Genomic DNA, 144,179 nt, shown 5'->3' with positions numbered 1-144,179 from the left:
GCTCCAGAGACTTTATTAGCTGTATAAAGAATTATAGAGATATTAGTCTAAGTTGGATGAAGCCCAGAGCAGCTGTACCGCTCTTTAAGTGCAGGAAAATTTCTCAGAGATATATTGTGCTAAGAGAAGAGTATCCTGGGATTTAACCATAAATTATGTGAATAATGAACATAAGTATTCCTAAATTTTACAAAATAGCTGTATTCCTGAAAGTTGTTGTGTTAAATCAAATGTTTCATATCCAATCCTACTTCCCCATTTAATACCTTAAAATTTCAGAATTGTTTTATCTCCATTGATGATTGAATGTCAATGTCATACTGTTATCTTTCAGTCCCTCTATTCTCCAAGTTTCTCTGACAAGTATTTGAACATAAAAAATGTAAATATACTATGATAGCTATGTAGTTAGAGGAGAGTTTGTTAAATATTTTGGCAAAGTGAATATTCACTCAGTATTTTGGTTTTTATATAATGACCGGAGTTAAGTCTTGGCTTCATCCAAAATGTACAAATGGGGGAGGGGTAACTTGCCAAAACAAAGCTTGCCATTTTTATTTGTTTAGTTTACAAACTTTGATGGTTCCAAAATGTCAATTTTCTAATCTGTCAGTAACAAAGTTCCCACATGTCTACCATAAAAGGAGGAAAATAAGGGGAATAAATATTTTAGAAGGCTAAATGCATTCAATTTAAAAGATTATGCTTCAAATTCCTGAGATTATGACCTTCTTTCTTTATTGAGGCTTAAATGCCCTCTTAGGTCTGAAATTGTGGTGGTTTGTATAGGTGGTTTTTCAAAGATATCTGAAATTGTGGTGGTTTGTATAGGTGGTTTTTCAAAGATGTCCTTATATGACAAATATTAAAAGTAGGCACTGTACATATAACAGTCTCCCAATTTGGGGGGGAAACTATCTGGTCAGTGAAATTCCAAAGTGTGCAATCCACTGGCTTGCTTAACTTTCTGAAATGTATTTTCCTGTAATTAATATGTACGGTCATGAGCTGGTGATAACGCTTTGGCCGGCATACTTTATCAAATGAGATAAATATGCTCTTCCTTTTAAAATCCTATATGAATCATATTTTACTGTTGAAATGGTACAGTCTATATATTTTCCATGAATCATTAAATATCATCCCTCTCATCTTCCTCTAACTCTCGATTTATTCCAATGCTTGATTAGCCGATATCAGTACTTTTCAAAATAAATTTTGTACAGCACTAGTTTCTTGTATCATAGTTTTTCATGCTATATAACGGATTACCAGAATCCTAGCAGCTTTAAACAACAAACATTTAGATCTCTACTTCTGGAATGATATCTTGAAGAGCTCTGCAGTCTCCAGCAAAACAAGCATAACTAGTGAAAATTATTCTTAAAATCCAATATTTAAGGCCTCGGGAAGTTGTCCTTAGGATATAACAAATAAAGAAATATTTATTCAAGAAAATCCAGTAAAACTTGGTAAGAACAGTGAGAGTCTGTAGCATTTGAACAATTTCAAATGTACCATTTGACCCAGCAGTTCTACTCATGCATATATTCCCAAGAGAAATAAAAACGTATGTTCACACACAAAAACTTGTGCATGAATGTTCATAGCAGCATTATTTATTTATTTATTTATTTTAAAGATTTTATTTATTTATTTGACAGAGATAGAGACAGCCAGCGAGAGAGGGAACACAAGCAGGGGGAGTGGGAGAGTAAGAAGCAGGCTCATAGCAGAGGAGCCCGATGTGGGACTCGATCCTGGTACGCTGGGATCACGCCCTGAGCCGAAGGCAGACGCTTAACTGCTGTGCCACCCAGGCGCCCCAAATAGCAGCATTATTTATAGCAGCCAAAAGGTAGAAACACCCAAACATCCATCAACCGATGAATGGATAACCAAATGCAGTAAATCTATACAGTGGAATATTATTCAGCAATTTTAAAAAGTTAGGTACTCATCCATGTCATAACATGAATAAACCTTGAAAATATTATGCTAAGTAAAAAGCCAGTCATGAGAGACCACATATTATATTGTTCCATTGATGTGAGACATCTAGAATGGGCAAATTTGTAGAGACAGAAAGTAGATTAGTGGTTGCCTAGGGCTGGGGGAATGGGAGAACGATGACTGACTCCTAAAGATGTGAAGTTTCTTATGGGGACAGTCAACATACTATAAAATTCATTGCAGTGATGGTTTCACAATGCTTGAATAAAAACTATTGAATTAAACACTCTAAGTAGGTGAATTGTAGGATATGTGGCTTGGTATAGCAATAAAGTTGTTACCAAAAAACCTATAAAACCTTACACATTATCTCATATTTTCTGTGGATCGGGAGCCTGGGCAGGTCTTAACTGGATACGCTGTTTAGGATCTCACAAAGCTGCAGTGAAGGTGTTGGGCAGGGCTGGGATCTTATCGGAGGTTGGGATCCTCATCCTGATTGTTGGCAGCACTGAGTTCCTTGTAACCGTAGGACTGAAGTCCTCAGGTTTTACAGACTACCTGCCATTTACTGCACATGGCCCCCTCTGTAACATAACAGTTTGCTTCTTCGAGGCCATTCATTAGTTTTTGTGATTTTGAACAATCGATCTAGCCTATATATCCCACATTCTTCATTTGAAGATGGTAATAATAATAATAATAATGATAATAATATCTGCTCATTGGGGTTGTTGTAAAGATCAAATAAGGTAGTACATGTGCGTCTGGTTCTTTCATATCCAGTCAATAAATCTTAGCTAATACTATTAATAATAGCGTATTATATATTACACTATTAATAGGATATTAATAGATGTTGTATAAAGAGTTCTATCTAAAAAAAGTTTGAAGAGTCCAACTTCTAGAATGATGTATTAAAGATCTATAAAAACCTACTCCTCCATAAAGCAATGAGAACACTGAAAAATTGCCAAAATCAACTTTTTTATAACTCTGGATGTTAAAGATTTGCAACAGTCTGAAGAGCTTAAAAAAAAAAAAAAAAGACGGCTGAATCTCAGTAAAAAGAGTGAACTGTGTAGCACTTTAACTTGCCTTATCCCATTCCCTTCTCCTCAGCTCCATGGCAGCCCTGAAAACCAACAACCTCACAATGATGGTATCCATGAATCAGCAGGCTAGCAACCACTGAAGGGGAAAATGGGTTTGGGCTCCCCTTAAAGCCCCATTCCCAGAGCATTGCACTATTTGACCTGACTGGAAGTTCCCTGGAAACACCGGATTGCAGGGCTTGTCTTTATTTAATCTGACTCAGAGTTTGCTCAGTGTGAACAGCCTTTTCCCTAGGGCATTTGCTGAAAACAATTAGTGGCAATTGCTTCACATCACAGTTGGCTTTGGCATCACTAACAGCTGGGGCAAACAAATAGCTGACCAAAAATTGTGAAAAGAAAAGCTGGGAAATGAAATTTTCACAGGGGCTCTGAAAAGCTCTGACACATTCCTGGGGATCTAGAAAGCCACATACATACATGTGCAGGGCTGTGAACATGCTCAGAAAAATCCTGTGAAGGCTGTAATCTCTCACCTCTGCTTGACCTTGAGGCTCCATGCAAACAGGGAGTGAAGGCAGAGGCAGTGTTGCAAGCTGCTTGCTAGAGCACTGAAGGCATTTCCCAGATGCCACTCAGAGCCTCTGGGCAGATTGGAAGACTTGTTGGTTCAAGGTATTTAAGGAAATCCCAATCCAATCATTAGCTGACCGCTAAGGTAACCTACTAGAGACTTCAATGGCTACACACCAACTGCAGACTTTACAGGATTCATTTAGGAAAGTCACTAAACAAACAGTAACAGTAACAACAAACAACAACAAAAAAACACTCTGGAATGGAAGGAGGGGGATCATGTGAGAGAATTAAAATTTAAAATAAAACTAAAGAATATAAAATGGAGAATTTCACTCATGTGCCCTCAGAAAGACAAAAGTTAAGGATTAAGATATTGATTCCTGTAAATGCCTGATTTACAGAAAACTGATAGTGTTGGAATTTTCTTGAATGGTGAGAGGGTGATCAGAGGTTGTCTTATATCAGGGTCTCTGGGTGGTTTTGTCGGTTAAGCATCTGCCTTTGGCTCAGGTCATGATCTCAGGGTTCTGGGAGGGAGCACGTGTCAGTTTCCCTCCTCAGCAAGGAGTCTGCTTCTCCCTCTCCCTCTACCCCCTCCCACCTGCTCATGCCCATTGTCCCTCTCCCTTTCTTTCTCTCTCATAAATAAATAAAATCTTAAGAAAAATAAGAAGTTGTCTTATATCAACCTTGGGAAGTTTTTCCAGAGGCATGAATGGGGGATGACCCAGGTCAGATTGATCTCACACAGTGGGCTGAATTGAGTTTTGTGTATTTGACTGGACTGATTCTGGCTATTTGGGAAATTTTCAAGGCTGGTCTCCATTTGTTTTTGATTTTTAACTGACTCTAAGTGAACTGTTCCTTTACATTCCCTGCCTTAGCAGACTCACCAATAGCTTGCTACAGTTCACCTGTTCTGAATTGCAATTCCTCTGCAATTCCCATATAAACGCATCTCTTTGAGTTTGCCTCAGTTTACCTCCTTATTTAGGTCAGCACCAATTTCCAGAGTTGACATAGTATATTACTTATATGTTCAATTTTCAACAACAACAACAAAAACTGGGAGGAATGCAAAGAAACAGGAAAGTGTAGTCTGTACACAGGGAAAAAAATAGCAGTCAATAGTAACCCTGAGGAATACCAGATGTTGGAATTACTGGACAAGGAGTTTAAATCAACTAGTATAAATATTTTTAAAGAACTACAGACAACTGTTTAAAGAACTAAAGGAGAATATGAGAAAAATGCTCAACAAATAGTGAACATTAATAAAGAGAAAATATAAAAAGGAATGAAAACAGGAAGAGAGCAAATGTGTTCTCTAAGAAGTACTAAAAGAAGTCAGTCTTTCAGACTGAAATGAAAAGACACTAGACAGTAACTTGAATAAAGAGCATTGGTAAAGACAACCGCATTGGTAAATCTAATGCAGCTTTTGTTCACAAGTCTCTTTCTTCTATCTGATTTAAAAAGCAATTGCATAGAGGCACCTGGGTGGCTCAGTCTTTAAGCATCTGCCTTTGGCTCAGGGTGTGATCCCAGGGTCCTGGGATTGAGCCCCGCATCCATGTCATCGGGCTCTGTGCTCAACGGGGGGTCTTCTTGAGGATTCTCTCTCCCTCTGCCCCTCTCCCTGCTTGCACTCTCTCTCTCAAGTAAATAAATACATCTTTATAAAAAACCGTAAGGAAGAGAAAATGTATTTATAGCACTGTACTGTATTTATAGGAAAAAATCCATGTATAAGTGGGCCTGCATAGTTCAAACCCATGTTGTTGAAGGGTCAACTATAATTACAAATCTGTACTATGAGCACACAATTATATAAAGATGTAATTTGTATGATGACAATAACAATACTAAGGAAAGTGGAGGAAATGGAGCTGTATAGGAACAGTTTTTGTATAATATTGAAATGAAGTTGGTATTAATTTGAACTACATAGTTATAAATTAAGACATTGTGTATCATTTTCAGGGCAACCACTAAGAAAGTAACTTTTAAGCAATAGTACAAATTTTTAAAAAGGGAATTAATATAGTATACTAGAAAATACTCAACAAAAAGGCAGTAATAGAGGAATAGAGAAACAAAAGACATAAGATGTGGAAAGGAAATACAGCAAAATGACAGACATAAGTCCTGTCTTATTAGTAACTACATGACATGTAAAAGGATTAAACAGTCCAACCAAAGGCAGAGACTGGCAAAACAGACTTTTTTTTTTTTAAGTTTGGGGAATAATGGCAAAATAAAATTAAACAGATTTCTTCACTTTTCAGAACCTTGAATAAGCTTCAGGGTATGCTGGTCTCCATCATTCTAATGAGTAACAAATCCTATCTTGAAGTCAAATCTCTTGCACTTCTGGTCAATTTTGTGTCAGAAGTTGTTTGTACACAGCATTGCAGATTTTGTTGTCCAAATCTCCTTGGTTTCTCTAACACAGTGATTGGGTTTCTGACTTTCTCCCTTGAGTCTCCCACATTTTGGCCACTAGAAAAAGATTTCCTTGAGTGGAACACATTATCTCTCTCTTTTTAAAGATTTGTTTATGTATTTGTCAGAGAGAGGGAGAGAGCACTCGTGCAAGCAGGGGAGTGGCAGGCAGAGCAGGCAGGGGGAGAGCAGGCTCCCTACCGAGCAGGGAGCCCGATGTGGGGCTGGATCCCAGAGCCCTGGGATCATGACTTGAGCCGAAGGCAGATGCTTAACCGACTGAGCCCCCTGGGCACCCCACATTCTCTCTTTTAGTTCTCCTAGGTTCTTTCCAGTGGCGTAAATAGGAAGGCAAGGAGTCATTTAACAGTAATACTCCTGATGATGAGAATAACCTGGGGATAATTCTTAACTTTTCATGTCTCTGTTATAAAAAGAGATTTTCACTGTCAGCTATCAAGGTGTGACTCGTACATGCAAACGTTTCTCTCCAGCTCACTGAGACAAGGTATTAGACGAGAAGCCACAACTCTTTTATTCTAATTTTGTTATTTACCAGCTGTCTCCGTTCATTCGGGCTGCTGTAACAAAATACCATGGGCTGGGAACTTTATAAATAACAAAAATGTATTTCTCACCGTTCTGGAGGCCGGATGTCCAAGATAAGAGTGCCAGCCCTCTTCAGGGGTGCAGACTTCTCATTGCGTCCTCACATAAAGGAAGAGGCTGGGGCACTCGGAGGGGTCTCTTTTATAAGAATACTAATCCCACTTGTGAGGTCTCCACCCTCTAGTCACTTCCCAAAGGCCCTACCTTTTAACACCATCACACTGGGCATTATCATTTCAACATGTGAATTTGGGCAGGGGAGTGGAGCACAAAAATTCAGACCATAACACTAACCACGTGACTTTAAGCAATTTACCTAAGCTTGCCGTGCCTCAGTTTCTTTACATAACGGAGATCATCACGGCCTTAAGAACCTCACAGGACAGTTATGAAAGCAAAATCAAATAATACACAAAGCTGCCTTAAATTAGGTTATACTATGCAAATATAAGGGTTTATTTTTATTGATGATGATAACCATGATGATTAATCACTGATTGGCTACAAATGATTGTTTAGCTTAAGAAAGCATGGTTATTCAAGTGACTTACCCTTTTTTGTTTTTTTAAGATTTTATTTATTTATTTAAGAGAGAGAGGGAGCACAAGGGGGGGGGTTAGGGAGGGATAGAGGGAGAGGGAGGGCAGACTACACCCCTCCCCCACCCCACCCCGAGCAGGGAGCCCGACACAGAGCTCCATCCTAGGACCCTGAGATCATGATACAAGCCGAAGGCAGACGCTTAACCAACTGAGCCACCCAGGGGCCCCAAGTGAGTAATCCTTGATTAAACAGTTTTTTTTTTTTTAAGATTTTATTTATTTATTTGACAGAGAGAGAGACAGCCAGCGAGAGAGGGAACACAAGCAGGGGGAGTGGGAGAGGAAGAAGCAGGCTCCCAGCAGAGGAGCCTGATGTGGGGCTCGATCCCAGAACGCTGGGATCACGCCCTGAGCCAAAGGCAGACGCTTAATGACTGAGCCACCCAGGCGCCCCTTGATTACATAGTTTTAAACCCGGTTCTTGGGGTTACTCATTACCACTGCCATAGAATCATCAGTTATATACTAGGATGGTGGTTCTCAAGCTTCCGTGTGTTTTGGAATCACCTGGAGAACTTGTTGAAACACAGAGGTCAAGACCCCTTCTCCACAGTTTCTGATTCAGAAAGTCTAAACTGTGTTTGAAAGTCTGCATTTCCAATAAGTTCCCAGGAGATACTGATTTTGTTGGTCCAGAGACCGCAATTTGAGAACCATCTTGCGGGATAGGAAATTTTCATTCTTGTTACAAATTGTTACAAGTGCCCTGAAGTAGAATGATAATATGAAAGCATTAAAAAAAGAAACTGGGGCACCTCAGTCAGTTGGGCATCTGACTCTTGATCTTGGCTCAGGTCTTGATCTCAAGGTCTTGGGTTCAAGCCCCATGTTAAAAAATAAATAAAAAGCTGTCCTCGTTTGGAGGGATCCCAGAAGCCTTTGAGAAGGAAAGGGCATTTGAGTTGAAATTAGACATATGGGTGGTAGTTTATCAATGTAGAGGGGTGGGGAGTGGGAGAACTGCTAGCCCCAAGGAAGAGTGTGTCAAAGACTCTGAGGCCTGATAGAGCTTGATGCTGCTGGTGAAGGGAAAGGCCAGCACGCCTGAGTGCAGGGGAGAGGGGAGAGGAGGCGCCAGCTGAAGCTGGGGAGACAGGCACAGGCCAGACCAAGCAGATTCTGAATTTCATCCTAAGAGCAAAGGGAATTCGTTGAAAGATTTTTCTCAAGGGAATGAACAGACCAAGTTTGTATTTTTTAAAGTTCTCTCTGCTCACTGCATGGGCAAATGGTTGCAGGCAGGCAAGGGTAGAAATGCTGTGACCAGCTGGGAAGGTCCTGAAGTTGCCCAAGGGAGCTGGTGGCATGGGCTGAGGCGGTGTAAGTGCAGTGGGGGGAGGCTGTGGCCGGGGTGGGGGGTGGGGTGATGCACTGGATGCAGTGACAGGAGAGAGGGCTGTCAGCATGCCAGCTGGACGATGGTTCTAGTTCACTGCGCTGGGGAGTCCTGGGTGGCAGGGGGCCATTGTGTGATGGTGGTCACAAACAGTTGTGGATACTGGATTCAGTTCTGGGCATATTATATCATAATTTTTAAAAATTGACATACGGTGACGTTCAGGGATTTTTTTTGGGGGGGGAGAATATACGTTTGTTTGTATTTGGGCAAATGCATACGTTCACATAACCACCACTACTATCGGGTTACATACTAATTTCAGCTCCAAAACTTCCTGCTTGCTGTTCTTTGTAGTCAAATCTTTTTCACTCCTAAAACCTGGCAACCCCTGATATAGTCTTGGGTCTTATAATTTTACCTTTTCAAGAATGTCAGATGACTGGAATCATATAGTATACAATCTTTTAGGTCTGGCTTCTTTCAGTTAGCGTAATGCATTTGAGATCCATCCGTGGTGTCATGTATCAATATTTCATTAAAAAAAATCCTTCTTTTTTTACGTAGGCTCTACGCTCAGCATGGAGTCCAGTGCAGGCTTGAACTCACGGCCCTGAGATTAAGATCTGAGCTGAGATCAAGAAGTGGATGTTCAACTGACTGAGCCACCCAGGTGCCCCTAAAAAAATTCATAAGTCGTATTGCACTGTATGGGTTACCACAGTCTGTTTAGCCACTCACCCATCAAAGGACATTTGGGTTTCCAGTGCGGGGCATTTATGAATAATGCTGCAAGAACGATTCGTGTACAGTTTTTTATGTGAATATAGGTTTTCATTTCTCTAGAGTAAATGCCCAGCGTTGGGGTTGCTGGCTAGTATAAGGGTGTGTTTAACTATAAAAAGCTGCTAAGCTATTTTCTAAAATGGTTGTGCCATTCTGCATCCCCACTAGTGAAGTATGAGAGTTCTAGTTACACCACATCTCCGTCACTACTCGGTATTGTCATTTTTTGTCTTTTTAAAAATGTGCTCATTCTAATGGGTGTTTAGTGCGGTGCCTTTCATGGCATTGAATGTGTTTTCATGCGTTTATTTACTGTGTCTATCTTCTTTGCTGAAGTGTCTGTTCGGATCTTTAGCCTGATTTTTAATCAGGTTGTTTGTTTTCTTATTGGTGAGTTGGCCATTCCGATGGGCCAACTTTGTGATAGGTGGCTGATGATGCCGCCCATTGGATAGATAAGCTTGGGGTTCAGAGGAGATGTCTGGTCTGAAGATATTCATTTTGGAGTCAGTGGCATATAGTTGCTTGAAAGTCCAACGAGTGCTGATAGAACTCAGTCTTGGGGAAGTCCAGCTCTCAGTGGCCAGGGGAAAAAGTGAGCCTGCAAAGGAGACTGAAGACAAGCAGCCGTAGATGCTGAGGGAAACCTGGAGAGTGTGGTGTGAAGGCAGCCAGGTGAGCGTGTTACAAAAAGAAGAGCGAACAACAGAGCTGAGTGCTGGCGAGTGACCATGCAATAACAGACACTACAGAAGGCCCATTTGGCTTACCAGCTCTGCTCACAACCCTTCTGACATCAAGTGTGTGGGTTTTCCATACCATGCATTTCTTGAATTCTCTGTAGACACCAACGGGTTGTCCTGCAATTTAATTCAATTCTGCTAACTACCTGGAGTTAACAGACCCCTCAGGTGAGGGGCTCAGTCCCACACGACTGCCTCACAAGACGCTAATTGCAAGTCTGGGACTCCCCTATTCTGACCAACTGGCTACAAATCAGGGGTTCCTGTGACTCTCTCCTTTGGACTGATAATTTTCTACGATGGCTCACAGACCTCGAGGAAATAACTTACAATTATCAGTTTATTCTAACGCATAGAACTCAGGAGCAGCCAAATGGAGGAAATGCATGGAGCAGGGTAGAGTGTAGGGGCATGGAGTTTCCACGGCCTCTCTGGGCATGCCACCCTCCCAGCAGCTCCAACCTGGAAGCTCTCCCAATCCCATTGTTTAGAATTTTTATGCGAGTTCCAATATTAGGCATGATTGATTACATCACTGGCCATTAGTGATTGACTCAGTCCCCACCTCCTCTGCCACTCCCCAGACATTAGAGTAGGGCTGGAAGTTCCAACCTTCACATCAAATGGTTGGTTTCTCTGGTAACCAGCCCTTATTTTCGGACTCACCTCACTAGCACAGGTGCGGTTGAATGGGACTCAGGAGCACCAAAACACTCGTCCTGTCCTCCTCATCACGCAGGACATTACAAGCTTTTGGGAGCTCTGTCCCAGGAACCAGAGACCAATACCAAGTTTGCATATTTCACAATATCATACCAACTCAGAAGTCACTGGGAAGCTTCGGACTATTTCCGTGTCCCTAAGGGGATAAATGTCAGATTGGAGCATGATGAGAAAGGGAGTGCGAAGTGAGGAAAATGGAGTCGGTGGGTCATTTCTTTAAATAACTTTTTTTAAAATTTGAGTACAGTTGACCCACCATGTTACATTAGTTTCCTGTGTACAACATAGTGCTTCAACTTTTTTTTTTTAAAGATTTTATTTATTTTTGTGACAGAGAGACAGCCAGCGAGAGAGGGAACACAAGCAGGGGGAGTGGGAGAGGAAGAAGCAGGCTCCCAGCAGAGGAGCCCGATGTGGGACTCGATCCCGGAATGCCGGGATCACGCCCTGAGCCGAAGGCAGACGCTTAACAACTGCGCTACCCAGGTGCCCCAGTGCTTCAACTTCTTTATACATTGTGCCGTGCTCAGCACAAGGGTAGCTCCCATCTGTCACCATACATCACTCTTAAAATACCATTGAAGCAGGTCAGCTTTTGAGATTTGGTTTTGAAGAGGATCAAGGAAACTGTGTTCTTATGCTTTGCCAGAATTTTAGAATTTCTAAATTAAGACTTGACTTTCGATTCACTTACTCAGCATTTCTGAGGTCCTGCTATGTTGCAGGCACAGTGCCGCTGATGCAGGCAGGCTGGGTCCGAGGATCCAGAGGCGGTCCCACAGGACCAGTCGAGAGGGTCTTTGGCTATGCGCAGGATAGAAATCAAACACGAGCCAGCACGAAGTGAGAGCAAGGTTTACTGAAGATAGACAGCAGATACATAGAGAGCATCTGGGAGACGCAAAAAGGAGGAGTGAGTCTCATTTTTGTTTGGGCTCCGGGGTTTTTATGGATGACTGTGCTGCAATGCACGAGTCCTCTCAGTCATCCAGGAGTCAGAACAAGGTCAAGTGCTCAAGAGTCTAGCCCCCTCTGTCACTTATGCTCTGGAGCCCGGGATCTTGGGTCAAGGTGGAAAATGTACATGATGACCTCGCCCGGTCACTCCTTAGATGGTATCTATTATGCTGGAGGACTCCTAAGAGATCACTAACTCCTTGACCTCTACAAGGAAGACCTGCATTTATCCGTACCATAAGCCACATGAGGGGCAGGGTGCAGGTCCTAGCAAGAACGGAAGCAAGAAAAGGAGCAAAAGAGCAGTTTTTTGCTCAACATCATTAGCCATCAGGGAAATACAAATCAAACCCACATTAAGATACCACCTTACACCAGTGAGAATGGCAAACATTAACAAAACAGGAAACAATAAATGTTGGAGAGCATGTGGAGAAAGGGGAACCCTCTTACGTTGTTGGTGGGAATGCAAGCTCATACAGCCACTCTGGAAAACAGTATGGAGGTTCCTAAAGGTGTTAAAAATAAAGCTACCCTATGACCCAGTAATTGCACTACTAGGTATTTACCCCAAAGACATAGATGTAGTGAAAAGAAGGGGTACATGTGCCCCAATGTTCATAGCAGCATTGTCCACGATAGCCAAACTGTGGAAGAAGCTGAGATGCCCTCCAACAGAAGACTGGATAAAGAAGATGTGGTTTATCTATACAACGGAGTATTAGCCCCACTTGCATCGACATAGATGGAACTGGAGGAGATAATGCTAAGTGAAATAAGTCAAGCAGAGAAAGACAATTATATGGTTGCGCTCATATGTGAAATATAAGGAATAGTGCGGAGTACCATAGGGGATGGGAGGGAAAACTGAAGGGAGGGACATCAGAGAGGGAGACGAACCATGAGAGACTATGGACTCGGGGAACAAAACTGAGGGTTTCAGAGAGGAGGGGGATGGGGGGAGGGGGTAACAGGGTGATGGGTATTAAGGAGGGCACGTGTTGTGATGAGCACTGGGTGTTAAACGCAACTAAATGGATCATTGAACACTATATCAAAAACTAATGATGTACTATACAGTGGCAAACTGAACATAATAAAAACGATTTTTTTTTAAAGAGCAGTTTTTTTTTCAGGGGGTCCCTCCCGCTTCCCTGTCTCACTATTTGCCAAGGAAACAGCTAAATATGATTAAGGTCCCAGGTGACGTGCAACTAGCTGTATAGACGGTGTCCGGACAGAACAGACAGTTCTGTGCACAGCATTAAGGTGTAAGAGCGCTCTTCCTAGCAATGTTTTTCTTGTGTAGAAATCGTGAATTGTCTCTTGCAGGTTTTGAGGTCATAAAATATTGGAGCTGGAAGGGAATGGAGAGATCATCTAATATAACCCCTTCACCTCGCAAATGTAGACATTTGAGTCTCAGAGAGGCTAAAGGGCTTGCCCAAAGACACACGTCTAATAAGTGGCAGATTCAGGNNAAGAGCCCTTATCTGCTGCTTCCCAGATCAGGAAATTTTCCACGACCCCTGCAAGACCATACACACAAGTGTCAATTTCTGCATTTCTGAATTCATATAGCTTAACCATTACTTTAAATGATAATGTTAATGAATTCCATGAGTCGGTACTTATTTTCCATATTCTGCCAATTAATTGTGGTCTGGGGGTAATCCATTCCAAGGCCCTGGATTTTAAAGTGCAGTGTCAGCTGCTTTTTCAAGGTAATTCATTCCAAAACTTGGACCAATTACACCTCATACAGTTGAGAGTTCGCTGAATGTGTTTCTAAATGTCCTCGAATTAAAAATCAATAGTCCTGTTTATTTCCCCAATAGCAAGGCGACAGGGAGCAATTTGCAGCACAGGCTGCGCCCACAAAACCCGGAGAAGAGAATACTCTGGCCGATGTTAAGGGTCAGGCTTGAGGCGGTCCCCCTGCTGGTGGATGATGTGGGGAGTGACTATTCGGGGAGTTGGCCTTTCTTCATTGTTGCAGTCGGAGATGACAGCAGGAAGAACCTATGGTGATTTCTGACCTCGACTCCCCTTCAGCAATCTGGACTGGGCTCTTACCATCTGGGAAGTATCAATTTCCTTTGGAACCAGGAACATCTTCTACCTCGTCTAGAACTGGTTACTCCTCCAGCCAGCAGCATGTCAAAGAGAAATGGGGAAAAAGCATCCATTGTACAAAACAGCCATTTTCATGTCTAAGTAGCGTGGCCTTGGGCAAGTGATACTGTCATTAAATAGCAGAGCTGGAAAGCCTTTCTCAGCTCCCATAATTTGCTAGTACAGACAAGAAGGCCAGGTTTAGACAACTGAAACATTTTACATTATGCTCATTTGTGGTGTGCCTGCCTTCTCTGCTGTCAGCTTCCGCACCTGTAAAATAAGGAGGTTGAACAAGATGACCTCTAACATCCTGTCCTCTGACATTCAATGCTCTGAAAGTCCTTCAGAGCCTTGCTACTTGACATGGGGTTGTGGCCGATCAGCGTTGCGGCGTTGCCGGGGAGACAGACCTGCAGAATCTTGGGTCCCACCCCAGACCTACTGTGCGAGCAGCCAGGTTTGAACAAAACACCTGGGGGATTCACGTACACATGACGGTGGACTTAAAAATCTAGTGGATTTTGACCCTAGACATTTGGTTCTTTCCCTAAGGCTTTCAGTTCCCATTCTCTTGTTAGCCTGAAGATGTCACCAGAGAGCCAACAGTGGTCTGACGGAGAGGAGGGAAATACAGACCGCGTTTCTCTCCCCTTCTCTCCCCGTTTACTTGCTATCTACTCTATATCTACTCTATCCTCCAGCCCATCAGATTCCCTTAAGCTCTTTGGCCTGTTACCCAGTGAGCTACAGAAAAATGGGCTACCAAGGGTATTCTGAAGCTGTCCACACTACAAATTCCTCAGTGTCTGCTTTTCCAGAACAGAACTAGACCCTAGGGGCCCTCTTGTCTTGAGTAGAGTCCCGCAGAGTGATTAAAAAACCCTCAAAATCCTGTATTTGCTTAATAATTCTGGTAAATATGTGATTGATATCACCACGCTAACAATGCAATACAAGGAAATATGGTTTGTTTTGGTCCCGGAATTTATTTATTTAATAAGGCATTTGTATCGTATTGCATTATCCATCAATTCCCTGTAACTTAAATCAGAATGACCACCCTTCCAGTAAACCAAAGGCCAAAGTCTTCCAAGTTATTATATAAATGTCACTATTTGCACAGCCCTTTAGATTCTGTAGAAGACTTGCAATTTAACCTGTCTTGCTTGATCCTCGTAACATAAGGTGTGTAAGAACGTCCTGGCGCATAGCTGCCGACCCTGGGGCTGGGGGTTCACTCAGTAAGTTGAGGAACTAAGACTTGGACCCAGGTCTTCTAACTCCATATTCCATAATCTTCCGATTTACCAAATGGCCTCCCTAATTACAATCAAATTCCTGCCCCACGAATGATGTCAAACTGTAGTTATTCACCATTGACATGTTTTATTTGGGAATTTTAACATTTCTGCCTACTGATATTTTTTTCCCAGCAACGCAATTCACCAGTAACAACAGATTAGATAATGGAATTTCTAGAGAAGATCCCATTATGTCTGTGGTTGGGAAGCTGCTACTGGGCAGCATGGACTTTAGAAATAATAATATTCTAAAATACTGTGGGATGGGAGTGTTTCCCCGGAAAGTAAAGCCCACACCGGCTTCTCCCCCTAAACATCCGTCTACCCAGCCCCCAACATACAAGTTCTCTTTCTTCTCTCTCTAGTGCAGAAAGATTTGTCCTCCTCCCTCTCCACCTTCCTTTCTTTCTCAGGTAGTGAGCATCCAGTATTTGTCAGGCCCTCTAGCAGGTGCTAATGACACAGTGGAGAACTAGTTCCTGCCCTTGGAATTAGACACAGTGCGAATGGGAGCAGTGATATGGAAGGGAAAGAGCAGGGAAGCAGAGTAACTGATTATAAAGGGGGCATACTCTAGGGTGAGGATCAGGGAAGTCTCCCCCAAAGTAGTACATAGGCTGAGACCTGAAGGACAGTACTAGTGAGGGGTAGGAGTGGGGCAGTGGGAGGAAGAACTCTCTCTGCAGAGGCAATGGCATTGGGCCTGTCAGATAGACAGAGTGGAGGGGGGCAGGAGAGTGGGCAGCGGGCCACGATGCAACTAGAGAGATGGCCTGGGGCCACTAGGCCGAGGCTTCATGGGCCCCAACACAGTACTCTGTGCTCCAGAGTGATTGGCGATGGGTCCATCTGTTTAAACATTTCATGGAAGCAATCAGCCACTGTTCATATGTTTTGAGGAACTTAAAAATTAATGCTGGATTCTAATTTTTCATTTTTTTAAAACCTCAGAATTAGGAGTATACCTGAAAGTGAGCAGACATCAGAATGAAGGACTGCGCGTTTACCTCTCTTTTTGTCTCCACTTAACTCCCATATTAATTCTAATAAATTGTCCATAGTCTGGGTTTTCTGTGTATAAGATCGTATCATCTGCAAATACCTAGCTTTGTTTCTTTCTTTTCAGTCCTCACACCTTTTATTTCTTTTTCTTTTCTTACTGTGCCGGCCAAGATGTCTGTCGCGTTGCTGAAAGTTCGCAGAGATAGCTGATATTTTTACCTTGTGTTTGATGTTTAAAAGGAAAGGTAGCGATATTTACATTTAAGTATGCATGTTACAGACCTCTGATGAATACTTTTAGGAGAAGGTCCTATCTGTCCTTGTTTGCAGAGAATTCTTTTTATTAACAAATATTGAATTTTCTATCATCTACTGAGATAACCATGTTTTCTCCTTTAATCTGTTGATATGATGATTACATTAATAGATTTTCTAAGGTTGAACGAAGTTTGCATTCCTAGGATAAATCCAACTTGCATGACGTAGAATGCTTTTTACATTCCGCTGGATTCCATCTGCTAATGTGCTGTTAAGGGTATCTGCATCTATGTTGATGGGTGAGATTGGCCTATAATTGTTCCTTTTTCATATATTTTTGTCTTGTTTTTGTCATGAAGGTTGTCCAGGTTTCATCCAGTGAGTTGAGGGAGTGTTCTCTCTTTTTCCATTTCTCTGGAAGTACTTGTGTAAGACTTGCAAGCTCTGTTCTTTGAATGTTTGTCCGAGCTCACCTATTAAACCATGTGCAGATTCTATTTCTTTAGAGATCATTGCACGATTCAAGTTCTTGATGCCTTTTTGGCATTGAAAATTTGTCTTTAATTTCCCTTCGCTTTTCACCTAAATTTCATCCAAGTTTTCCAAAAGCCCTAACACAAAGGCAGAGGAGTCTGTACCACGTGACCGTGGTCTCTCGTTGGCTCCTCTAGCTTGGCTACGGCTGCTTAGACCAAGTAGTGAGTGGCTCGCATGCAACTCTTTAGATGAGCCAGTTAGAGTGGGTCTCTTTTTTGCAATCATTTGAGATCTGGCTGGAACAGACTGTCTTTTATAACTTATGTCTCCGGAACCCGGTAGAGTGCCTGTCTTAAGGGAAAGCTTCAATAAGCATCTGGAAGTGTTATTTCCAGCTATGGTACAAATTAAGAAACTTGAAAGCAGGCCATCATTCAGTTTCTTAATATAAATTAGGCTCTTAATATAAATTAGGCACAACATAGGCTGTTTGGGGGAAGGAAGGAGAAGAAAAGAAGGGTAAGGGTCAATTAACTAGGTGGAAGAGATCTAGGGAGCCCTTGTTGTATACTTTGAGTAGATACCTATGTGGCCTTGAATGTACTTGTTCGGAAGACTGCTCATTTACTAACGGGCCTGCCTCGCCTATGGAGCTCAGAAGGGCTTCTAATGCAGGGTGGGGTTTTCAGCACCTCCATTCCCTAATTCCTCCCTACTTTCCCTTCTGGCAGGGAGGGGATCATTTCACATCGTACCAGCATTATGCTCTGAGAGGCAGTCAAGATAAACGACAGAGATTTGTTGGTATTCGAACTCCCTGCAAACATAAGTAGTGAGCATGGCCATCCAAGAGAGTCTCGGTCCATGCAGCACCAATTGGATGAAGTGAAGACAGGCTTTGCAGCAATACTTGGATTCGGGGTGTATTCATGATAGGTTCTGAGTTAGAGTGGGATGGACATACCATAGGTTGATAGACATACTATTCACTAGTGAAAAAGGAGATTTCGAAAAGAAGCAAGGAAGTCCAGCTAAGAGAGTCTTTATAAAAATAAGGTCAGGAGGCCATACGGGAAGAAGAATTTATGCACATCCTCATAGGAAGAGCTATGAACTTCTAGAACTTTTGAGCCAGCCACAAGCCCTCAGCCTGGACTTGACTTCCTCCTTACCCTGGCAATCAGATCATCCCCATTCTTTACTCAGAAAGGGATCAGTTCACTTTCACAAGCTTCAGTCCCTCATTTGCATATTAGCCCAGCCAACCGCACTTCAATCCCTGTTTTATGTAGCAGACCTGAGCGAGAAGTACTCTTGTAACCTTTTGCCTTTATTACTCTGCCTCTCTCTGGCTTCCTCAGAAACAGTTTAGGTTTCTACCTGACTCTGTGTCTCCTGAAATACAATTCTGATTGCCTAAATAAACGCCGTTTGCATACATTTTCGGAGAGTTCTTTTTTAATCTATATTTCAAAGCACTGAGGAACAGGGGCACCTGGGTGGCTCAGTCAGTTAAGTGTGTGCCTTCGGCTCAGGTCAAGATCCCAGGGTCCTGGGACCTTCTTCTCCCTCTGCCTGCTGCTCCCCCTGCTTGTGCGATCTCTCTCTCTCTGACAAATAAATAAATAAAACCTTAAAAAAAAAAAAAGCACCAAAGGACAGACTAGGTTCCCCCCTTCTAACGTGGTAACATGAATGTCAGTAAGAGAATGAATCTAATTTTCTTACCCTAAGGAATTCCTGTCTCCTTTCTTTGTAAGCATCAGCAGTGTGTCTGAGACACCCATGAGGCACAAGACGGTTGGTCTATAAACTTCTTATCTTTCATTTCACTTTATGGAGAGCTGGAAGCATCCAAGAGTAAGCATCGTTTCCTAAATCTCTGAAGTCCAACATCTTGTCTCCAGGCCTGTGGCCCTGGCCTTAGTCTAGACAGGAGCTTAAACCCCAACTCTACCCCTTAAGAGCTGTATGACACTAGGCAAGTTACTTAACTCCTCTGGACTGCAGTTTTTACATCCGTAAAATGGGAATAATAATCGTTTACTCGTCATGGGGTAGCCGTGAGGATTAAAGAAGTCAATGTAAGTGAAACATGTGGCACTCTGTCTGGCACTCTTAGGGATCCAATAATATAATCTCCTTTCCTTCCTCGATGTTTTCTGTTTCTTTTCTTTCCCCCTCACATCGCACATTCTTGTTATTCCGTAGAGTCAAGTACCAACTGCTAAAGAAGAGCTGGGAATGACATGTTTGTGCAAGGATCACCGTCCCTAACACCAGCCAGAAGAAAGGTCCATACTCACTCCATCGCAATTTCCCCCACTCCTTGGGCTTGCACTCATTAAGACCACATTGGCATTATCTTGTCTTTCCCACTAGACTGAGAGCTTTCTGGAGGCAAAGAAGGCCGCTTTCTTCATTATTAAGACCGGCTTTCCTGTGTTCTAGAACTGCACCCTATGTCTTCAGTTTGAATTAACTCATCTCCCTGCCTTTGTCAAGGGTGGCTATCTTCAAAGGAGGGAGTCCCTGGCAATGATTTTTTTAAGCTTCGATTGCTGTTATCAATCGGGGTCCCGCCAGAAGGCAAAGCCACACCAGTTATTTGAGAGAACATTCAACATAAAGAGCTGTTAACTAGAAAACTGAAAATGCAAAAGGGGAATTCTATGAGACCACGGTGGTAGCAATTGTAGGAAGCAAGCACCATCCCTGTAGCTGGGAGAACCAGGGGAACTAAGGGGGAGCCTCAGAGAAAGGTCCTGGGGAGCTGCAGCACAGAGTCCTAGGCGGGATGCCGGTGGCCGGTGCCGGTGTCTCTGGGAAGGGGGCATGATGAGACTGCTTCTACAAGGGTTGGGGAAACTGCAGTCTGGATCCAGCTGAAGCTACAGGAAGGCACCTCAGATGCTACGAGAGGATGTCCTGCTGGGGTGATGCTTACAGAAACCTCAAGCAAGCAAGAAAAGCTCACAGAGGGAACAGCTTTCTCCCTGGAGCAGCAGAGAGGAGCAGACAACATCAAGCCCTTCTCTGTCCTCCGCCTCGCAGCCTCCCTCTGGTGCTGCCCACGTGAAGAGTGCAACGGGGAGCCCACGGAGCAGAAGGACAGTCTGCAGAGTATCGCAGAGTATCACAAAGCTGAGCATCAGGACGGATTTGCAGCTGAGAGACGATGAACTAGATCACACACGTTCAGAGCGGCCATCGCAAAGTACCAAGGGCTTTGGATGCCAAGCTGGTCTTAGCCCAGGACCACGGGTTCAGGGCTTTGGACTCCAAAAGAAGCGAGGAATGACGATGGAATCTGCGCAGAAGGTTAGAGTTTGAACTGCCATTACGCCACACAGACAGAAGTAGGTACTTCCCTGGACAGTTCATCCAATTGTTACGGTCACCATTTTAGTAAAATGAGCAGATATTGTATGTAACTGTCGTAATGAAGCCTACTGGTTTGACGTTTACTGGAATGAGTAGAAAGTTAATGGTGCTGGATTTTATCCTGCCAGTGTCGTTCCAACGAAAGCGCATACGAATGCATCTGAAGGGAGACGACTCTAAACCAAGGCACGTGCCTGAGGAGGCTGGTCAGCTAAGTATGCGGAACCACCACCAAGTGACGGGCTCCAACATCCTGTTTCTTACACGAGGACTCTTGCCATCAGAAGATACTGCTGCCTGGAATTGTAGAGAAGAAGTTGATTACAGGAGAGCGACCCCCCCTATTTGTAATAAGAGCCCTGATTCTAATTGCTTTTCCCTGGGTTTGTTTGTATCACAGAACCTGAAGTTTCTGATTCCCAACTTGAAACTCTAATTCTTCATAAAAAGCTCGGAAAAGTTGGTTTTGTCATTTCTTTTTTTTTAATAATAATTTTTTAATTATGTTATGTTAGTCACCGTACAGTGCATCCTTAGTTTCCGTGATTCATTATTTGGTTTCGTCATTTCTAACAAACCCAACTCCTGTCCTGATTCTCCTACTGTAAGTCACCTTTATCCCACACCACTTTTTTTAAAAAGATTTTATTTATTTGAGAGAAAGAGAGAGAGAGCATGAGCAGGGGGAGGGGAAGAGGGAGAAGCAGACTCCCCGCAGAACAGGGAGCCCGATGTGGGACTCGATCCCAGGACCTTAAGATGACGACCTGAGTCAAAGGCAGACGCTTAACTGAATAAGCCACCCGGGTACCCTTCCCCCCACCGTTTAACCTCATGTTCTAGTCTGACCCCACTCCCTTCTGACACGCCCTCGCTCTGTAAATGGGGAGACATCCCACCTGCCCTTTGCCTTCTATTGCTCAGTAATAAGCTACTGTGAAGGATCTCAAAAGACTGTCCTTTAAGAAAGATTTCTCAACTTTCTGGTTTCCTATGCTCATGTGTAGCTCTGTCTCAGAAACACGGGGAAGAAATAAGATATTTGTCTGACTGGAGCTGGATAGCTCAGGAAATCTGTTCCGCATAAATAGTAAATGGCTCTTAATCTTGATTCGGGAAATGTTACCCCATTTGCTATGTTTAGCATGTGCTGTGGTGGGACCTGCCTGACATTCTTCTTTGCGTAAAGTTATACAGCTACGAATGTCAAACAACTTCCTCTTCAGTCTGATTTGTGATACAAGAATAAATAAATATGTCAAATGATTTTAAAGAGGGAGGATATGATACTCAAAAATGATTTGGGTTGAAATCCTTTGCTTACAAGGGAAGATTTTAGGAATCATTTCAGAGAGACTAAAGGTGCTGAGTAGAATGGGAAGAGAAAGAGAGACACTCAAAGTATTTTGGACCAACAGAGGGACTCCTTTATGATGTAGCAGAAGAGAGCCTAGGGGCTCCATAACTTCACTCTTGACCGACTCCTTCGAATGCTCTGAAAAGCTGAGATCTTCCACAATCGGCCAGGAAGGGGGAGTCTCCAGCCTCTTGAGAGAGTCCGTTGGGGGTCAGAGGGAGAATGTGATTGTTCTGTGCTGGTTGGTCTTTGTTAAAGGGCTTGCTGTGGGTTCCCTCTATAGGCGATGTGTGTGGATCCTTTCAGCGTAGGTAACCCAATACGGACTCTTTACTTCAGTAAGCAGGTTAACAGGACTCAAGGGCTGGAATACTGTGTATTCGTAACTGCTCTAGGATCTCCATTTCCCCCTTCTTCAGATTAACCTCTTCGAATTCTAGTACCATGCCTGCTTGTGTCACATAGGGTGCTGTGTTTAAGATTTCTTGGATTCAAGTCCGAACTTTTCCAAGGGGTGATGCTCCCAGGACCTCAGTCTCCCCTCCACCCCCAGAGAATTGGGATGATTAGAACAGAACCAGGGCTTATAAAACTTCAGGGAGTTCATTCTTGTAAAGCCCTGAGAGTCTGTCGCATGGTAAATGCTCCAGGGAGGTTAGCTGTGGTTTCTCTCATATGATTTCTGCTTATCTGCTATGATTTTGAACGCATGGCCATGTCTACTTACCGTTAAATCGTCCCCATTTCCTACTGATGGATGTTTGTATAAGCAGCTCCACCTGTGCTACTGTTCTCTCACTAGCAAGGAAGATGATTTTTTAAACAATTGAGCTATTTGTGTTTGCGTAAATAGCTTGGCAAGCAACCGCCGTCCCTTTCACCTGTAGACTTCTTATTGCGGGACATTATTATTCTTGTGTGGTTAACGTCAGGCCGGAAGCCTGTAAAAAGGATTAAAGCTAGAATGCTAGTAAGCTCCATGAGGGTAGGAACCAAATGGGTCTGGTCCACCGCTGTTACCTCCTGCACCTAGGACAGGGCCTTGCCCATGGGAGACAGTCAGGAAATACCTATTCAATGAACATGCATGCGAAGGAAGACCTTTGTCACGACTGTTCTCCTGTGGGCAGAGCGTGAGTTTCCTCAGAGAGGAAGGGGATTCTCTGTGCCTGTTAAAACTGATCTGAAGCCATCAGTTATGGGAGGGAGAGGTCTTTCCCCCAGACCTAGAACAAGTTCCCCGTGACTGGAGGCCTCGTAGGCATCAGAGCCAGCACACCCTTCTGCTCATCGAGCAGAACACAAGACGGGGTTTGTGGACATAGGTGGGGCTGAGAGGGAAGTGGGCCATGCCAGGAGCCAGGCACTGTTTCCCAGCTCTCTGGGACTACAACTCAAGTAGTTATTGAAGGGTCCAAGACTTCTGTTTTAGAGACTTGTCTGTTTTAAGGCTATTGGCTATTTTTCTGGAATCATTGCTTTGTTGCTCCTCCTCACTTAACTGGGCCAGTACTAGGAAGAGCCCTCATGGAGGAGGGCTGTGGTCCCTCTATTTCTGCCCCGTCTAATGTCTCTAAGGCACCACTATTGTCCTCATCTCAAATGCTGGTGAGAAACCAACCTCTGGGGCTTACGTGTGCTGTAGTTAAGCCAGCCACTCTAGTGGACTCGATATGTGGAAAGGAGCCCAACCTTTCTCCACCATAAGCATCCCTTAGTTTCTCCAGTTGCATTGTTTTAGGACAGTCATGCTCACATGTCTATAAAATGTCAAATGTGTGAATCATTTGTCTTTTTCTTGGAATGGTTCTCCCTTCAACCCTCCATAGAATACCCCTCTCCCTTCCCTCCTTTACTTCTCCTTCCCTCCACTTTCCACTCCTTTTTGGAGCGGAGATGGGGTTTTGACTGCAGCTTTGTTATTTCTCCCTCTCCACCAGCTCACCCCGCTCCCTGAATTAGAACAGGCTAAAGAGCTTTCAAGAAGGACTTTCAGTCCCCTAGGTAATTCTCCCACTCAGCCTGGAAGGAACTCAAATGATTCTCAGCTCTGCCTGAGCTCTGATAATGGCACTTTCCTCAGAGGTTGTTTTAGCTTGCCTCATGGACTTCATGCAGATTGTTATTCAGCTGACAACTCAAGGGAACCTCTATGAACCTTTCTGGAACTTTCTCTGTATTGTTCTCTACTCGTGAACACTGCGCCCTGCAAATTCCAACCACCTTGGCCTCCCCTATCTCCAGTCTTTGTTTCTTCACCTTAGTGAGATTCCTGGATTCAGGGCTCCCCTCAGCTGTGCCACAGTCAGACAGAGAGCCTAAGCCAGGGTGGGCTCACCTCACTAGTTGCCTTATCTCAAGGATCACAGTCTTGTGTTACATGTTGTCCAATGTTTGCAATTATATGTCTCAAGCACTTTGGCCAATGTTGCGGTTATGACAGAGGGAAGATCATTATAGTAAGTACCCTTTCATTCCCAAGTAAGAACTCTGGGGGCGCCTGGGTGGCTCAGTCGGTTAAGCATCTGCCTTCAGCTTGGGTCATGGTCCCAGCGCCCTGGGATTGAGCCCTGCATCAGGCTCCCTGGTGAGCCTGATTCTCCCTTACCCTCTGCTGCTCCACCCCCCGCCCCGGTCAAATAAATAAATAAAGTCTTAAAAAAGCAAACAAACAGACAAACAAAAAACCAGAAAACCAAGTAAGAACTCTGGAGATGTGAGGAAATAGATAGGTGTTCTTTCCTTGATTGAATAAAAATGCACATCTCCTATAAACTGGGCCTTGACTCTTCTGTTGCCTGGGACCCTTACCTTAGTTTACCTACTAAGACTTGAGATGTCATGTTCCACCGTGTTCTTGGTCTAGACTGTGTTTATTGTCTTCCAGAAGTATGAAGACAACTCTCTCTCCCTCTTAAGAGAGTGATAGAGAGTGAGCGGGGGAAAGGGGAAAGAGGAAGAGAGAGATTCCTGAGCTGGCTCCACACCCAGAGCAGAGCCTGACATGAGGCTAGATCTCACAACCCTGAAATCATGACCTGAGCTGAAACCAAGAGTCAGACGCTTAACTGACTAAGCCACCCAGGCGCCCCTGAAGGCAGCTTCTCATAGCTGCCCATTCTACAAATCCTCAGTAAGAAATAACCTGACCATCCGGTTTTTACCAGTCCTTCCCATGCTCGCCAGAATTTCAGGAGAAAGAATGTGACACAAAACTTGTTAGTGACATGTTCTTAGCTTTATTGAAATTCTTTCTTACAAAAGGTCTGATGTATTTTAGGCCAGGCCTAATGTCTTTTAGTCCCTGAAATCCAGGTCCATGGTTATTTCCATGTCCTCTTAAGTAAATATGTAAACTAGTAGACTTTTTGATTAAGGATCAAACACTTATCATTGTGATTTTTATTTGATGTAAGACAAGACTTGCATTTCCCCAAATGGAAAGACCAAGTAAGAAAGTTATGTGGGTCTTCATCGATGGGATAACTGGTTTCTTTGCCAGAACTGACTTGGATTTTATTTTGTTCAATGTGACATCTTTCCACCTTCCGTATTTTCTTTTTTTAATGCAAACTTTGCAATGCTCTGAGCTATGAGTAAAGAGTGCCATGTTTATATATGCATACATATATTGATTCTGGAAAAAGATGCATGAGTACATGCGTGTTATGTAAACATAGCAATTGACCAGGAGAGCCTCTGATCATTAGGACATTAATGGATAACAAGCATATTGTAAGCCAAAAACCACCAATAGCATATATTGGTTTAGTTGTCAGCCAGGAACTTTGCTGGTCCTACACCTGGAGGGTCCCAGGTGTCACTTTCCCCAGCCAAGCTGATGCTCACCCCATGTGACAGGTGTTTGTGTATCCAAGGCCTGACCTCAGTCTATGACTCCCCAAGGGAGGTGAGTCTGTGCTCGCTTACTCCCGTGTAGCTTCCCTACTCCTAGAACATGTCTATGGCCTGGTTTGACCTCCTCCTCCTGTCAAAAGCAGAATATGATCTCCCTGTCCCTGGGAGAGGGGTGAAGATTGAGGACTGGCAGAGCCCCAGGGCTCCCTCTTCTGCCAGAGGTTCTAGGGAATCCTCATTTCCCTACGGGACCCATCAGGACACGTGTTCTGATCACAGGAGCACACCCAAAGAGTCCTGGAAGGTTCAATATCATTACCTCCAAACAGCTCCGAGACACAAGTAACCCTGACTGCCAGATGAGCGAGTGTTGGTCTCAGGTTAACCCAGACAGCCCCCATGTCACCCTCCAAATCAGCTTTCCTATGTGGGTGGTTGGCCTGGAAGCCAGTCCGTGTCTGATCTTATCCTCTGTAGGTTAGGAGTATGGAACCCCGTAGTCCCACATGCCTTGCACCCGAGCTCCCTGCTCAAGCCCAGGAAAGACACGCTAAGATTCAGGTAGAAACAATGGTTACAGTCATTCTCAATCTTCCGGCTTACTGGCCAGGTGAATGGGTCTGCTGAGTGCTACCTGGAGGTAAGCTCTTACCCCGGCTAACAAGCCTTGTAGGAATGCTGCAAAGGGGATAAATGAGTTTAGCATCCAAGATGCTAAGTAGTACACACGGTAGTCACTCGATGGATGTCAGTTTCACTCCCCTTCTCCAAAGCCAGGCTGTCTCCTGCAGGGGCTGCGCATTTCCCGCTCACTCCTACAGCGGGCCGGCCTCTATGTCACTTCCCCAAACTAACGGTGTGCAGAGGCAGAGTAAAGAGGGAAGAACGAATCATTTGGTATTGTCTCTTGGTGGGAAGGAAGACGTCAAAACTCTTGGCCTAACTAAGGGAATTCTCTGAAGGGTAAATGACCTGTTGATCCCATCTCCACCTGCAGCATTTCTCTCCAGCAGACTCTCAGCACTTAACCGACGCACCAAAGGTGAGCGTGGCTATTGAGTCCTGACGCGTGGTGCTTGGAAGGCTGGGCAAAATGACGATCCAGTGCACCAGGGCTTCACCTGCAGGGACCCTAGTAGAAGGGAGAGACAGGCAGTAGATCCCAGAATTGCACTTTGGAGTTGATGTCCAACAGGAGAATGACGACAGGCCACCATGGTCCTGGGACAGGGATATGGGGGCTGGGGGGGTGCTGGGCTGGGCAGGGCAGAGGCGAGGTCCTGCGCGATGCTCCCACCGCAGGAACGCAGGAAGGAGGCTCGGCAGCAGGGCCTGGACTGTGGACCATGCCCACTTTCAGTATCTGTTGCAGGTTACCCCAGCATCCTCAGCGTGCCCGCAGTTTGTCACCCCCCATTTGGAGAAGCTGCAGCGGAAGATGGACTCTTCGGTGCCCTTGCAGGCGACATCGTCCATCCAAATCCTCCCTGTGCCTGTGGGGACAAGTCAACACGGTTTCTTAGCAGACGTGCAGGAGAGCAGGACAGAAGACAAACAGAGCACTGCTGTGTCTGTTCTTGGCCAGGCTGTCCTGGGCTCTGCTGGCCCCTCACCCCACCAAGACCAAACACACAGTTGCTTGAGGCCAGGACAACAATGACTGTGGTGATGGCAGTATTTATTGGTACTTCCTACGTGTCAGACGTCTCACGCGTATGACCTTCCTCCACCCTCACCATGGCGCTGTGAGATAGACATTAATACACCCATTTTATAGATGGAGGCCTGAGGCTCAGGATGCAGTCAGTGCAAGGCTGCTCGGCTCGTAAGTGGCAGAGTCTGAACTCAAGATCAGGTTGGTGTGGGCCTACACTTAATAGGCGACACCTCATGGCTTTTGAGATATAATCTCTTGCAGTCTTTGTTGATGAGACCTCAAGCACGGCCTAATCCGAAGGACAATGTCGGACAGACCCTGGATGGGACAGATGCAGTGCCCCATAACCGAGTAGGTCAGTGCCAACATTACCTCTAATCTTTTGAAATTTAAAGCAGATGGTTCCATCCTACAAGCCCAAAATAGTGGTGCTAGAAGGGCAGGGGACCCCCGAATTTAACATGATAGATAGATAGATAGATAGATAGATAGATAGATAAATAAATATATTTAATAATAGGCAGGAGCATCCCTAATCATAAGTAATTAGGTTAGTTCCCAAAGTCTAAGGTCCCTAAGACAATCTACTAGAGTTTTCCCCAGACCTTAAAGGGACAAACCTGCTGGTCTGATAGCACACTTTGGTTGGCTTTCCCAGGAATGTCCCGGAGCCTTGGCAGGCACAAACTTCGCATTGAAGTTCTTCAATGAATGTCAGAGCAATAGGGCAGCTAGCTGGGTGTGGCTCCAGGAGGGAATAGAGAGGGCTTGTCTGGGGTCAGAGGGGTCAGTGGAGGGAGGAGTGGGCTGCACCACAAGTCACCCGGAGCCCCACTGGTCAACTGGCAGGACCATCGCACTCATGGTTCTGGTGTGTTCTCTGTGCTGATGGCCATGCCAGGCCCCAGATGATGGGAGCCCATTTGGGAGCCCTCTGGAAACCTGAGTGAGCTTCAGGACACCCACAAAAGCGGTGGCTTAGAGCCTTGTTACTCCAAGTATGGTCCTGAACCGGCAGCACCAGCATCACCCAGAGCTTATTAGAAATGCAGACCTTCGGGTCTCACCTAGGACTACTGAACCAGAGTCTACCTTTTAACTGAGAGGTTATGCACTGAAGTTTGACAAGCACCGATGAAGCAGAGGAAGTAGGGATTTACAACAAGTAGGACAGGTCTTGATTCCACTCCCAGCCCCACTGGGGGACCAGTTCAGTTTTAAAACAATGTGAGGATGTGAGAATTTCGGTGCTAAAACCAGGCACCTTCTGGATAAGCCAGGAGTGTTGGTCACTCCAGGACCCTAGCTTGTTAGGTCTATGAGCTGGCCTCAAAGAGCATGAGGTTAAAGGTCATGAACTAGCTGTGTCACCCTGGCGAGTCAGATGAGGCAATAAATTGTTCCTGATTTTTAAGGGGCTTTGAAATCTACCAAAACCCTATAGAAAATCTACCAAAACCCAATCCTCAGGGATTGGCACCACACCCTGACCCTAGCCCTGTCTCCTGTCCCATCTCTCAGTGTCCAGACAACTTCTCCTTTCAGAGGAATTGTCGGGACAACTATAAAAACCTTCAAACCACCACTCGCTCTTGACCTGCCTGGGAGAATTCTCTTTACGCAGAATGCCCACGAAACATCGAAACCATTTTGCTGCCCACAAAGTCTACTGCATGAGCTGTGTGGTTGAGACATATTTTCGTTTTGCAGGGATTTTCAGCGTCTGTTGCCACAGCATGGCCGAACGGTGAATGTGGGGACAGAGCCGGGAGGAGGAGAGGCCTCCTTCCGCTGGCTTGGCCTTTGCTTCTTCACGAGAGTCTCTGCCCTGGCCCGGATACCCTGTGCGTCTTACACAATAAGCCCTTTGAGGCCGAGCAATAATTCGCAGATTAAATGTCTCCTGGAAAACACATCAGTTTACAAATTACCCAGGAAAAGCCTGCAGGCCCAAGAGCTCTGTGGGATTAGTCACACCCAAAACAAGTTAAGACGCCAGTAAATGGAACTGACAAACACAGAACAGGCCCAAGGTAACCAGCTCGAATACGTATAGAAGCTCGCCAGCCTCCAAAGGCTAGTGCGTGCTTTTGCCAGGGAGTTCGGGCTATTGTTCAGTCTTGGAAGAGCTAATAAGTAAGAATAGGGTCATTTAATCAGCAGTGCCAGATAGCTGCGGTCCTACAGCATCGTGGGGCATCGCTGAGCAGCCGGTCAACCCATGAACCAGCCCAGCTGCTCGCCACATCAGAGAGCCTAGAACTCCCACTCTATGCACCAATCATCACTTTAGCTTTCAAACTGACATCTGAGGACTCAACGTGGGGCCCCAAGACCAGGAGCGTCAGCATGACCTGGGAGCTTGTTAGAAATCCAGAGGCCTGCATCCGCCCGGACTTGAATCAGAATGTGCATTTTAAGAAGATCTCCGTGATTCATACGCACATTCAAGTCTGAGGAGCCCTTCTCTAGATCAGGTCTGTACTTGCACAAAGCTATCCCGGCCAGCTCCCTAACAAAGCCCTGGGACAACTAAGCAGGGTAGGTATTCCGCTTCCCGCTGTTCGGATCAGAAAAAGGAAGCAATAGGGTGACGCTTTATCTTGTGGTGGCAAAACTGGGACCAGAGGCCAGGTCTTCTGACACTCAGACAGTAGGGGCTGCTTGAAGGTGATATTGTTGGGAATGAGTAAGTGGAGATTTTATCTTCCTCATTCATTCATTTGTTCATTCATTCATTCAACATATATTTGAGGGCCTATTCCATGCTCAGCGCTATTCTGGGTGTTTGGACTACATCAACGGACCAAAAAAAATGATGAAACGACAACAAGAATCTCTGCCTCACGGAGCTAACGTTTGAGCTTCTCCATGTTTATTTGGAGTAATATTAATAGAATAAGTTACACTGAATCCTCCAGGCTCCCCTCAGAGCCTCACGCAGAGGTAACCAGGACAGTTTATCAAATATATATTTGAGAGATGGGAAAACTTGGAAAGATTAAGTGACTTGTCCCATAACGACTAAGGGACAAGAGACCATGACCCAGGCCTCGGACGTGTAGGCAGTCCAGGACTGGTGCCTTCCGGGGACGCAGTGCACAGCATGAACACCAGGCCAGGGGTGGCAAACTGTGTGCCAATTGGGCCCACTGTCTGCTTTCGTAAATAAAATTTTATTGGAACGCAGCCCCACTGGTTGATTATGTTTTGTCTATGGTTGCTTTCGTGCTACAAGAGCAGGGTTGAGTAGTGAGATTAACCTTTGGCCCACAAAGCCTAAAATATATACTGCCTGGCCCTTTCATGTTTGCTGACTCGTGCACAATGCCACCTTCCAGTATTTGGAGTTTATCTTAGAGGTTATAATAATATGATTAGAAGTGAACACTCCTAGTTCCATCCCTCGTACTCTCACCTACAAATCTGTCTGCATTTGTACCCATCCTCACCTTCTTCTGTCTGTCTGTCTCCCAGAGAGATCTTCCCTGCGGATCCAAGGCTACCTCCCAGCTGGGCTACATTTGGCTCCCTCCCCTCTTCCTAGACTTCCTTCCACCCATCACCCACCATCTGCTCCATCTGCGTTTCCTCCCTCTCCAACAGCTCTTGGACCCATTTAAAATTGAAAAACACCTTTAAGTCTCTCCCATTTGGCGCTTTCCTTGCTTTTTTCCCAGAGAAACAGATACTTTGATGATTGAGCGCTGTCCAGGGAAACTTTTATGGTGCCAGACCCCTAAGAGAACTGCCAGGGATTGGAAGTTTCTTGTATTCTACCGGGGGAGGACTCAGGTTAGGTGGGTACAGAAGTTCCTTCCTTCTTTCCTCCTTCCCTTGTCCCCTCCATCCCCCCTTCCTCCCTCCCTCCCTTCCCTCTCACATTTAGTTGGTACCTATGAAGTCCCAGGCACAGTCCTGGGTTTTGGAGCTGTGAAGGTAAAGCCCTCGAGATATTCACACACACATCAGAGCTCAGGAGCGCGTGAGACGTGCCATGATAGAGATACCACACCAGGGGAGCTTGGAATGGGGTGGGGATGGAAGCTGCCAGCAAAGCCCCCTCAGGAGCTGATAATTGAGCTGACTTTAAAAGCTGAATAGGAATTAGCTAGTTGAAGAAAGAGGAAGACCATTCCAGACCGAACTTAAGAAGACATGGAAACGAAAAACAGCCATGGGAGCTCAGAGAACCCAAGGGTCCGCTGGTGGCTGAAGGGTGAGAGGGAGGTGGGAGGAAGAGTGGGAGGGGTCTCGTCTCAGAAAGAACTCTGGCAGCCACAAGGAGGAAGGGGATGGGAGCCAGGCTGGAGGTGGAGGTGAGGAAGTGGCTCATGGAGGGTCATGGCCACCACCGCACCCGCACCCACGTTGACTGGCAGCCGACCTCCACCCAACGTGCAATGGAGGAGTGAACACACCAGGGCCGGCCCCAAGTTTACTGCTTGGCACATGTGATCTCATTTAGCGAATGCCATCATCCTTCAAACGTGGAAGGACTCAAGCTAGGGGAGGTGATAAAATCTACTCCGGGCCACCAGCTAGAAGTGGCAGATTGAAGACTCTAACTCGGGTTGGACCCACAGCCTGAGCTCCTAACCACTGCTCTACTCTGCTCGCGCTCCTAAGGCAAGAGCAGTGAGAACAAAGAGGAAGGGACAGAATCAAGGGACACCAGAGAGTAGACACTGGTAAAATCTGTGGGACCCGGGGACAGGCCAGATGAAGAGAGGGGGAGGGGGAGAGGGCGGGGTGCGGGACAGGCTGGCAGTCCCCGGCCAGTGGGGTGGGAAGCACATCCAGAGGGCACAGAGAGAAGCCAAGCCATGGAGGGAGGGACCGGGGCGTGGGAGACTGAGGCTGGGGATGGGCCGACCGGGATTAGGAGTCGGGTCCTAGTGGGGAAGGGGGCTGTGGTCAGACGGGTGTCCCGATCTGAGGCACAACCCTACTGCTGCCCGGGGAGGCGGCATCCCCTCCCCTCTGCCCCCATAGCCACCACCTTCCCATGCTGTTTAGAATCGGTAAATACGCCTGCCTTTCCCACTACGCTGAACCTGTTGAGGCTGGAGACGAGGGTTCCTGGACTCTGTGTCCCAGCACTGAGCCTAGTGCCCACCGACGGGCAGTGCCTAGATGCTGCTGAGGAAGCAGGCAGTGCAGCCCGGCTTAGGAGCAAGGGCTCAGAGAAGGCTCGGCTGGGTCAGCCCCTTCTCTTACCCCTGTGAGCCCGTTCGTAACGCCTGGCTGGCCTACCTGTCGAGGTCTCCCATATCACATAAGATGCTAGACCGCAATGGAAAATGACAGTGCCGATGTGGTATGTACGGGGAAGGGAGGCGGGTTTTGCACTGATGGTTTAAAGTGATGATTTCAGGGGCATCTGGGTGGCTGAGTCGGTTGAGCGGCTGACTTGGTTTCGGCACAGGTCATGATCTCAGGGTCCTGAGATCCAGCCCTGCATCGGACTCCTCGGTCAGCGGGAAGTCTGCTTGAGATTCTCTCTCTCTCACTCTCTCCCTCTGCCCCTCCCCCCTCAAATAAATAAATCTTTAAAAAAATAAAGTGGCGATTTCAGAGCTTCCCCACATGTCACATGTTACAAAAATCAAGGGGGAGTAAAAGAGGCCACGGAGTCTCAGTTTGAGACGAACTCTGCCCATGGCATTCAAGCAACTTGTTTTGGCTTCTCTAAGTTTCTGATTATTTTTTCCCCACAAGGTTTTACTTCCCCTCACTAGGAGTCCTCCCTGAAGCCAAGGATGGAAGAGCAAGGGCTGTTCCTCCAGTCCCTGCTTCTCCTGTGAACAGAAACGGCGTTTTCCTTGAAGAGAGCAGGCTCAAATCCGGCCCAACGCTTGGAGCCGGAGCAAAGCGCTCTGCCCCGGTGGGCTGCCCTCCCGGGAGCTGGACTCTCCGAACTCCCCACGCGGCCGGCCTTCGGTGGAGAGGCCAGGACGGGCGGGGTCGGGCAGCTGCTCTCTGCCGGCTGTCACAACAGATTTCCTCCGGAGTCACTTTCCGCCACTGGGATCGTCATCGCTGCTCAGATGGCTGGAACAAAGTACCATTGACTGGAGGCTTCTAAACAACAGGCACTTCTCGCTCTCAGCTCCCGAGGCTGGGAGTCTGAGATCAGGGTGCCCACAAGGCGGGGTTCTGAGGACAGCTCTCTTTTGGGTTGGAGACCACCTACTTCTCTGGGTATCCTCAGGGAAAGTGGAAGAGGGAACTCTTTGGGGTCCCTTTTGTAAGAGCACGAGTCCCATCATGTCATGACCTGATCGCCTCCCAAAGACACCACCTCATCCTGTCACGCTGGGGTTAGGATTTCAATATATGAATTCGGGGGCGACACAAGCACTCCGTCTGTACAGTGCCTGAGGTCTAAGGGCCGAGATTCTGAATCAGCTGGTGGGATGAGGTGAAGAGTGACTGAGCAGTGGAGGGTGCCACGGGCATGTGACCTGCCTCTGTTTCTCTCTCTGGAGAGGCTGTGTCAGCCCCTCCTCTCACGCCACACCGTGAGTCTTTCAGCCACGCAGCACGGTGGGTCAGGCAGCCACGGTGTCAGGCGGACCGTGAACATGCCTGGCTCCCCTCCATGACACAAGGAGCCCCCACAGCCGGGCCAGCTGCTCCCCTGCAGGTCACAAGGGGGACCTGGCAGCTGGGTGTGAGTGGATCGGTCCAAACCCCTCCCCACACCTGTCAGAACTTGGGTCCTCATGACAGGTGTGCAGGAACATTCCAGATCCCAGGGGCTCAAGCGGGAAGACACATCACAGAGTCTGCAAGCCCTTTTAAGTTACAGACAGAGGCGCCAAGACCCACAGTGAAGCAGCCACAAGATCACACGGCCGGGTCAGCCCGCCCTCCTGCGGGTGTGGGGGGCCTGTGTTGGTGCAAGTGGACTGTTGTTTCAGTTGTGAGTCAACACAGGTTTCTTCAAGGTCTGATGGAGGGAAAAGCGTGTGTGAACGTGAATTTTGTATTTGAGTGTGAAAGTGTATGTGGGGCCACGGATGTGTAGCCCATGTCGGTAGGTGTGTAATGAGTGACCCCATTTTGTGTGTCGCTTGGGCGGTGGTCACAGCAAGCATGCCACGGGATAGCGAGTGCTCTGTGCTGAATTGTGCTCCCTCAAAGTACTGCGCTGAAGTCCTAAGCCCTGGCACCCCGGAATGTCACTGTTTGGAGGTGATTAAGGTAAAGCGAGGCCATGGGGAGGGAGCCCTAATCCAAGATGACTGTGTCCTTAGAAGAAGAGGAGACACAGAGACACACAGAGGGAACACAAGGAGAAGACGGCCACGTACAAGCTGAGGACAGAGGCCTCGGGAGAAAACCAAAGCCGCTGACACCTTGGTTGTGGACCCTCCAGCTTTTAGAACTGTGAGAAAACAAATTTCTGTTGCTTCAGCCCCACAGGTCTGTGTTATTTGTTACAGCGGCCGAGCGGACTGATGCAAAGAGCCAGCCTGAGGGACAGACACCGCTGTGGATGGGGACTGGAGCCGGGGCAGAGCTAGCCTCCTCGAAGCAGGAAAGGGATGCGTGGTTCACATCAGCCATCTGCCCAGAGGAGGCCTGCACCCCTCCCTCACACTGTCTCGTACCATCCGCAGGAAGGGAGGTGGGCTGGAGCATGCTGGAAGGAAAGCAACCAAAATGGTGAAGGCTGTTGAAATCCTGTCACATGAAGATGAGATGGAGTTCCTGGAAATATCCACCTGAAGAAGAAAAGCCTCAGAGAGGGTCAGGGACAGCTTGCAGAATGGATGAGAGCCTGGCCTCCTAAGCCACCTGCTAGCGTCCGAACCCAGGCTCTGCCATTTGCTAGCTGTGTCACCTTGGGCAAGTTATTCAACCTCTCTGTGCCTCTGTTTCCTCATTTGGAAAATGGGGATGATAGCTGTATGTACTTCCTAGCATTGTAAGGGTTAAATGAGTGCATATCTGTAACGTGTTTAGAACCGAGCCCGCACACAATGGGCGCTATGTAAGTGTCCAGCCCTCGCTGTGCTCCATCAGGAAAATGTAAGAGCGTTAAGTGGGAGTGGGTTTGTGCCTGAGACGCAGGGCTGAGAATGAGAGCCCACAGGGGAATCCGACAGGACTCAAGAAACAAAAGGAAGTCAATTCCAGGAACGGAAGAATGTTCTAATAACCAGAGCTGCGTGAGGACATGCCAGCCTGTCTGGGGGACAGTGAGCCTCCCACTGCAGGAAGTACAGGGGGCAGAGGCCAGGTGACCCTGGCGGGACTGCTGTGAGGGGGCCTCGTGCTCTGGGGAGGAGACCTGACGAGGATTCCTGGGCGCTCGCCCGGGTCCCTTTCCCCCAGGGGGCTTACCTTGCCCAAATCGAGCTGTCCGGTACACCTCCTCCACACCGCGGAAGCCCAGCATGCGGCACACCACGTCGCCATCCTTCTTGTCCCAGCCGTCGTCGCACACGGTGCCCCAGCGCCGCTCGTGGTACACCTCCACGCGTCCCTCGTGCGGCCCGGAGCCGTTCACCAGCCTGACCATCACGGCCTCCACGCTCCCTGCTGGCAGCAGCCCACAGTCACTGCTGTGCGCCGGGCTCGCCGCGGCCGCCCGGGGACCTGCCCTGACCTTCCTCTGCCCCCCACCGCACCCCCGCACGGGGCAGAAGGGGCCCGGACCATGAACAGCAGAAACCCTGGGGTCTCACCCCTGCCCTTGAGCAGCCTGGTCTCTCTACCTTGTCTTTTTGTTTTCTTTTAATAGACTTTATTCTGGGGGGGGGGGCGCCTAAGTGGCTCAGTCGGTTAACCCCCAACTCTTGGTTTCGGCTCAGGTTGTGATCTCAGGGTGGTGAGATCGAGCCCCGTGTGGGGCTCTGTGATCAGCGCAGAGTCTGCTCGAGATTCTCCCCCTCTCCCTGGCCCTCCCCTTCTGCCCTCTCCCTGCTTTGGCTGGCATGCTACCTCTCTCTCAAATAAATAAATAAATAAATAAATAAATAAATAAATAAATAACATCTTTAAAAAAAGATAGACTTCATTTTTCAGAGCCAGTTCAAGTTCACAGAAAAATTTCCTATAGCCCCTTTGAGCCTGCACAACACAGCCTCCCGCACTGTTAACAGCCCGCCGCAGAGTGTTGTATTGTTATCAGGGGTGAACCTACACTGACACGTCATCACCACCCAGAGTCCACCGTCTACCTTAGGGCTCCTTCTTGGCGTACATTCCACGGGTTTGGACAAACGTCTACTGACACGTATCCATCATTACAGTACCCTACACAGTAGTTTAACTGCCTAAAAATCCTCCGTTTTCCTCCTAGTCCTCCCTCCCACTTCCCAGCTCCTGGGGACCTCTGGTCTTCTTACTGTCTCCATAGTTTTGCCTTTTCCAGAATGCCATGCCGTTGGAATCATACTGTATGTAACCTTTCCAGATGGGCTTCTTTTACCCAGTAATATGCATTTAAGTTTCCTCCATGTCTTTTTGTGGCCTGATAGCTCATTTCTTTAGAGCACTGAAGAATATTCCATTGTCCAGGTATGCCCCACTTTATTCACTTCCTACAGGACACGTGCCTCCAAGTCTTGGCAATTACGGATAAAGTGCTATAAACCCTCCTGCGCAGGGTTTTGTGTGGACATCAGTTTTTAACTCATTTGGGTAAATCCCAAAGGAGTGTGATTGCCTGATTTCTCTCCACCTTTTGGGACCTGGTGACCAGCAGTCATACCTGCCAGGGAGGCGGGGGGAGGGGCAACGCAGAAAACCAAGCAAGGATCTGACTCTCCCAGCAGGTGGCCTTGCTGAGCAGCTCGATAGGTGGGGGAGGTGCCTCGGGAGTGTCTCAGCCCTGAGTTTAGAGTTCCTGCCGACTTTCCCACGGGGCTGTGAGCAGGAAAGTGTGAAGCCAGACAGACCTGGGTGTGAATTCTCTCTGCCACTCACTGTCTGTGAGTAGTTCATCAAATCTAAGATGCTACTTTTTGTAAGGCACATCGCTATCTTATGTGCTGCTAAGAAGGAAAAAGTTCTGCCAGTGACAGTGGCAAATTACGTCAATCGCAAGATGCTTCCAGACTTCAGAGATGTGAAATTGTGTGTCACAGAATCAGGGAGATGCGGCAATCCATGAAGAGCTTAGAACAGTACCTGGTACATAGAAGGCTCTTCTTTCTACCTGAATGAACTTAAGAGAGACTCACAGCCTCTCTAAGGGTATGTCCCCAACTGTGACATGGGGACAACACGTGGGGCTATTATGCAGACTACACGAAATCATGTGGGGAACCTGGGTGGTTCAGTCAGTTGAGCGTCTGACTTGATTTTGGCTCGGGTCATGATCTCAGGGTCGTGGATTGAGCCCCACATAGGGTGCTCAGCACGAAGTTTGCTTGTCCCTCTCCCTCAGCTCCTCCTCCCGCTCATGCTCTCTCTTATTTTTTTTTATTTTATTTAAATTCAATGAATTAACATATAGTGTATTATTAGTTGCAGAGGTAGAGGTCAGTGATTCATCAGTTTTGTATAACACCCAGTGCTCATTACATCACGTGCCCTCCTTAATGCCCATCACCCAGTTACCCCATCCCCCATCCACCTCCCCTCTCTCTCTCTCTTAAAATAAATACATACAATCTTTTTAAAAAATGAAATCATGTGTATAAGGCTCCGAGCATGGTGCCTGGCACACTGTGGACCCTCAGCAAATCCAGGGCTGCTCCTCCTTCTCTCACGGCTGAAACTCTATCACATTCATCTCTAAGCTCCATTTAGCACAGAGCCTGGCTCTAAGAAATGAACAGTAAATGTGCTGCACAGCTGAATGAATGAAGATTCATTCCCTTGCAGTACAAAGCATTGCGTTATTTCTCCAAGGGGATATTTTGGGGACTCAAAGAACACGGGAGCAGCTGAAACAAGCCTTAAGATCATCTCAAAGCCAGGGCCCGGCTGGGAAGTCACAGTGTGGGGCCATACACGCTGTTAGTGTCAGAGGGGGAGTGAGAGCTTGGGTCCCCTCATGTGTGTTCTAAGGTCCTCTCACCATCCAGGGGTTGGGTAACAATCTTTGTCCCTTGGGGACCAGAACTTCCTCACTTGACAAGATATTGGAGTGGTCGTTGGGGCTTAATCTGGTCACACCTCAAAATCATTAGGCATGCCTGTGAAATGCCGATTCCTGGGCCTACTCGGACCTACTGGATCAGAGTCTTGGTGGCTCGAATCAGGGATCTGTATTTTTTACAAGCGTCCCACACGATGTCAAAGTAATACATAAATGTCAACAGGCATTTGGGAGTGACGGGAGTAGATGCTCTCCAAGGTTTTTGCCAGCTCCAGTGTTCAGTGAGTCCAAGGCCAGGGAAGAGGTGGAAGAAGTCAAAGGTGTCTCTTTTTTGTTTTTCTTTTTGCAGCCAGAAACCACCTGGGACATGTAGGGTGGTGGTGAAATCACTGTACTGTGACATGGTGACACGTGAGTGACATGATGCAGAAAAGACCTTTATGTGAACTGCCAGAGAAAACAAACAAATCTGATCAAGTTCTGTGCCCAGTAAGTACTGTACTCTTGGACAACTTTTTTCTTCATTTTTTGGCCAAGTGGGCTGGGGCATCCCCCTTACAATGACTGTGACCTTCACAGGCCCCTGGAAGAGATGGCAGGATTGATAAACCCCACATCTGTACCACATGAGAAAGGAGAGGAGTTAGAATTGGCCACACGTCTGTGATGTGCTGCTTGGGCTGGGGAAACCCCAGAATATTCTGTACTGGGGAACCAAAGAAGTCACCAGAAAACCACACCATTCCCGAAGCGCTAAAAGATCACAGATGGATGACTCTGAAAGGCTTCTTGAAATGTTAAACGGCATTTTTCACACATCCTTCATTCCTGACCGTTCTCTTCATATGGATTTGCTGAAAACACAAGCTCATACCAGGCTGTCTGGCTGGGGATGAGCAAGAGAACACAGGAATCCTGGAGAAGGAAAACACGGAGAGAAGCTGGAAGGCAGAGACTGGGTCTGAGACAGAGAAACTCCTCAGGGAGTGGAAATGACAAGCTAACCTGGAGCCAGCAGCAGCAAATGAGGCCTGGCCCCTGGCTGGGGGCTTGCCCTGGGTGGGTTGGCCGAAGCTGAGATGTCAGCCCTGATTTCTCACAGACCTGCCTTGCCTCTGTCAGCAGCCTGTCATGGTGGCAGTGGGCCCCACCAGGCCAGCCTCCAACAGAAGCCTCAGTGTGGGGTCGTAAGTAGAGAGAGAGGTGACAGGAGAATGTTGTGGGTCCCAGAGCAGGCCAGGCAGAGTTCAGGGTGTCAGGTCAAAACAATAGGAAGAGGCTGGCTGTGACCCAGGAAGCCAAGGCTGACGTTCAGAGATTCCCCCATATCCTCCCTGCTCGGGCCAGCCTGAACTCACTTCATTCATGTCTTTGTTTAGCAAAATAAGTGACTAGCCATCTGTTAAAGGCCTGGTCCTGTTCTAGGAGCTATGGATACGTCCATGAACAAAGTCTCTGCCCTCAGGGACAGGTATTTTAGTGGAGAGACTAGCAGTAAAGCTAGGAAACAAAAATTTAACTATGGCCAGGTAGTGATGAGTGCATAGACAGGAACAGAAGCACAGAAAGGGAAGAGAGACTGAGAGGAGGTGCCATCTTAGATGAGGAGACAAGCAAGGAAATGGAGAGTGAGGGGAAATGCCATCTTAGATGAGGAGATAAAGTGAATGAAGAGTGAGGGAAGGTGCCATCCTGAGCAGGGACACAAGGAAGGGAATGGAGAGTGAGGAGATGTGCCTTCTTGGAGAGAGAGACAGGGAAGGGAATGAAGAATGAAGGAAGATGCTATCTGAGAGAGAAAGAGAGACAAGGAAGGGAACAGAGAGTGAGGGAAGGTGCCGTCTTGGAGAGAGACAAGGAAGGGAATAGAGAGTGAATGGAGGCACCATCTTGGATGGGAGGGAAGGAGGAAGACCTCAAGCAGAAACCTGAATGAGCCAGAGGAGTACTCCAGAGATGGACTCCCCCATCTCAAAAAAACCCCTCTTTGTATTCCGGCCTAAGGTTTTCTTGTCCTTTAAATCGCAGCTTACATGTCCCATCCCCCCAAAAGCCTCCCCATATCCCCCACACCTGGCCAGGGCCTCTTCTTTGGACGTATGTATCACTTCATCTAGTAATAGCCTATCTGTCTTCTCTGGACGCCATGAGCATTCCAGGGACAGATCCACGGCCTGACACAGTGCCTGTACCTCGAGATGCCCAAGCTGTGCAAAACGAAGGCGTGCACGAATGGAGGAACTCGGATAACACAGACCTGGGTGGACGGTCCTGCCTCTCGGACATAGCTCCTGAGAGCCTCCAGCTTTGGTATGAGCCTGGAGAATCAGCCATCGGGCATCCCACGGTTCCAACACCCCCTTTATGACATCAGAGCCTCTTCTACTCACTCATTCACTGATGGCTTCTTTTGATGGAATGGTCCTGGGTTCTGGAGCCCAGGGCGAGGCTCTTGGTACAATGACCATACATTCCAAATGAGAAAATAGGGATGTGGTCTGTCATATGATATGGTGGGTCCTGCAAGAAATCTGGAAAATGTCATCTAGATGCTGAAATATTGGAATTCCCAGGAGGCTTCAATGTATATGGAAGTGGGAAAAGAATATTTGGAAACAGGACAACTTCTAAAAATTGGACACATATGGTAACCACAATTACGAGACTCACAGCATCAGTTTCATCTGGTTTATGTCCCATGATGCCCATAAACCCAGCAAAGCTGTGGCCCCCAGGACTACCCCGCTCCCAGACTCTAGGTTGGCTCACTGAGCAGAGGAACCTGTTCCTTGTAACTTGTTCTCAGATCCTCCAGATTTAGGATTTCTCCTCAGGATGGAGGCTGAACACGGTCACCTGCTCATGGGGTGCTGCGTGCCCCAGGAGAATTTAAATGACCTCCCCTGGACTCATCCAAACGACATGGCACATTCTGTCTTAGTTCTATCTTACAGACCCTGCCACTCAGGCTGGCTTTTGTATCCTTTGCTCTCCCTGTAATAAAAGCTCAACTCTGTGGATAATTCCCTTGGGAAAACCATAGGCTGAGATTTGATCTGATTATGATGCAAAGGGGCGCACAGTATCTCCAGCCTTCGGAGGAGCGGCGGGGGAGACCATGGGCAGGCATTGCCACAGGCCTGAGCAGGACGCCACCTCCCGCATCGCATTTGGGGAATCGCCAAATGACTGCAACAGTGCCCCCCTCTCTGGCCTGGGAAGGATGTCATGACTCGGTAAGAGTTTGGGGTTTCTGTGGGCAGAGGGTTTAAACTGTGCTTTTTCCCAGCAGCTTCGGCCCCAGGGCAAAGCTTTCCCACCAAGCAACCAGCCACCGCTCTGAAACGCTCTCACCCCACAGATGGTGTCAGCACCGCCAGATGCGGTGCCTGAGGGGGGTTTTCAGCCTCGTTTGTGACCCTCCCTCCACCCCTTCCAGAACACTTCTTGTAAGTCCAGGGAGCGTCTTCCTCAGACACCCGCCCAGAGTGGTTCCCGAGGAGCGCGTGGGTCACTTGAGGTCAAGGAGATAGCTCTCTGCACATGACAGGAAAGGAGAATGGCAGGCAGAGATTTGGGACTGCACAAAACTCAGGCATGCTAGACCAACAGAAGGAGGGCTGGCCTGCTGGGAGGGCAAAGGGCAAGAGTGCTCATGGTGACCTCAGGGTTTTGTAACGGCATGTGACTGCCCTTAATAACTGCTTTTGCATTGTCTGACAGGCCCCTTGACCGATCTTTTTCTTTCTTTCTTTCTTTCTTTCTTTCTTTCTTTCTTTCTTTCTTTCTTCTTTCTTTCTTCTTTCTTTCTTTCTTTCTTTCTTTCTTTCTTTCTTTCTTTCTTTCTTTCTTTCTTCCTTCCTTCCTTCCTTCCTTCCTTCCTTCCTTCCTTTCTTTCTTTCTTTCTTTCTTTCTTTCTTTCTTAAGATTTTCTATTATTTATTTGAGAGAGAGAGTGAGCATGAGCAGGGGGAGGGCCAGAGGGCGAGGGAGAAGCAGACTTCCCACTGAGCAGAGAGCCTGATATGAGCCTCAATCCCAGGACCCAGGGATCAAGGCCTGAGCCGAAGGGTGACGCTTAGCCAACTGAGCCACCCGGGCGTGATTCCCCCCACCCCTCGCCCACCCTACCGCCACCCTTTACCTCTTTCTTTGCATCCCACCTCCATGGGCCCTGGAAAATCCTTCCAGAGCAAAATGAAAATCAGCAACCCTGCTAAAAACCCTGCCCCCCCCCCCCACCAATCCCCATGTGGATATCCGATTTTGATTCATAAAGGGAACCCTCTAAGTCAAGAGAATATCAAACTCATTCTCTTGTTCTGGGGTCTCTACCTGCAGCCTGGAATCCACTGGACAGGTGCCCATGGCTTGCAAGTAGAGAGGGCAGTACTGACCACAAGGCTGGCCCCCACCCAGCTCTTTGCAAAAGGAGCCCTCTCTGGAAGATTCGAGGTTAAGGGAAATACCAAGGAACTGTTCCTCATCAAAAACATGGAGGAAAACCTGGAGAGTTTTCTGACTTGACAGCTTGGCCCAATCCCTGGCCCAGTCAATCTTGAGCAGAGCTTCTCCTAGTACTCTCCCATAGCAGTGACATCCAGATGTTTACAGGATCAGGCCTCTGTGTCTTTTGGCCCTGCTGCCCAGATTTGGGATCAGAGGGGCTCTTCTTTTATACAGAGAAGCAGACAGAGAAGAGTCCTTTCAAAAAAGGCTCACATTGGAAGTGGCGACTTCCTTGTCTGGCTGGGTAACCCTAGGGGAGGAAGTGGATGAACGGGAACCCAGGGCAGAAGACCGGCCCTCTCCAGCTGGGTAGCCTCCCCGCCCTCTCCCAGATCGAAAGGATCAAGCGTTTCACCACCAAATTTTCCATCAGTGGTTCTAATCTCTGCTTGGAGCTTTCTGCCTAGCCACAGCGCCAGACCACAGAACCCACGTCCTCAATCCCTGACCTGCTCTACAGACCCTGCCCATTACCCAGGCCACTGCTGGGACCGACCACCAGACCCTCATTCACCCTCTTGCGGGAGGACCCCAGACCCACTCCAGTCCTGGCCTGGCCCCTCCGTAAAGAGGGTGGGGCTGAGGCACAGATGGGGTCCGAGCGTGGAGAAGAACAAGGCATGGTGTCCGGAGTAGGAACTTTTACATTTTCTGGGGTTTTCTCTAGTAACGACTTCCTCAAGCTTAGCAGGGGCTACAGACATCACCATTACTTACTGCATAGAGCTACTTTTAGTCACATAGTCTTTAGGCTTTTCTAATCATCACAAATGGTGGAGAAGCCTAGAATTTGCCAGCTGCCAGGGACGTGGAGATCACATAGTGCCAACTGTTCATGTGATACTTGAGGATACAGAGGCTCGGAGAGGTGATAGATAAATCTTGTCCACGGTCATCCCACAGTTAGGAGTAAGTAGAAGAGCTGGGACCTGACCTTGAGATTTAACCCTTGAGCCAATTCTCCATCTATACCTTTCTTTCGTCATTTTGCATAAGATCCCTCATTCTTTATGAGCTCTCTGGGCAGGGCCCACTGGTTCTGCTTCACGACTCTGATGCAAGATGCCTTTTGATGGAGTAGTCACATTAAAAATAATTACTTTCACCTTTGAACTTCTACCCTCAATTCATAGAAACAGCTTGGCTTCTCCTAAGTCTTTATGGGAGGACCGAGAATGCAGTGATGCCTTGTGAAGCATGGCTGTTGCTGAGTTTGTATTTGAAAATGAACGCGTCTCTGTTTCCGGGCAGGGGAAAGATAAACCAGCCTTAGCTTTTGAGAACAGTGCTACTATGTACTGAAGTCCAGGGTGATTCTACCGTCTGTGCACAGATTTGGGGTGCTGAAGATGCATTCTCTTTATTACTTCTTTATACATATCTTGATCAATGTATGTATTTCTCTTTTTAATTATTCATTTACTTATCCAACCAGATGCACTTCTGGAATCCTACCACATTCCAGAATTGTACTAGGGGCTAAGGATGAATAAGTGTCATCTTTGCCCTCAAAGCTGTCTAATGAACTGACGGCCTACAATGGATAAGAACACAGAACGTCAGAGCTGGCAGAGGCCTCCCCCAGGTCCAAACTCTCATCTAGAGATGAGAGAACTGAAGTTCCAAGAGAGGAAGGAACCAGCAGTCACTGGAACACCAGCTCCCTTTCTTTCTAGACCACCGCTCCTTCCAATGCAGGCCACCTTCAGTACCTCCTAAGCCACAACACAGAGTTAAGCTGGTCTGAGGTTAAACCAGTAGAAGCCAAGATGGCGGCAGGCGGGTGCTCCCCAGACCGGGGCACTGTTTGAGAGAGCTCAAGCAAAGCTCTCGATCTCTGAGAGTTATAGAAACATATCCCATGTTCCCCTGGGCAGAGAAATGGTGTTTGTTTGTTCATGATCTCTCAATACTTAATATTGTGCCTGGTTGGCTGAAGATGCTGATTCAATGTTGGATGGGATGGAGGGCAGATGGGTGGATGGATGCATGTCTCTGTTAGTGAGTATGATTGGAATCCCCAGCTGAATGCCTCATGTTTCCTGTATCTCTCGGGATCTTTCCTGTATCTCTGGTTCCAGTCTTAACCTTCAGTGCCTGACTGTTCAGAATGGGCACTGTGCCCATCCACTGATCCCACCAGCTCAGGCAGGAATGGTGCTGTCTCAGGATGGAGGCCATGCACTCTCTGTGCACACAGTGACTGGGGGCCCTGACTCTCGGTTGCATCTACTTGGGCTGTCTTTCTGTAGTTCATTCCAGACTCCCCATTGCTGCTTGATCTCTAAACAAGTATCGACCCAGTCCTGGTGACAAAAAGGTTTATAACCGTGCTTCTCCTCGGGACACAAAAATGCTATGAAGCAATTCCAGGCCATCCCCGCCAAGCACCACAAGAAGAGATCCAAGGCAGGTGGTGTGGCCTGGTGAGGAGTAGGAGGGGCCTAGTGGGAGCTGGTCAAGACATAGTGCCAGTGTTCTTAAGTCTTCTTTACTTGTCATACTCACTTCCCAGAGTTGTTGAGGGGATCAGTGACAAAGATTCTCTGCTTGATCAAACCCTAGCCAGGCTCCAGAGCCCTCTCAATGAGGCCTCAACTTTGACCCATAAAGTCTTGAACAAAACATAACATAATTTCTAACTGTTCAAGGCCATATGCCTAGAATGACCCTCGCCTCCCTTAACATACCTGTCTGAGAAAACTCAAGGCTGCCAAAGGAATTTACTGTTTGCTCCAGCCAACACCTGAAGATAGGGCCCTGTCTCCCAGCCTCTGTGGGAGGGAAGGAGCCTAACTTGGGTAAGAACCAGTTAGCAAACCCAGATGGGTTTCCTAGGGACCAACCCCCTCCTGCTTTTTATCATTTTTCACTTTCCTGACTCTACTGAATCCCCACTCACTCCCCTCCCTCTTCCCTCATTCTCCCTTTAAAACAGCCAGGCACCTCTGTGCAAATGGAAGTTGAATTCGGTTCACACTGGCCTCTTTTCCCTATTGCAAGAGTATGTTACTAATTTAAGATCTAGCATCCAGCTTTGTTTATCTCTGACATCAGATGTCATAAGACCAGCATTAGACAAGGTCAAGGTGTACGCCATGCTCCCAGCCTGTGAGCCCTTCCTTACACATGGGTAATGCCATGAATGATTGGTTTGGCTCGAGACCTCAAACCACGATGATGGTGATTAGCAGGATCACCCAGATTCCCTTAGGAATGTGAGTTGGGGGCAATATGGAGATAACTGAGCAGAAGCTTCCTCAAAAAGAGGCAGGGACAGTGAAATTAACAAGGCATGTTGGAGAGGAGACACTAGACTGAAGCCACGAACCCCAACTGCTATGGCCCCCAGAACTGCCTTGGATTCTGGATGACATTCGCATTCCAGGCTCAGTGAGGCCCATTTGTATTATGACTCCTGATCTTCCAAAGTCTTCCCCGGTGTCCTTACGATAAGCCCCCATTACTCGAAGTGACCCAATGAGCCTCTGGTCCTTGCTACCAAAAATGCCCAAAGAGAGTACCTGGGAAGGCCAACCATCAGTCTAAGGGCTGGCTAGCTACTTGCTTCTTGGGTGCTGGGTGGATTTGGGAATTAGGATGGAGGAAAACACAGTGGTGATAATCCCTGTGGGGAGGCGATGGCAGAAAGTAGAAAGAGCCTGGTTCTAGACTCAGGAATAGGGTTCAAATTCTGGCTCCACTATTGGCCAGATTCAACCTCTCCACACCTACTTTCTTCTTAAAATGGGTATAATGGTGGTGGTTGGGAGCATTAGCACATGTCAAGGACTTGGTACATCAGGGGCACCCATCGCTGTGAGCTCCCCCCACCCTGGCTTTCTCCAGCATTTCGTCCAGCAAACTGTGGGTCAACTCTGAGAGGTCTCCATGGGTTGCTGAGGATGGCTGGTAGACAGTGATCAAATCCTTGAAAGCTTCTTTGCAAAGTAATCCTGCTGTGTGCGGAGGGGGGCGGGGGGGCTCACCCCTCCAATTGGATTAATCTCCTGACTTCCTCTGCTCTCCCTGGAGCACAGTTCCTGGCTTCTTAATATATTAAGGGAGAGGGACAGGGGCGTCAGCAGCAGGCTGCCTCCTGCTGTCAGCAACTTTCTGCTCACTCATGCGAGCTGAATATGACCCTCCAAGCAAAGCAGCTCCAGAATGGTCCAGGAATGTAGCGCTCTGGCTGAGGCCTCTCTGGGGCTGCTACCACAGACCTTACAAATCTAATATGTGGGGTTTCTCTTCTTGAAACAAATGTTTCTTTGCTCTCTTTGCCTTGTAAAAATATGCGTATGAAAAGCAAGGTCCCATACAAAGAAGGCTGGGTCTAGACCAGATTCCCCTGGCCCTGAACCCCTGAACCCCAGAACTGGAAGGAGGCCTGGATGTCAGTCTTGAACCCCCCATCCCACTTTAAACACAGGAATCCTCTCCACTCTGTACCATCCCTGACAGCTGCTCGTCCTGCCTCCTGTGGGAACCCATTCCAGGAGTTCACAGCCAGCATCTGGTTTCATTTACAGGGTGCTGGCATCTCTGGACGGCTCCAGGGGTTCTCATCCAATTATTCCCTACCTTGTTTTTACTCTATAGGCTTCAGGTTTCACAGTTACTGGGAAGCAAGAGCCAGAATATCTTCCTCTTTCTCCATCATCTCGTGGGAGCACAAACAAGGGAGGGGCTTCATCCCTGGGTCCCTCAGCGGGTCTGAGGGGACAGCTTCATGGCCAGTGGCTACCACCTCATAACCGGTTTCCAGGGCTGGATTAGCCTTAGAACTGTCTACTGCCCGTGGACCTTGTCCACCTCTGGCTCAGAACTGCCCCAAACCCAACTACAGCCAAGCCATGCTCTGGACACCATCCAGGAGATCTCAAGTCAAGGACGGGCGCTGAAGGGAACTAATGTATACTCAGTTCCTCTGCCACACCAGACGCGTGCGAAGTGATTCATACATGCATTCTCTCATGATTCTTCACGACAGATCCATGAGTGTAGTTATTATAGATCTCACTTAACGGAGAAGAAAATGGGCCCAGAGAAGTCAAGCAATTTGCCCAGGGTCACACAGCTGCTACCAGGTAGAGCCAGGGAGAAGAGCAAAGGTCTTTCACTTTCAAACCACAGAGCCGACTATCAGACTGAATACTTGAGACAAATATTTAATAATGGCTCCCTTCATACAAAAAGTGTCTTTCACCTACTGCCCAACAGCCCTGCAGCGTCTGCAGGAATTTGTGTCTTTAAAAGTAAGGGAAGGAGCCTTGGTGTTAAGATGGTTCTCGGGCCTGGGCTGCAGCTAGGAATCTCGGGGCGGGGGGGTGCTTTAAAATCTAGCCCTGCAGGGGGCACAGCTTTGAACAGTTCAAGGGTGATGTCAATGCACCTTGGGGTGGAGAAGGTCTCCATGAAGGGACCGATCGGGGATCAAGCCCCGGGCAACACAACTTACCAGGTGTTGGACCTTGTAAGATATGTAGGGATCACCTCCTCTGGGAGGGTTTCCTGATCTGTCGTCCCAACAAGCACTCCCCACATATGAGAAATATTATACCATCATTCCCTCTTTCAGGTCTGTGTGTACTCATCAGGGTAAGCTCCGTGAAAGCGAAAGCCATTCGGCACCCTTGTGGTCCCCATCTGTGGGAAATGTGGTCGGTCCTCACTTGCCGGCAGTCTGGCGCATTGCAGTGCTTAACCCATTGTACCGAGTGAGTGAGTGATCGGACGTATGAATGGGATTCACAGCCTTCTGCTGGGGCTCTAGGAACAGAACGGATCCCTCAATATACCAGACCCGGCTTGGCTGTTAAACAGAAGGGCCCCCGAGCCCAGGGCACTTTGCTTCTAAGACTAGGAGAGGAGGGAAACCCAGCCTAAGCCCGAAACATCACAGCTCCCCTCGATTTGTTTATCCTGCCTTCCAGGCCAAAGCAAAACAAGTTAAAAGAAAGGAGGTTGTGTAGAATAGAAATAAACACATGGGGCTGGGAAAATAGGCTCTGATTTTCTGCAGCTGCAGAGTAGAGCCCGGGGGATAATTTGGACCATCTGCCCATTAAGGAAGTTGAACTTTTCATTCTCTTGTGAAGAAAGAACTCCCCGTGGCCCCCGCTGGCCCGCAGCACAGGGGCTCTGCACCCCACCTCCCCGAAGTGGGGGACGCTGGGCTCCAGCCTTCTCTAGACATGACACTTCTCTCTTCCCTGACATCTGTGGGAAATGTGGTCCGTATGGGAGGGACAGAAGCCATCCCACAAGCAAACTAAGGAATTTCTGGTCAGGCTCTGCTGGAGGGCATCGTTTTTAAAATGTGGTCTGGCCTGTGGGTGCGTTTTATAAAATGCTACTTCCCAATGGTAATCTGCTCTTAACTTAATATGGTGCTTTGTGCCTCCTTCAAAGCACTTTTGTTCCTGTGGTTTCCTTTTGATCTTTGTAGCCCTCCTCTTGAATGGGTGGTACTTATTATACCCATTTTACAGGTGGGGAAGCTGAGAGCAGAGAAGGAAGGGTTACATGATAAATTGGCCATACTAGGGTCCATCTCCAGCCCCAGGGGCCACTGTCCTGTGTCTCTGATCGGGGCTCACATGGGGTGATTGGTCCTTTGCTGGGTAGAAAGAGCAGCACAAATACCTCCCAAGTTAGGACTGAACTTAGCACGCTGGGTTGTTGTTGTTGTTGTTGTTGTTTTTTACTGTTTTCAACGTTGGTCCCCCCAACTCTGTTGCCTATTCTTTTGGAAACTGGGATTTAGTCTTATCTGATTTTGTTTCTCTAATGCCTTAGTCGTGGTTTCCCTGCTCCTTGTAGAGGCTCGATATGATGTGTCTGATCACATTATAAATGCTTTCCCTGCCCAGCCCTGAACCAGGAGCCCATCCCATTGCAGTGGGAAGATATTGCTCATGTCCAGAGCTCGATTTGTGGGAATTTACTGGGCAGCCCAGTGGAGAGGGGTAGTCCTTTGCCTTGCTTTGCTCTTGGGCTTCTCAAAGGCCAGTGAGGGGTCAGTGAGTGGCAACAGGCCTTTAGGAGGAGAAAGAAATGCAGTTGAGAAAGGAGACAGCCACCGAACTCTCATTTAACACGCCTGCAGCTGTAAGAGGCTCTGAAGTTTATATGGCAACGCTCTAAAGTCTTTGTGGACCTGCCGCCTTTACCTCCTAGTCCCCTGTCCAGGATGGGTGGCCTTTGTTAAGAGGGTACTTTCACCTTCTGCCCTCACCCACACTGTCCTCACCCTGCCCTGTCTCCTCTCTCAGTTCCATTCTCCTTCAAGTTCAGGGTCTGAGAGTCCTTGGCTGGGAAGCATCGTATTATAACTTCTTGAAGGCAGGACCCGCCTCTAACACCAAGTACACCACTTTCTAGATCTATGACCTTGGGTGATTGATTTCACCTCTCAGCAGAGTTTCCCCATCTGTTAAGTGGGATAATGACACACGCCTCAGAGAGGTATTTGGAAATATGGGTGAGCTCCATGACCGGGGTGGTCGGTTCTCAAGAAATAGTGTTGAACTCAACCTAAGCCCCAAGGATCGCGCTGGGGGGTTGGGGGACCGAGGCACTGCGGCAAGGGACTGGCCCAGTATTTGACTCAGTGAGGAAACCAGCCATGAACCCCCCACCACAGCATCTACAAGACCTCCCAGGATGTCCACAGGCTTGGCCTCCTGCTTTCATCTTCTCTTTCTCCCATTAGAGCTCTACAACAGCGCCCTTTGTGAGACAGGCAGAAGTCCAGCACTCGGGGGAGTCGGTCCCTCTCCATAACTGGTTCCAACTGGTTCCAAGGACACCCCCAACGGTGTTTGCCATTGTCTAAGGGCAGGACGGAAAGGGAGCCATGCATTGAATGCAGTCCTAGCCAAAGCTGATCCAGGTCGTCACAGAGGCCCCGCGGGGCCTCCCGGGTTCAATCTGCAGTGCCTCCAGCATGTTTTACCCCCAACACCAGAGGAGGGAGCGCAGAGTGGTGGGGAGTAAGAACAACGCCTAAGTTGGAGCTGCTCTCTCAATAAACAGTTTAACCACGCCTGGTTTTAATGTACGTCTCAACTGAAAACTTTCTTCATACGAAACCCACATCAAAGACCAGAACTTCAATTCTTCGGTGGTTCCAAGGTGTTGTTTTCATAGGAAATTCCCTGTTCACCTTCAGCATGAGTTGTTATCACTAAAAGAGTTTTCTTCAGGGGCGCCTGGGTGGCTCAGTTGGTGAAGCGTCTGCCTTTGGCTCAGGTCGTGATCCCAGGATCCCAGGATCCGGCTCCCTGCTTCTCCCTCTCCCTCTGCCCTCCCCCATGCTCTCTCTCTCTCTCTCTCAAATAAATAAAATCTTAAAAAAAAAAAAAAAAGAATTTTCTTCAGGGCAAATCCCAGAAGCCACCATGTGTTTGCCAGGGAACTGGGAATGCCATCGTTGTGGGGGTCGCTTCTAGACTCCTCTTGGAAGGGTGAGGACAGCAGTGTCAGCTAAATGTGGGCAATGAGAGAAACAAAGGCTCAGCATGTGACCCACTCCCTGGCTCACTCACCGTGAGAAGAGTAGGTGCCCAGGGACCACACCGGTTACCTCTGCTCACAGTGTGAAAGAGCCCCGCACACAGATGGTCAAAAGAAGCAAACCTTCCCAAGTTTCACTTACATACCTCACCCCAAATTCTTTTTTTTTTTTTTTTAAGATTTTATTTATTTATTCGACAGAGATAGAGACAGCCAGCGAGAGAGGGAACACAAGCAGGGGGAGTGGGAGAGGAAGAAGCAGGCTCATAGCGGAGGAGCCTGATGTGGGGCTCGATCCCAGAATGCCGGGATCACGCCCTGAGCCGAAGGCAGACGCTCAACCACTGTGCCACCCAGGCACCCCTCACCCCAAATTCTTAACACTCGCTCCAAACATGGGCTTGCTTCTGTTCCAGCTCGCCCTTGGCATGGGCCCTCAGTTGGCTCCCGCTTTCACTTAGCACACATGCAGAATCGGGGTACAGTTGACCCTTGAATCGTGTGGGTTCACTTATACGCAGATTTTTTCCCCTAAATACAGTACCATTCCATGTATATATATGTTTATTCTCTTCCTTATGATTTTCCTAATAACATTTCCTTTTCTCTAACTTACTTTGTTGTAAGAATAGAGCATATAGGGGTCCTGCTAATGACCTCTTAGCACCCCCCTGCCTCTGGGAGAGCACCCATCCCCCATGGGGGCTCTGTTCCTCCTCACCTAAGCAGGTTTTCCTCACCAGGCCCACACAGCAGCCCTTACTCTCTTCCCTTTTAGAAGATACCAGCAGCTCCCACACCTGGCACTCTCAGGCAGCTGCCCCACCCCCACCACACCCCCCACTCTACCACCTGGCTTCTTAAAGCAGCCAGGTCTTTGGTTTTTTTCCAGGCCCTCTTGAATCTATTTTAAGCCACCACACCAAGGGCAGCACAGATTAATCAGAGCTGAACTGCTTTCTGCACATAGCGATTTAAAGCTCTCCTGGAAAGGGGTCACTAGGAAGCTTTCAGGGAAAGTCAGTAGATTTGTTTTTGGAAGGCTTAAGATAAACTCTTGGCAAACCAGAATGTCTGGTGGGCCAGATCCCATCCTCTGCACAGAACAGGAGGTAAAAATAAGAGGAAATTGCAGCAGGGGAGGCTGAGGGCCTGGCCTCCGTGCCGCCTTGCCAGCAGGGTCAGAGGGGACGTGGGTCTCAGGCTCGCTACTCCACAGCCCGTGCTGCTTCTCTAGAGCTCACATCTCCTCTTCTTCTCAGGAGGACTTTCTAGAAGGGGGGCAGCTCAGCCAAGAGAAGAAGCAGGAGCAGCCGAGAAACGTGGACTTGGAATGTGGACCCTTCTAGGGGGAGGGAGAGTCTGCCTACCATGTGCCTGGCCTTGGTCTCAGAGCTGGGGCTCACCAGGGATGGCTGAGGCTCCGTTTTCATGAGCTTGGCTGCTCACCCCTTGCTTCCGGCTCCAGCCTGCTTCTCCCCCTGGTCAATCACCTCCTGTCGCGGCTGTGTCACTCCCTGCTGACAGCCCATCCTGGCTTCCCAGTGCCCAGAGGTCAACCCTAGATTCCTGGCCATTCACCCCCCCTCCCCCCCGCCGTCTACCTCGCTGGCTGTATTGTTTTTGTTTCTTACATCCCCAAACCTCATCATGCCAAACTATTTGGGTTTATTGTTCTCTTTACCTGGGACACCTCTGCCTTCCACACCCACCTGTCGGACATCATTTTGTCAAAGACATCTCGTCAAGTGACTCCCACCGGGGCAGGCAAAATTCGCCCCTGTACACACATCTACGATAGCCCACGCCACACTCCAGTGTGATCCTGTGTCTATGTGTCTTTCTCACCTGCTAGACAGTGAGCTCCCCAAGATGAGGCCTGACTCATCTTTGGTTCCCCAGCCATCAGCCAGTACCTCAACACCAGCGTGCCAAAGAAGAGAATAAAGCAACGCTCTCCTCCCTAAACGTTTTCCTTCCTGCCACATTTCTGTCTTTGCTTGATGACAGAAGTGAGGGAGGCCAATCTGTCTCGCCTCTCCCCTTCCACGGCCAGCTCCATGCCAGCCCCGGCTTCTGACCCATGGGCTCTTGGCCTTTGCTGTCTCTGCTGTTTCTATCCATTCCCGCGTGCCTAGTCTATCCACGTCCTGGCTGCTCATTTCTGGCTCTCCGGCACCTCCCACTCTCCTCCAGCCCGGACTGGAAGCAGCGTTTGCCACGGGACAACTTTTCAAGGGAACTCTGTGTCCCTGTGTATTTTCTGTCACTAGACATAAACTCAGGGGAAGAGACACTTGAACACTTGACCATCTCCGCACACCCTTTAGGGATCTCATCTGTCTGTCCGCACTGTGTGAGGATAAAGAGAAGGAACCAAGGATTGGACGAACTGAACAAGTGTGTGAGTGAACACGGCCAGCTGTGTGCGGGTGCTGCTGTGGGCATTACCTCGGTCAAGCCCATGGGCTTGGGTGACCCAGTCCCAGAGAACGGGGGAGGCAGGCCAGGGCACGGCTCCGCTGGTAGGTGCAGAACAGTGGCCAAGTCGTCCAAGGCCAGAGAGAATAAAAGATAGTCCCAGGATGTAGCGAAGGAGGGAGAGTGGGCTCAAGGCCAGACAGGCCTGACTTGGAGCCTTGACCCTGCCCCTTATGTACTCTGATGACCGGGGGCACCTTTCTTCTCCTCCACCATTAGCTTCCCCCTCTCTCGAAGGGGACATAGCCATACCTCTCGAATGGTCCTGTGAGAATTTAGTAAAATAATGTGCACAGAAACTTGACTCCTTACAGCACCAGCTACGCGGTTGCTAGTAGTAGTATGTGAGTGGTTAATTTTTCTTAGAAGTATGGTTTCCTTTTACAGCGTGTTGTTGCTGGGGTATTAAGGTTGTATAAGGAATTATATATACACAGTTACGTTAATAAAGGAATATATTTGCATATAAAAAGTCCAGTAGCTCTGTCTCTCCAGGCCTACAAGAATGCTAATTTCTGGCACCAAACGGATTCCCCGGGGCGCCCCGGTGCAGCTAACTGTAAGTGCAGGGATGGAGAAAGGGAATTCATGCACTCCGAAGGACTCTTTGCATTCCTTCCTCTAACACAGAGATAGAAACATTTCAGCAGCGATGGGGAAAACACCCTCTAGAAATCACCCCCCTGATAATTTCTTTTGAGCTTACACTACACGACAGGGTGCCCACTGCTCTTCCCCCCTACAAACTTACTTCCCTAACTATTGAAAACACACACAAGGTGTTAAACGTTTTTCAAGTTTTCTGAGATGCCACTGAAAACCCTCAACAAGCACTGACTTAGAATTTACCCCTGGGTCATTCTGCATATTTTTTTCCATGTGAAACCAAATTGAGGAAAAGGTTTTAAACAATCTGAACTTATACCCTGCTTTAAATTCATGCTGTGGGACTTAAACAAAACCGGATCCTTTACCCGCCCCTGAGCTGCAAAAATACTATTTATTTTTCCTGCAAATGGACCATATATGAGAGTAAAACAAATGTCTTTCTGTCTTGAGATATGTACATGTAACTTTTTTTTCCTGGCCTAACTCCCAAAAGCCAAACATCTAACAGAAAGACTGATATCACCCTTTCCTAAAAAGAAAAGAAAAGAAAACTTTATCTCTTGTTAAGCAGAAATCAGGAGATCTGGATTCTAGACTCGGTTTGAACCATGACCTGGCCGTGGGACGTGGGGATTTTCTCCAGCTCTCTGTTCTTGGTCCCTGTTCAATGAACTGGGGGTGAGAGGGTGGGGGGCTCAGGAATGGGAGAGGAGTTGGCCTGAAACCCCATTTGGCTCTAGAATCGTATGACTCCAGATCAAAGCATGGGTAAACAATTGCAAGATCCTATTCTGAAAAATATTTTAATATTGACTCAAAACACAGGTCCCAAGAAATTCTCTGTAACGCCCTCTTTCAAAGGAAAGCCCCCAGCTGCTAATTCTGACCTGAGGGGTGTGTAACGTGGGTCCCTCATCAATTCCTTTATGTAGTAATATCCCCACCTGCTGGAACTTCAGGTTTTTGCTGCTAAAGGTGGGGGGTGTTTGGTAAATGTTCCCCAAGCTGAGGAAGGTTCTTTTCCACAGTGTTGCTTTGTGGAGGAGGGCAGAGCTCTGGTGCTGAGTCCTTTCTCCCACCCGTTAGATCTTATGGTGGGACTGCCCTGTGCTCTGGGAATGACAGAACCTCCCAGAAGCGGTCACTCTATGCTCATCAGAATTTCCACACTTTTCTGAAAGATGATCCTTGGCTTCCTCCTCAGAGTCTGGGTCCCAGGGATCCAGTCAACGCCTCTTGGACTGGAGCTCCTTAAAAACTGAACCCGGAGTCTGACCATAGCTTGAGTTTGGTGTGGTCAGAGGCAGGCCAGGGGGTGGAGGCCGTGGGAAAGAAGCCCCCTGCATGGGGCCACACCGAATTGCTTCAATGGTTTCCTTAAATCCGTATCTCCAGGTGAGGGACTCACTAGGGGTTTTAAGGAGCCCAGGCTGACTCTTCAAGATGGGGGGCTCAAGATCTCATTCCAGAGTTAGAGAAGCCAGAGTCCTGGGTTTTCTGTTCTGCCTCTGCTCCTGCCTTGGGAGAGTCCGCCTTCCACTGAAAGCCTCTGAAAACAGGAGATAGATGGATGGCCCACCAGTCATGTCCTACGATTCCTTTGTGTCTCCCGTGTTTCTCTGCACGCCTAGTAAAGCCTCCCATCTGTGGAGCTGTCTCTCTTGAGCCAGCGTACTTTCCAGGTCCATCACCCGTGAAGTTATTCTTTGGGTCCCGTCAGGAGACTGCAATGAAAAGCTCAGAGCTTTGTGTCAAGGCCACCGTCTGAGCTCTGGGCTCCTGGGAGGGTGTAGCCTCTTCAGGGCAGGAAAGAACGCTGTCATTCCCTGGGGAGGGGCTGTCCCGAGCTGACATCAGCCTCTTGCGGTGCGGTCCGGAGACTCCAGGACCAAGTAGATGCGATGCGTTTCTCCCAAGCTCCCCACCCACGCCTGTGGGAACCCCACACCACTGTGGCTCAGCCCCCCATACTGTGCCCTCAACCTCGCAGCCCAGTCCCACTGCAGAGCCCAGCCCGCCGGGCCCACAGAAGCAAGGGAAACAGTAATGAAAGTGTCCTTTTTTGGATTAATGGTGACTGGCAACCCCCACCTCTTCCCAGGCTAGCAGAGACCTCCTCTCTCCTCTCAAGTTGGCTGAGCAATAGTTGCCAAAGAGTTCTTGACAAGAACCCCCTGGTATGTGGGCAGCATTTCCAATCTCCCTCTCAAAGGTCATCTTTCCACAGTTCCTCCCTTCCTGCCACCCCGTCAGGAATTTTTTATTTCACAGAGCTAAATGCCACAGTCCTCCTCAGCTACGTTGGCAGCCTTCCATCAGAAAGCAGTCAACACGCAGAGCCGAAGGCAGCACCCCAAAAACAAAGTACAGTGCCCAGTCCATTAGATAAGTGTGACTCAGATCTGTCACAGATGTCCTAGATCATAGCCAGACTCCCTTCTTCGGTCTTCGAAACTCTCCTTTTGGCTCCTAGCAAAGTCCACCAGGTCTCCTCAGCTAGCCAGGACACTCCCGGTTAAACCCTCGGCTGCCCTAGAAAGGGACTAAGGACAATGCTAGAAAGACTGCACCACATACGTTGTTTTGTGGATTCGAGTGTCTAAGGCGAAGTGGACGTAGCGAGTCCAGGGTAAGCACAGGCATATCTCGTCCTCAGGTACGGCCACCACTTTAGAGTGACAAAGTGCCGTCACATACATTTTTCCTGTTTGATCTTTTTTTTTTTTTTGAAGATTTTATTTATTTATTTGGGGGAGAGAGAGCACGAGCAGGGGCGGGGGAGGGGCAGAGGGAGAGGAAGAAGCAGACTCCCTGCTGAGCAGGGAGCATGACCTCAATCTCAGATCAGGACCTGAGCCAAAGGCAGACACTGCATTGACTGAGCCACCCAGGCACCCCTCCTGTTTGATCCTGAATCCTACCCTGGGAAAGAGAAGTCCAGAGGAGGCAGGAGACAAGTTCAAGTTTCAGGAGACCTTGGAAAAGGGTGCTACTTAGGAGAGAGGTCTCCTTCTTGGTCCTGCATGATTGGGATGGAAGTATCATTTTACTACTAGAACCAAAGATCAGCCTTAGGGAAACCCTTGGTCTGGGTCCAATGTGTGAATGTGCAGTGGTGTTGGTCCCTGAATGTCAGCAGCAGAACATGGGTGCAGGTGCTCTTTCCCCAGGCCCAGTCTTCCTCGAGAGCCAGGACTGGAGCAGATGCCCTAGAAGGGGAAAATCTGCTCATGGCTTCACATGGAACGGCAGCAGTTCAGAGCCCAGCAAACACTGTACACTAGTATTTTGTTGAAACTTGGCTAGGAGACTCACTCTTCTCTGACAACGTCTCTAAGCTTCTACATGTAGCCCTTGGGGGATAGGGGGTAGAAACCCTAGAAAAGAGAATCATAACTAGATAGGCTGGCTTCCCTTGTCAACATGTTAGGGAGGACCCTTGTTGGTAAGGCTGCCATTTCTAGACTTGGTGCTCTGCCCAAAAATGAGATCCCCAGCATTACTGCTCAGTTCATGGCAAAGGAGGAAAACAAAACGGATTCTGCTCTGTCTCTGCACCTTTGCACATGTCAGCATATCTGAACTAATGTATCACACAGAATAACAATATTCGACACTTACTGAGTCCTAACCACAGTCCAGGAACTGTGATAAGCACTTTATGTGAATTAACTCATTTAATTCTCACAATGACCCTGTGAGGTAAGGATTCCTCCCATCCCCATTCTACAGATGAGAAAATTGAGGCACAGAGATTATTTAGCTAGCTCGTGAGGCAGCCAGGAGGGAGCACAGGCAGTCTGCCTCCAGATCATTCCATACAACCACTGGGCTTATACCACATCTGGGAGGGCCGATTGTGCCCCTGGAGTCTAGCTCTCTCTTGCTGAGCCAGCAGAGCCTTGGAACAGGAAGGGAGTTCCTCTGACACGGGAAACCTGGCCCATGGCTCCAGACTCTGGCCCCCCAAACATGTGGGGCTGCTCGGATGCCAGCTGCCACAGATTCCAGTGACCCCGGTAGATTGTCCTTACCGGCATCCCCCGCTCTGTCCCCTTTGTCTCCTTTCTCTCCTTTTGGGCCTCGGTCACCTGGCACAGAGAGGAAAACTGGCATTAGAAGCGGAAACAAATCCTGACCATGAATAAAATATTACCTGCAGGAGATGTATCAACCCAACACCCAAGAAACTCTCAGCAGGAGCCCCCAGCACTGGAGGGCCTGGCAGGGCAGGAAAGATAAGAGCTTGAGTCAATTATGCTGCATGTTTTGGTCACCCCAGGAAGGAGGTCAGGAGGTCCAGCTGAGAAGTTTCGTTCCCTCCTAATTAAAGTGTAGAAGAGCAGGGTCTGCCAGCACAGACTAGAGTACGTGGTATTCAACAGGAAGAAGACGGGGCAAAGATATTCCTAGTAAGTAGTCAAGGTTTTAGAAGTGCACGGCCAAGTTTGCTCTAATAAGCACATGAGGAAAAGATGGGGGAGGGGCTTTGGTTACTTAGGGAGGACAAAGGTTATATGTCAGGCAGATTTACTTGCGGGGGTGGGGGGGGGCTTTGAGGGAGACTATGAAACATGAAGGAGAGCTTTCGGGGAAATTGTAGAATTTCCTTCTCAGGATACGGTGGAAAGAACAGAGCTCTTTTTCCAGCCAGCATCTCGCGCTTCAAAGAAGTAGAATGTCCTGACACCACTCAAGGAGGCACTAAAAGGACCAGGGGATTCTATTCCAAGTACTTCCGGAAAGATATCTGCAAGTCAAAGCCTATGGCATTTTCTGATGCAAAGAGCAAGCCAGCAAGTTCCAGGGAAGGATGCTTAATGTGATCCAAGTTTTGAAAAAAAAAAAAAAAAACACAAAAAAAACCCAAGGCAATCATATACGTAAATATGAATATGCTTAGAAAAAGATCTGGCAGGATGTGCCCCAAAGTGTTTACAGTAGTTCCTCTAAAGAGTAATAGCATAAGGGACTAAAGGGGAGGGGAATCTCTTTTTAGTTTATACCTTACGTACTTCTGTATTGTCAAATTTTTTCAACAAGCATGTGCTGCTTTTGTAGTCTGTTTTAAAATCATTTTTAAAAAAATGATAAAAGGGAGGAAAACCTCAGCCTGTTTAATCACTAGAAAGTAGCCTGAAAGTTCCCAGCAACCTAAGACGCAGAGACCATCCTAGACACGGGATGGGAATGATTAATAGTACTTTGTCTTTGTTTTCATTTTCACAAGTGAGGAGGTTAACACTGGGGAACCAGCACCAGATTTCCTCATCTTGCCTGCAGTTATGGTAGAAGTCTGCACGCTCTTGAAGGGAATGCAGAAAGCCAGGGACTGACTAATAACGTGGATGTCCCTAACGATGAACAAGGTGACTGCTAGCAGAAAGAAAACCAATGTAGGAGGAACACTAACGGCAACGTAAATCTGAGAACCGAGTTAAAGTTTCAAATACTGGGGGAGTCAAAAGTATGGGATGGACTGTGGGGAATCTGTGGGTCTAGGAAGGAGGTGGCTGTCCTGGGTCCGCAGCCCCTGTTTCTCCCTGCCAGGCTATTCCACCAGCTTGGCTTCCTCCGGCTACACCACTGAGCCACAACTCCCAGGGACGCTGCCTTGACTTTCTGCAGCCCTGGAGAGTTGACAAAAGGTTTTCACACATCCATGACCCGTGTAATCCTCATGACAGCCCTGCGAAGTGCAGTATCATGTGGATTTCTGGGTTTTGGACAAAGGAACTAAGGTTTAACAAGGCTAAGTGACTTGCCCAAGGTCACTGAGCTAGCTGGTCAGTGGCAGAGCCTAGAGGCAAACCCCGCGCATCGACTCCAGTGCCCGCGCTGGTGCCCAGGGGTGGGCGGCGACCGGCGCTACATGGGTGCTCGGAGATTCATTATTACCTTTGAACCCGCGTATGCCCATGGGTCCTGTGGCTCCCATCTTCCCATCATCGCCCTTGGGGCCTGGCAGTCCTGGGGTGCCTCTCTCCCCCGGCAGACCTGGGAAGACAGAGGACAAGTTGTGGAGCGGCAGACTCCGAACTGGAAGGGCCCCTGCGGGTCATCGTCTGGCCCAGCAGTCCGCCTCAACCAGGCGTCCCCCTGCAGCTTTTCCTTCCCGATTCCTTCCGGTTAACTTAAAGATGCTGCAAAGCTGTGTCCTAAAGGTCAGCACAAGCCTTCCCCACTGGCACCTGTTATCCCATTAGGCTGGACCCCTCCCCGCCCCCTGAAAGGTCCAGTCCTACTGTGAGTGATGGTGGTGCCCTCTCCATTAGGGAGATGTCCCTTTACCTCTAGCTATGCTGGGGATTTAAATTCAGCACTCATTATTTTTTTTAAAGATTTTTTTCACTTATTTGACTTAGAGAATGAGAGCACAGGCAGGGGGAGCAGCAGAGGGAGAAGGAGAAGCAGGCTCTCTGCTGAGCAGGGAGCCTGATGTGGGGCTTGACCTCAGGACCCTGGGATCATGACCCAAGCCAAAGGCAGATGCTTAACCAACTGAGCCACCCAGGTGCCCCCATTTTTTTTTCTTTTGAGTACTTTCTGTGTCAGACACTGTTCTGGAGTCTTCTCATTAAGTATCTCATTTTATCCTCACAATAAACTGAGGTATTATTTCACCTATGTTACAAAGGAAGAATCTGAGGCCCAGAGAGGTTAAGTAACCTGCCCACGGTCACACAACAGAGAGGGTGTTGGGGGCGGGATCTGAGCCCTGGCCTTCCCGGACGGAAAGCCTGTGGTCAGTCAGCTTCATCTCAAGCTGGATGAAAAGAGCTTACTGGTATTTAGGGTAGGAGGAAGATGAGACAGCCCCCCATCCTCTTTAAGAAAAAAGCCACGAAGATGGCTTCCAAGCTGTACGTCCGGGGAGGTATAGCAAAGGGAATGGTGGGCTGAGGAGGCGGGAGAAGGTCAGCAAGGCCAGTAAATGGGATGGATGACTTGCTGGCAGATCAGGCCCCAGGGCTCCTGGCCACAAGGCCCCGTGGCCACGGCCGGCATCTCACCATGGAGAGCCAGAGTCAACAAATGCTTTCACCCAGTGAGAGCCCTGTGCCCCCAGAGGCCTGACCTAAGCCCACAGTTATCTCTGTAAAGCAGAGAACTCTTAATTAACTGATTACTTGTTCTTTCCTGCTTTGAATGTGAGTTTGTGAGTTGGCTTTCTCTGCTCTTTTTCCGTGACTTGGAAAAACCTGTCTTCCAGTAATTATTTCTCCAGAGCTAACGTCAAATGTCTGGAAGAGGCTGCGTGGCCCTAGAGGATGGTGGGACCTCAGATAAGGGCTGATTGGTTTCTTTCTTTCTTTTTTTTTTCTTCCTATTGTAAGGTACCAGTTTGGAGTCCAACAGCCTTGTTGCTGCAGAATTCTAAATCTAGTACGAGCTATGCCCAGAGCACCCCGTCGTATAATCTAATAAGGGAGAAAAAGAGCTTTCACAGCCCTGTGAGTGTCTAGGCATCCTTGGTTCTGAATTTGGGGAGTTCGCCCGGAGGGGAGCCAGGCGTGGAGGCCAGGCCATGGGCTCTCCTTCTACTAGCTTCTGCCCCCTCTCCTGTTCACAACCTCCTCGAGATTTAGGAAGGGGATGGTTTAGAGATATAATTCCTGACATAAACAGACATCTTCCCCAAATAAACTTCCCCTTTTCTTACATCGTTTAGAAGGTTTTGCACTCTTCTAGAAAAATGCTGCTCACAGCAGAGGCTCAGAAGTGAATAGACTGCAATGCCAAGTTTGATAAAGTCACAGAACGGGAACTTCTGAGACAATGAGTCAAAAAAGAACACCCTCTTTCCGGAAGGCCAGAAGTTACCCTCCCCAGCAGCCCCTGGCTCTTCTGAGCTGTCACTAGCGTATTCATTGATCTGGGCAGAATCAGCAAGGAGGACAGAGCATCAGGTGTCTGGTGACCCGGGAAACACTGAAGAGGAAAAACAGACCTGTGGGACACCCTCCATTCCTTCTGAAGGCCTTGTCATGTGAACCCTGACTGCTGGGGTGAGAAGTGGCTTCAGGGAGCTGGGAGCCTCTCACAGACCCTTTTCCTTCAGATCCTGGTACTTTCTGGGAAGAAGTATTTGCTCCATCCTATTGTTATGCCTACAACCTATCAGTCTCTTGACAGAACGGGGCATTTGAAGATAGGCTGACTGGGCACTCTCCCAGGGAGCCCCATCACCAGTATCAATAAGCAAATACAGGGTGAGCGGTGGATTAGGGGCACCCCCCCTTCTTGGTATGCCCAGCTTCCTCCTGGGGCTTCCCAGTTACCTCGAAGTCCAGGTAATCCAGGGATCCCAGGTTCTCCTTCCTTTCCTTCATCTCCCGGATCACCTTTGGGGCCCGGTGGTCCTGAAAGGGTTACAAATGGTACCAAAGTTAGAAGGTAGCTTTCTGGAACATGACACCTGTAGAGAAAAGAAAAACTCCCTCTTAAAGAGAGGAAGGGTCAGCATTATGCTTTGGGAGCACACAGGGCTGCACCTAGCCCAGTCTTGTATGTGTGGAGGGGCAATCAGGGAAAGCTTCCTGGAGGAAGTGATACCTAAAGTGAAATCTTAAGGAGTAACAGAAGGCAGCTAAGCCAAGGGAGGACTGAATATATCTGACCCACCCCCCCACCCCCCCAACAAATGCACATGCCATGGCCCTAATTCTCAATGTGATGGTATTTGGAGGTGGCCTTTGGAAGTGATCAGGTTTAGATGAAGTCATGGGGATAGAGCCCCCAATAAGAGACACCAGACAGTACTCTTGCTCCTTCCTTCCCTCCCTTGTCGTGCTTGGGGTGGTCTTTCTCCGTCACCCTCTCCCTCTCCCTGTGCCATGTGAGGACACAGCAAGGAAGTAGCCACCTCTAAGCCAGGAAGAGGGCTCTCCTCAGAACCCGACCATGCTGGCACCTGATCTCAGACTGCCAGCCTCCAGAAGTGAGGCATAAAGTTCTGCTGTTTAAGCTGCCCCGGGGCCATGGTATTTTGTTACAGCAGCCTGGACTGATTGAGACAGAATGAAAGGGAGAGCGCTGGGCAGAGGGAACAATCCCTGCAAGAACTTAAAGAAAGAGATATGTGAGCCCCAGTGGGATTAGAAGCTGGGGCACATAATAGGACGAGAAGGGGAGCAAGTGGGAGTCTTGGAGGCCTGGCCCAAGTATTGGACTTGACCCTGAGGCACCCGAAGCGGCAGCAGGGCCTGAGGGAAACAAGAGTGTAATTAGATCTGCACACGAGGAAGACGGCTCAGGCTGCCATGTTGGAAAATGGCTCAGGATGGGAGGGAGCGCAGAGGCAGGGAGGCTGTGGGTGGGAGGCGGTGCAATCCTGAATTAGGAAATGGTGGTCGGAGGGACGTTAGTGGCTGTGTGGAGGCAGAACAGACAGACTGGCTAAACGTAGGTGAAGGTGGGGAGAAGACCAGGATCATGTTCAGATTTCTGGCTTGAGCACCTGAGGGAAAGATGGGCTGTCTAACTGCTCCTGAGTGGGGCTTTCTTCCACGGCCAGGCTCCACTGTGGCAGGGATTCCAGTCTCTGTGACTGGATTCAGTCCCACAGCGAGGCTGGGTATCGAAGCCGCTTGTCTGAGGCCATACAACCAGGTAGAGAGAAAAGGAGCGCAGCTTCCAACTCTGGTCTGTCTGGCCCCATCCCTGCTGCCTCACTTGTCACACGAGATGGCTCCCCGTTCCCAAAATGCAGTTAGACCTTTCTGCCCTCCAGCCTGCTGCCCACCGGGTCAATCTCTTATGCTTTCCTGTCCCCACCCCCACCCCAGTTGGCTCATGGCTGCCCTCCTGGCCAGAGCTTCTCTGAGCCAACGCTCCTGCTAAGGATGGGCATGGCCCATCAGAAGGGACATACATGGTGCCATCTGACACTTATCTCGCACTGCCTTGTCCTCGACTCATAGCTGTACGTGTTCTCTCTTTCCTAACAAAATCGCCAGCTCTGTCCTTGACATCCCTGCCCCAGCTGTGAAGATCCAGACTCCAAGCTCCCCACTCCTGCTGCCTTGTGACAGAAAAGGAAGACCAAGGAAAATGCCAAAACCATATTGTAGTGAATTGAAGAGCGTCCCTTCAAAATTCATGACCACTTGATATCTCAGAATGTGACCCTATTTGGAAATAGGGTCATTTGCAGATGTAATTTGTTAAGAGGGGGTGATCCTAGAGTGCGGTGGGTCCTAACCCAATGGTCGGGGTTCTTAGAAGAAGATAAAGCACAGACAGACACACAGGGAGAAGGCTATGCGACAAGGGAGGCTGAGTGTCTACAAGCCAAGGAATGCCAAGGATTGTCAGCAACCATCAGAAGTTAGGAAGAGGCCAAGAAGAACTGTGTCCTAGAGCTTACAGAGGGAACATGACCCGGTGGACACCTCGACTTCAGACTTCCAGCCTCCAGCATGGTGAGAGAATCAGTTTCTGTTGTTCTAAGCCACCCAGTTTGTGGTCCTTTGTTATGGCAGCCCTAGGAAACCAAAACATGTACGCTCACAGCATTGCAGCAATGGATTGCACAATAAATATTTGATGAATGAATGAGATCAGAGGCTGTTAATACATACAAAACAACCAGCCAAGATCGAGATGTACTGATACATTCCAAAAGTTGGCACCGTCCTCAGACCCTAACCCAAGTTGACAGCTGTTTAATGATTCAATGGCACATACACAGGGAGAAGGCAATCAACAACTTAAAAATGCACGCGTGACACACAAATCATTTAAAGGGGACCGGGTTCTGTGGCCATCTTCCTCTCCTCTGTGAAGAAAAGCAAAGTGCGCCTGGCTGTAGTGATCCCAGTTTTCAGACGACAGCATTAAGACACAGAACCAGCTGAGAACACACCTCAGCTTCCACAGCAAAGGAAAGGCGTGGTGCAAGGAGGAGACGAGCTTTCCACCCCCATTCCGGCAATCTGTCTGTCAGGTCGAGGGCTGCCTGGATGTCTGCGCTCCACGAGCTGTTCCTGGGAAGGACCTCCTTCTCCCGGTGCCCTGTCACTCTTCTCTGTCGCTCCGTCCTCCCCACGTGGAACTCAGTGCTTCTAGAACTGGGCAGGGTCGAGGAGGCCATGGACTGAACACTCGAATTTGTTCTATTTGCTCTCGTGTGGGCGTGACTCAACGTATGGATCTTCCCAAGAGTAATTCTCGCAAAGGGAGGATGCTGCGCAGGGAATGGCCCTGGTGGCGGGGCATCAGGGTGGCAGACATCATCTGGAAGGTAGGGGTTGAGTATGGATATGGAGTGTCTTGGGCTCAGATCCTGGTTCTATAAAATCTAAGTTAAAGTTCCTTCCCCAGACATCTGAGGACTAAGTGGATTACATGACACGCTGGATATAAAGGGGCTTGGTAACCTTTGAGTGGCAAGGCCGTCCTGACCATCTGTCCCCCACCCCCCTTCATAATGCTTCATCGGGACTATTCCAAGATCACCATGGATAGTCATTCTGAGCTGCCCCTGAAATTGCCTTGCCAAGCTTAGCTGGCTCATTCAGGGAGACGCAGGTCTGGAAACATCCTACACGTGGGTTCTTAAAAAAGACACAGATAAGTGGGTTATAGAAGGCCTTTACTGGAGATGAACTGGGAGGAAGGTGGCGGGGACAGTAGAGGTGGGCACTGATTTCCAAGCCTTAGTCATACCCTCATCTGGCACTAGCCCCTAAGACTCAGAAGGACCTAAACAGTGGCCAGTGTGAGTCTCATGGGTCCGGGCTGCCGGGGGCTCCGACTACCAAGCGCTTCTTCGAGACCCTGCTGCCTGTGGGTAATGCACACCTGGGGTCTGACTTTTTATCATTTTCCCAGGAATCCAGGCCAGAAATCTTGAGCTTGCTTTGACTCCTCCCTTTTCTCTGTTCCCCACACCCCCTTGCTCACCACGGCTCATAGTCGAGGTGATTCCCATATCACGTCTCCTCTGCTTTCCTCACGACTCCCACGCTCATCCAGGTCTTACTCCCAGCGTTTTTAAAGACCTCCCTGTCTGCAGTCTCTCTGAAACCCATTAATCTCATCAGAGTCTAGTGATCTCACAGTCTCTGAGGGCCCTCATAGCACAAGGGGCCACAGCCCCCCATCAGAGACCCCTGCAGACCATTCCCCACCTGACTCCTTCCGCAAACTCACAGTCTGATGCTTCTGGACACAAGCTCTCTTTCACCTCAGAAAAACATTCTCATGTGTCCCCAAGCATCTGCCAGATCTTTTCCTTTTCAAGAGCCCCGTCCCTCAGGCCTGACCCTCACCTCCATGCATACCATTCTGATCTCTCTGGGCCCCTCGCAGAACCCCCAGATCTGAGAACTGGAAGGTCCTCAGACATGACTGCACAAAGTCCTCATGGGAGCACCCCAGAACCTGGGCAGGCCCCCATCGGCCCACTCACTGGGCCCTGTCACTCATCCTGCACCGTGGTCCCCAAGGAGGACAGGCCCTGTCTCTGCCACCCTGTGCCTCACACACCGTAGACATTCTACGAATGACTTCTGGGCAGTCATAGAAGCTGTTACAGTATCAGTGGTCCTAATGGTACCCAGTTGAGCTTTTTAAGTTCGACTCTCTACATTTTGACTTGCTCATCTTTTCTGTCCCTTGAGCAGGCCAGAGCGTGGAGGTGGTCTGGGACAGGGAGGAGCGGGGCCTACTTCTCCTCCGCTGGGAAAGCGTGTCCAGAACCCCCTCTACTCTACTTCCAGTCTGTGGTGCCAGCTTCTCCGTCAGCCCACCTCCTACATGGGGTATGGGGAGGAGAAGGAGGGAGAGAACCCTCCGGCCCTGTGCCCTGTGCCCGGGGTCCCCTCTCAGAGCCTGCCCACCAGTCCAGTCCTGTCCTCCCACACTGCCCCCAGTACAGCTCTGCCCCCGAGGGGGCTGCCCCGGAGCTGCACCAGCTGCAAACATCTCCAGAACAGAGATGCACTGGGTTCTCCTGGGACCCAGCCAACAGGGAGGGAGAAGCAATCCCTTCTCCCTTCCAGGATCCTGGCAGGAGCGATGGGGTGGGGGACCCGCCTGTGCTGGAAACAGGACAGGGACAGCCAATGAAGTGGGCCTGAAGCCAGCAGAATAGCGACCCAAATCGTAATATAGACACCACCCCCTGCACCACACTCATCCCAGCGAGGCTGACCAAGGTGGAGTCCCTCAGTTAATTGCCCTCCTTCCCCGCTTGACGTCACTGGGGCCCTGGGCTGTCAGCTTCCCCTCTATAGTTTTGCACACTCTCCCACTTCCTTCACTGTGTGTGTGGGGCAGGGACTGCCAGCTGCGTTGCCCAGCCTGGGGGACACTCAGCCCAGAGCTGTAGGGGCTCCGCCCGGCTCTGGCCCAACCTGCCAGGCCAGCTTTCCTGGGAGCCTCCTGGGCTGAAGGGCAGTGGGCCAGGCTTGTGCCACTGCTCTTTTTCAGGGCATGCTCTCCACTCCCTTCCCAGCAGAGAGGCTGATGTGGAAGGTGACAGGACAGAGTGCCCTCTGGCCCAGGGAGCCGCCCGCCCAATCTCGGCTTCCCATGCCTCGGTGGGGCAGAAACACTATTTACATATGGCCCCGTTCACAGACATGCTTGACCCCTCCCACGCGTCCCTATGCACTAGAGGCCAGAGTTGGACCGAGCCTCCCTCCGTCAAATCAGCCCATCATAAACACTGCTGGGCTCTCCACTGCGCGGTGTGCTCGCTTGAAAAGCAGCTCACAGATAGATCTGCCCTGCCAACTTGTTTTCGTGAACTGAGAGCTGGATTTCAGAGTCCCAGATCGGCCAACAGCTTGGGATTTGACTGGGCAAGTCATAGCCCCTCTCTGGGCCTTGAGTCCTCAACTGTAAAACAAGAGGAGGGGACTAGCTGATTGCAGAGCCTGTTATTACCAAAACGTTGCGTGATTCTGTAACCGTCCATCTAGCAAATAGGCCATCCGAATATGGCAGAAAGTCCTGTTCCTGCCTGGCTCACACATTCCCCCTCCTGTATGCCTTCCCTCTCGGGTTATCTCCCCACTCCTGGTATGCTTCCCCTTTGGTTATCTCCCCCCTCCTGGATGCCTTCTCTCTGGTGATGTCCCCTCTCCTGGTATGCCCCCTCCCTGGTTATCTTCCCCCTCCTGGTATGCTCCCCCTTTGGTTATCTCCCCCCTCCTGGATGCCTTCTCTCTGGTTATCTCCCCTCTCCTGGTATGCCCCCTCCCTGGTTATCTCCCCCCTCCTGGTATGCCCCCCCTTTGGTTATCTCCCCCCTCCTGGATGCCTTCTCTCTGGTTATCTCCCCCCTCCTGGTATGCCCCCCCTCTGGTTATCTCCCCCCTCCTGGTATGCCCCTCCTCTCTGGTTATCTCCTCCCTCCTGGATGCCTTCTCTCTCTGATCATCTAAGTTCTCTGCTTCTTTCAAACCACAGACAGATTTCAACAGACATGATTAATACTGAAAATCCAAAGCAGAAAACAGAAAGCACTGCTGTGAGTGTACACAAAAGACAAGCTGGAGACAAAATTCATAGAAAACTGTATAACGAAGTGAGAGAATGAAAACCATTCGGGGTCAAGCCCCAGCATAACATAAATAAGGCCATGTTTGACAAATACTCATAGTTGAGTATTTGTGGATCTGCACCAGCCAAGGGCAAAGAGTGGAAGAGTGTGAGTGTGAGTGTGTGTGAGTGTGAATGTGAGTGTGCGTGTGTTTAAACACTAAGACAGGAACTGGACAAAGTTAGGGCAGAAAGGCCATTCCAGAGAGCAGAATGGAAATGCACAGAAACTCCCTTATCCAAAAGCCAGCGTAGAGTTTCGTCTCATTAAAGTTGAACGGCAGTTACATCAGATATGCCAAACAGAATCCTCAGGAATCATACCATTTGGGTCCCTGGAAACGAGAGAGGGAGGTGGGAAAGGGAACCCCCAGGCAGCCAAAGGGACTGGGGAACGTTCATCCCCAAATCCCACAGCCCATCGAGAACAAAAAACTCTGGGACTGGAAGGCAGTCCTGGGCAGGACTGAGGTGAAACTTCCAACTCCAGGGAACACAGTGTGAATCTTAGTTTAAGAACCAAAGAAACACTACTTGGAGGATCCCACTGGAAGAACTTTCACGAATGGATGCCCCAAGCAGCTTCAGTCCAAGCCAAGGAGAGGGCACTTGCAAACTATGGAAGCAGGCAGGCTGTGAGCCGCACTGAGAGGCCCAGGAGGAGGCACCAGCAGGAGGCATGGTGATGTCTGCTGACTTACAGAGGAAGGAAGTGGGGAGGGTCTACCCCCAAGGACCCCCCCAGATGGAGTCCAAATTTTTCCCTTCATTGCTCAGAGCTGGCGACTTTCCACGCTAGGAGGCAGGATGGTCAGAACATGGGTTCTGAACCAGAAAGACCCACATTCAGACCTTGACTTTGCCACCTGCAACTGGGTAAGAAACAGTGGGAAAGTTATCCAAGTTTCTCATCTATAAAATGGGGACAATAATACCATTTTGTAGGATGTGAGGATTAGTAGTCTTTAATGGCTATTTAGAGAATTAATGTCAACACAATGTCTGGCCCAGAGTGGGTCATAATTCAGTACTGTTGCTATTATTTGTAATTACCTGATACACTGCTGTGGGCAGGGGATGCCAAGGAAGAAAGGAGATGGGAAAAACTAAAATCCCAGGGGTGTGGATCTGGAAGAATACATTCTACCTCTTGTCCTCGTTGATTTCTGGGGAGTGAGAGCCCGAGGGACCCAGGACAAGAACACCAATGCTCTGACTGTCCAGGTTCAAGATCTAACAGTCGCTTCACCAACATTTACGGGGTCTCCGTTCTGTGCACCGCACTGTCAGGCGCTGGGGGGAGCAGGGGGGAGCAGGGAGGACACAGGGGAGTGGGGCGGGGTGGACTGCTGTGTGGTGAGCACTGGGCACTGGGCTCAACATCCTGGCCTGATCATTGAATTATACACTTCAATGGGTGAACGCCACAGCATATAAATTATACCTTATTAAAACTGTTTGAAAACAAAAAGTCCTAGGTCAGATCATTACCAGCTGTGTGGCCTTGTGTAAGTCAGGCATTTCCTCCGGGAGTCTCCGTTGTTTTTTGGCAGGAATCCTACCCTGCCCTCAATAACAAAGCCTGCCTTCAACCAACCTCACAGCCGGTTGTAGGGACTCACTTTAAACCAAAATAATGCACCCAAAGCACTCTGTGGACTGGAAAGGACGATGCAAATGGAAGGTTCCATCATTCCTACTTTCTGTTCTGATAATGGAGAGGCTCAGAGGAGGGAGGCTGCAGTGAGCTAGAGGGGCTGGCGGGGTTCTTGCAGGAGGCGGGTTTGAGGGAGATCTGAACGATCAGTGAGATCTGGATGATGAGAAGGAAGAGGAAGGAGGCACTGCAGTAGGAGGAATAGCTTGAGTAAAGCTAGGGTGGTGGGAAGAGCAGGCTGTGTCTCCAGGGCAGTGATAAGATGTGTCCCCCTGGACCAGATGCTTCCCACACGGGGCAGGGGGGTGAAAACTGGCTGTTTATGGACCACATACAACCCACAGAATTAGACAAATAAAAATTTCTAGAACGTTCCATGTTTCTGGTTCCTTGTGAAAAATGGGAAGACTTTGTCAATGCCAGGCCCATATTCCAGCCTGGCCAAAGTGGGGTGGACCTGCCATAGCCCCTACTATGCCCCTGACACCAAGGTCACTTTATGCATGGACATTGCTTGACTTGCCCTTACAGACTGTTCCGTTTGTAACCTCTGGTGGGGGAAACAGAGGAGAAGGTGGGGAAGACAGGCTGGGATCAGGTGTGTGATAGAGAGCACACCAGCTCTGGGATCAGAAAAGCTTTGGTCCAGGGGCGCCTGGGTAGCGCAGTCATTAAGCGTCTGCCTTCGGCTCAGGGCGTGATCCTGGCGTTCCTGGATCGAGTCCCACATCGGGCTCCTCGGCTGGGAGCCTGCTTCTTCCTCTCCCTCTCCCCTGCTGTGTTCCCTCTCTCGCTGGCTGTCTCTCTGTCACATAAATAAATAAAATCTTTAAAAAAAAAAAAAAGGAAGAAAAGCTTGGGTCCAAATCCTGGCTCGGTCACCTCCTGGCTTGAGGCTGTGAGCAGCCTCCTGAATTAGTACACTCACTGTTGTTTTTAGAAGACATTATATGGCAGTAGATACACTCGTAGAGAACAGAGCATAAGGTATCGAAGTATCTAATCGCTATGTTGTACACCTGAAACTAATGTAACATTGCGTGTCAACTATACTTCAGTAAAAATGTACAAATAAAAGGCATCATACAAGGCATGCTTCCTATAAGGCACGGTACCTGACATGGTTGGTGTTCACCGTGGTATTATTATTGCCTACTGTCAGGCTAAGGAGTGTGTATTGAATCTGGCAGAAGTTGGGGAGCCATGGTGGAGTTCTGAGCGGCGGGGCGGGGGGTGCTGACGTGGGAGAAGTGCGTTTTACGAAAGGTGCCTTTCACGGTGATGCGCAGTGCAGGCAGTAGCGGGAGGGCATGGGGGGGGTGGGGGGGGCAGTTAGGTGTGGAAAAGAGGGCAGCTGGCTCTAAAGGCTCCAGGGCCTCTAGGCCTGGGGCAAGAACACCAGTGGAGGCCTACACATTTTTGCCCTTATATTGAAGAGTTATAAAGAAGCTAACAAATCGTTAAATAAAATGTGTTCTTCTGCCTGAATGAATATACGTCATAACAGCCTAGAAGGTCACGTTCAGATTTGGGGTTCTCCAGTTCCTTGTAGCTCTAGGCATTGAAACACCATGACCCTGGAGGAGCGCCTCCGGGTTCCCGGCCTGAGCCTGCAGACTGACCCCCTGCTTTTCTGCAGCCAGAAACACCTGGAGGCCCCTGTGGGCACATCCAAGCTCTGACTACCCAGTTCCCCATTAGCCACCCTTGGCCATTCTCATGCGGGGAAGGGGGTGGCGGGGATGTGGATGCTGAGTGTACTCTCTGGGAGGTAGAAGGGAGGTCAGGGTTATCCAGGGGAGAGACCTACACAGGCTGGGAAATGGGCACAGGCCATTTGGGCGGAAAATTTCGGGGTCCTGTAGGGCAAGATTTAATAGAGGGACATCGACTCCTGATGGCAAGTGGATTGGGGAAGTGGGGCGACTCCCGGGCCCTTGGGGAGGGGCGCGCAGGAAGAAGGCCCAGATGGGCAGGGCCCAGGCAGGCACTGTGGGCTTGGGTGGGCCAGGCGGCTACCTTTGGCGAGGGAGATGTTCCTCAGCGCGATGGAATGCTCCCAGTCCTTGAGGCGCAGGTCCTCGGTGACCGCGTTGAGCATGGCCAGCTCCTGCTTGAGCTGCAGCTCCATGCCCCTGTGCACCAGCCGCAGGCGGCGGGTGTCCTCGCTGGCGTTGCTCACCAGCACCTGCAGGTCCTGCAGCCGCGTGGTGTGCAGCGCCACGTCGTAGGACAGGCTGTGGTTGAGGCCGCGCAGCGCGCCGCCCACGTCGGCCAGCTCCTCGCCCAGGACGCCCACCCTGCGCGCCAGCCCGTCGAGCAGGCCCGCGTGGCGCCGCAGGAGCAGCTGGCTGCGGTTGCTCTCCACCTGCAGCTGGTACAGCTCCAGCTGCGCCGCGTCGCTCTGCTGGCCCGTGCGGTCCCGCAGCAGGGCCACCGCCTGCTCGGTCTGCGCGGCCTGCGCCTGCAGCCCCCACAGCGCGCCCTCCAGCCGCTGCACGGCGCCCGCCAGCGCCAGCAGCGAGTCCGACTGGTTCTGCAACGCGTCCTGCGCCTTCCACACCTGCTCCGTCAGGTCCGCCTGCAGCGGAGCCTGTGGCAGTCGCAGCTGCAAATCCCGGAAGCTCTCGTTCAGCCGGTTCACGTTGCGAGTCAGCGCCTTCAGGTCGTCCGGGGAGCTCCGGGGCCTGGACACTGCAGAGGAGGGAGGGGAGAGGTCAGCGTTCCGGGTCCCAAGAGGCAGGCCTGGCCAGAGCCTGGCATGCAGTAGGCGCTCAATAAAGAACAGATGAAGGGAAAGCAGAGGGTGACTCTGAGCGCCTTAATAGATCCCCGGCACTGTGCTAAGCCGGTGGTTCCCAAACTTGTCTGCCCAGTAGACTCACCTGGTGAGGTGTCCTGCCCACAGAAATTGTGACTGAATTGGTCTGGGTGTGACCTGGGCTTTGGCTTTTTGAAAAGAGCCCAAGACAATTCTAAGGGGCGGACTAGTTGTACTCATCTCCCCGTTAGGTCTGAGGTCGATCCCTATGCTATTGTCATTTCTGTATGTTGAACATGACTGGAAATCAGCAGTTTCACGTGGCTAGCCCTAAGATATTGAGTGCTAGCCTCTCAACGTTAGGAGGCAGGTACCATTTTTTTTTTTTTTAAGATTTTATTTATTTATTTGACAGGGAGAGAGACAGCCAGCGAGAGAGGGAACACAAGCAGGGGGAGTGGGAGAGGAAGAAGCAGGCTCCCAGTGGAGAGCAGGGAGCCTAATGCGGGGCTCGTTCCCAGGACCCTAGGATCACGCCCTGAGAAGAAGGCAGACCCAGGCGCGCCGGCAGGTACCATTCTTATCCCCCTTTAGGGAGCGAGCTGTTAAAGTGGCCCAAGGTAGCACAGCAAGTAAGTCAGGGAGCCAGGATTCCACCCCCACGGGGCTTGCTTGCTCCAGAACCGGGGTGCTCCCCTACGAGTCGGCTCCAGAATTGTTTGAAGGAGCCACTCCAGCAGCGGACTCAGCCTGCTCTGGGCAACTTGCACTTCCCAGCCTCCTGAGCTCAGGGTCCCACCCCCATCCCCTCCCTTGCTGGGGTGAGGGCCCCTCTGTGCAGGTATAGTTGTTTTTATATTCATCACCTCCCTTCTCTGCCCCCTCCAACCCTTTTTCTAAATCATCTATCTCCCCTCTTAAGCAAAGAACCCATCTCAGTGACTTTTCGCCCTTTCCTCTTGGAGACGTTGCCTTTTCTTGGTGAGAAGCAGCTATATTGCAATACTAAGGGGGAGGGATGTGCATCTTAATAATTGCAATCTGGTGTCTCCTCCTGGAAGCTTGTGGACTGCGCTGACTCAGGTATACCAGAAACCCTCATGCTAGGAGTCGAGAGATGCTTGTGGTCTGTTTGCTGCGCACTGGCCAGGGCTGTACCCACGTCTGCTCTGCACACTAGAGAAATGGAAACTACTATAGAGGTGGGACAGAGTAGGAGTTGGGGGGCAGATGAGGCCCAGAGGGAATTCTGACTTGGAAATCTTGGAATGGGGAAAGCAGAAAACTTTGTCCACAGCCTGATGGAACAATGAAAAATTGGGATAGGATAGCTCTCTCCCAGAACCTCAGGTTGGGAAGGGGGCAGGTAGTCGTGTGGGTGCTTAAGCCCCATGAAGACCAGCTGCCACCATGCTTCTGGGGGAAGTTAAGTCATTTCAGATTAGATTCAGAGGCCCATAGCGCTTGGTGGAGCCTCGAAGTCCCCATCTCAGCTTCTCCCTCACCCGGAACTTTAATCTCCAAGAAAACCACATGCCAAGTGGTCACCCAGCCTCTGCTTATACCTGCTTCTCTGCCTTCAATTACTTCTAACTGTTGGAATGTTCTGCATTCTTTCAGACTGGAAATTTGCCTTCCTGTAGTTTCTATCCACCGACATTTGGGGGGTCATACAGAGATAGTGAAATATTTTTTCCACAAGATAGCTCTTCAGAATTTCAAAACTTCTGTTGAAAATCTGCATTTCCTTCATCTGTTCTCTCCCGACTAGGTTCTAAACCTCCATACATCCCGGCCGCCCTCCTCTGCACATACTTCAGTGTGTCCACATCCCCTTAGAGGTGGTGCTTGAACTAACTGTGGTTTTCCAAGATGTGGACAGACTGGACAGAGTATGGTAGAAGGATCATCTCCTTCATTCTGGGCATGAGACTTCTCATGTGGCCAAAACTGGGCGCTGTTCAGCTTCATCTGTCTGGCTTTTCAGACTTTGGCCATTGGATTTGGGTCTATGCAGTCTGCTGAAAATTTTCCCCAATTTCCGGTGAAAACACTGAGGCCAAGAGAGGATAAGTGAACTGCCTAATGGCATGCTTTCTGCCTCCTGGTCCAATGGTTCCCGCCACTGTTCCATACTCTGAAAGCTTAGCTGAAGAGTTGTCAATAAAAGTAGAGGTTCTGGGGAAATGAATCCATGACCCAATCACAACCTAAGTAACCACAGGAATTGTCCGCTGAAGAAATCATCATAGGCCAGGATTTGATTTTAAAACCAGTGTGTTTGTCCAATATTTAACCCAGATTGGTTGGCAAGTATTAGAGACAGGGCAGTTGGAAAACAGAAAGCCCGATAATTAAGTTCTAATCTCTGCCCATGATGCCCTGGAGTTCAAAGAGACACTGCAGCTTATCGGACACAGTAAATGGGCTTTGCAAGTTCTGGTTTGAAACCTGGGATTTGTGAGTGACTAAGGGGAACAGGGCAACCCTATTTGCTTTAAGTTCCAGGCCTGCCAGAGGCAACACCACGAAGCAGGCAATCTCCCTTACCCACCCCCCGCTGGCTCCCCGCTCCCTCCTTCCCTCTGCAGGGGGTGCCCACGCCTGACTGGTGCTCTGTGCCCTCAGAAGGCCCTGGCCTTGCCCCCCTCTCAGAACCTGCCAGTTCTGGGGCCCCCTCTCTCTGTGCAGGAAACTGGGCTGACACTTGCCCATGTGGTAATGATTGACAGTCGGCTACCCCTTCCCTGAGAGTTCATTTGGGTCTTTTATTATTGTTCATTGCGTAACCAGTATTAACATACACCCAAATAAAATAAAGAAAAAATTCTTCCACAATCCCACAACCTCCAACAAAGCACACTGGTTTTCTTTTTCTTGCTCTATCTACATGCATCCCCAATCTTTACAAGTTGATTTTGGAGGGTTTTTTCCCCTAATATGATTATTTCATAAACATGTTCCCGTCCTTCTCTCTGTCTTTATAATTATAATTTTGGTGGCCCCATAGAGTCCATCAAGGGGATGTGTTGTAATTTACCCATTCTCTTACCACTGAATTTTTTTTCAATCATAGACAATAAATGCAGAAAGATCTCTCCTTGTTTTGAAAATGTTCCTAACGATAAATTCCCAGAAGTTAAATTAGTAGATCAAAGGGTATAAACGTTTTTGTGATTCTAAAAAACTCCAGCCAAACCACTTCCCCAAAGTAACAGCTATTTATGTGCCCATCCTAGATGTTCTGGGGTGCCAGCTGAAACAGGCTGATACTCAGCAAAGCTGAGTGCCCCAACCCTCGTATTGTTAATTTCACAGATATAAAACGGTACCTTGTTATTTTTTATGTTAGTGTATTTGCATTTGAGAAGTGGCCTTTTGAAGGTAATGCATTAGCTCAAAGGAATGGTTTCGACATTTTAGGTACCCCGGCTAATCAGAACAGAAATTGCTTGGAGGGGTAAATAGTCTCTGGGCATCAAATTATGCTGTATAAACCCAGAGCAGCCTCCCTTTTTTTTGGGATCACTTACCCACCCCCAAAATGAATTATCTCTTTCCAACAGTCACAGTATGTTCTCAGCCCACACCACCACCACCACCCACCCTCTTCCCCCATTTAATTCCTTCCAGATGTTTGCTGTCCTCAACAGGGAACAATTCTTCCTTGAGTGTGACTCTCCTAATTCATGTTTATGTAAACAGTTCATTTATCTCTCCGCCTGGCATAATTTCTTTTAATGTGCTTTCGTTATTCTTCAACTTTTATACTTTCACAAAGGGGACAAGAAATCATAGAGTAACAATCATAACGCATTTCCCGAGCACTTGCTATGTGCTTTTCACATGAATACACTTGATCACCTAACAATGCTATGAGATAAGTATTACTAGAAGCCTCATATTGCGAACGAGGAACCTGAGGCACACAGAGGTTAAGTGACTCACGAGGTCACACAGCCGGGACAGGGAGGAGACTGACTTTGGGTCCCGGGCCGTGTGGTTCCAGAGCTCCTGGCTCTCAAACCCTCTGAGGTACCCCTAAAGGATGGAAGGCACAGAACCATTTTTTTAACAGAGACATGCAAATATGGAATAAGCTTTGAAGGTAGTGAGTTCCCATCGTAAACCCAGGCTGGGGTCAGGCCGCTCGGCTGGAATGATGTAGACATTCAAATTGGGATTCTGATTCGGTATTGAGTGCTGAATCCTAACTCATGTGTTCCTGCATGTAATACTGTACTAATATATGATGAAAGCACCGGGGGCTGCCTCAGGCCGTGCCCGGGGCTAGGAGGCTTGCTCACACACATCTCTTGCAGCCCTCCTACCTGCGCAGCGGTTCAGCCTTGCCTTCCCACCCATGCCCCAGGCCCGAGTCAGCCCCCTGTCCCATAGCTGTCCTTTATATTGATGAAAACAAAAAATCACTTGCTGGTTAAGTGAAGGTGCTCCAGATGTGACTAACCACAGGGGTTGTCTTCCCCAAATGCCTCTGGGACACCTGTAATGCCAGCAAGGCAGAGGATCCGGGTGTGGGCGGGCAAGAAGAAGGCCAGGCATTCTGTTTGATGCTTAGCGGCCCAAACCTTGGGCAGTGGTGTTAATAACCCTTTCTCTTGGTCTGAAAGCTCACATCCATCACCTCACTTAATTCTCAACATAACTCACCTTGGGAGGTAGGCAGGGCAAGTATTCATAATTTCATGTAAGGATGAAAACAAAGGGGCTCAGAGAAGCCAAGAGATTGTGGGGAGTATAAAATACAGAAGAATCGGGGTCCCTTAATCCAGCACGCTGTCCTCTACACCTGCTGCTGGGATAGTCAATCACATGCTGAACCCCCAAATCTATATGGGAAAGCAGGGCAGTAGATGACATTTATTAAGCACCTGCTGCATGCCAAACTCAGCTCTTATCTCTTAGAGGAGATTCTCTCTTCGAGACAACCTTACGAAGTTGGAATTACTATGCCCATTTCCAGATGAAGAAGCTCTGGAAGGTGGCAGAACTCGAAAGCAGGCTCAGGCTGCTCAGTCTCTGAAGGCCCTGCGGGCTTTCCCACTTTTCCTTCTTTGCACAAAACGGCACAGGGCATCTGTCCCCTGTCTTTCCAGGGAGCGCTGTTGGAGGGCTCTGGAGGCCACCTGAGCAGAGGCCCTACTCCAGCCCACGAGGCAGGAGGACTAGATAGAGGCTCGGGAGGGCACCAAGTGAAGTGGCAACTGAGCAGGCTGAGGGAGGGTGGCCCGTGTTGGGGGGTGGGGGTGGGGGGGCAGGTGCTAGAACACTGCTGAACGCCATGCAGTTCTCCTGTCATCCTCCCAAGCCTGAGGAAGATAATATCACCGTTTTGTAGAAGAAAACACCGACACTAGAGATATGAAGTCACGAGCACAAGGCCACCCACTCCCGCCCCAGGGGCCCCGGCCACCCTCTCTTCTGCCCCCATGGGGATGTCAGTGTCCAGTCAGTTCCCATGAGGATCTGTAATATGCCTGAGAGTCTTCGTGCCTATTATTGTCATTGTAAACAGCAAATAAAAACCAATGTGACAGGTGGTGAGACAACAGAAGAAAAGAAACAGTTTTTTTCCCAAGAACAGGGAACCCTGTGTTTTCATTGTGCACTGGGCCCCGTGAATTTTGTAGCTGGTCCTGGAGAAAACTAACAACCGTTCATCCTCTGGGGCCCGTATAGCAACCCTGAATAGGCAGATCCCAGGCAGGTCTGTCTCAGCTGGCTCGGGCTACCGTAACAGAATACCGGAGCCTGGGTGGCTTAAACCACAGACATTTATTTCTCACAGTTCTGGAGGCTGGAAGTCTAAGATCAAGGTGCCAGAAGGGTTGGGTTCTCCTGAGACCTCTCTCCTTGGCTGGCAGACGTCTGTCTTCTGCTTATTTCCTCATGCGGTTTTTTCTCTGTGTGTGCGTCCCTGCGGTCTCTTCCTTCTTGTCAGGACACTGGTCCTATTGGATTAGGGCCCCACCCTTATGACCTCATTTAACCTTAATGACCTCCTTAAAGGTCCTATCTCCAAATGCAGTCACACTGGGGGTTAAGGCTTTGATATATGAATCGGGCAGGGGGTAATTCAGGCCATAATGGTGTCCTTCCACACCCAGTTACCAGGAGCTGCGCAGGCATAGAGAATGGGTTTCTGCTGCCCTCTTGGGGGTACAGAGAATAATATTTAGGACTAGCATATGTAATCTACTCTTCCAAGCAGTTGTGCAGTGAGAAGCGACCAGAACAGGGAGGATTTGTAAGGTGACTTTTGAGGGGAGCAGGTTTGGTTCATACTGTTTGAAGTTCCTAAGGTCCCTCCAGGCAGAGATGTCCACAAAGCTGTTGGAAATGGGCCCCAACCAGGAGAGAGTTTGAGGCTGCACGTGCAGATTTTGGAATCACCAGCCGTACATAATTGCTGATGTCGTGGAAATCAATGAGGGCAACCATGATGAGACCACAGGTCTTGGGGTGGGGTTGGTGCCCTGAGGGGAGAGGAGAAGGCCTGGCCCTACTGATGAGCATAAACAGATATTCGGGAATGTCACCTCAGACAATGAGCTCCCTCTGTGCGAGGGAGGCACGTGGTCTCTCAGTCTTCTCCATGTCTGAGCCCTGAGTTTAAAGCACTCTATGAAGGTTTGTGCGCCAACGCTGGAGACAGCCACGTAGGTTGGTCAAATAATTGTCCTCACATTTGTGGTTGGCAAAGAGAGAGCTGGGCCAGGAAACAATGCTCGGCCTTCCTAGGGGCTCTGCATGGCTCTCCTTCAGTGGGCCATCTGCCGGGGGTCAACCACTTACAGATAGATGGGGGAACTTCCTGGCAGCCCCAACCCAGACACCAGGTGAGCTGTTTACTTTTGTGGGAAAACTGCAAGGTCCTGTAAGAGATCCTGAAAGGATCGCCTCAAGAATTATGATCAAATTGGCCCCTCTTCTTAGAATGCCTTGTCTTTCCATAACTACTTGTCTTAATCATCATTCAGTTCACACTTCTTCTGAGAAGCTCTCCCAGGGCCTTCTCCACTCCCAGCTGGATAGAATTGTCGCTTTTATCTCTAGTATACAAACAGTCACCATAAAAGGCAATGCCAGAGCTAACCATACCCACCAGCCTCTCGTGTTACCCTGAGAGCCCCAGGAGGGCAGGCACCTTATCTATTCATACACCCTAGGCACTTGTTCAAGGAATCGAGGGGGCCATCTACAGGCAGGATTTAAAACAAAATAACTCTTTTTTTAGTATAACTTAAAATTAGAGTACTGTAGTGGGTCGAATAGTGTTCTCTTAAATTTATGTTCACTTGGAGCCTCAGAACGTAACCTTATTTGGACCTTATCTGAAGATGTAATTAGTATAGGTGAGGTCTTCCTGGATTAGGGTGGGTTCTAAGCCCAGGGACCAGTGTCCTTATAAAGGAAGAGGACACACAGACGCAACATGGAGAAGGTGGCCTTGGGAAGATGGAGGCATAGATTGGAGTGATGCAGGCACAAGAGGAAGAACACTAAGGACCGCCGACAGCTACCGGAAGTTTGGAGAGATGTCCGAAATAGATTCTCCCTCAGAACCTGCAGAAGAACCCAACCCTGCTGGCGCGTTGATCTCACACTTCTAGCCTCCTGAACTGTGAGAAAGTGTGGTACTTTGTCCGGTGGCCACAGGAAATGAATACAGGTGTTCAAGGCTTGTCAGTTTCCTTGGTGTCAAGGAACAGATCGGGGCAAGGAGTGAGGTGTCACTGAAGTAGAGAGAAGCACAAATTAGGCTGTTTGGTGGTGACTGAGGAACGGTCAATAGGAGGTGTACCAAGAGAAGAGGACATGGGCTGCTATGGACTGAATGTTTGTGTCCCCCGCAGAATTCAAGTGGAAGCCCTAATCCTCAATGTGATGTGGCATTTGGAGGCGGGGGCTTTGGGAGGTGATTAGGTTTAGATGAGGTCCATGAGGGTGGGGACCTCATGCTGGGCTTAGTGTCCTTATAAGGAAAGAAAGAAACCCCATGAGAACCCAGCAAGAAGATGGCCGTCTGCAAACCAGGAAGAGAGCTCTCACCAGAACCCAACCATACTGGCACCTTGAGCTCAGCCTTCCAGCCTCCAGAAGCATGAGAAATAAATGTGTGTGGTTTAAGCTGCCCAGTCCATGGTATTTTGTTATGGCAGCCTGAGCAGAGTGAGCCAGGGCCCTCAGTGGGTGGTCTGAGTGCAGCAGCGGGGCCACCAGGCAGGATCAGTCTTGAACTAGTCACATGGGTGTCATCCAAAAGGACCACCTGCAGGATGAGGACATCTCAGCCATGCGACGAGTCAGCGAGCAGGACTAGGGCTTAGCCACGAGGGGAAGAGCTGGGAAGGGCAGGCATGATGCAAGCACCGAAGCTGAAGCCAGTCCTGGGGCTAGGGGCACAAAGGAATGGATCCCGCTGAGGCTAAGAGAGCGTGAGGGGCTCAGGATCCCAAGACAGCTGGCAGCACAGAGTCAGAGCGAGCCCCAAGGGCCACATCTGGATTCTAGACCCAGCCATTCACCAGATGGTGGGGGTGGGTTTCTCAACACCACCTTCCCTCGGCTGCATGTGGGCATGGGGAAGGACTGAGGCAGGGGAAGTGAAGCAGATGGGGAAGGGGGGTATTGGGGGACATTTATAAGGACCCAGAGAGGAGTATTAGGGGACATTCATAAGGACCCAAAGACATTCATAAGGACCCAGCAGATCAATAAATTTTGGGTAAGCCCACCTTATCTCTCTCTTTCTCTCTCTCTCTCTAAGTATCATACACCTTTGTTTCTGGCTCAGCAGGATGCCTGGGATAAATATGTACAGGTTGGACGTGAAATTCTTCTTTGCTGGCGGCCACCCCCAGCCCTAGCAATACACAGGAGGGAGCCAGGAGCTTCGAGCTGTGGCTCAGAGCAACATGGGGCCCCTTGAGAAAGAGACCGGACACACTCTCTGTCTTTGTGCAGGTGGCCTGTGTTTTCTGATGCCCTGTCAGGTTGGGGACTCCTCAACCAGTGGCTCCCAGGGTGACCAGCTTTGCCTGCTGAGGTCTGGTGTCCCGAATGCTTACCTGTACTGCCTTTTTTTTTTTTTTAAAGGTTTTATTTATTTGTGAGAGAGAGCCAGAGAGAGCGAGAGAGAGTGAGAGAGAGAGAGAGAGAGAGAGTATGCTTGAGTGGGAGGGGCAGAGTGAGAGAGAGAGAATCCCAGGCAGACTCTGTGCTGAGCTCAGAGCCCGATGCGGGGCTTGATCCCACGACCGTGAGATCACCACCCAAACCAAAACCAAGACTCGGTCGCTCCACTGACTGCACCACCCAGACACTCCCACTTCAGATTTTCTAACATTAAACCATTCTTGCATTTCTCCCATAATCTAATGTGATTATTGGATATTATCATTTTCATATCATTGGCTTGCTGTTTTTAAGGAATTTTACATCTATGCTCATAATAAAGCTGAGCCTGTAACCTTCCTTTCTCACACTGTCCTTGCCTGGTTTTGTAGTAAGTTTGCACTGACCTCATAGAAAGTGCTGAATAGCAGCCCCTATTAATCAATTCTGCGGAAAGTTTTGTGTAAGGTAAAGATAACTAGTTACTTGAATCCTTAATTTCCTTTTTTTTTCTTCTTGCACAAATATACTCACTTGCACCTTGTTGTTTTCATTTAACAATATATCCTGAGAATTACCCTAAGGCAGTTCATGGCAATTTCCCCCCTTTTTATAACTGCATCCTATACCGCGACGAGCACACAAACTTAGTCGTTCTGCCAATCTCCTTTACATACTGCCTTTATCAGCTTATCCACGGGCAGGTGTCTCTAACGGAGCAAGCAAAGGTAGCCGATTCTGAGTCTCATATGCAAGGTCCGTCAAATAGGCAAACGACGAGGATCACCTGCCCCCTGGAATTGGCTGCAACCCAGACATGCAGCCTTTGCAAAAGCATCCTGTCTCTGGCACTTTGCTGAGCCCAAACTGCGAACTGGAGGACGCACGGGGCACGCTGGCTAGTGGCCAGCTGACAGCCTCAGACGCTTATGTGGGGATGGCCTGGCACAACCTCAGAGGAAGAAAAACCCTACCAATATATTTATTACTTTCAGCAGAGGTGTGGCTGGATACTCTGTGCTCCTGGCACAAGTATTCCCTTTGATGGTCCAAGCAGATGGAGTCTCTGCTAATTCCCTGCACATTACCGTGGAAACGAGATCCAAGATGAATTATAAATCAAAAGGCCCCTATTGAGGACACTGTCACCAGGATTCCCATTTCAAGACTAGAGCATCTGAAATCATGACCAGCGATGTCAGGAAACTCAGTGTTTCAATGGCACGCATACATCTCATAGGAAAGAGACTCTTTGTGAATTCACAAGTGGAATCAGGGACTTGTTATTTAGACAAACGCGGTGCCTAACAGAACTTTGAACCTGGTAAGTGGTCAGTGAATAAGTTGTCAATGACTAAGTGAATGACTCAAAATGGAGAACGTCTGCATGCATCTCTTCTCAGAAACAGAAGGGCTTGGATGAGCAGAGATGGACGGAGCAGCCCTTGGGCCCTTCCTCACACTCTCAGCCTACATTTGATCCACCCAGAGCCACAATGACCCACTTCCAGGTGGGTGAAATCTGGCAGCACCTGTCTTCATCCACGCTCCCATCTCTTGCTTTCTCTCCCAGGGCTTCTATGACTTCTCAGAATCGTAAAAATCACCTGGACGTCACCCATGCATGGCCTTGGTCCTCAGGGGAAACCTGCCCTATGGGGTCAGGGGCTGGTGGATAAATTCTCTGCAGAGACAGGCAATTCTGCAGCTCTTACTACACATCTCATTAGAAATCCTAGAAGGACTGATCCCCCAGTGGCCACGGTGGAGACCAACTCAAGGACGCATCCTTGTGTTTGCTTTAACCTTCTTTCTGATCTTCCCTATCCCCGACTCCTGCTTGCCAGGATCACTTCTCACAATCAGCTTCCAAGCATATCTTGGGCTTGGATGTCCATACCCCAGGCTAAGACAGAGGTATCCCTTTCTTCCTTGGCCCTAAGGGGCTGGCTCTCTTCCCATCTTCTTTTTTTGCTCTTTGCCTCTTGGTTCCCTGTTGTCCCAAGAGACCACAGATAAGTTCGAAATTAGGATATCCATTTTTTCATTCATGCAATAGGTCAGCCAATACATGTGTGTGAGGTACTGACTCACTATACGGGTCTGGGTGATAATAAATACAGAGAAGTCCAGAATACAAGCTTTGCTATCAAAAAACTTATCATATACCTAGGGAGAAAACTCCACAACAAAAGAAACCTATTTAAAACTCTTCTGATCTGATGTGTTTCAAAATGTTCATTGGGAACAGAACATGTTAAACCCAACATGAGGATTATCTGAAGAAGATGGATACGATTAGTGTAATCAGTGGACATTCTTCCATAGCTGGCAGCGGGGCGGGGGGGACTTCTGTTTACATTTTTGTCAGATGCCCCCATCAGCAATGTAGAGAATGAATTGGGAAGGTCAGGAACTCAAGGAGGAAAGCGGGGTAAGGAGGCTGTGGTCCTGGTGATAGAAGAAGGTCTAGAAGCAAGACCATGCCTGACAGGATGGAGAGGAGGGGCACACACAAGGCATGATGAAGAAATAACGTTGTCAGAACTCGGTGGCCTCTTGGAACTGGAGGTTGGCAAAGAGAAAGCCTTCAATACCACTGAATGGCTTGGCATCTGGTGACATGCAATTCTCAGCCCTGTTGAGTCAATACGCAACTAATGACCAATAGCAGATGACAAAACCTGGCAAGAGTAATGTTGCAGATGATAAAATGAAAATTCAAAATTACCATAATAGATGTGAAATCTCAGCTGATTACATCTAACAGATGATTACATATAACAGAGACAAATGTGGTATTTTGCCTTTACAGTCAGACTCTCAAAGAGTCTGGATTCCACATTAGTCAATTTGTATTTGTCAGATTTCTACCTATACCTCAGACACTCCATACACCCCATGCCACTTAATCCTCAAAACGACCTGTGAAATAGGCATTGTTATCCCTATTTTAAAGATGGCGTAGCTAAAGTTTACAGAAATTAAGTCAATCTTTCAAGGTCTCAGAGCCAGGGAGGGACGAACCCAAGATTGGGAGCCCAGCTGTTCTGACCGCCAGCTCCAGAGTCTCTCTTTCCACCAGACTCTCCTCTTGGCTTCACATCATGGTGGGGGGAAAACAAACAGGCATCATGGAACAAAAAAAGTGGGACGATGTTATAACCAAATGTCGTAAATAAGATGACTGCTTGTGGTTTTCCTAAATTGCACCTGAAAGCCCCTTGCAAGCTTCAGTGGGTCATCCAGGGACAGGCAGGTCTACTAAACATTCTCCCCATGGATGATTTGGTTGTTGTTTCCTTTTCTCTCTATCTCTCTGGTCTTTGTTTATTTTATTTATTTATTTTTGGCGGGGAAGATATGTTTTTGGAAACACAAGTGGTGTCTTAGTCTGCTTGGGCCGCCATCACAAAATACCACAGGCTGGGTGGCTTAACCAACAGACACTGTCTCACAGTGCTGGAGGCTGGAAGTCTGGGATCAAGGTGTCTACAGGGTTGATTTCTCCCGAGGCCTCTCTTTTTGGCTTAGAGATGGCCGGGTTCACCCTGGGTCCTTACCTGATCTTCAGTTTCTGGATGTTAGTGTCTTAATCTCCTCTTCTTATAAGGACACTAGTCATATTGGACTAGGGCCCGTCCTAGTGATTTTATTTAAAGACTGTATCTCCAAATAGAGTTATATTCTGAGGTCCTGGGGCTTAGGGCTTCAACAGAATTATTCTGAGGGAAACACAATTTAACCTATAACAAGTGGTGAGTGAGGCCCTTTACTGGAGATGAACTGGGAGGAAGGTGGGGTGGACAGTAGAGGTGGGCGCTGATTTCCAAGCCTTAGTCATACCCTCATCTGGCACTAGCCCCTAAGGCTCAGAAGGACCTAAACTGTGGCCAGTGTGAGTCTCATGGGTCCGGGCTGCCAGGGGCTCCAACTACCAAGCGCTTCTTCGAGACCCTGCTGCCTGTGGGTAACGCACACCTGGGGTCTGACAATTCTGTCTAGAAACTTAAAAATCCTCTTGTGGGGAATCCTCTCCACACTTCAGTAGGGCTTGTTGGTCCATTCTTGCAGTTAATGCTTGGAAGTGGCCTTCGGAGACTTTGTCATTGAATATAGTTCCAGAAACAGTAAAAACCTCTCCTGAAAAACTCAAAGCCTGTTCTCAAAGCACACGTGGAAAATGGAGTCCCGTTTAGAGAAAAGTGACTATTTGCCTGTGATAAACTAATTTTTCCTAGTGTATCATTTCAGCATTTAAACTAAAGTCCTCATTGATAAACAATATAATCGAGCCCCCCAATCTGTAAGGACACGTTACAAGAATGAGGGGTGTAAATACCACTCTTCCAGAGCCCAGAGTTGCTCTCATCCTCGGCAGTTTTCATCCTATTTGAAAAATTACGGGGGNNNGGGGGCGCCTGGGTGGCTCAGATGGTTAAGCATCTGCCTTCAGCTCAGGTCATGATCCCAGGGTCCTGGGATCGAGCCCCACAATGGGCTCCCTGCTCAGCGGAGAGCCTGCTTCTCCCTCTCTCTCTACTGTTCCCCCTGTTCCCCCTGCTTGTGCTCTCTCTTGCTCTCTCTGTCAAATAAATAAATAAATAAATAAAATCTTAAAAAAAAAAAAAAAGAAAAAGAAAAATTACGGGGGGAAAAAAAAACCCTAGCTTGCTGGATTTCACTTCATGCACAACCCTTCTATACAGACGCGGTTCCTACCCATCACAAAGCCAAAGCTCCTTTCTAGAATCTCATCTCATCACTGAGCTAGCAAATTGACCATTTACGTATTTTTAGAAACAAACAAATGGCTTGAACTTTATTAAGAACAGACATGAGATAATTTCAGCACTTATTGCAGAAATATCCTCTGCTTGTGTAATAATCCAACCCAAAATAATTAATAAGAGGGGAAACTTTCGCTGATTTAGCACTTACTTATCATCAGGCATTGTGCTGGACACTCCATCATGTACGGAATATCTGATACACACCCAGCTCTTTCAATTTTTATAGCAGTCCTCAGAGATAGATGTCATGGGGAAACTTAGGGGTTTTCATCTACAGGACTGATACTCACATCAATGTGAAAATTATATGTATGGGGGCGCCTGGGTGGCTCAGTCAATTGAGCATCTCACTCTTGCTTTTGGCTCAGGTCATGATCTCAGGGTCATGAGATCGAGGCCCACGTCAGGCTCCGCACTTAGCACAGAGTCTGCTTGAGATGCTCACTCTCCCTCTGATCTCTTTCTAAATAAATAAACAAATAAATAAATAAAATCTTTTTGGAAAATGATATGTATGTGGTGGAACAGGCATTTTTTTTTTGTGTTCCACTACCTTAAACAGCATGTCCCTTCTCCCTGCCTCACCCAAGTCCAGGTCCATGGTTGGACATTGGAGAGATTACTTGGGTGGCTCTACAAAGACTATCCAGGGCAGGCCACTGTGTTGGAGCTGAGGTCTGTGCTTTCGTGGTGTGGGCAATCCCTTTCTCAATCTAATGACATCGTTCCAACCTCCAGGCTCCCTTTGCCGCGTCCCCCAGGGGGACCTCTTGTCCCCACTCTTCCTACCCACAAATTTGCATTGCAGCTCCCGGCAGGACTCAGACAAGCAAGGGGCAATGTCAGGCCTGAAAATTACCTTGGCGAGCATCTGGATGCCCCTCCCCACTTCACAGTTAAACGATGGAGTCCTAGACAGAAGAACCCTCTTACCCCAGGTCAAGATAGAGGTATAGACGGCCCATCTGTTGAGCTGGATGGAAGAAGAGAGAAATCCACTATCAATGGGCGTCTACTCAGCATCAGACCATGGGCTGGGTGTGGTCATGTATTTTACCTCCTGTGATGCTCTGAGATCATTGTTCATATGTCCAGTTTTAGATGAGATGTGTTCTGTATTGAATAATCTATAAAATTAAATATATAATTATATAAAATATAATAATATTATATATGTATAATATCTACATAATAAATATAAATATATATTATAATTATATAAAATTTATGTATAATATATATAATTGTTTCCTGTATATTATATTATGACATGTTAAGAAAACTTTCTAGCTGGGGAGAAACTGCAGCTCGTGGATCTAGCCAATTCTTAGCAATTGCAAAGGGCCCCGCAGGGAGCATGACTTTGATATTCAATCTGGAGTCACGCCTCCTCTATCTGGCCCCAGAAGCAATATTCCTCTGCCTTCATCATCCCAGGACCAAGTACGAGGCAAATAGAGACCACCTCTGTAGCCCAAAGTCCACCAAAATGATTGAAACGAGCCAATCCTAAATTACCTACCCTGCCCCGCCTTGCCTTTCTCACAGAAACCGTAACAAAGGCCTTGCTTTCCTAGTCCCCACCACACCCTTCTTCTGCCTCCTGACCACCCAGGCGCTTCCCCAGGTGGCCTCATGTGGGTGCCATGCCTCCCGTCCCCCGGAACCAGGCGAACACTAAACTTTGCTTTCCTGAGCTTCTCCTCTGTCTCCTTGTGTGGCATCACCTCACTGACCAGTTCAGAAAAAAATACAAAACATGTTCACGAGTCCAGGTTTACAGGGGAAGCTTATAGCGATTGCGTGGCTCATTCAAGACGACATTGCCGGTAGATGGCAGATCTGGCTTTCAAGCCCAGCTGTCCTACTCTCTGCCCTACCCCAGCTCGCAGCCCACCCCCCTTGCTCTAGCAAGAGTCCACTCCAGGAGTTACAGGAGTCTCACTCCAGCTCCCCAGTCTGCCCCCAGCCACAGTCACATGAGGCCCTAATCTGACATCGGTGAGGGCAGCAAGCGTGTTTCTCTGTTTCTATCTTTCTGGACAATTTGTTCCATAAGTGCTTGTTTTCAAACAGCTCAATATCAGTCCCCTAGGGTTTCCATCCGGCTCTTGGTTGGACGATTTTCTCAAATCTATCTTTCTTCGCTTGTTGAGCCTGTCGTAAAGTATTTTAAGGAGGTTAGAAATGATTCTCACTAATAGGCATGTAAGGAATCTGGGCCACACTTGCCAGGAATCTAGGCACTTACTGGGTTTCCTCTTTTCCAAACATGAGGTTGGCAGCCCCCGTGTCAAATCTCTCATGTTGCCATTCTGTAAAAATCAGACTCACAGTGCAGTAAGATGCTTTGAGCTGAAAATGACCTTAATGATCATTTACTTCACATTTTCAGATGAGGAAATGAAGGCTGAGAATGGTGATGTGAAATATTCCAGGCCATCCAGATGGTTGGTGGCAGAACCAGGGCTAGGACTCATATTTCCTGAAACCCAGGCCACATCTCTTTCCATCAGACCACACTGCTCTCCCACCCACCTACTCATCCATCTGTCCATGCAAATCGTCATTGACAATAAGGCAAAAAGCATTTCCACCTAAACAGAGCTTTTCCAATTAAAAACCTTGACACTAAGGGTAAGAGTTACTTTGAAGTATTAATTAGTCCCCAGAGCATCTTGAATTATTAGCTTGGCTATCTGTGGTACTGCAAAAGTGGCATATGAAATCGTGCCAGTGACAATCAGTCACAATGTGATATCACGTGAATTCAGAGCCTTTCTACAATGGGGAAAAATCTTAACGACAACTTTATTTATTTATTTATTTTAAAGATTTTATTTCACAGAGGGAGACACAGCGAGAGAGGGAACACAAGCAGGGGGAGTGGGAGAGGGAGAAGCAGGCTTCCTGCTGAGCAGGGAACCCGATGCGGGGCTCGATCCCAGGACCCTGGGACCATGACCCGAGCCGAAGGCAGACGCTTAACTGACTGAGCCACCCAGGTGCCCCTTAACGACAATTTTAAACACACTGTAATAAAAAACACTGCCTACATGTCATGTTTACAATGTCATCTCAAAAACTGACAGCTTTGTGTGAGCTACAAAAGATTATATAAAAGAAGCGGATATTAGAATTTCATAGATTCTAAAAATTGAATGGACGCTTAGACACCTTAGAATAAAAAGGAATATTGAACTTAGAATCCAAAGAACCCCCATCACTTTACTTGCTACTCTCAGACAAAGGAATTCATCATTCTGGGTCTCTTCCTTTCCACCTCAATAGAATTAACAACATCTACCAGGGAGTTGCTGTGAGGACTACAGAAAAGAATAAGCTTTAATTGAGCCCCTACTATGCACCAGGCACTGAGTTACGTGTTTTATGCAGATATTATCTCATTTGAGGAAAATGTGTGGGAAGAAAGCCCCGCATATATTGCAAAGCCCCGTTCAAATTCAAACCATTGCTGTTCACCTACGCCCTCTACTCCAGCTGCCCTCCCTGTCTTCACTGACTATCGGATTTGTGGGCATTCATACTCATCATGGAACATCAAACAGGGTTACGTTTCACAAAGCACTGCTATGCACTTGATCTTTTTCGTGTTTGTTACTTTCTGGCGACCTGGGCACACAGCTCTTCACCTTCCTCGCCCGCAGGGTCCCCCATTACTCTTCACCCCAGGACCTGTAAACATTTGGTACTTTGAAAAGAGGTCCCAGAACATTGACCCCCACCTCCCTTTTCAAACCACCCCCAAGCTTGTTGGCTTTCTCACTGTCTTCGGTGGGCAGACTGATCCTGGTAACTTGCCCTCCTCCATTTGCTCCCCTCTGGCCATACTTGAATCACTGTTGGTACCTGGATTCAGAGCTGCTTTCCTATGTGCCGGACCTCTGAGGGAGTTTCCCTGCCTCTCTACGCATCAGTGATAAACGCAAGGAAACTGCTTCTACCTCCTTTCTTTGCTTTACCTCGTGGACCGCACAGTACTGCTGAGGAAGTGTGCGGACTTGGCCCATGCTCATGCTGTTTGATTATCCCTGGCGTTCAACTGCTTTGAGTGGGTTGGTGGGCTGGGGGAAAAAATCCCTTAGCTGTCATTCAAAACCTCCTCCAAGCCCCTTAGTGTCCAAGCCTGCTTTACCCTCACTCTTTGAAGTAAAGCTGTACCTACTTTACCAATACAAAAGCCACTCAGCATGAACCCTATCTCTGTCCTCTGCAGCTCACATCTCTCTGCAGCCAAACTGTTTCCTCTGGGATCAGACAGTGAAGGATCCTGATCCCTTCTCGAGGTAACCTTCAGCCTCTGCATTCTATGCCAACACCCCACCATCCCTGTGAGGTCCCCACAGAAAGCACGTTGGGGGAGATGCCTGGATTCCTTCAAGGACTCACGCACTGGAGTGCCCAGTGGGAGGGAGGACGGGATGTGTTAAGGAGTTACCTCCCAACTACGGCAGATCCCCACAAGACAGTCATTTCAATATTTGAAGACAGATCTCCTTTCCCTAAGGCTTTTACCCCCTCCACTAACAAAATCATTTTTTGAACGTGTTTCAGCTTGTCTGCATCCAGTGGTAAAGGTTTCACAACTGGTCCTCCAGGGGAACAAAAATCCCGCTTTGTAGCACTTGCCAATTTCTAAGGTGTAAATACTTCCACTACCGCCGATTTCAAGCTCCCGACACAACATCACTAAATATGGAGTTGGAGAAAGCTGCACACGGCTGGAGCCAACTCCAGCACTCCACAGTCTACATGCGTCTATAACCGTGGTGCCCGAACAGGAAAACAACACTGAGGATGGGCAGGAAAAAAACTCACCCTATGACAGAGTCAGGAAAGGATTATCAATGAATGCTAAAATCACTGAGTGAAAAAAAGATGGTTGCTATCTGCACAATATCAGAGTGTCTCCCAAAGACCACTTCTTAATTAGAAAGGGCATAAAGTTACCTTTACAGTAGATAAAGACCTTAACCAAGTGATCATATTTAACATTACCAATAAAGGAAAAAAATGATACAATATGCCCCCTGATGTGATGCACTGAGCAGGATTTAGGAAGTATTTCCACCAAGAATGTTTAACCTATATCTAATCGTGGGGAAACAATCAGACGCACTCAGACTAGGAACATTATGGCAAGCTGCTGACCCATGTTCTTCAAAAATATCGACGTCATGAGAAACAATGAAAGGCTAGGAGCCATTCTAGATAAAAGAAGACCAAAGAGGCACGATATAACTACGTACTGGATCGGATCTGCAACAGGGTAAAAAAAAGAAAATGCTATGAAGGACATCACTGGAGCAATCCAAGAAAGTTAATTATGGACTATATGTTTGTAATTATATTGCACCAAAGTTAAATTTCTGAATTCAACAACTATAAGGGGTGATATAAGAGAATTCCCTTGCTCTTGGAAGTAAATACTCAAGTATTTAGGGGTGAAGCTTGCAATTTACTTTCAAACGGTTCCACAATAATAAAAAATAGTAATAACAATGGGTGGGGTAGCTTGGAGAGAGAGAGAGGGAGAGAGGGGAAAATGCAGCAAAGTGTTAACAATTGATGGACCAAGATAAAGGGTATATGAGTGCTTATTATATATTTCCAACTTCTCTGTAGGTTTAAAATGTTTTCAAAATAAAAAAAAAATGGAAAAGAAAAGACAAACACCGAGGAGTTGTGGAGTTGTCTAAACTACATCGGGAGCAACGGAACTATCACCTCCCTTTTTCTCCATACTATACCTCTATTAATATAAGTTCGACTTGCAATCACTTTTGGAGAGCAGCCACATCATACATTTACTCACACTGCCAACCTCGAACCCCCAACCTTGCTTTAAAAACTGCTATCAAGCGCGTCTTCCCTCTGCTGGAGCACGGAATCTCATGCCCATCCATATTAGACGCTAAAGTCTGGGCTAACTCCCTGGGTCTCAGACTTAATTTTGGATTCTGGTTCTGCATTCCTTTGAATTGGATGCAGATCTCTGTGAACCGCAAGGAACATAAACATGTTATCTGGGATTGAACTACATTCAACAAAATCTATTGAGCACAACATGCAATGCAGTGGATCAGGTACAAAGAAATCAGCAATAACTAAATAAGATGTGATCATTGATGGTAGGCTTCTGGAAGGTAAGAACGAGGCCTTCTACTTCCTTGGTCCTCCATAGCACCCAGTGGTAGTGAACAGGTGGTAGATACTTACTATCTGTTTTGGCCTCACGTAGGTAAGCAGGCAAAGGGCTTAAAGAGATAGTTCCCTTAAGAGATGATATAATGAATAATCAAATATGTGAAAAAATTTATGAGGTCATTAGTTACTGAAGAGATATAAAATAAAACAAATGAAATCTCTCTAAATATAATGGGACAGTGCTACATCATGCTGGCAAGAGTACGGTGAAAACTAGTATGTTTATACATCGTTGATGACAGTGTAAAATGCTTTTGGAAAGCAATTTGGCAAGATGTATCAAGAGCCATAAAAATGTTCACATCCTTTGTGAACATAATCTCACCCCTGGGAGTTTACCCTAAGGAAATAATCCAAAAGAAGGGAAACACTATATAGCACAAAAAAACTCATTGCCCTTTTATTTGTAGAAGTGAAAAATGGAAAAATCATGAATGAACGATTCAAGAATAATTAAATCGTGGGTATATCAGTTAGATGGACTTTGATGAAGCCCTGGAAACGACAGCTATGAGGTCTATTATGCAACAGTGTGAGAAATGCATATGCTATAATACTGAGCAAGCACGCGTGCACACACACACGGAGGATCAAAAGAAAATTGGGAATGCAGGGGCACCTGGGTGACTCAGTGGGTTGAGCATCTGACTCTTGATTTCAGCTCAGGTCAAGATCTCAGGGTCTTGAGATCAAGCCCCCCATACAGCTGGCTCTGTGCTGGGCATGGAGCCTACTTTAGATTCTCCCTCTTTCTTCCTCTGCCCCTCTCCCACCCCGGACTGTGTGTGTGTGTGTGTGTGTGTGTGTGTGTGTGTGTGTGTGCGCGCTCTCTCTCTCTTTAAAAAAAAAGAAAACTGGGATTGTTGAAAATAATTGATTTTTTTAGAGCAGTGGAATTATGAGTAATTTTTACTTTATTTCCTGATGGTATTGCTTTGTTTGAGCAATATAAAGAATTTAAAATAATTAAGAAAGGAATGAAGGAGGAAAGGATTGTGTTATGGGCTAAGGTGTGTACTTCCCTGGCAAAAAAATCTTTGTATATGGAAGTCCCAACCCTCAATACTTCAGCACGTTAACAATATTTGGAGATAAGATTTTAAAGGAGGTGATTAAATTAAAATGAAGTCATTAGGGTGGGCCCTAATCCAATATGACTGGTGTTCTCCTAAGAAGAGTAAAAGACACCAGGCACATGCCGCACAGAGAAGCAGCAATAGATTGGCCATCTGCACACCGAGCAGGAAGGCCTCAGAGGAAATCAAGCACACCAGCACCCTGATCTTGGACTTCAGTCTTTAAAACTGTGCGAAAAATTCAATTTCTATTGCTTAAGCCACCCGTCTGTGGTATTTTGTGATGGTAGCCCCGGCAAACTAATACAGACTATAAAAGTCAACCAAGCCAGGCAGGGCTAACCCAGCTATATCCAAGGATCTGATACCCAGGAGGCTGGATGTGCTGGAGTGCTCATTGCTGACACCCGCAATGTACCCAGGACCAGAGATTCTAATGAGTTCCCTCTTGCTATCCTCATCCCAGTGAGTGGAATGTCCAGTTTTCAGGCAGTGGCTCTAAAGCGTGCTACAAATCAGGAAAGTACCCAACTAACTTAAAGATTATAGCCTTAGAGATTCTGACTCAGGCATGGGTGGGTCGTGGGAATCTGCATTTCCAATAACAACCCTGCCCCATTCCTGTTTTAGTGACTTAGTCCTGTGAGAGCTGTGGGATGATGAGAGTTCATTATCCCCTGACTGAGTTTTCTTCTCTACTCTCTCTACCTCTTTTGTCTCTCCCAGGAAACAGGTCTCAGGTGGTCAGAATGTCCTGTTGGAAGTTCAAGTGTAAGCTGACTTAAAAATCCGAAGGGCAAGCAAGGCCACTTCTGGGTATACATGCAAATGAATTGAAAGCAGGGATTCAAACAGGTATTTGCTCACCTGTGTTCACAGCAGCATTATTCACAAGAGCCGAAAGGTGGAAGCAACCTCGGTAGTTGAACCAACCCATTGACGGATGAATGAATACACAAAATGTGGTCTGTACTCACAAAGGAATATTACTCAGCCCTAAAAAGGAAGGAAAGCCTGTCACAGGCCACAACATGGATGAGCCTTGAAGACATTAATTATGCTAAGTGCAACAAGCCAGTCACAAAAGGAGAAACTCACACGAGGTACCTGGAGTAGCCAAATTCACAGAGACAGAAAATGGAACGGTGGTTGCCAGGGGTCGGAAGGGGGTCGGGAGGAACGGGCAATTGGGGTTTAAAAAAATATGGGGTTTCCATTTGGGAGGATGAAATGCACTCTGGAGATGGATGGGGATGACCCAGCCATGGTATGAATGCGCTTACCACCACTTAACTATACACTTAAAAGTGTGGTTAAGATGGTAAGTTTCAGGTCTATTTCACCACAATAAAAAAAATTCCGAAGGGGAACTAAACAGGGGGCTGGGCAGGAAGAAGGACTAAGCCTGGGGCTGGGGCTGGGGCTGGGGACCCCCTAGGGTGAGGGTGGGACTTGGGGAAGAGTCTGACTGGGTCCCGGCAGGCCAACGCTCTGGGCAAGCATTACTCAAGCTCTGCCCGGTCCCACCCAAGGCCACATGATAAATGGGCCCACTGAGAGCCACTCCGGGCAGCCCTGCTCCGCTTTCACAACTGGAGTTTCAGGACCTGGCCTGGGGCCCAGGAGCTGGAATCTTCTTTCCCTTCCCCCACCTTCTCGGCCATCAAATGTCAGGTGGAGAGGCCTGGAACTGGTCCTGCTCTTTGGGGACGTGAGGACTGCCAGCCAGCCTTTTCGGCCACCAGGTGGAAGAGTGCAGCCTAGGGCTCATGTATTTGGGGTTTGTGTGTCTGGGGCTTGAATGCTCTTCAAACTACCCATTCCTATGGGGTTTGGTGGGTAACGTTCCCAAGTCCCTCTCCAAGGAAGAAAAACAAACAGCTGAGAGCTCGTGGTTCCAGCTGTGGGATACTTTCCAAGACAGAGTGGAGGAAAAAAAAATTCCAGCCCCAAATGCCTCGTTAAATCAAAAGCATTGGGCGGCAGAAAGGAATGAGAACTTCTCCACAACCCCCAGTTTTATCAAGGAAATTTAAAAATCCATCCTCGACTTTGTAATGTGCAATGGGGTACCACAGCCCCTTCTGTCGATCTATTTGGATAATATGTACCGTGGAGGCCGACATCATAAAAAGCCACATGGCCAGACTGTGGGAATGAGTACACATGGGTGGAACAGAGAACTGGCTCGGAATTAGCCTTCTTTGTGGAAAATCACCTTTCTTGTCCCTCAGGACCAGGTGCCTCGGTTTCCCTACCTACTTCTTGCCCCGACACCGTGTGGTGTGGCAGACAAAACAGGGAACTTCGGAAGACTTAGTCCCAGGCCCGTTTTGATCATGTGGGAGCAGAGCCCTTCCTGCCTGGCCCAGAGCTTTGGTTTCTAGCTGATCCTCATTCCCTCGGTGGGGGGCAGGTGGAAACCAGGCAGGGGCAGTGGGGGTTCATGGCATGAGCCCTTGACTAGGAAACCAGAGGCTGAGACCCTAGCTACCAGTGCCATTTACATTTAATGAACACCTATTCACCTGTGAGGACTATCTGGCTCTCCGAGCCTTGATCTTCTCACCTGCAAACAGGGCTCCCTGTGTCTAGCTCACAGTATTATGTGAAGATGGAGTGACATAATGAATGTGAACTATAACACCACTGTGATATCATGGTGGAGGTGGGGGTGGGAGTGGGGGACGGCAGCTGCCACCTGTGGGAAGGTGGGGGCCTTGGGGACGGCACATGGGCTGGCTAGGGAATCAGGCCCTGGGGTGCACGAGAACTCAGAGTGGGAGGAAGGCAAGAAGAGTGCAGATTAGCTGTAGTATGTGATTCACCCCCAGCTGACCTCCTTCTGCCTCCACCGCATCCCATTAAAAGCTTTTCCCTGTGGAAACTGCTTTGCTCCCAGCGACTGGAGCCAGATGGGAAAAGCCCCTGCCCGACACACAGCGCTTCGGGTCTGCATCCTCCCCTGCCAGCGGGCTGGGAGAGGACAGGGTTGTGGACACGGGTGTGGCCCTTGAAGAGGAGCTGGGGGCTGCAGAAGGGTGGGGTGCCAGAGAGCCGCTGTCCCAGCCACAGGAAGGAAGCTGCCCAATGTTGTGGGGCTGCAGTGAGCTGGTGCTGCGCAGGAAGGAGGGCGGGCTGCCTCTGGGGGGCGTCTGGGGAGCATGCTTTTGATATGCAAACTAACCAGTGGTGAGGCTTCAAAGGGGTCCCTTGCAGCACACCATTGTCCTGCTTCTCCCGGGGTGAGACTTGGGCCAAGAGCAGCGCCACCCATTGGCTGCCTCTGAGTCCTTGCAGCAGGGGAAGTCCAGAGCCCCCAAGGAGGGAAGGGTTTAGCACACTGCCACTGCCAGCTGGAGGCCAGCCATCCCCCCAACCATCTGAGGCAGTGACACCAAACACATTCATTGCCATTCAATGACCCATGTCTGGGCTTCATCGACAGAAGCCAAACCTCAGAGGTGACAGAAACACGTTATGCCTACCCACAACCTGGTCCAAGCCCCCTCCCGTCCCCCGTGCAGTCCTGTACCACAGTGGGCCTTACGCCCGTGCTTGGGGACACCAAGCATGGTGGCACATCCAAGCTCCATCCCCCTGCCCCCTGACACCTACAAATAGCTCCTGTTTTGCTGCCCTCTGGACCGCAGCGTGATTGGCCCTCAGCAGGATTACCCAGTGCCCTGGAAGACAGCTGGGCCCTCAGAACCCCAGATTCCACAGTGCCAGGTCCCCAGAGTAAGACCCAGAAGAAGGGGGTCACAGGCGCTGGAAAGGCATGTTCTCTTTGTCCCGGGGACTCCTCGCCTTGTGGGATGGGATGTGGCCAGCTGAGAGACTGAGTGGGGACCTCTAAAGTATGGGGAAAGGTAGGGGCTCCAGTCCATTTGCCTGGGTCTCAAGGCAGCATTAACCTTGTCCACCATTGGGAGCCTCAATGCTGATATTTTTTTTCCCTCAAACATATGTGAGCAGATACCATCTATGCACTCATTCAGTCAAACCCATTGAGATCTGATAGAAAAAGCCTATTTGAGAGCTCAGCTCCATGAGAAAAAAATAGGTTAGTATGGACTCAGCCACTTTGTGATGTACTTCCCACCGAGAATGACCGTAAGATTACCTTGGACTGCGATTCCTTTTCAAGAGGAATGGTGTGCTTGAATCCACTGTCTCATTCAAGGGCCACCATATTCCTCAGAGGATGGCATGAAGTTCCCCACTTTACAGATGAGCAAACTGCAACTCAAAGAGCTTCAGTAATTCGCCCAAAGTCACAGAGTGAAAATGGAACAGTATGGGATTGGAACCCCAGGACTGTGTAATTCCAAAATCTAGGCTAGTGTGGATGATACAAAGGTATTCAAATACGGTCCCCACACTCATGGAGGCCATAGTTTCGTGGGGAGTCAGACATAGAAACCACCGGCCTTTGTACAAGACCAAGATGAAAAATGTGCTAAACACATGCAAAAGGGGAACGCTGCAGGATCAGGTACGAAGGATACTTCCTAGGACCTAGAAATTTCACAGCTGATGGGACTTCAAAAGTCCAGGTCAGAAATTGTCAACCTAGAGTCCCTGTAGAACCTCTTAGGAGTAGAAATGGGTTTTGTCTGAGGCCAACAACCGGTAACCACTGATGTGCCAACTGATCAGGTCCTGAGGCTCCCGGAGGCAAGGCCTCCTGCCTGAGGTCACATAGCCCGTGGCAGTGCTGGAACCAAGAGCCAGAGCCTGGACCACCAGGGCAGGGACCTGTCCTCCCTGTGCAGCCACTGACTTTGCCATGGCCACAGGGGAAGGCAGAAGATGAAGTCCCATCTAGAATGTCAGCACGCTGCCAGAATGCCCAGAAGACTGCATTAGTTTATAGGAGCTGGGGACCAAGGGAGCCAGGTCCTTCCTCTTTCCCATGAGAGAGAGTGTATTGGACATATTTTAAATTTGTTTGTATATGCTAATGTTTTGACATCTTAAAACGCCTTCCTGGCAGGGGAGAGACTGCCTCTCTCTGGGCTACCCAGTTCTTAGAGATAGCAAAGGGCCGCAGCAGCAGCGTGCTTTTGATATGCAAACTAACCAATCCAGAGCCACCCTTCTTCTGTGGGGCTAGGTGCACCCCAGGAGGTAATTTTCCTCTATCCTAAGCATCAACAGGTCTGGGTCCAGGCAACTGGAGACCACCCAGATAGCCCAGAGCCCACCAAAATGATTCAAACCAGCTAGTCCTGAACTGCTGTTCATCTTCGGCCACCTGCAGAAACGCTGGTGAAGGCCAGGGCCTAACTCCTCCTCTCACTCCTGTCTTCCACCTCCTGACCACCCTGCTGCTTCTCCCTGTGGCCCCGCACTGTGTCCTTAACACTTGTGAGACTCTGTTTTCCTGAGCCTCTCTTCTGCTTCCTCTTGCCACACCTGACTGACCATATCATGAAAGAATACAAAACTGGGAGTTTCCTTGAGATTCTGAAGGAGAAGAGCAAGTCCCAAATGCTTTCTTTCTTTCAAAGCCTTTCACCAGGAAAAGTGTACTTTCATTCCCTGGGGTACTGGCTCCCCCTCCCCCCAAATTCATGTCCACCCAGAACCTGTGGATGTGGCCTTTGCAAAGAGGGTCTTTGCAGATGTAATCCAGTTAAGGTCATACAGGATTAGGGTGGGCCCTAAATCAAATACGACCCAGTGTCCTTACGAAAAGAAGGGAATTTGGATATAGAGACACAGACACACAGGGAGAAAGCCATGTGAGGACAGAGGCACAGATTATAAAGATGCATCTACAGGTGAAGAAAGACTAAGGGTTGTTGACAAAGCACCAGAAGCTAGAAGAGACAAGGCAGTAGTCTCCCCTAGAGTGTCCAGAGGAAATACAGCTACTTACACCTTGATTTGGGACTTCTTATCTCCAGAACCGTGAGAAAATAAATTTCTATTGTTCTAAGCCACTCAGTTTGGGGTACTTTGTTATGACAGCCCTAGGAAATTAATACATGTGGACAGTCATTTTCTGATCAACCCAAGTTTGAATATGAGGGTCTAGTAGGGATTCCAGTTTGTATGGACCAAGTTCTTGGAAAGGTGGTGAACAGCGACTCTCTTTCTGCCTTTACTGCCACCACCTAAGGGCCTGGGCTGCAGACTCAGCAAAGCACTGCTGACCTTGGCCCCTGAGCCCTCAGGCTGGTGCCCATTTTTGCAGAATACGGTCTGATGCACATAGATATCTGACCCCCGAAGTTGAACTAGTGAAGAATTTCTTTTCATCCTTGTTATGGACTGAATTTTATACCTCCCTCCACCACCAGCCAATTTCTAGGTTGAAGCCCTAATCCCCACTGTATTCGTGGATAGGGCCTTTGAGGAAGTAATTAAAGGTAAACGAGGTCATAAAGGTGGGGTCCTAATCTAACAGGATGGGGGCCTTATAAGAAGAGAGATGGAGAGACACCAAGGATGCATGTACTGAGAAAAGATCATGTGAGGACATAATTAGAAGGTTGTTGTCTGCAAGCCAAGGAGAGAGGCGTCAGGGGAAAAGTAAACCTGCCGCCATCTTGATCTTGGACTGTGAGGAAATAAGTTTCTGTTTTTAGGCTGCCCGGTTTGTGAGATTTTGTTATAGTAGCTCAAGGAAACTAATACGATCTTGTTCCCTCTTCCTGCAGTCTAATCTGGAGGCAGACCAGATGGCCCAAAGACGATAGCCAGGACCAAAGGCTATGAGGAAGCAGTAGGATGGGAGCAGGTGGGATGGCGGAGTACGTTGCCAAGAGGAGGGATCTAAAAGACGTAGGGGGAGGGGCCCATGGAGCCAGGTAGTCAAAGCAACAGGGAGGTTCCTGCAAGGGTCAGGAAAGGGACCCTTTGAGTGGCCCCAAAGTCCAGAGTGAAGGGGCATGGGTGACATGCTGCAGGAACCCTTTCGTCTTTCCACACAGTGGGGACCCAGCAGGCCATTGGACCCTGGGCTAAAAAGGGCAATCTTGCACCCTCCTGGACTCGGCCAACCACAGAACAACATCTTCATCAACCAACTGTTGTGTCCCGGCCCTCACACCGAGTTGGAAACTCTAGCATCCAACAACAGGGATTTGGTTAAAGAAATGATAATATATCCATAAAACGGACTTGACTTTGGGTTTGGGTGTGTTGAATCAGAGGTGCTCAAGAGTACTTCACAGGGAGCGCTTGAGAAGGCAGTGGCCCATATGGAAAGAATTAGGAACTTGAAGTCCTCAGAATTCACTCGAGGTAGCAGAAGCTGTAAAAGCAGGTAAGTATTAGGAGACACATGTCACAACACTGAGGTGTGCCCCTAACATGGAATGAAGTGGGCATGTAGGGGGGGTGGTCAGAAAAAAACAATCTGCCCTGTGCACAGCGGATAAGAATGCAAACTGGTGCAGCCTCTATGGAAAAAAACTTAGGGAGGTTCTTCAAAAAATTTAAAAATAGAACTACCTTCTGGGCCAACAACCCCACTTCTGGGCACATACCCAGAGGAAATAAAATCAGGAACTTGAAGAGATAGGTCTCTGCAGCCCTATATTCATTGTAGCATTATTCACAATAGCCAAGACGTGGAAACAACCTAAACAGTGTCTGCGGACAGATGAATGGATAAAGAAGATGTGGTACTGACATACAATGGAATATTGTTCAGTCGTAAAAAAGAAGGAGAGCCTGCCATTTGTGACAACACGGATGAACCTGGAGGACATGATGCTGAGGGATGTAAGTCAGACACAGGAAGACATACCGTAGGGTCTCACTTATGGGTGGAAGCTAAAAAACTCAAACTCATAAGAACAGAGAGCAGAGTGCTGACTCCCAGGGGCTTCGAGTGGGGGACACGGGGAGATGTTGGTCAAAGGGTACAAAGGTGCAGTTACCCATGATGAGTAAGTTCTGGAGAGCTAACACACGGCCTGGTGACTATAGTTAACAATATGTAGTGTATACTTGAAATTTACTAAGAGGGTAGATCTGAAGTTTTCTCACCACATGCACAAAAATCGTAAGTATGCAAGGTAATGGTTATGTTCATTAGCTCGATTGTGGTGATCATTTCGTAATCCCTATGTAAACAAAACATCACATCGTACACCTGAAATAGATATAATTTTTATTGATCAATTGTCCCAGCTCAATAAAGCTGGGACAGGGAGCTAAAGACAAAAAGAAAGGAAGAAAGACAAAGAAAACCAGTTTAAAGAGAAACTTGGAGCATTTGACTTTATTCCCATTACCCTGAAATAACGACTTCACCCCCAAAGAAGGTAGAAGTTATTAGAAGAAATAATCAGTTCTCCAAGAACTGAGCTTCAAGACCCAAGGGATGCTCCAGAAAGCGTCTGTCTGGGTGGAGGTGACAGCTGGGACCCCTGAGGAGGGTGCCCGGGAAGACAGAGCCTCCCAGAGGATCAAGAATCTGGGGGTCTCTAGAGCCTGAGACGCAAGTCCCCATCAGCTACAGAGGCAAGGGGAACAAGGAGCAGGACACTTCCCTACCCCCGCCTTGGTCTCATTTACAAAGTTGAGGCCAGGACTAATCCTTTCCAGCTCTGGTTTCCTTTGTCATTTGGCCTCTCCCTTCCTGCGTGCCCCTCGGGCACTTGCCCAGCTTCTCCATCTGTGGCAGGAGTGTCCTCTGGTCATGGACTTGAGGGAACCTCTGCTGGCAGCCCTCCAAACCCAAGTCAGGGCAGCGCATGCACACATTTGGGGAGTAAATGAGGAGATACCCGCCGGCCCCACCTGAGGGTGGGCTGGTGGTTCCAGGACAGTCAAAACTATGCTAGGTGCCATGTTCTCAGGGTTACAGAAGGATTCCTGTGGCTTTTTTAAAGGGTGTCTTTATTAAAACACGAACATTAGAGGAAATTGAAAGAGAAGAATGTGTACCAATAAGCCTCTCACGCCACCACAGTGGTTTCCATTCCTCCCAGTCCCCCCTCTGTCCTTCTGTACACATATCTGCTTGCATATTGCACTCCGAGGGCACGCAGGCAAAAGGGCAGTCTGTTTTCCCCTAACATTATTTCATAAACACTCTCCCATGTTGCTTATTAGTTAGCATTTGGAATGGCTATGTAATATTCCTTTGTGTTGTTTTGTCATAATTTAAACAACCCGCTAAGTTTGGACATTTAGGTTTTTTCCAGTTTTGAGTGATCATGAATAACGTTGCTAAGAGTTTTATATACATGTCATTTTCTTTCATTGTAATCATTTCCTTCAGGCTGATGGAGTAGCATTTCTGAGCCAAAGGATCTAAACTGCTTTTATAGATCCTGAAAGGACATTGACTTCCTTAAGGCCATCTGCTTGTTTATTTGTGCTCAGTGACCCCAGCTAATGGTCAGGGGACAAGTGTTAATGGGTAAATAAGAGATGCCTTTCCTCAGACTCCTCCCGGAAAGACGCAGTTTTTCCAAAACTCTGGCAGATAATATGCTGAAACGCTGCACAGAGGACAACTGGCCTTCTCATTGTTGACAACAGCAAGAAGGAGAAACAAAGCGCTGTGCAGAAGAAACCCCTCCCAGGGTGACTCAGGGTGGCTTTATATGAATCCCCTGATTCCCATTCTGGGAACCATCACCGTTGCCTCCTAGGAGTCACTTCAGACACCTTCAATACCCTCCCCACATCCATGCATGTGCTAAGTGGGGGAGGGGGCTCCAAAGACCCATCTTAGAGTTGGGGATCTCTGGGACGAGGGGGGCTGGCTCCAGGTTGCCCTACTAGATGACAGCTGAGCTCAGACAGGTGCTCTCATTAGAGAGAAGCATGGCGAGAGACCACTGGGAGAGACCACCCATGACCCCTGAGCTGGAGCGGAGCCTGGGCCTGCCTTTCTTCTTGGATTTCCCAAGGAGGGGAGGCTGTGGGATGGGACTGCAGGAAGGGTTTCCCACCCACCTACTTAAGTTCCCTATATCCCTTGGATTGCTCTAAAAAGGATCTCGGGGAATGTGGGGCTCTTGCAAAGTTGCTCAAGGAAGGGCAGGAGCCTGGGGATGCGTGGCAGCCAACAGACCGCATGGGGCTGCCAGCTGGAAGGGCAGTTGGGGCCAAGAAGGCAGGCTTCCCATCTCTGAGGGACTTCTCAGAAATGGAAGGCAGCACTGAACCTGGAAGTTATTTTAATAAGACCAAACACCCCATCTATCTGGAGGCCACAGCAATGGGCCACCACCAGCCTCTCCTGCACCAGACAGAGACAGGGAGGGTCATCACCCACCACCACCACCACCACCACCACCACCAGTGTCCCCACAGACTCGAGAGTGGCTGGTTATGTGAGAAACCCTCTGCTTTGCTATCCTTCCTCTTGGGCCTGTAAAATTATTCATCATTTATCTGAAATCAAATTTATCAGGGCATCCTGTATTTTTATTTGGTAACTCTCCACAATTGGGAGGCAGTTGGAGGGGTCCAGGTGAGAGATGATGGGGTCCATCAGGGTTTGCTGATGGGGTGAACACAGGAGGCAGGTGAGAGAAATCTGGAAGGATACCTTGGTGTTTGGTTAATACAACTGGGCAGATCATGGTGTCATTTACAGAGATGGAGAAGAATTGGGGAGAAACAATTTTGGGAGGTAAAATCAAGAGTTCTGTTCACATGTTGAGTTTGAGATGCTTACTAACTAACCAAGTGGGAACAGCACAAGTAGGTAGTCTGAGATTTGGGGCAAAAGTTAGTAGTGAGGACAGAGATGAAATATGATGGAATTTGATGAAGCACACCTGCAAGAGAGCTCAGTCAAAGAAGGGAAGAAGGCCAAGGACTGAGCTCCTAGTTACTCCAAGATTTAGAGGTGAAGCAGGTGGGAGCACAGCGTCATAGGAGACCAATGGATTGCTTCCCTGAATTAAATCAGAACTTCTTTGAATATGTTAGTACCTCTTTTTTGAAATTTACAGAGAAACATTCATTGGGCCCCTGGCATAAGCCAGGCATTGTGAAAGGCACTTTATGTGTTAGCTCAGTGAATCGTCAACAATACTGGCAAGTTATCATTATTGCCCCCATTTTAATGTTTGCTTTTTTTAATGAGGATTAAATAATTTCCCCAGATCACAACGTATAAGTGATCAAGCTGTTGTCTGAATTCAGGTTTGCCTTGTTTTAAACCATCTGTTTTTTGAACTGCACCATGTTTTATAGGGTTGTTTGTTTTTATTTTTTCACATCTGCTCTTCCTGTTGGTAAGACCTTTATGTCAGGGACCTCTCTTTAGTTCTCTTCATATCTCCCGGTGTCTCAGCGCCAGGCACATTACTGGCTCTCGACAAATGCTTGCGGTTTTGGATTTGATGCAAGAGAGCTCTAAGCCCTTGGGCAGGGGCAGAAAATGCACAATGCCTACAAGATCCTAACAGAAATGTGGAGAGTTTATATCTTCTCTCCAACAGGGTGGAGAACAAGAGCTTGTGAGTTGCTCGGCTTCCATCCCAGCCCAAGCTCAAAGCCATCAGTTAGTGACAACATCTACTTGATAGGTCTGGCACATGCAACCAGAAGATAGAACCACAAGGCAGACTGAAAGGCAGGTTTTGAAAGTACAAAGGTTGAGCCATGACGAGGGAAATGTAAGTTGCAGAAGAAAGCAAAAGACTAAATCAAGCCCATTCCCATCTAGTTTTGCTTAAATAAGAAAGTTCATTTTCTTAGCACAATCTGGGTTCACAGTGCCTCTAAAATTTCCTCCAATCCTGGCTCCTTGGACAGAACTCAAAGCAGTTGACAAGTCTCTCTTGATGTTCCCTGTACAGCATGGTGAAATGAGGGCTGGATTATGGTACTGCTGGAGAGAGTTGTATTCAGTTATAATCACCTAACAAACACTGATGATTCCTACTACGTGCCACAGACTATTATAAGTAGTTTCCATGGATGAACTCATTTCATCCTCATCATGACGCTTAGAAGTGGGGAGTGTTATCACTTCTGCTTTATAGATGAGGACACTGAGGCTCAGGTAGCTTGAATAACTTGCCCAAGGGCACACAGTAAGTGGGAAAGCCAAGACTTATAAACTGGCAGGCTGACTCCAGTGCCCAGATGCTTTGCCACTGGACCATAGATAATGCCTCTGGCAGGAGACTGGGGTAAGAGAAGTGCTGACTTCACACAATCCTATCATCCGAGGTCCAGGTTCCACTCCCCTGCTGTGGGACCATGAGCCAGCACGCACAACTCCTCTAAGTCTCAGTTTTCTTCAGTGATTCGCTATGAACTCTTTTCTGGATTCCTTCAATTGTTAGGCGAATTAGATGATATATCATATGCAAAAACTCTTTGAAAACCATAAAGCACAATCCAGAGGTGAAAGATTAAAAGGCTACTTAGTGGTCAGTATAAACCTAAAGGCATGCTGGCGAGCCTTTTCTGTAGGGCAAGGGAGAAACTATTTTCGGCTTATTAGGCCACGTGGTCTCTGTTTAAACTACTCAACTCTGCCGCTGCCGCACGAGAGCAGCCATAGACAATACATACATGAATGAGCACAGCTGTGTGCCAATAAAACTTTATTGGCAAAAACAGGCAATAGCTAGATTTAGGCCTTTGTCTAGAGGAAGGATTCCAGGGAGATGTAGCTGAGATAGGTCCTCTGCACTGTCCTACCTTATTTTGTAACAGTTTGAATGAAGACCCAGAGAACATAATGTCAAATTCGCAGGGGACTTTCCCTCATGCCCACTTCCGTCACCTTAGGGGTGGTCAGAGGCATCCACGTAAGTAAGAGAGGTATGACAGATTCTTCATCCTGGGTCATGGAATCTTTTGTGGAGAAGTCAGGATGTCAAAATTCTCTTCCTATTTTTCCCTCCCACTAGCCTGGAGCTACGGAGAGTCTGGGGTCCCTTCTTCTGGGGAAGCACTGATGGCTCGGGAAGGCTCACACAGCCAAGGTGGGATGCGGGGGGGGAAAGGTAGTGTCTCAGATGTGTGGGGTCTAGGTTGAAGGAAAAAGGCTGGTGGGGGAGTCTTTGAGGTGATCCCACCTCACAGGACAAAAAAATGTGTGCATGGGCTGGTGTGCCCTTGGTCATATCCTGTACACGTGGCAGCAGGCTATGGAATGGAGACTGCATTGGGATACTGGCTCAGATGTGACCGATGACACAGCCTGAAAGGGAAAGCTAAATGACAGATGTCCAAATCCAGATTCAAACTGATCCAACAGGCTGCAATACTTGGCAGAACCCGGTGTGATGACATTTACTTGGGATTACTAACAAGATCTGCATTTAAGTTAAGGCAACAACAAAACCAACAAAAGCCAGTTGAACTGCCATGGGATGGAGGAGCCCCCACTAGGCGATATTTCCTTTGAAAGGGATCTGGGGTTGGCGAACGGCCATGATTATTAATGGCTGCATAGTATCCCATCATCTGGATGTGGTGTCGTGTGTTACTGTGAGTCAGCACGAGGAAGGCTCGTGCAAATTTAGGCTACATCAGCATACGTGCAGTGTCCAGATCAAAGATAGCCACAGCCCAGCACACCCTGCCCTGGCCAGATCACACCAACAGTGCTGTGTCTAATTTTGTTTTCCACGAAACCTGGAGCTTGTTTGGTAGGGATGGAGAGGGAGGCTGGCCATGACATGGAGGCCAAACATGAGCTAAGGACGTACTATGTGCAGAGCATTATGTCCGGCACTGGGAGCATGAAGACGAACACGACACGGTACCTTACCATGAAGGCGCTTTGTTTCGGACTACAAAGGGGAGCAGTACATAACCCGATGATTTCAGTATCATGTGGCAAGTGTGAAGACAGGCGCGCGCGCACACACACACACACGAACGTCTCCTAACCAGATCTAAAGAGCCGCTGTTGAAAGAACGAGGCTTGCTTAGCCTCTTTTCAACTCGCTGAAGAACAGCCATGAGGATGAGGAGGGAGCGTTGTTATGAGCTGTCCTGCAAGAGGAGCGAGAAACAGCCTGCGTGGGATAGTTGAGGAAGATTGGGCAAGAGTTTCTATCACTAGCGGCCGCTCTTCAGTAGATGTGCAATACCTCATCTGTCTGGGAAGTCAGGAGGGACATTCTTGCCCCGGAGGGAGGGAGGTCGTACAGGATGTCCTCTGAGACCCCTTCCAAGTCTAAGCTCCCTGGAGCTGAGGGTGGGAACGGCCCATGGAGCTATCTTGCTTCCTCTCTCCCCTAAGGAGATGCAGTGCTGGAAACCCGATCCTGTTTTTTGGCATACTGAGCCCTGCACTGTCATGGCAAGTCCAGGATCCCTCAGACTCTAGGAAGCTCTAGGCTTCCCCTGTGGGTTTATTAGAAATGTGTGGGCTATGGGCGCACGCCCTCTCACCACACCAAGCACACCAAGTTCTCTGTTTATAGACAAAACCACTGGGTGCTCAGTCTAAACAAGCAGGCTGCTAACCCTTTGCTGTTCTGACGGCAAAATTCCTCTGATTGTCTAATGATGATGGTAAAAACAATATTGTTAAATAGCAGCAATAATGATGATGATATCTAATATTTACTGAGTACTTCTTATGTGCCAGGCACTAAGAGTTTTCATGAATTCATTAATTTAATCCTTACAACAACCCTACGGGGTAGGTATACCACTGTCATCCCCTTTGATAGATGAGAAAACTGAGGATTTGAGAGGTTGAATTTTTTGCCCCAAGATTATAGAACCAGTCAGTGGCACAGGCCAGATGTGAACCCAGAAGTTTCCCCTCAAAGCCTTTATCTGTAGCTGTTTACTTAGAATGGTTAAAAGATACACAGAGCCCGTTGTTTTTCAGACTATGAATTGTATCTTATCTGCAGATCATGACATGAACATATGGGTTATGAATATTTTTTTTAAAAAATGAATAGTATAGAATAGACTAGAAAATCATCAGCATCCATCACACATTTAGGATTAGTTAGGTTATGAGTGGATGTGTGAACTAGTTGTGATGTGAAATTCATTCATGTAGGTCATGGTCAAAAAGTCTGGGAAACACTCACCTAGTCCAACCTGCTCACTTTACAAAGGAGTGTACTAAGGTTCAGACTGATTTTTCCCAAGATTACGGAGTGTTAATGGGCGAGCTGGGACTAAATCCAAGCTTTTTCTGACTCTCAGTTCCCACTATCAAGCTTAATTGACTGCAAACCAGGGAAAAAAACCAAGAGTAATAATACTCATAGTAGTGGTGGTACTCCTGCTATAATAACAGTAGTACTCCTTCTAGCGTGTGTACTGGGTGCCAGGAGCCACTTTTCAAAGCGCTTTCGATATATTAACTTATTTAAATCTCATAACAACCCAATGAGCCAGGCATACTTATTTTCGCCATTTTCAGATGACAAAAGTCAAGTACAGAAAGATCAAGTAACTTGGTCAACGTCTCATAGTTGGTAATGGGAGAAGAGGGGATTCAAACCCAGCCAGGTTGTCTTCAAAGTCCATGGCATTACTCAGTATACAGTACTGCATGGTGCTGCCTGCCTTACTATTCTCCCTAAATGCTATAATGCCAACACAGTATATACTATGATGTATGTGTAATAATATAATTAATTATACACTTACTTCTTCCACCAGTCACATGTCCTTGAATGGTGATTCCGTATTTACCATGCCATTTAGAGACTTGACTAAACCTAAAATAATCCTATTTCCCCCCACAATTAAGATCCCCCTCCAAGATTCCATGTCTTTGTCATCATTCATTCATTCGTTCATTCACTTATCATTTGCATATTTTAAAACATCATGCATTTGCAGAATTGAAGAGAGTAGGCAGAATTTTTTTTTAAATTATGTGTAATGCCCTTCCTTGTTCCAAAAAGAATTAAGGCAGTTTACACGGATACAGAAAATACAGTAACAGTAGATGCAAACAAGATAAAAGAAGAACGGGTGAGAGATGCTAAATGGAGGTGGGAAGGAGTCTAACAGAAAAATGCTTTCTGGAAATTCTATACAGTAGCTGCGGGTGGACCACAGATCTGTCTCCAGGTTTTCATTTTAATTACCTTCAAATTCATACATCTTGCAATGGGATGACAGCTCACTCTCAATTTGCATTAATTGCCTCTTGAAAACAACTTTAATTACTTTCAGATTCACAGACTCCTTAAGGTGAAAACAAACTAATTCTTCAAGGCAAGCATACCTCCTTCGGCAACTAAGACAGAAAATGATTTCTGCATGTGTCGACGTTGTGTAATAGAATGGACAAAGTCCTCAACAGCACCCCTACAATGAGCACAGGGGGGAATTTCATGGCACTGTTTCCAAACAGGTGGTCCCAACAAAGTCCAAGGGCATCACGCTCTTAATTCCGAGATGCATAATGAAATCAGTAAACTGCCATATAAATGCATATGGGCTCTGAGCACACTGTTCCCTGATTGCAGAGTCAAAGAACTGTTTAGAATGAGGTGATCAAAAAAAAAGGGTGCTTGGTTCAAATGACATTTGGATCACTTGGTGTTCGGCTCTGTCCAGCCACTCCAGCTCTTGGGAGTCAGACCCTCTGCGTAAGCAGACGCTCCTCTGGCACGTGGCATTAGCTACATCACACTGTCCTAATGTGTATGTGTGCTTATGACTTTAAGCCCTCCCAGAGTAGGAATCACATCTCATGATTCTTTTTATTCCCATGCTATGGACTGAATATTTGTGTCCTCCCAAATTCATATGTTGAAATCCTAACCCACAATACCTAACCTAACCCATTTCACAGGAACTCTCTCTGTTCCAGTTCTGTAGTCTATGTTGCCATAAAACTCCAGCTTCCCACAAAATCAGAGACCGAGATGTTTGCACTTCCCTTTTCTGCTGTTATGTTTTCACAGCAGGAATTAAAATTCCTGAGTAATGTCTTGACAGGAGAAGGGTAGACGTTGTTGTTCTTCATGACCACCCTTTGTCACCACAGTGATGTCCCAGAATAGTCATGTATAACAGTGAACCTCCTCTAACACTTTCACTCCATCACATCTACCCTAAAGTGCTGGACCAAGGACCTCATAACCCCATGACCATCCAATCTCAACTGTCTTGTTCATGAACTTAAGCCTGATGGTCGATACTGTCCAAAACTGGAACAGAACAAAAACATAATATGGAACCATCAGCCCAGGTAATAAACCATGGGTTGAAGAAACAGAAAGTCTTAGAGGAATGTGGGGGTGGGAAGAAGGGATGGATGCAGCCTCCTTGAGAGATGTTGGGAAGCTGTGTGCATAGAACCTGGCGATATTGTGGGAATATCAGGAAAGTGCCTAAGAGGACGTTGGTCAGGAATGGGTGGGTAGGTGGTGGGTAGAAAGCCCAACTGAGAAAATAATTTAAATCCCGATGGCTGGGTCAGAGAGGGGAAGCCAGGATGATGCATAAACACGAGGTACAGTATTTGCTTTTTATTTCAAATACTTGGATAAAGAGAGGAACTGAGAGAAGTCTCATGCGAGGTTTTATAAGAGTAAAATTGTTATGTAGTTAGATTATAATTTCATAATATTGAAACACGTAAGAGCATGCATGTGTCCCCCGGTCATTTTTTACTAGTCAGTTATTCAGACATGGCACTTGGCTGCAGTGGATGATTTTGTCATCCAGTTGTAGGATGCATGAGCTCTGTGTCGACAAGGAGGTTTGAAGTCTGAGAGGGGTTCAGACAGAACTCCTCCTGTCTCAGTCAGGGCTCTAGTCAGTCTGGGCTACTATAACAAAATACCACGGACTGGGTGGTGTAAACAACAGACGTTTATCTGTCACAGTTGTGGAGACTGGGAAGTCCAAGAGCAAGGTGTGGGCTGATTGAGTTGTTGGTAAGGGCTGTTTTCCTGGCTTGCAGATGACCCCTTTTCTCTGTGTTCTCACACAGCAGATCTCTCTCTCTCTTTCTCTCTCTCCCTCTCCTCTCCCTCTCCCTTCCCTGTCTCTTCTAATAAGGGCACTCATCTCATCATAAGGGCCCTACTCTCATGACCTAATAATCTCCCAAAGGCCCCACCTGCAAATACCATCAGACTGAAGGATAGGGCTTCAACATATAAATTGGAAGAGGGGGGCACGATTCAGTCCTTAGCACCTCTCTTGCAAGGTGACCTCAGCAGGTAAAGAAGAACATGTTCTGTCCAAGATGGGGAAGCAGCCACAGCAGAACTCCTAACAGAAGGCCAGGCGAGCTCTGGTTTACACTGAATCGTGAATCTCCCCATTGTATCGGTATTTTCATAAAAGGAGAATCACTGGAGGTCTTCAGTCAGGGTAATCTGAAGAAACTTCCTACCTAAGGTCAGGCAGGGGCTCCTTAAAAAACCATAGACTTGCATGGTGCACTGGGTGTTATACTCAACTAAGGAATCATCGAACTTTACATCAGAAACCAGGGATGTACTTACGGTGACTAACAATATAATAAAAAAACATTAAAAAAAAAAGAACTATATCCTAAGCTGAAAAAAAAAAAAACCCATAGACTTGTCTATCACATTCCTAAGTCCCCTCCCTAGGGGAGAGGCAGCTGGTGACTATATTTTTCATTGGCCACCCTCACTGAACCCCTCCCAGAGGCCCACATGATTTTCCAGACAAGAACCTGAGGAGGGGACAGTGGCCATGGCACAGAGCCAAGAGACAAAGTATGATGCTCTGTTTCATCAGATTAATTCTATCCACCCCAAACTGTCATACCACACAGGCAATCTGGTACCCAGAAACTTCAGGCTCAAAGGTGGTCATAATGACCAATATCGTCCCCAGGTTTCCACACAGAACAGCTCAGGAAGCATGGCAACATTTTGGTTAGATTGGAAAACCATGTTCCATCCACCCTTCTGAAACGTCCAGGCTGTCATCATAAATCCCATTTAACCTCCAAGCTGACTAACCCGGAAGAAAAGTCTTTCTGCGTCATGCCAGGGAGCACTACTTGTTAGGAACTCTCCTCTGTTTTGAACGGGAATCTGTCTCCTTACAAAATCCGCCCATTGGTCTACTTCTACCCTCTGAGGCCACACAGAACATGCCTGTTCTTTTCCATGTGGCAACCCTCCAGGCACCAGAAGAGAACCTTCCTTCCCTGGCAGGTCTTCTCTTCCCAAGGGATGATGCATGTCCAGGCCTTCCAGGCTCCAGAGACCTGCCCCAGGGTCCCCATCTGTCTGGCTCTCTCTTCCAGACCCTCTTCTGTCACCTAAAAGTTCCTATTCAGCAGAGAGATTGTAATACCATAGCCTAGCTTTCCTGCTGGGCTGAAACAGTTTCCAAAAATTCTGGAAATTTGTTATGGTTGCGGCTGCCAAGACCACAAAACCCAGATCCCAATCTCCCACTGAGCAGCCCAAGAACATGTTCAAATCATCCTCTGGCTGGATATTATCCCTGGGTCCTTGAGATGACTCATGATTTTCTCTCATTGTTGCTGTTGGCCGCCCCCCCCAACCCCCAGGTCAATGGATGGTGGGACAGACACCACCCCTAATGATGCCCTTTGCCCTGCGTGTAGAACCCTGAAGGTGAAGGCAGCATTGAACATCCCATCACGGGCCCAGCTGACTATGCTCACTTGACAGAAAGTGAGACAAGACCAGTGAGGTCCTGGGCATCCGCCTCACGATTTCCAGCAAAGGGTCATCTGCAAGTGCTTAACCTCCAGATCCCTGTCCTAGAGTTAACTCAAGGACCCCACCCTTGACACTCTAAGTCATCTCAGCCTGGCCAGCAGCCTTGCTCTGACCAACCCCCCTCCAAGCCACACCCACTTCCACTGCGTGCGCCTCTTCTAGATTACCACAGCGTTTGTTGTGTCAACACACAGTCCCCGTCATCATCCCTATCACATTCTACCTTAGGACAGGGTTCTATCTGTGTGCCTCCGCTTTGTCTCCCAACTGGGAGTTCCTTGAAAGAAGCCCATGGTCTTATTTAGCTGTGACTCCACTCCTAGCATGAAACCTGACACAAAGTAGGGCACTCATGTAGGACAGGTGAGGCTGAAATAAACGGATCCCTTGGCTTTCCTTTGTCAACACATACATACCTACATTGAGAAAGGTGAGAATTGTGCACCTCTCCCTCTGGGTGGGAGTCAGGAGAGACCACCACAACCTCTGTCCCTATCTGTTTCACCACCTCTATCACAGTGGAGTAACCTGTGAGTGGTGAGCTGGGCTGCTCAAAGCATGGGGGTCCTCCATTTGATCCCTTTCTAAGTTCATGAGCTCTGCATCTTCTTGCTAGTGAATGTGCTCCCAACTCCAGCATATGACCAGCCTGTCTTGCAGATGGAAACTGGGGAGAAGAACCCAGCTGGACTGGGGCAAACCCATCCCACCCCCAGTAACTGCAAAAGGGCAGCAGGTTTATTATGACTGAGTAGCCTCAGGAGCAAAATGTCTCATGACCATTTTCATCACCCCAGGAAAAGGGTCTTAGCCTGCTCTATGCAAACCACAGCACAGAGCTCCAGGGAGGGCCAGTGAGATGCGCAAGTCACACAATGATGTGGGAAAAGTAAGAAGCCACTGGGAGCAGCTAGGTCTTTGCTCCTAGACTCAGAGATTTCCCAAGATCACATAGCCCCTGCCAACTCCTCATCCCACATGAAATGGACAATGCTGCCAAGAGTTGTGCTGGTCTAAAAGACCAGCCAGCTTCCTCCTTCATGGTTTCCACGGTGACAGAGGCAGTGTTTGGGCTTATGACTGTGGAAATGAAGAGCAGAGGCTCCAGCTCTCCAGTTCTCATCTGCTCTAGCCCTCTACACACCTCCTGCTGCATCCTTAAAGACTACGACAGGAAAGGGTGAGCTTACCTGCTAAGATGAAGATGCCCACGAGAATCAGGAACACCAGCAGGTAGAGCCCGAGGACAGCATGCTTCAGGGCTGACAGGGAGCCCAGCTGAGTGCAGCAGCCACCCGTTCGTCGCTTGTGGCATGGACCTAGACAATAAGGGTAAGAAGAAGAGGGGAAAATAAAACACTTGAAAACCCCACAGCATGTTTTTTTTCTTTTGGTCTCATCTTTCCTGATGCATGGAGATGTTCACATGGAACCTCTCATACACCTTCTGCACATCTGTAATGCAGCTGTAACGATGGGGAACTTTCCAGAACATGACAAGCTTTTGAGCTTCTGGCTCTCCTTCCACCTTCTGCATTCATAAACAAGCCAGATAGGCATATCCACAGTTCACGTGCCCAACAAACCCACCCTCCTGGAGCCAGTCCAAGCAGCAGAGAAAGCGCAAATAGGCTGAAATATGTGTCCTTTACAAAGCATCATTGTCCTGTGGGACTCAGAGAATATGGAGAAAATTTAAAACAGGGGTTGCAAACTTTAACTTCTACAGTGGCCAGGAAGGGATGGAAATGAGCAAAGTGGGCCATGTGTGCCTGGGGAACCTAACGGCACATGCCCAATGTGGAAGAGGTTGCGATGCAGGAGTAAGGGCCAGGTGTTGCCAGGCACAGAATTTTCAAGACAGGCCAGAAGCGATTTTGAGAAATTACTCTATTTTTAAAGTGTTGACAACAACTAATAAGAATAATAGAAGACAAAAAACTTACAAAACACTAGGGAGTGTAAACAAAACACACTTACGCGCCAGATCTGACCACCAGTTAGCAACCACAGGTTTAGATTAACAGAAAGCCATAGTCACTTCATTCTGTGAAACTACACCAGGCTCACAGGGTCCTGGCCAGTACGGGACAGCAAAACATCAGTGTTCTACTGGACCTTGTGGATCTTTTAGTCCAACCTCTTCAGTTTACAGATAAAGGATGCCAAATGTTAGTGGCAAACCCTAGGTGAGGACAGGGGTACCCTGACTTCTGGTCATCTTTCAGCTGGACTCCTCCTTCAAGGCAGGCTTCTCAGATGGTCTGTGCAGAGGCCGGAAGCAACTAACCTCCATCTGCTAAGTCAACTGACAGTGGAAAGGAAGAGATGCTGTCCTGCCCTGACTCCCAGCAGGGCAGGTAGCAATCGATAAAGGGCATTTTTTTCAAAACATGCATGCCCCTATTATGCTTATTCTCCTTCTCTATGAGGGACAACATTGCTGAGTAAGTGGAGAGTGCTAGACATGGAGGAAGGTGTGGGAGCAGAAAAGCTTGAAATAATTGATACTCTAAAGTGTTTTAAAGATGGCACAATGTTTGTAATTCCTTGGCAACTGTGGGTTTGCAAGCAAGATGTTTCAGGGGCAACTCATTACCTCTCAGGTACTGTGACCACCTCTGGGGCCTTCAGGAGGTTTGGTTACTGGGAGGGAGAGGACGAGCGACCACGTTGGTGTCCTGGCTCCCCAGAGGTAGTGTTGAGTGAAGAACATTTTCCCACTCATTTACTCCATTTCACTGAAAATACTGCTGCTAAAACAGCTAAGTAGAACTATTGTGTAATATTTCCTTAAAACATCAGGTACAATTTGGAGCAAAGACACACAAAGTCAAACAGCATTCTCATCAACCCTTAACTGTTAGCAAATTTTGAAAAGTTAACCTGCTTTTCCAGTAAGACTTGAGCAGAGTATATCTTTTCAATTTCCCCTAAGTCTCCTTTTCTACGATGTTCTATCCCTTTTACACAATAGAATCTGAAGGCTTCTTATTGCGTCTCACCTTTTGTTGCTGTTGTTCTCATGAGAGCTGCTAGCTCCCTGATTGCAAATGACTAGAGACAAGGCTGTTTTCCTAGAGAGTCAGAATGGTAGGCACAGCATGGGATACTACACAAATATGAGTTCTTGTTATCCTGACGGTTGTCCCGGCTCTCCTGCTCTACGCCCTGCTTCCTCTTTAGATGATGACAGTGCTGCTGCCGATGACAGGGGCCACCTAACTGCCATGAAGCATCAGAAGATGCCCATGCTGAAATGCCATTATCCTTATGTTTATCCCCAGACAGTCTTGGGCTCTTCCTTCATGGCCTTTGTTGGGGCAAACTGCAATGATACAGCCCTATTTTTTCCCATCAAGAAAGAAGAGTTCCCTTCCCCTTTATCTGAGGCTTCTGTTTAACAGCCAGCACCCACTGGTGACAGGTCCCTTCCTCAACTAACACACAACACAACCCTTCTTCTTAGAGAGATTCGCGGGTTTTGTTGTTGTTGTTTGTTTTGTTTTTTAGCAAGACTCAACTTTGTACATTAAACAAAATCTGCCTTCGGTAGTACATATAAGAATTTCAAACAGAGGTTTTCCACAAATGCATTAGACAAGCAGAAAATGAATGATCCTGGCAAGATAGCTAGAGAATGTGATTGTAAGGGAAAAAAGACAATTTAGGAGAAAGACAAGTTACTAAGTCTGCTTAAAACATATTTACTGGTTCATTCCCCCTTCTGTTATGGACTCTGGGAAACAAACTGAGGGCTTCAGGGGGAGGGGGGTGGGGGATTGGGATAGGCCGGTGATGGGTATTAAGGAGGGCACGTATTATATGGAGCACTGGGTGTTATATGCAAACAATGAATCATGGAACACTACATTAAAAACTAAGGATGTACTGTATGGTGACTAACATAACATAATAAAAAATTTTTAAAAATAAAATAAAATGAAATAAAAAATAAATAAAAACATATTTACTGACTTTTTAATTTAATGTGGCAGCAGCATGTTAGCTGGGTAAACCATTCAAATTATTTAGGCTTAGTGGAAGATTAAAAACACTCCAAAATGATACAGTCAGTAAAACCAAGGCAAAAAGTATGCTCACTAATTTGTTTAAAAAAAAAAAAGAAAGAAAGAAAAGAAAAAAAAGGAAAGGAAAGGAAAGGAAAGAAAAGACAAAACATGGAGGATGCTTACATGCATATTACTAAGTAAAAGAGGCCAACCTGAAAAGGCCACAGGCTGTATGCATCAACATCACATTCTGGAAGAGGAAGGGGTTAGAGGGGAGGAGGGGTGAATAGGAGGAGCACACAGGATTTTTAGGGTGGTGAAACTACTCCATATTATACTATAATGATGGATACATATCATTGTCTGTTTGTCTAAACCCATTGAATACACAACACCAAGGGTGAACACTAAGGTCGACTATGGACTTTGGGTGCTAGTGATGTGTCAGTGTAAGTTCATCGGTTCTAACAAACGTACCACGCTGGTGGGGGATGTTGCTCTTGAGGGACCCTGTGCATGTGTGGAGGCAGGGAGCATATGGGAATGCTCTGTACTTCCTGCTTAATTTTGTTGTAAACCTAAAACTACTCTAAAAAATAAAGTCTATTTTTAAAAAAAAGTAGTGCTGATTTATGGATTATCGGGGTAAAAACTTTCACAAGCATTTATCGACCACGCACTATCTATTGCCCTACTGTAGTAGCCAGCCTTCAAGATGGCCCCCGATGATCCCTGCCCCCTTATGCAGTCTCCTTCTGCACTGCGCCACCAGGATTCGGTTGGTGTGACCCATAGAAGTGATAGTGTGTCACTTCTGAGATTACACAAAAGCCACAGTGGCTTCTCCTTACTCACTTTCCCTCTCCTGGAACACCCATTCAGGGGAAAGCCGGCGCTATGTCATGAACACCCTATGAAGAAGCTACATGATAAGGAACTGAGACTGTCAGCCTACAGCCAAGTGAGTGAGCCTGGGAGCAGATGCACCATCAAATCAAGCCTTCAGATAACCACACTCTGGCCAAGATCTTGCCAGCAGTCTCGTGAGAGCCCATGGGCCAGAACCAAGCTGAGTTACTCCCAGATTCCTGCCAGATCATATTATATGTAAACACATATATACATAAACATATAATTTTGATCTCAAAATGTAGACAAAATCTTGGCTTTCCCTGCACACCCATGGCTTCCTCAGAAACCGGGAAGATGATAAATCTTTGTTGTTTTAAGCTGCTAAGTTTTGGGGCAATTTGTTATGCAGCAATAGATAACTAATACACTTAGGATAGACAGTATAAAGGGCAAAGACGACAAGCTGCACGAGGGAGAGACAGTGAAGGCCTGGTTGCCTCCTCCTTCCCAGTTCCTAGCCCTGTGCCTGGCATGCAGTAGGCATTTAAAATATTTGTTGAATGAGAAGTCAAAATGGCCGCAGCCCTTCAGATGCTTACATCTGAGGGGAAGACAGATCAACAGGCATCCGTTCCACAGGTGTGAGTGAAGCAGGTATGGAATAGAGAGACCGCACGAGTACAGTGTTGCATGGCAGAGACAGTGTTTCATTCTGTGTTGGGACGTGGTCCCAGAGTCTGCACAAAGAAGGCAGCCACTCAGCAGGGCTGAGAAGGACAGGCCTTCCTAGATGAGCTAAAATCCAGTTTCTTTCCCGTCAGGGTTGTCTTCTGATTTACAGCTACTACAAATTTAAAAACTGTGACTTTAAGAAGAAAAATTTCTCCCTCCATGTGAGAACAGTTATGAGCAAAGCACCAGGCGAAGCTGTTAGTTATTAAACAGAGCTGTTGTTTGCAGACATGGTCGCACACAAGACCGGATCAAGGGAGAAAATGGCACACACACAAAACAAACAAACAAAAAACTCTTCCAAGATCTAGAGGAATCAAGCGAAAGGTTTTTCCATCTTGCAGTGGCCTCCAGAAGTGAGGGTGGCTTGGCAGGAGATGGGAAAGCCAAAAGAAGGGGGCTTGGAGAGGGCATGGCCAGTGGCTCCAAGGAAACAAATAGAGACTAAAAAATAAATGCAAAGTGACTTGCCGAGTGGGCCCCTGAGTGCCAGGCTGGAAGATGTTGTGCATCTCAGCATGGGGCCTATGGTTTCCTGATCATCTGGGAGCAGAGATGGTTTCCCCACCTGCAGACATTCGGCCTGCATGTTGCCTGCACGATTCTGCCACAGCCCAGTATCTCCGGGCTATTATTTAATTCGTCACTCATTTTTTTTTGAACTTTTATTTGTGAAGGAAATTTCATATCATGGTAAGTGGAAAATTAGTATCTTCCTATTCCACATTAAAACAAATCCCTAGCTATTAAAATAACAAACTTACATCTGTATATCATTTAAAGTCCTTTTGAGTATGACTGTACTGTAGATAGCCACATTCTGAGGAACGCTGACTTCAGTAAGAGTAATTAAATCACAATATGACAACCTGCAAGACGAATTTGATTTCATTTATACAGAAGGAGATTTCATTTATAGAGAAGAAAACCCAAATTTTTTAGACATTCAAGATTAAGAATACTCTAGGGGGGCCTGGGTGGCTCAGTTGGTTAAACGGTTGACTCTTGATTTTGGCTCAGGTCATGATCTCAGGGTCCTGGGATTGAATCCCACATTGGGCTCCCAGTCAGAGGACTTGAGGACTTGAGGACTCTCCCTCTTTCTCTGCCGCTCCCTTTGCTTGCACTATTTCTCTCTCTCTCTCTCATAAATAAATCTTTTTTAAAAAAAGAATACTCTAGAAGGTAGAACATTAGGGATTAGGTGCCACTGAAAGAACGATGTCAGAACCTTGCACACATTGCTACACTAACCTTATTATTCACAATTGTCTATTTACACCTGTTTGCCAACTTGTCTAAAAAGTCCTCTGGGGGCAAGGTGTATCTCATTGACTGCTCTCTACCCATCAACCAGCACACAGCAGAACCACAATACGGTTCTTTGCAGAAATGAAGACACGTGTAAGGCATTCATTTTTGCTGCAAAGTTCCTGTCTTATGAGAATACTCAATACATTTCTGTTGGCTGTAAAAACATATTTTTGAGCAAAATTTTGATCTTAAAATTAAACAATATTTTGGCTTTCCTTGCTCACCCATGACGTCAGATTGCCACGTAGTGCCCACATAGGTAAATTTGTGAGAGCAATTCATTAGGGTTGAACTGACGCTAATCCTGGCTGAGAAGTATAATCATGCATGGAACTTCTTAGCCATCCTGGGGCCTAAGCCCCACCCGTGGACCTTCTGATTCTGATTCTAGATGAGATCACACACCCATGCCTCAGAGATACACAGTTCTAGAGTAAGGCATTTGTCATATCAAAAGAGAATGTGAAGACACATTCTTGGAAAATCAACGAAAAGACTTACTATTATAAGAGCTTAGTTTAGATTTTTAATTTTGATTTCTTTTTAATAAGACACATTCAAATGAGGTCCTCTCAAACAACTTTATTATTCCCAGATTAAAATTGTGAAGGGTTCCTTTTGATCATGGGAATGAGAGTCTCCCCTTCCCCCGCTCCCCCCTCAAAGAGTTTTGGCTAAAGTACTATCTGCTGAGGGTGGGGAGGTGCATGGGAGCAACAGTTAAAGAACAGAAAAGGAAAAGTTATCTCTAAGCCACTCAACCCCAGACAGCTGAGCCGAGAACACCTCAGGAGACAGTCCCTGGTGTCAGGGACACACTAGGATGGGAGCCTTGGCAACTCTGGTCCCCATTTCCTCACACACTCACCGGGGGGAAAGCATGAGGTTGGGGCTCTGTAGGGGTAGGTTCAAAGCCTGCCTCCATCTCCTGTTAACTGTGAGACGTGGGAAAACATTCTGAGCTATCCCCATCATCAGTTTAACCTTTCCTCGAAAAAAATAAGTTTTCAATGTCTTAATCATAAGTTTAGAGCATTCAGGGAGTTATGGGTTTGAATTATTTTCCTCCCATTTAAAAAAAAATACAAATTGATAAAAATGAGTATTTACTTCTTTTCAAAGAACCGGGTTCTAAACAACATAAAAAACAGGATGCAAGTGATTCAATGGTCACCTGCTTCGGTTTTACCAACAACGAACACTTAGTCATTTTCCTTTTGTTCTCTTTGGTCCCGCAGCTCATAAATAGTAGGTGGAAATAAGGGTTGATTGCTGGGAGGGACCTCGGGGCTCATCTCATCCAAGGATCTTGTTAAAAACCACCCAAGGCTGACTTCATCATCCTCACTCTGGTTACTCACCACTCACATTGTTCATTGTAACAGGCAGCCCCAAATAACCTCTGTCTTTGAAGCTGCCATCCCTTTCTGGCTTTAATGGGCACTACTGTTTACTTTCCCTTGGTGAAGGGAAGAAGAGGGTGTGAGGCAGAGATATTGTGGGGGACAGCCATGCACCTGCACTTGAACCTGACCTAAGTCTGGAGGGTCCTGAACCACCAGCTGCGGTACAGTGAACACCAGTCACCTGTGCCCGGTGGAACCACAGACCTGAGTCCCTGAGGCAGATGACCCAGTGAGGGTGGCAGGCAAAGGTGACCATGGTCTTTTGCGTGATCAGATGAGTCTGAGACTTTCACGTCTATTTCTAGGAAAGAGAGCCGTGTGGAAGGCAGGATGGCCAGAGCTAATTCTGTTTAGATGTTTTGATGAACTAGGACAGTTTCTTCTGGTACTTCTAGAGTTATCTTGTAATTTTGCAATGTCCCTGCAATATTTGTTATTCTTCTCAGCCCCTATCTATTTCCCAAGTCACTCTGCATAAAGATTCTTGAAAACAATTAAGGGCTTGTGTGCTTATTTTCAGCAGGAGGAAAGTGGGAGGAGGAAGGGACTCTGGCTGGGGTGCATATTATTTTGCAGTTGGGCTGAGGAATGGAGAGAGAAAGCCAGGTGGGAGGGGAGATGAGGGCAGTCAAGGTGAGCTGGTAGGTCACGGGGACCCAGGAGGAAGGGAGGGGCCATGGAGTCCCCAGGAAGCAGAAGTGGGTCCTGGGCCAGTAGAAGATGCCCCCACTCTTGCCTAGCACGACAGTGCGTGGATTGGAAGGAATGTTGTCAATGCAGTCACTCAAACAGCAGGCTCAGGGTTCTGCCTAAATTCCAGCCACAAAAGACACTCTTCTTACAGAGTGGCTCTGGGTCCCTCTTGAAAAGATTCCCAATTCTTCTCCTGGCCCCTTGTCATACATAAATCATCTGATGATGTGTTTGCAACGTGGGAGCCAGGGCTCAGCTCTGTTAGGTTTTAAGTCACTACTCTTCCCAGGTCACTAGTGGAACCTCCCTCCCACTGCCTGGTCGCCTCAGTCTGGTGAATTGGTCTAGCCTCAGGGCAGGAATGGATACATTTAACACCCCCTGTCTCATTCCCCCAACTCCCCCAGTTGAGCTGGGAGGGCCATCTGGGTGTCTGGTTTAGAAGAGGAAGGCCACCTGTACAGGACTGAGCTGGAAGTGTCCCCGAAGCCTCTGTGGCCTCTGCTGGAAAACAGAGCTAGCTGAGCCCCAGAAGGGGGTTCAGTGGATCTGAGTGAAGATGTTGGACCTCAGATCCACTCACCCTTGTCACCAGGTAAGGCCTGGAACCAGCAACAGTTATCATGCATAGAGCTTTGTTGGGAAACTGACCAATTATGGTACAGGTACTAATGTGAACAGAATCGTATCCATAAATCAATGAACCAAAATACAGAGGGTCAGCTCTTGGAGAGCAGGGTCTCTGATTCATTTCTGTATCCCGCAGGTCCTAGCCTATATAGCACGTGCTCAATTAACATCTATTGGCTATTTGTAGTTAAATGAGACTAATAAACTAAATGCAGACTTGCTGGGTAGCTCAAACCATTATGTAGGCTTTTTTAATAACCATATTTTCTAGTTTCTACGTTTGACACATCAACATCTTAGGGCCTTGCTGACTCTGGAGACTGCCCCTCCCAGGGATGGCCCAAATAAAGAAACTCGCCTGCAAGCAAGACTTTCATCTGCAGATCACCCACTCAACTGCCATATGACCACTACCTCCTTTACCACTTCCTCCCTCCAGGCCACTATCCTGAGATCATGACCTGAGCCGAAATCAAGAGCCGGACGCTTAAGCAGCTGACCCATCGAGGCCCCACAAACCATCTTTTCAATGGCAGTCCTACCCTGACATGAATAATAACAAAGCCTACATTTTATTTTATTTTTTTAAAAGATTTTACTTATTCCTGACCACAAAACAGAACTCCTTTACCAGGAGGACCATGGGCAGAGGGCAGGGAAAGGGCATGCTCAACAAACCAAAGGTTCCACAGGGGGCCCTGGGCATCTGCAAGGCAGGCAGGCGGGCCCTTCTCACGGCCACATCCATCCACTGGCAAGACAGCGCCCTTCTTATCTTTATCCGTCAACACCCTTCAGGGACCCCCAATATAAGCTGACATGTTAAAACCAACTCCCCCTGGACACCCTGGAAATGCTACATACGTTACATTTACATCCCTTTTTTTTTAAGATTTTAAAGATTTTGTTTATTTATTTGACAGAGAGAGACAGCCAGCAAGAGAGGGAACACAAGCAGGGGGAGTGGGAGAGGAAGAAGCAGGCTCCCAGCAAAGGAGCCTGATGTGGGGCTCGATCGCAGAACGCTGGGATCATGCCCTGAGCCGAAGGCAGACGCCCAACGACTGCGCCACCCAGGCGCCCCAAGACGTTACATTTACATCTTAATAGGTGTTCTTAAGTCAAGGCTGTGGGGTCATCGTAATTCTGGAGGGAAGAAATGAATTCCCACACCTGGCAGAGTATGCGGAGGTCGAACGGGACTGGAGGACCAAGACGCCAAGTACAACTCACCGGGCAAGGAGGACAAGGTCAGGCTCACTTTTACTTGTGGACAAACCATGAGATCACCTTCAAACAGAGACACTTTTTAAGAGCGAATTGTGCTCTATTAACCACTATGCAGAAAGAGCGGGCATAAACCCAGACTGTTGGAGCAAACTGGGGTGTATGGCCGTCATCGGGAAAGCTTGTCCTCAGTTTCCCTTGCCCTTAGTAATTCTCTTCAGTCTGCCCCTCCTGATCTGATGCTGCCTCTGCCCCCTTTGGGTCTCTAGTATGTTCTCTCTTCCTAGTCCCTCCTCCACCAGTTAGATTCCCTGTGCGCCCCAAGGGGACAGCTGGATGATAGAAACTAACCTACACCCAGGTGTCAGGAGAAGCCAGCAGCCAGCTCCCTCCTTGAAGCCTCCTCTCTTAACAGGACTTTCTAAAGACAAGGCTTCTGTGCGGGCACTAGGAACGTCTTGGGTTTCTTGACTTGACTGGATCCCAAGCCAGGAAGCAGAAGTGGGAAGGCACGGGGGCTGGGACCGTCACACGCCCCCGTCAGCTTCGGGAGCCTTCTGTTAATCAGCAACCACGTCTGCAGGGCTGGGCCTCGTCCTCACAGCTGTGTTCATATCTTCCAACCCCCATGGCGGAATCTGCACATGGAGCTTAGACTCCAGGCCAGAAGCCCACGAGGTAGTGGGGGCAGGGGCGCTGGGGAGGGCAGGGCACTTCTCCGACCCGAGGTCCGCCTTGAGGTTCGTGTCCCTGTGCTCTCATCCAAGCCTATCTGCATTTATCTCTGTTTCCTGCCAGTGTCACCTCCTGGAATAATGCATTCCATCTGTTTCCTGCATCGCTGCCATTTATTCCCATGGCCCCACCCTGGCTTCGTCATCACCCTGAATGTCTCCACCTCTGAAACCTTAAGCTCTAAAAATCCACAGTCCTAGCCCTCACTGCCACCAGCAAGGCTCTGGATATTACAGGGGCCCCAAGGCCTGGCGCAGGAGGGAATGGGATGAGCTGCATGGAGGGGTGGGGTTTAAGGACCCAATAGCCGGCGTGTATTTGAATCTAGGCTCCGCCTCTGACTGGCTGGGTGACCTTGGGAAATTGACCTCACCGAAGACCTCACCTTCTCACCCACAAACTGGGGATAATAATATAGACTGAGGTTGAATGGAGACAATATCCTGAGGCCCCGAGCACAGAGCCTGCCTGTGCCACATGCTCACCCAAGGGGGGCCACCGTATGATCACTCCGCTATGACCACTTCTCACCACCCGGCCACCTCCCCGGCCTCCCCTGGCTTCCTCGCCTCCACAGGAGCTAAAATGAACTCCAGAGCTCCTGATGCTGCAGGACGAGGCCCCCACCCCAGCCCACAGACCACCCTGGCGGGCAGAGAGTTTGCCCGAGGACTGTGTGTGCTGCCGGCAAGACCCCTCCTACAAACACCGCCTCACCATCCGTTTCGCCCTGAAACCAGCAGGATGAGTCTCACCGAGCCCTGGGTCCTGGCTTCCAGCAGCGCCACAGAAGCCCCAGAACCCTCAGGACTTTCCATCACCCACGAAAATCCCCAAACAGCCTTTGTTACCCTCCTTTGACCATTTCCCTGCCCAGTTACTGAAACCTTCCCACAGTGCAGCCCTGAACCTCCCAGCCAGTCACCTAAAAAAATCTCTAATTTTGTCACCCTCTGCTCTGGACAGTTCTTTCACTTTCTTCTTTTTGTTCTAATTGAAACCTGTTTCCCTTGTCTTCCCAAGTGTGGCTTTCTCCCTCCCCTTCTCATACAACTGGCCTAAGGGTTCAGTAGGTGTTTTTCTTTGCTCCTCACTGCTATTTCCAGAATATTCTCTCTCTCTCTCTCTCTCTCTCTCTCTCTCTCTCGTTTCCCCTCCCTATCTTAGACTCTCACATCACAACGGCACTCTTCTTCTCTTTGCTAAGGGACATCTGCTCACCCTTCCCCTCTCTGCGTTCACTCTCGCTCTCTCTGTCTCCATTTCAAACTCCTCCTGACCTCCTTTCCTCTCTTGATTTTAACCTCCGCCCTGACACACTTGAAATGTGGCTGGGCCAGACTGAGCTGGGCTTGAAATGCAAAATACACACTGGACCGTGAAGGCTCAGCATGGAAAAAAAAACAGAAATACTTCAATCGCTTTTGTATAGTGATTACATATCAAAATGATAATATTTTGGATATATTAGAGCAAATAAAATATATTACTGTATCTAAATTACTTTCATCTGTGTCTCCACCTTTTTGTATGGCTACTAGAAAGTTTAAAATTGCATATGAGGCTCACATTTCATTTCCACTGGTTTTATCAATAATCAAAACTCTGTATTAATCTCCATTTCAAATGTCCCACATTATTACCACCTCTCCTGTCTTCCTGAGGGGGGCTCCCTCAAGAACTTCGACTCTGGCACTCCCTGACTGCACCCTGGACCCTACTGCCTCCCCATACCCTAAATTCCATGATTTGCGCTATTCACCTGCTAGACACACCCTCAATCCCCTTGCCCCTGTCTGGCGTCCTCACACTTGGCAAAACTGAATCTGGTTAGAGCTCACTCTGTGACTCTGCAGTCCCATCCACATAGCTGAGCATAGGCGGAAACGGAAAACCACGCCACCATGCTTGCTGGGCTGACTTTAAGCTCATGACCACTAGACCCAAGTGGGCCCTGATGTGATCCAGGGGCCTTGCTCCTGTTCCAAGGCCATCCACACACTCATCCCTGGACACCCGTCTCACACTTCCTCCTCTATCTTCACTTTTGCTTTCCCAGTTGAGAAAACAGAAGTAATGAGAAGCGAGCTTTCCTTAAACTCCCTCCATACTGTAACCACTGACCTGGGTCCAGGCTCTAGCACTTTGCTTTTCCTTTTGTCACTGTAGTCGAACCATCTGTGCTTTTGCCTGAGCCAACTCCCCTGACTCACATCAGATTCCTTCTCATACTTACTCAAGGATGTCATTCCAGCACGTCTACTTAGCCAGTGTTTCCCTCTGCACTGTATCACTCCATCAGCATAAACCATACTATTTCTTCCATCTTAAAATAAAAGTCTTTCTTGACCTCCATTCCCCTCCATTTCCCTGTCCTCTTGTACAGCAGAACTTCTTGGAAGAATCGCAGGTACCCACTGCATCCAGTTCTTTTCCTCCTGTTCTGTTCTGAACCCACTGCACTTAGCTTCCTCCCATCCTCGAAAGCAGAGTCTGCATGGGGTGTTCACCCTCTCTTTCAAGACAGACATAATCACTGCGCTTTGGCTTCTCTCCCACTCCACTGAAATGGCTCAGAGAGGTAATTGCTGAAAAATCGAATGTCCTACTGCAGCTAGAGGGACCGTCTTAAAATGGACATCAGACCTCATCCTTTCACTGCTTTGAAACCCTTTGCTGGCTTCCCATTGCCTCTAGACACCCAAACTCCTATGGATGTGACAGAAGACCTTCCATGACTTGGCTTTAGCTTCAATATAATTAAGAGTCTGGGCTGTAGAGTCAGTTAATCCTGACTCCGATCACTGTGTATTGAATGTTTGTATCCCCCCAAATTCAGATGCTGCAGCCAACATGATGATAATTGGAGGTAAGGCCTGGGGGAGGTGATCAGGTCATGAGGGTAGAGACGTCATGAATGGGATCCGTGCTGTCATAGAAGAGACCCCAGAGAGCTCCCTCTGCCCTTCCACTATGTGAGGACAGTAAGAAGATGGCCATCTATGAAGAGCCCATCTAAGAGAGTCTTCACCAGACACGGAATCTGCCTGTGCCTTGAACTTGGCCTTCTCACCTCTAGAACTGTGAGAAACAAATGTCTGTTGTTTCGAGGCCACCCAGTCTGGGGTAGTGTCTTAGCAGCCCCAGTGAACAAAGACACCAATCCCTCCTAACTGTGAGCTCAGGCAAGTTAGCAGGTCTCTGAGCCTTGGTTTCCTCATGTATTACTTGGCTATAATAACGGGACTCATCTCACTAGTTGATGTAAGGATCAGATGAGCTCAGACTTGTCAAATGCTTAGAGCAGTGCCTGGCCTAGCAGAGCTCCAAAAGTGAACATTCATGGCCTCCCACCGCTACCCGTCCTCAGCCTGAGCTCTGTGCTACCTCCCTTGACTGGGAAACCCTTCTCTGCCCTTTCTAGCAGGCACACTGCTGTCTGCCCTTCCATATTTCACTGCAGTGGCTATCCCTGCAGGATGCCTTCCTTCCTCCCCAGGGCAGACTTAGGGTTCCTTCTTCTCCCCTCTATCTACACTTTGCACCCAATTCCATTAGAGCATGAATCAACTTATAATGCAGGATTGGTCTCCCTGTCTGTGTCTTCAGGGGACTTTAAGTGCCTTGAGGGCAGGCACCATGACTTTTAATTTCTGCATACAGCAGCAGCCCCATAAAACCTGTCATCTTTGCATGAATGAAGTCACAGTTGCTTTTGTCTTAAACTCACATCTTGAAGCATTCCTTTACCTGGTACTTACGGTATTGGTGAGCAAGAATGTGTGCATTCATTCAACGTCGTGCCTGCCGTGTTCAAGACACAGTGCTAGGTGTTGGGAATATTCAGATGAATCCAAGGCAGACAGCATTTGCACACGAGGGGCTTGCCATCCAGAGGGACTCAAGTGCACACAGCTGCAGCTGAGTGTGAACTGAGGGGCTGACAAGGACCAAGGAGCCCAGGCCAAAGGCCTGGGAAAGAGACAGACAGAAGCCGGGGCTCTAGACTCAGAGGGCAGCTGTCATGCTGCTTATTGTCTGACACCAGGAATCAACACCAGACAAACTTGGGAACAAGGTAGGAATGAAGCTCACCGTCCTAGAGACTGAGAACTGAGAATGTGGAGGAAGTAGGGTGCCTTGGGCAGGCCCCAGGGTGGAAGCAGAAGAACAGAGGGATGCAACCATACTTCTCCTAAGATCAAACTTGGATGGAGTGCTCAGTATGTATCAGGCACTGTTACAGGGACTGGAAGTGGAGTAACTCAAGTAGCCCTACCATAGCCCTGAGTCAATCGTATAGAGGAGGGCAAGCCGAGGCTAAGAACCGGTTCAGGGTTTCCCAGCCAGCACACAACAGAGCTGGAGCTGGAATCCAGCCCATCTGGCCTCAGAGCCTGTGGTTTCACCACCATGCAATGCCATCCTCACAACGGAGAAGACAAGGCCATGAAGGATGTTAAGTTTGGACTAAGGTACCTGGGGCGAGCGAGGCTGTATGTGCTCTGAATGTCTTTCCCACCGGATCACTTCTAGGTAAATGAACTTTGCATGTGGACCAATGTCGTGCTGGTCTACCATGGGGAGGGCAGGGGGAAGAGCAGGGGACACACTAACCACAGTGACAGTGAAATGACAGAGGGCAGGGCCATGTCTCATGCCTCCTGGCCCCTCTCCCTGTATGTAGTCAGTTCAAAGCCCCTGTAGACGGCCTGCAACGCACCTTCTTATTGAAAGATGAGGATGAAAAAATGAATGAATAAATGCATGAATGAATGAACAAAGGAATAAAGGTCAAGAACCACCTGAGCAGGGTCCCTGGGTGGGAAGAAGTGGGTGATGTGATGAGGAATAGCCATGCCCTGACTCAGCACCCCTCCACTCCCTTCCCACCAATGGTGCTGCTGTCACCGCAGACCTCCTCCCAGCGGCCCCGCTCCAGAGTGTGAGGGGCCAGGGGTCAGGTCCATGCCATTGACCTCAGAGCCATCTTCACTGCCCTCACTCCCTAGAGTAATGCCACATGAAATGTGCTGTGGTGAGGGGCTGGGGGCTTGCGTGAAGGAAGGGAGCAGAGGCTCATGTCGGAAGGAGCCCTTGGGGCATCTGGGTGCCTCTCACTCTTCCCTCCATGAGACACTAGCCTTCACCGAGAGACAATGAACTCATCCCTTGACGCTTCTGGTGGCACACCACAGGAAGGCCCTTGGGAGCCTACTGCCTCTGATCAGGGTGGGGAATGGACAGACTCACATATGCCCCAGAACTAGCAGCCCTCGGGATCTAGAACATTCCTTACAGATTCATCTAGCTGGGGACCAGGACTAAAAGACTTGGTTTGATTTCCCTGAAAATCTAGGCTTCATGAGGGAGCCCACTAACCAAAACTCTGCTTTCTTCAGCAGAAGGTAAGAACCAGCCTTAAGATACCCTGAGAAGTGATGTGGGTGTTTCCTGGGAGACCGTGGGGGGACTGCAGTTGCTCCTGATCCCGTCCCCTCTCGCTCTCCTTCTTCCTCGCTCCCCCAGGATTTCTAAGGGACTCCGCAAAGGGCAGGGATGTGAAGTGTGTATCTAGACTGTACTGTGCACAAGGTGCTTTACCTGGGTTACGTCACCCGATTCTACCAGGGCTCCTGTGAGGTAACATTATTCCCATTTTGCAGATGGGGACACTGAGGATTAGAAAGTCAAGGCCCCAGTGAAACCGGTGGCCAAGTCAAAATACAACACTTTGTAGGATTTAATCAAGAAATATATGCAAAGTGCAGCCAGGGTGTGAAATGCCCACGAAGGCTAGAGTGGTGCCATCTGGATGCAACCACCTCAGCCCCTGGGGTCAAGGAGGGGAACAACTGCTAGAACCTGTAAGGAGAAAACCCTGGGGAAAGGGTGGCTTATAAGGGGCTGTGACCTTGGGTGGAAGGACACAGGCAGCCGAAGATGTCCCGTTAAGGCAGGACCTGGGGGGAATAAATACTCCACCCTCCCGGTCTTCCAACCTTCCACCTCCTGCCAGGGCTGCCCCCCTCCCCCACCCCATGGCCAAACCAGCGAGGCAGAGAGCAGGGTGAATGGTGGCCTGTGGGAATGGGGGAGGGGGGCTCAAATACAAGACACCCTTGCGCGGAGCCCAGACCCGCCAAACTGCAATGTCCAGACTCTTGTCACCTCCCCAGGCTGTTCCCCATCTTACAGAGGGACAGCCCATTGGCCAAGAGAGACCCAGGACCCAGACCCAGCCTGGCCACCCAATGACCACAGACGGATGGAGCAGCGCTTTGCTCTGTGCTTTGGGGCACAACCCCGAGAGCACCGCGGCGCCGCACCAGTTAATACCTCGGCTCTCCTCCTGCTCCAGTGCCTGATTCTCCAACCTGTAGAGGGCGGTGACCCTCGGGGAGGCCCCAGCCACACCCGCCCAGGAAACCCACCCCTGCCCTTGGTATGCTTCCCGGCAGCCCTGAGCTGCGCCAAGATGAACCAGGGCGATCTGATTGATGAGAAGGCAGATGAGGGGGTTCCCCGAGGAGAATAATTTAATTTTATGGGGAAGGAACGCCGGAACGGGGGGCTCAGGCCCTACACTCAGCCAGCAGCCTGGCTACAGGCGTCCCGGCGCAGCCAGGAGCATGTGTAACTCATTACCTCCGCGAGCCTCCCATTTGCGGCCGCAGGATGACGCCGCGAGCGTGGTGGAGTGCCTGAGGCCGCGGGGTGAGCATGACTACAGTATTTTTCTGACACTAACACCTCTCTCTGGCCCTCAGGAAGGGCCGCGGAGGAGCCAGCCCCAGCCAAACACCACCCCCACCCCGCCCTCCGCCTTCACCTCCTGGCGCCAGATGAAGAGGCCTACAGCTACGCAGGCAGGAAAAGAAAGGCCGCACCACGGAAGGTGAGAGCAGAGGGGAAGAGGAAGGGAAGGGGGGGAGAGGGGCAAGCAGGTCCAGCTGGCCCCCATTTGGGTTTCTGTTCAAACGGAGGTAGAAGCGGTCATGGAGGTCACAGGAGGCTGGGCTCCAGGACCTTGGAGGTCACCTTCTGCCATCAGCCCTTCCATGCAATTCTAGCAAGACAGGTGGAACCGAAGCTATTCCCCTTGGTGGCACAGAGGGGAGGCCGCCCTGCTCTTGGGGCCTGCCCATCAACTGGGGGGCTCCGTTGGGGATGCCGACAGCTCAGACCCAAGGGAGGAGGCAGGGTCCTGAGACAAGGCCCAAGAAGGGGTGCAGAGGGGTAGAGGTCCCAAGACGTGGGGAGCAAGGGGTGTGGGCGTGCACCTTGAAGGCTGTGGGGATGCACCGTGCAGGAACTGGGTGAGATGGCCTCTTATGGAGGGCCCCTCCCCCTCCCTTCCTACCTGCTACAGGGAAAGAGGGGGAGAGATAAAGACAGGGTGGGAGGGAAAGAGAAGACAAGTTAGGAAAGGACAGGGGGGTGGGGGAGGGATAGGAGAGGAGGGGGATTCTCAGTGCATCACCTCTGAAATAACAGTTTATGCCCTAATGTCTTTCAAGTCCCGCCTGCATTCAAGTCTGAGTCACACCTTAATATCCGGGCTGCATTTCTGCGACTTCGCTTCCCCAGATCCTAATAACCCCAGAGCCAAGAGTAGCACCGCCCCTCCTCCCCATCTCCTTTCCTTCAAGGGGAAAATCCTGGAGCAAGGCCTACCAGACATTGCTGTTTAAATCTACTCAGGGCCCATGGGGCGGCTCGGGCCTCCCTCCCTTTCCCCATCTCTGTCCACCCTGTGCTTTCCTAACAGCCTCCTCCCCCCCACAGCCCTTCCTCTCCCTCTCCAGTTACACTCTCCAGAGATGAGGATCAAAGAACGAAATCTTGGGGAAACAGATCAAATCTGGCTTGAATTTCCCCAAGTCAGAGCTCACCGATTTCCTCTTAGAAATGAAAGGGAAGGGGGAAAAAGTCAAACCAGAAACCCACAAGCTTAGGTGGCTGATTTCATCTCAACACTCTGGTGTCTCTGGGGTCCTCATGCCATCCCCGCGCCCATGCCTGGAGGCCAGATCATTCAAGAGTGGGGAAGACCACACAATTTAGAGATCAGGCTTAGAATATATTTGTTTTGCCACCTTTAGATTTCAAGGACCCAATGTTCGTTCATTCATTCATTCATTCATTCATCCAATAAATAATTAGTGAGCACCTACTATGTGCCAGGCTTAAGAGACACCATTGAACAAAACAGAGGTGCCTGCCCTTGTCAAGTCTATATTCCTCCCTCAAGGAACAGACAGTAAATGATAAACATAATAAATAAGAATTACATAGTGCCTTAGGGGAAACAGAACTATGGCATACAGGAAAAAGAGAAACAAGGAAAGGGGCCGTGAGTGCAAGGGGACAGGAAGCCTAATGGGGAAGGTGATATTTGAGCAAAGACTGGAAGAGGTGGAAGAGCAACCTTCTGGGGAGCAGAGGCCCCAGGTGAGTATGCCAGCAGGGTCAAGGTGAATGTCAGCAGCCTCCTTGGCCACTGTCAGCACCTGGGTTTTTATTCTCCTTGAGACGGGATGCTTTGTGGGCTTTGCTCAGGGCAGCACCACGTTCCAACTTAGCTTTTCAAAGGACCACACCCCGAATGCAATGACCAGGTCTGTTTCAATGCACAGAATTCTAGAACTGGACAGAACCTCACAGAGACCTCCCCTCTACCATGCCCCCATTTGGTAGAGGAAGACATTGAGGCCCAGAGAGGGATGTGACCCAGTCCGGTCACAAGGCCCTGGAGGAGTGAGTCAGCCTCCACCTCACATCTTCCAACTTGTGCCCACTTCAGGGGTGCCAGGCCTCAGGGGACCCCTGAGGACTCTTCCTGGCAGGGCTCTAAAACTGTCCTCTGATCAGCTCTCCTCCCCACCGGGGGCCTAGAAAGCACAGTGGCTGAGATTACTGTTATTTTCAGTCCCTCTGGTTCAAATGTTCTTTTTAAATCTGGGGTTCAGAAAAAGAGACAGCAAGATGATGGAAGGGGTATGAGGCCTAGTGACACTTCGCACCCTTGGCCTCTCCCTGCCCTGGGGTCCCTGCCCTGCCCCAACTTGCACCCCAGGCTGGCCCTGGTGCTCCTCCAGGCTCCCCCACCATGCTGTACCCCAGTTCTTTCTTGCCAAGCCAGTCCTCTCCTGAGGGGCTGATAGGGAGAAGGCGGGATCAGTTGTGCGAAAGCCAAGTTGGCCTCTGCTGACGGTGGAGTGCTGAGCACTGGCCAGTGACCCAGCCCTCCCAGGTGCCAGTAACCTGACAGAAGCACTGGCCCGGCTTGGTGTGACACAGCTGATGACACCTTTCCCCACCCTCCTCTTCTCTTACAAAATTGTGTTCAGTCTTTAAAGCCTTTTCTGGAATGGCTTCTCCTAACTCCAGTACAGTAGTCCCCCCCCTTATCCATGGGGGATACTTCCAAGACCCCCAGTGGATGCCTGAAACCACGGAGAGCACAAACCCTATATGTACTGTGTTCTTCCCTATATACACACACTGTGATAAAGTTTATTTATAGATCAGGCATAGCAGGAGATTAACAACAATAATAACAAAGAGAACATTCATAACAATATGCTGTAATAAAAGTTATGTGAATGTGGTGTCTCTCTCTCTCCCTCAAAATATCGTATTGCACCATGCTCACCCATCTTCTGGTGACGTGAGATCAAATGGCTGTGTGATGAGAGGAGCTGAGGTGAGTGACACAAGGCTGAGACTGGCCTTCTGATAATAGGTCAGAAGCAGGATCATCTGCTTCCAGACCACAGTTCAGTGCAGAGAACAGACCGTGGAAAGCGAAACCACAGATAAGGGGGGACTACCATGCTCGCACGTATTTTTGCCCACTTTATGTTATGGGTCGTTGTCCCCAGGCCAGTCCCTTCCACTGAGATCATAGCCCTTTCAGGACAAGGATGGTTCGATTTCTCTTTGGAACATCCTTGACCCCCCACCCAGAGCTTGACACACTGAAGAGCCTCAAAATATGTTTGTTGAATGGAATTCAGAGGAAGAGCTACAATGGTGGGCAGTTTACTAGGGCAGCTGGTGGGGGCTTATCGGTCAGGAGCCCAGATCTTGTCTCCTCTCCCTGCTGAGACTGTCCCTGACCCCTACATCTCTGAGCTACCCAACATTCCTTCCAGCACTCAGCACCTTGTGGGAGGAGAGACATGGTTAGAGCCGGATGGGGAGGCATTTCGCTCTTTGAGTAATTTTGAGACAAAGGCAGCTAGCAGAGTGGAGGGAAAATATGGTGTTTGAAAGAGCCTTGAATGAAGGCCTGCATGGTGGTTAATTTCTGTCAACTTGACCGGTCATGGGTGTCAGGGGAAACATCATTTCTGGGTGTTTCCAGATGAGATCAGCATTTGAATTGGGGACTCAATAGAGCAGATTGCCCTCCCCGGTGGGAGTGGGTCTCGTCCAATCAGTTGAGGGCCTGAGTAGAGCAAAAGGCAAAGGAATTTGCTTTTTGCTTCCTGCCTGCCCACAGAGCTGGGACATAGCCTCTCATCTTCTCCAGCCCTCAAACTGCGGTTTCCACCGTCAGCTCCTCTTGTTCTTGGGCCTTCTGACTTAGATCGAATTCCACCACCCACTTTCATGGGTCTCCAGCCTGAAGCTGCAGATTGTAGAACTCCTCAGCCTCCATTATCCTGTAAGCCAATTCCTCGTAATAAATCTTTTACATACGTATATATCGCTCTGGTTCTGTTTCTCCGGAGAACTCTATCATAGCCTGTCTCTGCCTAATTGGCCATAAGTCTTTATGAGACTCTTCTGCAAACTTCATTCTATTCAGCTTTAAAGTGGGGACAATGCTCTCCTCCCCTAAGCTCACTGCAAAAAGGAGTGTGCTCATTCATGTAGCAAGCATTTATTAAGCACCTACTAAGGGTCAAGCTCTGTGCTGGATACACAGGATTCAGTCTGTTGGCAAGGTGCTTTGGGCTCCTTTGGAGGAAGCATCAGTTGAATTTTCAGTTTTAGCAAATGACCAGTTCCCAAGGACGCAGGCCATCTGGGTCACCGGGATGAGGAACTCCTTCCCATGGCATGATCTGGGGCCTCTGAGCCAGGGGGAGGAGGAGCACCTTGATGAGGTATGCTCTCTCCTCACAAATGCTTTGAGAAATGGCTCGGGGGTGCCTCATCTGAGAAGGTCTGGGCTCACTGGCTCACACGCCTTTGCCTGACCCCAGCCTGACTTACCCAGAGGAGAGGAAGGCAAAGAGGCAAAAAGCCTGCCCCAGGAGTCAGGAGACTCAGTGCTGGAACGCCTCTGGGACTGACGAGCTCTATGATCCTAATGCGTTCTCAGCCTCCACCAGCTCATCTGTGAAATGGAGACACATCTTGCAGGTCACACAGATTTGTAAGGATGTGTGAATTCAAAGACCTTTCAAAGGATGAAGCTGCATATAAGTGTTAGAGGGGCGGTCACCACTGCCCTGGGGCAATGCCCAAGGTTGGATAGGGAGACAGGGCTGGTCCTGCAGTGCAAGACGAAGCCAGAGGCACTCACCATCCTCACACAGGTTCAGCTTGGACAGGCTCCTGCCATCAAAGGGCTCCTCAAAGACGGAGCTGGTGTCCCGGTCGCTCACTGTGTGCAGGTACATGGCCTTGTTCTCCATTCTGACCTGCAGCAGCAGCAGGAAGGATGGCGAGGGGAGAGGAGAGGGAGGAGGGAGGCAGGGGAAAGAGACAATAAGCTATAGGCGGACACAGAAATGAATGCACGGAACAAGGCGCCCATCCCCACAGCCCGGAGCCTGAACACCAGCCGCCTCTCATCAACAGGTGCTGTCCACTACGTCCTCGGGATCCCGAGTCCCCGCCCAACTTCCTCGGCTCTTGGGAAGGCCGAGGCCCTTTGGACCCTTCTGATCACGGGACCCATCCATTTGTCTTAACAGCCCTTGGTTAGGGCCAGAGCCGGAGCCAGAGGGGCCCTGAGGGCCATGCTTGGTGGAGCCTGGAGGACCTGACCCTCCTGACCCCAATGGAGTGACTTCCCAGCCTCTAGAGTTTTGGGCACATTAGAGAGACTTGGGCTCCTGCCCCATGTTGGAAATGTGCTGACCGGGCTGGCATGTTCCATAGGGGCTGGGTGCAGTGGGACCACAGCAGGGATTCATCTGGACCCGTGGCCTTGGTGGGGTCCCCCGACACTAAGACCTGGGCAGCCTGAGACTAGGGGAGGGGCCAGTGTCTGTGTCTGCATGGCCTCCTGAAGCCGGATCGCTGGGGCTCTGGATCTGCCCCATGGCGCTCCAGGAATGTACCCAGTGACACGGGAAAACGGCATGCTATTTGAGGTAAACCAGCACCATTTCCGTAAGTGTGTACAACACTATCCCGTTTTGTAATATATACACGTGTCCCGAGTCCGTGACAAATAAGGTTCCATTTGGAGATGTTCTGGGTTGCTCTGTATCAGAAGACTCTGGTGGGGATTGTGGGGATTTTGTGCTTATTTTTATTTGCTGGATATTCTGGGTTTTCTACAACGTGTTTGCATTCTTTGTGTAACAAGAAAAACCTACATTTTGAGCCAAATTACAAAGTGTTTATTTACATAAAACACTCGCTATTCTCTTTCTTTCATATATGCTTGGTGATTTGACAAATTACTTTCTAATTTCAGCTCCGTTCCAGCCATAAGTTTAGCTTCACCTTCGGTCCTGATGCTCTTGGACTATCTGGTTATTGAACCAAAAATCCACTTTTAAAGAGCAAATTCTTTGGAAGATAAAAGCCCCTGGGAGGATGGATGGGTCCCAGGCCCAGTGTGGAGCGAACTCGACTCTGAGGCCCAGAGAGCCCAGCTAGGGGTCTACCACCTGGGAGGGAATGACAGGGTCCTGGCAGGTGGCATGGGATGGGGGGGCACAATGCCTGCTGCCTGAAGGCAATCAGTTCCTCTTCGGAGGCAGAAGGAAAGGAGCCATCGGCACTGTGGCAGTAAATAGGGATAATGAAGGAGGAGCCTGGCTGAACCGCTCCGGCAGGCAGAGCAAAACCTAAACCCTTTATTTTCATGGCTTGACCTTTGTCTCCAGAGACTTTTGACTTCAGGGCTGAGAAGAGGTAGGAACGGCCAGTTGCCATACAACTGTCCTTCCGATGGCCCAGGAAGGACGGACAGGGGCTTCTTGCTCTTGTCACTTCAAGTAATGAGACGCCACATGCCATGCACACAGGTGCGCACATGTGCACACACACACATGCATGCTTGCACGGGCAGGGTGATCACAGCCTCTGCGGGCCTTTCTTCCAGCCTGCGCGAGAGGGGGGCCAGCAGGAGCCCACAGCTCTGCCAGGATCTCCCCTCCCTGCCCCAGGGGTTCCCGGGAGCCCACAAACCGCTCCCACCCAGCTTCTCTGTGCTGCGGTTATGTCCGGTTTGCTACCCTCCCAACACCCATGCTCCGTCCAAGTCCTCCACCCACTATGAGCCTCTAGGTGGGGCCTCCTGAGCAGCTCCACGGCTGCTAAGCTGCAGGGGACCCTCCCTTGTTTCACAAGCACTAAGTGCAGCACCCCTCCCTCTGGCCTCCATCCTGGGGAGCTGCAAAGCAGGAGGTCAGTGTCTCTTCTGCAAGCGATAATCCTCTCTCTGCCAAAGGCAACAGGCGCTGCTGCCCAGAGGTCACGCAGACCTCGATGGGGTGCTGCCATGCTGGCGGTGGGGGTGTGGCCATGAGCTTGGGCCAGGTTAGCCCCATCTTCATTTCCACCTTCCCCTCTGCGGATCAGCTCCTGGACTAGAGCTGGAATGCAAGGCTTGTTATCTGGAATGTGTCTATAGGGCGGCCCCTCCTCTACCCCCTCCCCACCCCTGGGCTGGTGGAGCAGGAGCCTGGGGAGTCTGTTGAGTAGAGAGGCCGGGGCGGAGCAGAGGCCAGATGTGAGTGAGATGAGATTGGAAGTGCTCAGCCAGCTCTGCTCATGTTTGTTACTTGGGAAAGAAACCTAAGAATGTTCTGTCTGCCCTAGGTTTTATTTTGAGCTATTTTTCTTTCTTTGGAAATGAGGGGCAGGAATTTGAACCCTTCGATCACTGGCCTTACAGCCTTTGGGGCCAAGTTCATGCTCTCAGGCAAGGTGCAAACTCATTGCCAAGCGTGGTGATAAAGAAGGGGATATGCACCCCTTGCGTGTGCCCATGCCCCAGGAGGTACAGACCATTCGCCATCCGGGATCTCTCTGCCCTCCCAGGGCCACTGTGAGGGGGGCAGGTAGCATCAGTGTGTCGTTCCCACTTTAAAGATAAGCCAGTCTCGGCCCCAAGAGGCAAGAGTCAATGATGTCAGGCAAGGGTGAGGCACCAGGGAAAGGCGTCCCACCCAGGGCACTGACCCAGCCACAAGGCTGCTTCGTCCGGAAAGCCTGTTTCAGTCCCTCTCAGGAGCCACCCTTAGGGTCCCAAACCCAGCAGTGAAGAGGGTCAGTGAAGAGGGGCCCTGGGGCCAAGGAGAGGCTCTGGGAGCTGGAAGGGAGGGGACGAGGACTGTGGAAACATGAGCAGGGTGTGGACGCCAAAGTGACATATGGAGAAAGTTCGAGGAGACTGGACTTTTGTGTGTCTAGTCAAAGAATGGGGCCTTGCTCCCCCAGGGATGGGACATCTTACTGGCCTCTTAGGGATGTCTGGATGCTACATTTTAGGGCTAAAGCCCTCAGACATCCGTAGCTCCACCCAAGGCAGCTCCAGGCAGGCCTGCGCGGGGTGGGGAGCTCAGAGGACACGGGGTCCTGTCCTGGAGCCACTTCTACTCGGGAACCTGGCCCAATCCGCTGAGCTCGTTCAGCCTCAGGTCATCACCTCTCTGAAGGGGAGAAGCACATCTGCCAGCTGCCCAGTTATTTCCAGCCTCCGGTGGAATGGTGCACAGGGAAGCAAGGGTACACAGCGAGCTGGTGCTGCGAGTCAGGAGAGAAACAGCCCCTTCCCCCTCCCCCCCCCCCCCAGCATCTTCTGATCCTGCCAAGCAGTTAGGCGAGGGAGGAGAGGCGCGGTCTCTAGGTTCCTGAGGCTTCCCTCCTGCCAGTCAGGCCACAGTGCTTTTTGGGATTCCCTTTGCAAAAAAGCTATCGTGAATACAGATCAGAGCGAAATCTGGACCCTTACTCGCAAGTCACTCTGGGCAGCAGAAGGACTCGATCGATTCTTCCTGCTGAAGGTGGCATGAGCCTCACTTGTGCAAAGACAGCATGTCTGGGTTCCAGCATCTAACTCTGCAGGGCTCGCATCTTCTCTTTGAATGGCATACCTTTAAACTCATTGAAACCAAGTAAAAATCCCCATGAATACGGCCCTCTCCTCTAACGGTACTTAGTTAACCTAAATCATAACCCGAAGCTGGAAAAGGGGCGAATGTTAAGCTCTCCCTTCACACATCCCACCAGTGGCACGCGCCATGTACACACACTTCACACATAGAGAGGGACAGTCACCTGCACCGTCGGCTCCCGGCATAGGCTCCCGAGCTGCGGCACGAGCCTGGCAGAGTTGCAACTAAGGCAACAGCTTCCCCAAATGCAGGCTCACAGCAGCTGGATGAGGCCCCCGTGGTCCCCACAGCCAGAACCTTCCCACCTGGCGCTGCACCTCCAGACTCCGCATCCCGAGATGCCCGGACGCAGCGCCCTGCTCCAGCGGCCACATCCGGGTCCCCACACCCGGGGGCAGCTGCTCTGGGACACTGCGCTCAGGTGCTAGGACAGAGTTAGGGCCAAGACTCACCTGAGCGCCCCCGCCGAGGCTGCAGAAGCGCCTGTCCCCTCAGTTCCCGGGGTTCGCCATGGTGACCGAAGAGCTGGCCGCTGTCACCACACTGAGACCCAGGCAGCCCCGCGTGGCGCGTCCCCACAGCCAGCCAAAGCCAGACGGAGTCATAGAAGGAGGCTGCCCCGGTGCTCCGTGCTCAGTGACTCCTCTCGGGGGGCACTTCTCCAGGAGGCAAAGACTCAGCCTTAGGCCTGACTCAGGCCTGTGGCTGGGGAGTCCCTGGGTTGGTGCCTCGCCTCAGTCAGCCACAGGCAGCGCTCGGGAGATGTTCTGTGGAGGCACCAGCGGCTCTGCTAGATACTGAGATGTGAACTGCAGCTGCTCTGGCGGCCAGTCTTTATAAATACAAAGTTCTTGGAGCAATCGCGGAAGCTCCCGTGGGGTCTGGAACACATGCCCCCTCTGGTGGCCAATCTTAGCATTACAGCCCCGCCGTTCTCCCGATCCAGTCCAGAGCCAAGTCAGCTCGTCTGGGGACTCCACACACCTCATCTAAAACCCCACGCCAAAGGATTTTTGGAAAGCGTCTACAGGAGTGGCAGCTAGACCTGGCTCAGGAGCCACACAAGCAACCAGTCTTAGAATAAACTTGTCTATAGGACCAAATTTGCGTTGCTCAATTCATCCACCCAACTTGACTTAGAACTGATTTACGTGTTTTTCTGAAGTCACAGCCACCCCCAAAGGACACAGACTGGCCACACTGGAGCTATCCAGAAGAGTGTTCTGTGAGTGCTGAAAAAACTTCGCAAAGACAGTCTCAAATTACCTGAGTAACAAACCCAGCATTTAGGGAGCTCTGACCCTGTACGAGGGCCAGGGGATACAGGAATGAGTAAGACGGGCTCCCTGTCCTCAAAGGGGTTGCAATCCAGGATGAGTGGTGCAATCAGGCACAAATAGCTGTAAACCTAAGTGTGACCAAAAACATTTTCAAAAGGCGGTCTCGCCAAAATGTGAAGAGAGTAATTACATCCAGAGTGGGGTGGCGATGGGTAAAGGTGTCAGGAAGATTCCAAAAATAGTTTGAGCCACTGGCCGGCACTGTCAGTTTACAGGACGCCTGCTCCCCCTCCCCCGCTGAGGACAGAGCTCTGAAGGTAATGGTCACGAAGACACCCCCATTGGTTGGCTAGAAATTCAGACTCAGTACTAGAGGGTCAGACCTCGTACAAGAGAACAGTTTGCCAAGGCTCAGCCTTCCCCGCAGTGCAGTTGCCAACCCACAACTGAGTCAGAAATGCCTTCGTCATTTTCAATGACTGAGCCTCCTAACCGTCTCTGGGAAGCAGCTCCAATAGGAGGCTCCATTTCGCAGAGGGAAAGCACAGTTGTAGTAGTAATAATAAAATAATAATAATAGCAAGGGGGTGAGATGCAGGAGCAGGGAGGAGTTGGAGAGGCAGGAGGTTTGGGGGAGGGGAAGGGGAGAGGCAGGAAGTGGAGGAAAACACTTTATAGTCTATACCATGTGCTAGGCAATTCCGAGTGCTCTCCATATATTAACTCACTTCACATTGACAACCCTGCAAGGTAAGTCCTGTTATTATTTGCACTTTTAGAGATAGAGACACTTAGTAACTTGTCCAAGGTCCAGCAGCTTACAGCGGCAGAGCTAGGTTCCGCCCTGGGCAGTATGGCCCTAGGCTTTGTGCCCTAACCGTGCTTCCACACCGCCTCTTGTGAAAAAGCGTCCTGTGGTTACCCATCAATTCACCAGCATCCCTAGGAATGCGGTCTTAAAAACAGCCAGAAATGTGCTTAACGTGTTCTGTCCGGGGATCTTTTTTGCAGGGTTGTGTATATTAGCAAGAAATGCCAGTGGGTTCGTAAGACCCTGGTGATGTCCTCCTTCACTAAAACAAAGAACACTTTTTAATACTCCTGCAGTGGGGTGCCCTTGCCTGGAGAGGAAGGAAAGGAGGGGGACCCAAATGCAGTCCAGGCTATTGGCCGAGCCTCTCCTTATCACTGATGATCAATGATACACAAATGGCAGAGTCTAGTGTCTGCACATGAGACCCACATGTAGGCACAAAACCGTTAAACTATAACATTTCAGGAGGAACAAAGCTTATCTTTTTGAACCCCATCGTTTCAGGCAAAGGGCCATTTGTCTCTTTTGTTTCTGGTTCACTTCACTTCTTAAAAGGATAAGATTTGTGCATATTGTGGCATGTACAGTAATTCCTTGTTTGATTTTTATTCTGTGCCGAGTAATATTCCATTATATACAGAGACCGCAGTTTGTCTCTTCACCTCTTGAAGGGCGTTTGGGCTGTTTCTGATCTTTGTCTGTTATGAATAGAGCCACCCAAACAGGCAAGGGGACATTTGATAGTGAAGTATAGGAACGACCCGGAGGCTGGGTTTTCTAGTGGGTGACAGTCCTTCGGGCAGCTGGTAGCTCAAACGACACCTCCTTATCACCTAAAATCAGTATGGTCCAAAAAATGGCTTGTTTCCATTCAGTTACAGCAGACATTTGTAATAGCCATTTTCCCCGATGGTATTATGAAAATGTGATAGCATTGAAGGATGAACATCACAA

General features: G+C 48.6%; 1 protein-coding gene across 2 annotated transcripts; it reads right to left on the bottom strand.

Moving 5' to 3' along the window:
* Positions 1–24,908: 24,908 nt before the first annotated feature.
* On the bottom strand, positions 24,909–141,926 carry SCARA5 (scavenger receptor class A member 5). 2 transcript variants are annotated; one of them, XM_040626472.1, is made up of 9 exons: positions 141,584–141,926; positions 137,357–137,474; positions 115,403–115,531; positions 72,611–73,285; positions 62,664–62,744; positions 60,280–60,378; positions 58,416–58,472; positions 35,556–35,753; positions 24,909–27,036 (listed from the first exon to the last, which is right to left on the bottom strand). In XM_040626472.1, exons 2-9 carry the CDS (start codon positions 137,466–137,468, stop codon positions 26,900–26,902), a joined length of 1,488 nt encoding a protein of 495 aa, XP_040482406.1. In that variant the 5' UTR covers positions 137,469–137,474; positions 141,584–141,926; the 3' UTR covers positions 24,909–26,899. The 2 variants fall into 2 exon arrangements, with proteins under 2 accessions (XP_040482406.1, XP_008703326.2); XM_008705104.2 differs by having other exon boundaries at positions 35,556–35,750.
* Between the last annotated feature and the right edge of the window lie 2,253 nt (positions 141,927–144,179).

The sequence above is a fragment of the Ursus maritimus genome, unplaced genomic scaffold, assembly GCF_017311325.1.
Source record: "Ursus maritimus isolate PB19 unplaced genomic scaffold, ASM1731132v1 scaffold_11, whole genome shotgun sequence".
NCBI classification, from domain to species: domain Eukaryota; kingdom Metazoa; phylum Chordata; class Mammalia; order Carnivora; family Ursidae; genus Ursus; species Ursus maritimus.
Note: the sequence above shows the minus strand (reverse complement) of the source record. Positions and strands in the feature narration are given on the sequence as shown.

Bases quoted from the DNA above. Each gene is read 5' to 3' on its own strand.
- SCARA5 (XM_040626472.1), bottom strand. From the start codon at position 137,468: ATGGAGAACAAGGCCATGTACCTGCACACAGTGAGCGACCGGGACACC. The intron at 73,286-115,402 runs GTAAGCTCACCC...CCTCCTCTGCAG, and splicing joins GGGCATCTTCATCTTAGCAG to TGTCCAGGCCCCGGAGCTCC. The intron at 62,745-72,610 runs GTAGCCGCCTGG...TAACCCTTTCAG, and splicing joins GAACATCTCCCTCGCCAAAG to GACCACCGGGCCCCAAAGGT.